Source organism: Geotrypetes seraphini, chromosome 13 (genome assembly GCF_902459505.1).
Source record: "Geotrypetes seraphini chromosome 13, aGeoSer1.1, whole genome shotgun sequence".
NCBI classification, from domain to species: domain Eukaryota; kingdom Metazoa; phylum Chordata; class Amphibia; order Gymnophiona; family Dermophiidae; genus Geotrypetes; species Geotrypetes seraphini.
This window is the reverse complement of record NC_047096.1, coordinates 58,145,786-58,289,964: the sequence shown is the minus strand read 5'-3', so window position 1 is coordinate 58,289,964 and position 144,179 is coordinate 58,145,786. Positions and strand designations below refer to the sequence as shown.

The 144,179-nt window shown below is 43.3% G+C and overlaps 1 protein-coding gene across 1 annotated transcript; it reads left to right on the top strand.

Moving 5' to 3' along the window:
* The first annotated feature begins 90,714 nt into the window (after positions 1–90,714).
* DHX8 (DEAH-box helicase 8) lies at positions 90,715–142,928 on the top strand. Its single transcript, XM_033918261.1, has 23 exons — positions 90,715–90,935; positions 92,560–92,645; positions 94,935–95,007; positions 96,863–96,948; positions 98,354–98,463; positions 98,619–98,936; positions 100,453–100,597; positions 100,720–100,923; positions 107,589–107,676; positions 111,916–112,013; positions 112,162–112,309; positions 114,536–114,717; positions 117,132–117,326; positions 119,652–119,837; positions 120,648–120,858; positions 125,644–125,825; positions 129,287–129,427; positions 135,645–135,800; positions 138,046–138,183; positions 138,908–139,036; positions 140,642–140,838; positions 140,963–141,142; positions 142,197–142,928. Exons 1-23 carry the CDS (start codon positions 90,833–90,835, stop codon positions 142,414–142,416), a joined length of 3,576 nt encoding a protein of 1,191 aa, XP_033774152.1. The 5' UTR covers positions 90,715–90,832; the 3' UTR covers positions 142,417–142,928.
* The last annotated feature ends 1,251 nt before the right edge of the window (positions 142,929–144,179 follow it).

The following is a 144,179-nucleotide window of genomic DNA, read 5'->3' as shown; positions in this document are numbered from 1 at the left end:
CAGCGCAACATAGCTAGGCATTTAATAGATGGCTGCGTGCTCTAGGCGTTAGAGTTTCCCAAAAGGGCGCCCAGCAAAGGCTAAATACTCTTCCCTGAGCAGAATCCAATGAAGGAAGGTCAAGCCGTTCCATAGAGGCTTGGTGAATCATCAATGACCTCCAGCGTGAAATGGTCGGTGAGTCTGTAGTAATCCAGCACAGCAGAATCGCTTTTTTCCCCAGTAGCACCGCTCGTGAAAGGAAACTGCGAAATCCCTTTGGAGCAGTCCGTGGAACAGAGTCCAATGTAAACAGCATCACAGGGTCCAGTAAAAAGTTGGATTTCCACATTGCTTGAATATGTATGTTGAGTTGATGCCAAAAGTCAATAATCCGAACGCACGACCAAAACTGATGACCCAAAGTAGATGGGGATTGTAGACATTTAAGACACTGATCAGACGAACACATCTTTGCCCGAAATTGATGGGAAGTAGACCTATACAGCCTATGTAAAAACTTGTAATTAAGTTCATACAAAAGAACACTTTTAGTCACCCGGGCTGAACGTAAAGTCCCCCTACGAATCATGGAAGCAGTCACTGTGCATGGAAAATCCTGAGTCCAGCAAAGCGCTATAGTTTCATATGATGGTTCCCCCAATTGTTCCTGTAAGTGGCGATGATGAAATCTCAGAGGAATCTGCACCTGCGCCGATAAGCTCAATGCTTCCGAGAGGGTCTCCATGCTGTTGTCTGTAAGGGATGCTCTCGGTAAGGAGGCCACGTAGGAAGAGAGTTGAAGGTAAGAAAGCCAATCAGTTTGCCTCCAGCCATTATCCCTTTGTAGCTCCGCAAACGTTTTTAAAGATCCCGTGGAATGGACCAGTTGGAAAATGTATTGATTAGAACGTGCACTCCACACCCCGGTGGGCTCCGGGGTCAGTCCCACTGCAAATGCCCCATTACCCCTCAAAGGCAAGTAAGGAGTCACTTGATACGGAATCCGAAGTTGCTGACACAACAGTTTCCAGAGACGTCGCAATGGCAGCAAAAATAGATCTCGGGCTGACGAAGTTTTCCGGGGCAGATGTGAGGCATGAAGCAAATAACTAAAATGATAAGGTTCACAAAGTAACAGTTCATGTTGCGTAGCCGAAAAATGTTCAGTACCCCTAAACCAGTCATTCAAGTGTCTCATCTGACACGCCCAAGACAACAAGCGAAGTCTGCGGAGTCCAAAGCCTCCCCGATCTCGAGGGCGTGCCAAATGAGACAATGATAAGCGAGCCCTTTTTCCGTTCCACAAGAAGGTTTGCAAACGCTTTCCAATCAACTTATCGTGGCGGGCAGAAAGTAAGATTGGTATCATTTGAAATACATACAGCCACTGAGGCACAAGCATCATATTATACAGTGCTATTCTTCCCAGTAAAGACAGTGGATAGACCCTCCAATTCTCCAGTGTTTGAGTCGTTTTGAGGATCAGAGGTTCTATGTTAAGGGTATACAATTGAGACGGGTCAGCTGAAATTACAATGCCCAAATAGGTAATATGATCCTTCGCCCACACTAGCGGAAATGTACCTTTCCATTGTGTCTGCACCTCCGGGGTCAGGGGCAACACCAGAGATTTTGATTTATTCAACCGCATACCTGAATACATGCTAAATTCATCTAACAGTTCTAATGCTCTGGGAAGAGAAGTCATAGGTGTTCCTAAGGTTAATAAGAGATCATCAGCGTAGGCCAGTACTCGTAATTGAGAATCCCCCTCCCGCATGCCCTGTAAGATATCATCACGTAATATAGTCCGCAAAAAGGGGTCTAAATACAGTAAGAAAAGCAATGGAGAAAGTGGACTACCCTGGCGCGTTCCCCGTGCTATCTGGAATACAGGAGAACGAGTACCATTAACCAAGATACAAGCAGTGGGATCCTTATAGAGCAAGTGTAACATATCAAGAAACCACCCTGAAAAACCCATATAGGTCAGCGTATTAATGTTCAAACAATTTTTATTGAAGGAATGGACGTGTACAACAGGTAACTACAGAGCAAGATATACCATACACAAATAAGAGTTTGCAATACGCAGGGCCATAACTCTGAAGGCTCCACTTCTTCAAGCTCTACATACAACATCATTCCTTCAAAGTTTATATCATATTATCAAATAACCGATGACAAACCCACAAACAAATAAACCATAATAACAGGAGAAAATAATCAGGTACAGGACATCAACTCCAACAGTCCCACCCAAACCACCCCCACCCCAAAACCCCCTGGTCTGAAACAGACGCAAAGACTCTCTGCCAAAACAGAAGTAAATGCCCCCATGGAAAGAAGAAAGAAAAGAGATAAGAAAAGAAAAGAGAAGAAAGAGAAAAGAAAGAACACCTGGTGCCTCCTCAAAGATGAAACAAGCCCGGGCCTCAGAAAGAATTACAAAGAATTCAAAATGTCACTTCGAGCCCTCGGAGATAATGAAAAAAGGTAAGAATCCCAGATCCGAAGGAAGAGACGCTTTCTGTGTAAGCTGAAAGACGCATCCTTCCGCTCCAGCAGCAGCAGAGCATGCAAACGATTCCTCCAAGCCCAAAAAGAGGGCAAAGTATCTCCAATCCAAACAGATAGAATTACCTTCTTCCCCAGTACACCCACCCGTCTCATAAACTGCCGCTGCCCCGAATCAGGTAAACAGAAGGCCTCATATTTATCCAGCAGGAGACCGGCTGCCGAAAAGGGAAGCGTCAATCCCAAAACGCGCTCCACATAAGATAGAACCTGCCTCCAAAAACGCTTGATTTTCACACAAGACCAAAAGGCATGAATAAACGAGTGAGGTTGCTGGAGACATTTGGGGCACAAAGGAGAATCCGTAAAACCTGAATAATACAACTGACTCTTCGTGAAATAGCCTCGATGTAGAACCCTAAACTGACACTCCCGAAGATCAGCATTGACAGACACTCCTGGTATTCTTGTAATCAAGGAAGGAAGATCCAAAGCGTCCTGAGCTATCCCCAGATCTTGACACCAATGAACCTGTAATACGGTACGATCAGTCGTTCCCAACCAACGCCTGAAATCTCTATAAAGGCCAGAAACCGTAAATCCATTTTCCAAATAAGGATCTAAAAGTGTTGTAAATTTGTCCTCAATAGGAAACGCCAGCGCAGCTCGGGGGAGAGAATGAATATAATGATGGAGTTGTCGAAACGCAAAGAAGTCACCCACAGCAAAAACCCCAGACCGGACCAGAGCATCCCAAGACATTAAAGAACCATCAACTTGGAGAACATGGGTAAGTAACGTAAAATCCCGGGACGCCATCTCACGAAAACTAGCATTCTCCATGCCGGGGCTAAATTGCAGATTTCCCTGAATAGGTAAGTATCTAGTAATCGAGGGAGTCCCTTTCCAGGAGTCCAGCACAAAAGACCAGACGATGCGTAGAGAGTGCAACAACAAACTTCCCCGAAGTGACACCGGTAATGTAGAACGAGGGGTCTGTACCAAGGACAAGATGTGCCAAGGGGCAAAAAATTCCTTCTCATAGGATTTCGGAGTAAAATCCTGGCGGTCCGAAAGCCACTCTCCCAGATAACGCATCAAACAAGCAGCATTGTATAACCGAAAATGCGGTAACCCCAAGCCCCCACCCTTCCAGTCACCAAACAGGTAACGCAACGCCACCCGCGGACGCCGTCCCCCACAACAGAATCGAGAAAGCATAGAATGCAATTTAGTAATATCCCGTTTCAAAAGCCATAACGGGAGTAACTGCAAAGTATAAAGCCATTTAGGAAAAAGAACCATATTAAACAAATGAATCCTGCCCGACAGGGACAAAGGATATGGAGCCCACCGAGCAAAACACTCAGCCGAAAAACCTAACAAGGAGTCAATGTTAACACGATATAACCCAGAGGTACACGGCGTCAGTAATATCCCTAAGTAACGAAACGAAGAGGAAGCCCATTGAAGAGGAAAGGACCCAGGCCAAGAGTCCCGTAAAGACGAAGACGTGGCCAACGCTAAAGATTTGTCAAGATTAAGCTTAAACCCTGAATAATCTCCATATTCCTGAAAAGTGGCCATCAGATTGGACAGAGAGACAACGGGATTCGAGATATGAACCAGGAGGTCATCCGCAAAAGCCGAGATTTTAAATTCAGAAGAACCAATGCGAATACCGGAAATAGTTTTATTAATCTGAATATCCTGAATCAAAGGGTCCAACGACAGAGCAAAGAGCAATGGGGAAAGAGGACAGCCCTGACGCGTGCCAAACAAAGGCTGTAGGGGAATGATAAAGTACCCGAACCGCATCCTGAAAAAAACCCGTTATGCCATACCTAGTCAAAACCTCAAATAAAAAGTTCCATGAGACCCGATCGAAGGCCTTCTCAGCATCAAAGCTGACCAAAAGGGAAGATATATTGGTTCTCTCCACAAATTCCAAAGAGGCCAATATGGATCTAATGTTTTTCACACTAGTACGCCCCTGCACAAACCCCACCTGCGGGGAAGCAATCAAATCAGGGAGAACACAAGCCAGCCTATTAGCCAAAACCTTGGCGAACAATTTAGCCTCCACATTCAGCAGCGAAATAGGGCGATAAGAAGAAGAAAGGGTAGCATCCTTCTGGGGCTTCAAGAGCACTACTATTTGAGAAGTGAGAGAATCCGGAAGAGCACCCCGATGAATGGCGGCTGTAAAAGTATCAGCCAAGACTGATGCTATCGAAGGGTGTAGGAGTTTATAAAATTCCATCCTGAAACCATCCGGTCCAGGGGCCTTCAGTAAAGAACCCTTCTGTATGACACCGGACACCTCCTCAGCCGTAATAGGGGTATTAAGGTTAGCCACCGCCTGAGCGGATATACACGGAAGGGTAATACCGTCCAAATACACAGAGCCCTCCATTAAATCAGATGGTTGAGAATAGAGCTTTCTATAATAATCATAAAACACTGCATTAATCTCGGCATCCGTCCTGACCATATCCCCCCTTGCCGAGCGGAGCTGTAAGATATGAGTACGACCCGTAGATCGACGGACCACCCTAGCCAAGAGTGCCCCACGTTGATTCCCATGTCGGAAAAATTGATACTTATAATAAGCAAGCGACTTGACTGTCCTAGCATGCAACAGCTCCTGAAGTTGACACTGGGTGGCTAAAAGCCGAGAACGCAATGAAGAAGTGTGTGACTGACTGTAAAGCCGACGGAGGTCACCGACCCTACGTTCCAATTGCAAAATTTCCCTATCTCGAGCACGACGTTGATGACTAGAATATGCCAAGATCTCACCGCGGAGCACTGCCTTCGCTGCCTCCCAAAAGAGAGTAGAATCATTCCGATGTTCAATATTATGGAGTTGATAGTCAGACCATTTCTGAAGTAAGAACTCCTGAAACTTCGGGTCCTTATACAATCGAAGCGGAAATCGCCAACGGAAGGAGCCCGGGGAAGAGATATCCAAATGTAGGGTTAACAAAAGCATGGTATGATCAGAGACATCAAAGAAGCCAATTGTGGCCGATTCAATTTGAGAAAACAAAGAGCTAGAAGTCAGCCAGTAATCAATCCGTGATAAAGAGGCATGAGCCCTAGATATGTGAGTATAGTCACGCTCACCTGGATGAAGCGTCCTCCAAACGTCAATAACATCTAAAGAAGAACAAAGTAAAGAAATACCCCTAGTAGGCTGCATCCGATCCTGAGGAGCAGGAAGCAACTTATCCAGCAAAGGATCATGAACACAATTGAAATCCTCTCCCACAAGTAATGGAATATCAGAATGTTGGCCAAGAAGACGAATAAGTGAGGAGAAAAATCGAGATTCATAATTGTTAGGAGCATAAACATTACAAAGAATCAGGGGTTGACGATGAAGAAGCACCTTAGCAATGATATACCTACCCTCAGGGTCTGCCCACTGCTGTTGGATGCTGTTGGATCAGAATCAGAACCCCCGCCTTACGATCGATCGCCGGTGCTCCCAAATGCTGACCAACCCACCAAGTTTGAAGTTTAGCATGCTCTGCCGCTGACAGATGTGTCTCTTGCAAGAAGGCTAAATCAGCCTTCTGACGGTTCAAGGCTCGTAAAATTTTTTGTCGTTTAATAGGCGAAGTGACACCATTTATATTCCAGGAAATACATCTAAGAGGCTTCATGAGAAAATGTAGAAGGATAATGAGCCGGTACAAAACCAGAAATAAAACCGAGAGCAAGGTCGTCCCAGCCAGCGACCTGCTCCCAGCTCCTCAATCCAGACCCGAGTTGCCACCGATGGACAAAAGGCCAAATGCCAGGCTCCAGGAGCACGAAAGAAGAAGAAAGAAAGAGGAAAAAAAGAAAGAGAAAAGAAGAAGAGGCAAGAACAAGAGGAAAACCCAGCACACCCTCCCCCCCACCATCCCTCCCCCCCACCATCCCCACCCCGTCCCTCATACGACCCGCTAGTGGTCTAAGGGCCCTGTGCAGCAACTCCCAACCCCCTCCCCCCGCAGACTATATCCGCCAACCTACAAAGCGGGAGAGAGAAGGAGTCACGCACGAATGTGAACAGGGCCCCGAGTCCCCCCAGTCCCAAACCTTCTATCCCCAAACTCCACCCGCCCAAATCACAATCCACATAAAGAATCCCCCGAATAGTTCACACCTGACCATCCCACTGTACACATATAGAACCAACCATGTGCATATAATGGATATAACATCTCAAGTAACAAGCAGAAGCATAGCCCAACCCAAGTAGCGCCACCAGACATCCGGTAATAGAAATGCGTATCTCAAGGTACAAAGAAAGAAAGTCCCTGAGATTCCCCTACAGACACCCACCGAGACACACATACTCATTCAATGGCACTGTATACACCATCAACTCCCAAAAGGTCAACTCCAATATAGACAGTTGTACCATAACCCCAGCCCAACACCAATCGTCCATCCATACCCCCAACACATAGGTCAGCGTATTAAACAAGTATGTCCAGTCGACCTGGTCAAAAGCCTTAGCTGCGTCCAGGCCCACCAGTATCCCAGAAGCACCTGAGTCCCTATTACGTTGTAATGCAGTAAGCAGTCTGTGAACATTAAGCACTGAGTGGCGATTTTGTACAAAGCCCACCTGTTCAGGCACTATTAGTTGCGGTAACAAAGTGGATAGTCGATTGGCCAGGATTCATATTAGGCCTTTTAAAAAAATATTGCCTTAATTTTTTCAATTTTAAGAATTTGACTCTCTCTGTAAAGTTGTGGTCTAAGAAAAGGGTATGGTTTTTCCTTTAAGGAGGTTGTGTTTTTTCCCTTATTGTTAAAATTTTTCTTTCCCTGTATTTCTGTAGCAAGAATTATTCTTGTGACTTGTATATGAAAATCTTACAAATAAAGATTTTTTTTTAAAAGGTAGATAAAGTAAATGCTCAGCTGCCAAGTGACCCAGTTTTTAGAAGGAGACCTACACTGATCCTGGCTTTCTGGCATCCACCACTTGTTGCATTGTGGTAACCACAGAGCTGATGTCAAATTCAGCTACAATTACCATAATGCCCTGGGGTATAAGTGAAAACTCAAGACTAGCCAAAGGGCATCTTCCTCCATGTTAACACAACATACAGCAGTAATGAGGGACCCTGGGAGCTAGGCCACCACCATTGTACCAAGCTAAGTTCTGGAATTACTACACTGGGGGGGGGGGGGGGAGGACAATAGTGGTTGGCTTTTGTGAGGTGTTTGAGTTGGGAGGGGAGGAGGACTGACTTCCTTAGTCTCATCTCTGATTTCCATTCACCACAATAAAAACACAAAGCGCTGGTTAGTCAGAAAGAGAAATGCTGGGTGTGTATATTTTGATATTCCGCTTATTAAAGCCTAAACGGTTTCTAACCAAATTTTACAAAAAATATAAAATTAGGGTAGATTTACAAGGACAATTAGACACTAATTAACAGACATACTGGACATAAAATGGAAAAACGATTAGAGGATACATTATATTAAAATAAAAGAAGGGAAGGGACAAACCAAGAGGGTGGGAAAAGGGTGAAAAGTAGAACGAAAAAGAAGAGAAAAAGAAAAACTAAAGTCCTAAGAATTACGTTTGAGCGTAAATGTCAAGATTGGCATCTTTGAATAGGAAGGTTTTGAGACCTAATTCTCCCCCCCCCCCCCCCCCCCCCCACTATTAAGGTTTAGTAAAAAGGGAGGGAGTTAAACTTTGAGACACAATGTTCATATCTGAGGTTAATGGAGAGAGAGTTCCACTGAAAAGATAGTTTTACAAGGAGCTTTCAAAACAGAACTAGAGAAACAGGTTATTTTGAAGTTGTACTTTACTACGAAACAAGCTCTGTGGTCAACGAGTGTTAATATTTCCTGATGTTTCTAAGCAGACTCAGATAAAGAGGAAGCAGTTTCTATCGCTTAGCCAGGGGTGTCCAACCTGTGGCCCGAGGGCCGCATGTGGCCCAGTGAAGTATTTTGTGTGGCCCCGGTTGAGGGTGATGCGGTGTTTTCCTCTGCTGCCCCCGGGTGTTTACCATCTTGCCGGCTCCCTCCTCTGTCTTGCTGTAGCGTTTGTGCATTTGTGCGGCCCCAGAAACTTTTTTTTCGGCCTATGCGGCCCAGGGAAGCCAAAATGTTGGACACCCCTGATTTAGGGTCTTGTTTCAAAGAGGTTCATATTCGCTTTGTGTGCACACAGCCTTTCATACAATCCTGAAGGAAGGAAAAAAATTGATCACTTGTCTACGGAGATCCTGGAGGAGAAAAGTCATCACAGCCTGAGTCGTGTGTTTGACTTGCATGTAATGTTTTTTTTGTCATGGCCTCGAGCTGGTGCAGCAGTTAACATCTATCTGAAAGCACGGTGCAGTAGCAAAAATCAACCCACAGTGGGGAAAAATTTGAAAGCTCCCTTTGACCCTTGACATTGGCTGGGTACCACTGACACGGAGTGATATGCAATCTGCTTTGCCCTAGTGGAGTCAACAGGTCTGCGTTGAACATAAGTCTCTGATGCTGTGTGCTCTGCCAGAAAGGTAATTGTGTGAGGGCTGGAATTATATGTCTTAAACTGAGCTAAAGGGCATCGGTTGAGGTCATCAGTAATTATGTATCAAATCTAGAAGCAGTGCTTATGTTTTAAGGAGACATCCTTTCTCCCGCATGCACTATTGGACGGCTGGTTTATGAGGGAGACAGGCGGAGATGTTGCAGCAAGGTACAGAGATAATTTATGAGTCTGCAGAAAATGGCTATAATCCCACTGAAGGTCATAATGGGCTTCCATGAAGTGCGGTCATGGTTAGTCATATACACTTGTATTCAAAGGTAGGCAAAATAAGTTTAAGAGCTTTGGGCTGCACAGGAGATCTGCTACTTGCTCTGAGGCGTCTCCTGTAGCTGCAGGAGTCTGGGAAGATGGTAAAAAAATGGCAGGAGAACAAAACAAAAAGAACACCCAATGATAAAAACAAAATGCTGGGGATGTGGATAAAAAACATAAAAATACAAATAAAAATCGGAATATGTAGTACACGTGTTTCGGCCAAACCGCCTTCCTCAGGGGTCCTAAAGGGAATTAGATATAATGAAATGAGAACGAGAAAGATAAACGAAGAGTAAAAATTAATAAGTAAAAAATGGCGTGACGGTGATTGTGGTGCCAACCTTATGCATGCAAATTTGACCACAAGATGAAAAGAATTAGAGAAGTGCCAAGTGTAACCAAAGACATCAACAGACACTGAAGAAACAAACCTGCCTAGTACAACAGCTGCGAGTTCACTGGGCCTGAAGATCCAATGCTTTGTGATTTTTTTTTTTTTTTTTCAGTCACATCTGTTTACCATACAGAGTTCATATGGCTCTTGATAATTAGTTTACCAGTGAAAATGAATATGTATGAGATAGATTGTGAGCCCACCGAGACAGAAAGGGAAAAATGCTTGAGCCTGAATAAATTCATGTAAACCGTTCTGGGCTCCCCTGGGAGAACGAGATAGAAAATTGAATAAATAAATAAAAATAAAATATCCTTCAAATAACAGTCCCTGGCGCTTGTTTCAGGCCAAGATTTAGGCACAGGCTACATAGGCAACTGCTTAGGGACTCGGATTTGAAAAGCATCAAATACTCAGGAAAAAGAAGAGCTGCTTTCACTTTAGGGTCATGGGCACCTGCCGCTTACAGAATGACACAGGGACAAATTTTTCCCTGTCCCCGTGGGAACTCATTCTCCTGTCCCGTGCCCGTGAGTTCTTTTCCTGCAAGCTCCGTCCTCATTTGCATAAGCCTCAAACACTTAAAAATCATAAGTGACTAAATTTGTGTGGACGGGGAAATTGTCCCTATGTCATTCTCTCTGTCACCTTCCTCTGCTCCTCTTCAGGTTCTCCGTACATTATAGGATTTCTGATACCTTCCACCTAACCCACTTCCTCCCTTCTGGAGGATCTGCTGTCTGGTCTTACCTGTAGGCACCAGTCTCTTAAATCCGACCCTGGATTGTGTTATTTATTGATCCAAAAGGAATTATCTGAAGGAAGGACCTCTGATGCCTTGAAAACTCAGGACCTCAATAAACATTAACCCTTAAATAATTACTGCTTTTCATTTCGACATTTCCTCATCACAATCCCTCAGGAACTCTAGAAGCAGCCCATGGGAGCAAGAGTCACACAGTCGCCTCATTTCATCATGTCAATGTGGTCCCCTGACATTATTAAGTGCCACTCGAGGTGACCTCTGACTTTGTTCCAAACATGGGACAGGTTTGTGGGAATAGCTTAAGAGAATTTCATTTCAAAAATTAAATAATCAAGCAGTAAACTTTGTGTTAAGTATATTTAGGGTGGTCCACGATAGTATGCAAAAATAATCAACCTTGTCAAATCTTGTTTCCACAAGGCTTATTGTCCACTTGGTATGTCTTACTCATGTGTCAAATTTCAGCTTGATTAGACAATATTTAGAGGTCACCCCAGGATGCACTGTTTGCTTGTGTGTTGTGTATGTAGGTGATTGAGCATAATTAGTTTGAATGGCGTCATCTAGTTTGCAATCTGCACCCGAAAATTGGCTCCTTGGGAAGTCTGTCTGTCAACTGTTGGACTGGATGTTCTTCAGCTGGTCAGTTTTCATCGCTATGACCAAGGAAATCCTTTGCCAGAAAGCTATAAGTTGGCGCATGAGTCGGCGATGGCAGTATGGGATCGAATCAGGATACTGACACAACGCATAGACACTTGCATTAGGAAATTGCCAGCCATTCCACAACGTGTTATGTGTACAGATGGAACGGAACCTGTGACCTTGAAAGTCTTGTAACACAGAGAACACAGTCATTTTTTGATCTCTCGATTAACAAGAGGATCAACAAAAGTGAAAATATTCCTGAAGAAACATCCCGGAGTGTACTGACGATCCAGTTTTCAAGGACCTTTGGAGTCGGGCATCCAAACTGACTGTTGTTAATGATGCAGCAGAACGAGGGATAAGCCTCATTGAAAACTACAACGATACTTTGACGAAAGATGAGGAACAGAAGTAATTTGTTCTTCGGTTAGTGGCCAGCCACCGAAAGCAGTTTCCTTCTGCATCAAAGGCGGCTCTTATGTCATAGACTGTTGACTATTTGTCGAGTGCACAAGAATTACAATATACTATTAAGCTTAGTAGTAGTTTAAAAAAACAGCGAGGTGGCGAGACCCCTAAACTTTGGGGTCCTTTTACTAAGGTGCACGAACCGATTTAGTGCACAGTAAATGCTAACGCTCCCATTATAGTCTACAGGCACATTAGCGGGCATCTAGCGTGCGCTAAATCAGTTAGCGTGCCTTCGTAAAAGAACCCCTTTGTTTCAAGTAAAATTTGGTGTGGTTTTCATTTTTATATAAAGGAATAAAATTAGCCTTGTGGACAAATGAAATGAGTTAATTAGTTGTTTTTTTATTATCTTAATGTACATGGTTTAAGTACTCCAACTTCATTCTAAGGGCTCCTTTTATCAAGGCGCGCTATGGGAGTTAGTGCATTGGACATTTCATCACGCGCTAACCCCCGCGGCAACCTAAAATCCTAACGCCTCGTCAATGGAGGCGTTAGGTGCTAGCGCGGCAGGCGGTTTAATGCGCGGTACCGTGCCTTTGTAAAAGGTCCCCTAAGAGTTAATTGTTTGTCTGTAGAATTTTATTTTATTTATTTTTTTTAGATTAAGAGCTGAGAACTTTTCTGGCTGGTTAAAGGATGAAAGAACACAGCTTGGGAAAACAAAAAGCGCTTTAGATCTTGAAGACGGGTGATTAGACAAGCTGCCGCTGTTCCTTCATGCTGTCTGTTGTCCTGTGTGAACCTGCCAACGCAGCTCATTACAAAACCAGCTGGGCACTTTCAGCTTTTTGAAATTTCTGGGCTCTCATCCTGGGAGATCCTGAGTGTATCTCAGATTTCCTAGGTACAATATGACGATGCCCAATTAAGTTCTTGTTGTACCACGACCAAAAAGCAACATGCCAATTTAACTGGGCGTGATACGCCTTCCGAGTGACCACAACTAAAACAAGGAACTCTGTTAAACTGGGCGTGGATTGGAAGGCAATCAGAGTCTGTGTGATGGCCTAACATGCAAAAGTCCTTGACCCAAGATCATTACTGGCAATGAATTCGCTGACTGTGCGCTCATTTTGGGCATGCAAGCACATCGAGGGCCTTTCTATAAGGCTCACTGCTTAAAAGGTGCTGCCTATATGGAATCTATCCAGTTTCAAGTTCTATTAAAATTTGATATACTGTACTGCCAAATCAAAATACAAGGCAGTTTACAAAGATAAAATAGGGTAACGTAATAAAAAAAACGAAAGACGGGTAACAATAGACAAAATAAATCACCAACATGAACGAAACGATCGGAAGAGGGCAGAACTACAATATTTTCTGAGAAAAGAAGGTAGAAGGGTAAATCAAAACAGCTGAAAATATAGCAAGATTAAAAAGCATCTAAAAAGAATGAGAGGCCCTTAAAAGGACGCTTCCAGTCCAAAGGCATCTTTGAACGAAAAAGGTTTTCAGGAGTTGAGAGACTTCTCCTCTCTTAGGAAATTGGGTGGGGGCTGTTACAGAAAAGATACTAGATCGCATCATATTAATGTATTTCAGCGAAGGAATTGAGAGCGAGTTTTGGGTAACGGGCCGAAGAGAGCGTTGAGGACAATAAGGGATTAGGAGCCCATTAATGAACTCTGGTTGGCCACTGAATCTAGTTTTGAAGGCGAGTAACTTTATCTTGCATATTATTTGGTGTTCCACTGGTAACCAGCGAGTGTTAATCAGCAGGGGGGTGACGGGTCAAATTGTAATTTATGGGTAATAATTTTTACTGAAGCATTCTGAATTATTTGTAACCTTCTCAGGGCAGGATTAATTCTTCGAGGGCCCCTAGGCACACAAGTATACAGTGACGCGCCAGAGGGAATCACTGGCAGGAGAAAGCTGCCAAGCAGCCTGCTTAGAGTGCTGCAGTGCTGTTTAGAGTCTTGCGATCGGAAGGAAGGAGAGATAGGAGGGGGGAGGGCTGGGTCAGGTTGGGAGGGGGGGCTGGGATGATGACGATGCTGCTGCTGCCGCTGGCGAATCCAGCAAGGGTGAGACCCTAAAGCATGGCACCGGCGGGCCCCCCTGATGGATGGTCTTTGCGGCGTCGGGCTCTCTTTGGCTGCGTGGTCTGGTTCCTGCCGCCGATTCTCTACGGGAAGCGTCTCCTCTTCCGACTAGCAGTGGGGGGGGGGGAGGAGCGGGGCCTATGGTGTCTCTCGCTCACTTAGGCGTCGTGGGTTGGTTCCCACGCGGAGTCTCAACAGAAGAAGTCTCTTCTCCCGGCTCGCAGATTAGGAAGCTTCACCCGGACGCTTCACAAAGGCGCGTGCTAAGGCGCCTTTGCCGTGCGCCTTAGCCGCGCGCCGAACGGTGGTGCGCCGTTGGGTTGGCGATTAAATCAAGTTACCCTGCAGGTTCGGGGGAGGGGCGGCGCGGTGCACGCGTGCCTCTCTCAGGGCTGGATCCCGATGAAGTGGCTGGGCTCAGGCGGCGATTTAATCAAGTTACCCCGCAGGTTCGGGGGAGGGGCGGCACGGTGCACGCGTGCCTCTCTCAGGGCTGGATCCCGATGAAGTGGCTGGGCTCAGGCGGCGATTTAATCAAGTTACCCCGCAGGTTCGGGGGAGGGGCGGCGCGGTGCACGCGTGCCTCTCTCAGGGCTGGATCCCGATAATCAATTCTGGAATATTTCCGTACAAAAATTGATGACAGATCATTCAAACTTTGTACTGTATTCTGAAGGCGACTGGCAGCCAATGTAATTTTTGCAGATGAGGCAAAATATGATCCTATTTAGACAAACTTTAGATATTTCTGGGCCAGAACCCAGGGCTCTGCCTAAATGTTGGCCTAATTACCCCACAGTGAACAAAACTCATTGTCCATGTAGGCTACAGAGGTCCCTAATGCAAAATAATGCCCCATCAGTCCTGGTACGATTGATCCCTCGTGCCCAAGATCAGCCCCATGGCCCATGTTGTGCAAGGTTAGCACCCTGTTTACAATCACGACGCACTGGGCAAAGATGTTCACCAGCAACTTTACCCGCACGAGGAAGAAAACAAAAAGATAACCGGAAGCCAGGGCCTTCATTTTTATAGAACAAATAAAAATGGCCTTACAAAAGAGAGAGCACAACATAGCTCATTTTTACTTCAAAAAGTGCAAGGATGACAGCAAAGGAGGATTTTTGTTAGCTTAGAGAAGTTTATTTAGCTCTATGACTCAGACTGTCATTGGAACTCTATTAATGTGTGCAATTCTGGAGGCCACATTACCGTAAAGACGTGCTTAGAGTTGAGTCGGTTCAGCGGATGGCCACTAGGATGATCTCGGGGCTCAAGGGTCTCTCGTACGAAGAAAGACTAAACAAATTGCAGCTCTACACTCTGGAGGAACGCAGGGAGAGGGGGGACATGATTGAGACATTTAAATACATCACGGGACGTGTCGAGGTGGAAGAGGACATCTTCTTTCTCAAGGGACCCTCGGTCACAAGGGGGCATCCGCTCAAACTCAGAGGAGGGAAATTCGATAGTGACGTAAGGAAGTATTTCTTCACAGAAAGGGTTGTAGATCACTGGAACAAGCTTCCAGAGCAGGTGATCAAGGCCACCAGCGTGCTTGACTTTAAGAATAAATGGGATGCCCTAGTAGGATCCTTACGAGGGTCGAGTTAAGGAACTAGGTCATTAGTACTCAGACTTAATGGGGTGGGTCAGTAGAGTGGGCAGACTTGATGGGCTATAGCCCTTTTCTGCCGTCATGTTTCTATGTTTCTAATGTACACATTGCTGGGTGTACCAGCGTATCCATTTGGTTTTCAGATGGAGGCTTCCCTGTCATTCCAGTCTTTCTTTCATTTTTTTAATGAAGGAATCCTTCTGCCATGTAGTCACGTGTTAAGATTCTTTGCCTAGCTGTGAGCAAGCTTTAGCAGCCATCTGTGTAATCTGCCGAAGGTCAAGAACTGACAATAGATATTACATTCACCATAAGCCACTTCCTCCAAAACAATACATAACTTCACTTGTCAGTTTGTTCTTCCTTTTCTCTATGTCATAAAAACATAGAAAATCCAAAAGAAAAATCGGGAAAAATTGCAAAAAAACTACTTTAGATCCACTAAGCTAAATGCAAAAACAAAAAAATGGATCTCTCAATCAAAAAACATACATACATAATATATAATCATGAAGGAAGGTGCTCAGTAAATGATATAAACCATCCAACAGGTAATGGAAATAAAATAATCTTTTTATTGGACTAATTTTAATATATTTTTTTTCTAACTTTCAGATACCAAAATCCCCTTCCTTAAGTCAGGACAGAATATTGTAACAACAGTATACTGTACTGATCTGAGGAAAGAGGTGTTGGCCTCTGAAAGCAAACTGAAAAATGTATAGTCCAATAAAATGGTATTTTCTTATTTCCATTTTTTGTTTTATTTCTATTTGTTAATTTGTAAAGTGGTGATTGTTATTTCTTAGGGGGCTTTTTTTTCTTCAAATTTACATCTGCTTTCTTTATATTTTGCACAGTATTTGGTGATATGTATCGCAGTTTCTGTAGTGTTGCATTGTAAGCAGAGTCTGGCTTCTTGGCGGTTCACTTTAACTTTTGTCTACATATTTTTATTTTTCATTTGTGATTACTTACACCCTCACCCAGTATAGAATATCTGTGTTTATGAAAACACATGGTTTTCTGTTAGCATTGACTGTGCAGGATCGATTTGTACTAATCTGGCTTGTTTAGTTTTACAATGGATATATTGATGTTCTAGCACTCACTACAGTGTTTAAAATGCCTTCTCCTAGCGCACGTTTGTTGTGTGACTTATGAATTGTGTGTGTGTGTGTGTGTGTGGAGGGGGGGTATTTAAAGAAATGATTGGCCCTGGGTATCAAATATACTAGGTGCACCACTGGGCATGAGCAGTTATTCCAGCCATAGAGCTGGTGTAAAGAACTTATGCCCAAATGCCAGACAAGCCAGAGCATTCTATAAGTGAGTCCCACCCAGCCCCCGCCTAAGTGTTCATCCATCTGCCAAATATGTGTTATGTAAGATATGTGCATCTTTGCAGAATGCCAAAATAACGTGGCAATAATCCAATACTTAAAGCAGTGAGAGAATCAAATGAACCATAAATCAAATGCGCTGCACAATCTTTCTGTAATTTTTTGTCAGATCTTCGAAAAGGTGAGGCTGGTCTTCAGGCTCTATTAAATTGCCCATATTTCCTCATCGATCCTTTGTCATAACATTTTAAATTTGTAAATAAATGGATCATTACTTATCTGAGCATAGGTACTAGACATACGTAGTGCTGGGCATCAAAGCGCAAAAGAGCTTACAATCCAGTCAACACAGACAAACTGGACAAGAAGGACAGATATTGATGCTTAGCAGGTGGGTTGAAGTTTGGAATTGAAAGCAATTTCAAAAAGTGGGCTTGCAACACTTTCAAACATGAATGTCAGATAAGTATTTCGGTAATATAGTCACATATGTTCTTTATTACAATTTAACTGTAAGAAGGGGAGAGTGGTTAAAGCTCCAGCCTCAGTTCCCTGGGCTTATGGGTTCAAACCCTACACTGCTCCTTGTGACCCTGGACAAGTCACTTCATCCCCCCATTGCCCCAGGTACGTTAGATAGATTGTGATCCGCCGGGACAGACAGGGAAAAATACTCAAGTACCTGAATAAATTCATGTCAACCGTCCTGAGCTCCCCTGGGAGAACGGTAGAGAAAATTGAATACGGTAAATAAAATTAGTGAGTAAATCTTCCTCTTTTCTATCTCTCTTTCTCTCATTCCCTCCCTTGCTGCAAACAGGTCTAGCTCCGAACGTCTAAGTTACATCCAGGATGTCTTGGAAAACGTTCAATTATCACTGCAAGATATCGAAGTCTAACCTGCCCTTATGTATTCCCAAAGCCCATCTATAACACGCCTCCACCAAGCCCATCTCAAGCTCTGGCAATTAGGACATCCAAGTGCTGATATAGAACACTTAACCGCACGAGCCTCGAACACTTGCGCAGATGAGGACGGAACTTGGCAGGGGCAGGAATAGAACTCGCTGGGACGGGAAAATGAGTTCCCACAGGGACGGGGAAAAGTTTATCCCTGTGTCATTCTTTATAAATCACCAGCACTGCTGTCAACAAATAGATCTGCAAAAGTCTTCCTCCCACCCCCCCCCCCCCACCCCTTTTGGAGATGTTTCAAGACTGGAATCCGACAGAGGCTTATCCTCCTGGCCTTGATGCAATTTTTCTGGCACGCTGTCCGTAGCAGACTTCCAGGTTTAGAACAAGCCCCTCGTCTGCCAAACCCCAGGCGTATTATTATTATTTTTTATTTTTTTTTTCAGTTTCGCAATTTTCAGATTTTATAATGAGTTATTTTGGTTCCAAGGAAAAGATTGTTGTGTTCATCGATGCAGGGGAGATGTAGCCGCAACAAGGAGAGAGAGGCTGCAATTCATAAGTTTCAAGTCCTCTCTCTGCCACTTGCTCTTTGCATAATCTTGGACAAATCACTCCCCCCCCCTTACTAAGCCGCGATAGAGGTTTTTACCGTGGCTGGGAGCGCTAAATACTCCAGTGCTGCACTGACACTCATAGAATTCCATACACACGCACAAGCTGCACTGCCTCCAATGGTTACCTTGCGTTCTGGAACGTCGCCCGCCTCACTGCCTTGATTTCTTAACGTATGTTTGCTCAAATGTGTCTGGGAGCTAAATATAGTAATAATGGGTGTTATTTCTGCCGTTCTTGTCCTTCCCTGCTGCTGTAAGGTAGTGAATGCCCCAGGGCAGGGGGTAGGCGATTCCAGTCCCTCAAGAGGATATCCAAAATGAATATGCAAAAGATAAATTTGCATACCCAGGAGGCGGTGCATGAAAATCTATCTCCTGCATATTCATCATGGATACCTTGAGAACCTGACCTGCCTGGGCATCTCGAGGACCAGATTTGCCTAGCCCTGCCCTAGACCAGTGGTTCTCAAAACCTGTCCTGGGACCACCAGCCAGTTGGGTTTTCAGGATATTTCTAATGAGAGCGATTTGCATATGATGGAGATCATGGGCATGCGTATTCCTTAAGGATATCTTGAAAACCTGACTGGCTGGTGGTCCCCCAGGACAAGTTTGAGAACCACAACCCCCCAGTAGTGGTGTAAGGAGGGGGGTGGGGCCATGGGTTCCATGTTGGTGGGGGTGCCGACACCCCTCTCCCTTTTCCCCGCTGATGTCACTTCCGGGTGATGTCAGAGGAAGAGCCGATGGGGTCGCGAGGAGCATGTTGGAAGTTGTTACTCATGGTGGCGAACAACTAGAGGCATGGGGGAAGGAGAGGGGGCACGCACGCGGTAGGGGGGGATCGGGGAGGTGGGGGAGGGGCGCCTCTCACCCTCACTACGCTACTGCAGCCCCCCACGCCCCTGCCAAAGATTTTGATAATTAAACTTGACAATCATGATGACCGTACAAACATCCTATAAAAATGCAGGCTAAAATATATGCCGCTGGTTCTTTGAGCTACAAAACCTGTCTGTCAGATGTTACACATTGACATGGCCGAGTTAAATGTCCATCAGCCTTCTTTCTAGTTACTTGATGACTCCTGTGTGGTGGTAGTCAGAGGAAGGCAAAGAACCTGGTAAGCATCTGGAGCCACGTCAGCGCACAGTGAAGAAAAAAAAAGAGAGACGTTTTTTCCTGACCTCTAACGTGGCAGTCAACTTATGTCCTTGTGGGTTGGCACTTTCCCATTGCAGTCTGACTACATCATCCTACCCAAGCAATCTGGATTCCTCCAGGAGCTCAGACAAGACATTTTGTGCATTGAAACTGTGGCTGTTTCTGTTCTGACTATGTGATGCATCTTGGTGGGGGGGGGGGGGGGAGATGGACTTTAAGCGCAGTGGAGAATGAGTATCTGAGCAGGCTTACTCAGCTCCGCAGCCCTCTTGATTAATTAGCTGAACACAGATGTGTGGGAGGCCAGTGATAAATCCTCCTGAGAGCAGGCCGGCTTTCTAAAATCAGCCCTTGCCTTAGTCATTTCTTCGTAACATCCCTTTAGAAAGCGAGAGAAATATCAAGGTCAGCAACTTCTAGTAATTACAGCTGGGGGAATTGCTCTTCCTGTACTCTTTCAAGAGACAGTGCTGACTTCACAGTTTCCTTGCATTAGTTTGGACCATTGCTACCTACTGTGAAATATCCTGTAAGGAGAGGTTCTAATGGTCAGAGTAAGGGGCTGGGAAACAAGAGACACAAGTTCAAGTCTTGCCACCTTCTTTGACCTTGAGCAAGTCCTTTGATCTGCTGTAGAGAATGACATGGGGACAGATTTTGCCCTGTCCCCGCGAGTTTTGTCACTGTCCCTGCCCCATTCCTGTAAGCTCTGCCTTAACCACAAAAGCCTCAAACACTTGTGATTTTAAAGTGTTTGAGTCTTGCGCAGATGAAGATAGAGCTTGCAGGAATGGGGCAGGGACAGGAAAAGAACTCTATGGGATGGGACGGGAAACTGAGTTCCTGTGGGAATGGGGAAAAAATTGTCCCCATGTCATTCTCTAATCTGCTGGTCTCTCAATTTACAACTTAAACCTTTTTTTTTTTTTTTAACATCTTCACTAGTCTTGTGGCTGTGGAAATTATTACAAAACTTAGTAATATGACACATAAGGAGGCCTGAATATTGGCTTAAAAACTGATCTTGTGCTAGGTATAGTGGAAGATGGTGAGGGTTGTAATGGCTTTACTAGCTGAAGTAGTGGGGGCCATCACAGTAACAGTGTATTCTGGCAATCAACTTAAGAACATAAGACCTACCGCTGCTGGGTCGGACCAGTGGTCCATCGTGCCCAGCAGTCCGTTCCCGCGGCGGCCCATTAGGTCAAAGACCAGTGCCCTAACTAAGTCTAACCTTACCTGCTTACGTTCTGGTTCAACAGGAACTTGTCTAACTTTGTCTTGAATCCCTGGAGGGTGTTTTCCCCTATAACAGACTCCAGAAGAGCATTCTAGTTTTCTACCACTTTCTGGGTGAAGAAGAACTTCCTTACGTTTGTACGGAATCTGTCCCCTTTTAACTTTAGAGTGCCCTCTCGTTTCTCTCTACCTTGGAGAGGATGAACAACCTGTCTTTATCTACTAAGTCTATTCCCTTCATTATCTTGAATGTTTCGATCATGTCCCCTCTGTCTCCTCTTTTCAAGGGAGAAGAGGCCCAGTTTTTCCAATCTCTCACTGTATGACAACTCCTCAAGCCCCTTAACCATTTTAGTCGCTCTTCTCTGGACCCTTTCGAGTAGTACCGTGTCCTTCTTCATGTCTCCTAAAAAGAACCTTGCAATGTGAATAATCTTCATCAAACATAAAACCATATTTGCACCCTATCAATGGAAATGTATGTGCTGTTTTAGACCTACCAATGAATTCTGCATAATTGCTTAGCACAAATTCATTATGGTTTTCCCCTAGAGCTGTGTGTTAGTTTGAGGCAGATCACTGACCTTCAGAAGTGGAAATGTTGCATATTGAGATATGCAAGAAGAGGGAGCTTGAGTCACTAGAGGAATTACTGACTCACAATATTAATCCAAACCTGCCCTCTGCATGCACAAAGCACAAACGACTTTGCAGAAGAAAAAAAAAATCAAAGAGGTGATCAGTCACCAAGCTACAGCCCAGTCTGGGGGCTGGGGATTTGGGGGTCAAGTTGATCTTTTGTTACTACATTTAGAACACTGTCCCCCTGAGTCTGATTTTCTCTCTAATCAACATTATAAATCAGAGAGGTCAAGAATATCAATATAATCAGATGAATGAGACAGGAGATGGAAAAATTATTGGGATTAATATTTTATTGCATCTTTCTCCTGCAAGATACTCTCGAGTTGAGTTGAATGCGTCTTGCAGAGAAATGGAATTCACTATTTGGTATAGTCCTTATAATCAATGGGCCAGTCTTTACCATGAAATATGTGCAAATATTTTCACACTTACAAGTTACAAGAGCTCTTGGGAATTTTTGGTGACATACAAAGTTGAGATTGTATAAAAATCCATTGAAACATAGGTGTATGCATTTTAGTTTTGAAAACATCCAATAACCATTTCACACGTACGTAGGGCAAGATTCTCAAAACTTGAATGCGGTCGCTAAACTGTTTTCCGGTGCTTTAGCCTGCACGCATTTTAGCGGCGGATTATCAAAACGGATTATCTCTGTCTTTAGCGAGGTTTCTCGCAGTCTCCGACAATGGCATGAAAATGTGCTCTTTAACATTGAAATGAGCGGTGGATTCTTAAAAATTGCCGAGGCATTTTCGAACAGCGGCGTTGGCTTTTGGTGACAAAAAGCAGCAACTGACCTGGGGGTGTCGCAACAGGGATGGAGATAGATCCTGCAGGGATGGGGACAAATTTGTCCCCGTGTCACACCTGCTAGCATTCTAATCCTGAGTCCAGGAGCCCAGATGCTGTTACAGAATAGATGCTTTTGGTGCCTCAGTGGGTATGGACAAGGGACATCCAATTCTAGCATTTCCCCCTTAGACTGGGAGCCATCCCTCACCTTGAACCATCCCTGAAAAGATGTGAGCTAAGGTCAAATGAAATATTTTTTAAAAAGTGGCTTCTCAGCGTGTCTCAGTGGCGCAGATGATCCGAGCTTCCACACATAACCACCCACGTCTCAGGGTAAGCAAAACAGATGAATTAGTTACCAGAGGCAGAAGGATAGATGATCTCGCCGGATCTGTTCTATTGCCCTCTGTCATTGTTAGGAGCCGCTGATTCTTCCTCCCAAAACAAACACAATGAATTTAGTAAACAATCAGGAATGCAGGAGAGACCTCTTTTATCAGCCTGATACATTTCTCCCTCTGTATTTGCTGTGATAGGGGATTAACAGAACCACAAATAATGCCATTGTACAGGTCCATGGTAAGACCTCATATGGAATATTGTGTTCAGTTTTGGCGGCCACATTATTAAAAAGATGTGCTGAGAATGGAGTCGGTTCAGCGAATGGCCACTAGGATGGTCTCAGGCCTCAAGGATCTCCCATATGAAGAACGTCTAGGTAAGTTGCAGCTATACTCTCTCGAGGACCTACCAATGAATTTTGCATAATTGCTTAGCACATATTCATTATGGTTTTCCCCTAGAGCTATGTGTTAGTTTGAGGCGGATCACTGACCTTCAGAAGTGGAAATGTTGCATATTGAGACATGCAAGAAGAGGGAGCTTGAGTCACTAGAGTGGGTGGAACTGGGCGGACCTGCAGGAGGTTTTCCGATTGGAAAATCTGGCAACCCTAAGTTAGACCCCTCTAGGCGCGATGCTATCAATGGTGCTGAGCGGTTGATTGGCAATCGCGCCGAGCCACTAGGCGCCATTGATAGAATCTGGTCCTTAGTGTCCAAAGCTGAAAACCACAGCTTGGACATTCTTAAAATGCATGCCATCAACTAAAACTACAGTATACCTAAATTCTTCCCGTTCCTGGTTGTAATTGAACAAGTCACAGTTTGAAGGTTAGTACGTTATGAATATCTCTCCAATGACTTCCAGTATTAGCCCACATCGAATTTAAAATACCGTGTTTGGTTTTTAGAATTCTCCAGGGAAGCATTCTCCCTTTCTTATCTGTTTTTATTCTCATTCTAGTCACTCCGAGTCCTACCATAGGGGTAAGCTTGAGCTTCCATCAGCTTCTTTACTGCATTTGTCATCTCTTAAAAATATATTCTTTTTGGCTGTTCCTCCTAATCTATGGAATTCTTTTCCCTGTTGATCTTCAGATGGAGCAAAATTACTTGATGTTTCAGAAACTCTTGAAATCTGGGTTGTTTTGGAAACATCATTTGTAAATTTGGGGGAAGAACTGACCGTAATTTTGAAACTGGTTGGTTAACCACCCTACGTTTTTTTAGGTTGTGATGTTAGGTAAAATGGCCTATTATTGTATTGTAATGAAAATCATAAATAGAAAACCATCAGCCCTGGACCCACTGGCTGATTTCCTTGGTTTTAATGTGGTTTTGGAGGGCATATAGCACTCTGTGTTTGCCTTCACACACCTGTGACCAGGGCAGGATTAATTCGTCGAGGGCACCTAGGCACACAAGTACACTGGGCCCCCCTGCCCCGCCCCACAATGCACCCAGGTGGAAACAGGAAGCTGCGTCAGAGGGAAGCTTTGAGCAAGCAGCACCGCGTGCACAATTACAGTTCCTGGTGCCTCTCTTACCCGCATTGCTTGCTTGTCTTACTTTCCGTCGATGTGGGGGGAGCCGCGTTGCCGATCGATGTTGGAGGGGCCCATCGCCGTTTGGAAAAAACCAATGTTGATGCCCTCCTTCATAGGGCCTCCCTGACCATTTCGGGCCCTAGGCACGTGCCTACTTGGCCTATTGGTTAATCCTGCCCTGCCTGTGACCAAGAACTCACATATGTAGCTTTAAAAATGAAGGCCCATATCTTAAACCTCAAGCACCTCTTCAACAGTAATGCTGCTTCCTCAGAGAATCCAAGAGTTTGAAGCCTTCATCTGAAATCTAATAAACATAACCTGTGCCAAAGATGGTCAGACCAGTGTCAACCCAGCAACCTGTCTTTCAAAGGGGCAACCAGCTTTTTCTCTCTGTGCCATCTGCTCTCCATTTCGCAGTTTAAAAAGAGACCTGACATGCTCTGTAATTAGCTTGTGTAAATGAGGACAGCTGTCACTGAAAAAGTTAGGGTGGGGAGGGAATGCTGAGGGAATTCTATGAGCGCTGGAGCGAATGCCGCCATGGCTGGCAAATAAAAAGCCTAACACGGCTTCATCAAAGAGGGCCTTAATTTTTGAATTGCTTCAGTCGTCACTGTTAATTGAACAGTTGCATTAAACCCAATAAAATATTAATTTTCAGGGTGGCAGCTAACTTGGTAAGCACCGTGTTGGCATCTAACCAAGGTGCCTATTAGTGCCTACCTAAAAAGTACGTGTGGTTAGGGGCAGAGTTTTGGTATGGATCGCCTTAGATGTCGATAGGCGTCTAGGTTAGATGCCGGTAAATTAGGAGAACAGAGGATAATTACACTGAATGAAACAAAAACACCAGGTTATGAGAGACAAAAATAATTTGACATAAACTTTTAGTATACCAGAGATGGGAGAACCAGTTTATGTGCATGAGCAAGTTGGAAGCACACCTTCTTGCATATCATATTGAGGGATACGGTAAATCCGGGTCTCCAAAAATGAGTACCTAAATGGGCCGCCGCGTGTGCGGATCACCGGACTAGATGGACCTCGGTCTGATCCGGTGAGGGCGTTTCTTATGTTCTTATATGAATTCCCAAACTCAAACCAACACCAGCTCCCTCCACATCCCCGTTCCCACCACCCCTTCTAACTCACCCCAGCACAGTATCTGATATTTAGGTTATAACCATGGCTGTACATGCAGTTTACCCCAGCCTTCTTGGAAGTTTAATGCAACTGGATCACTAATATCAGGATTTCCTTCTCCTTGAACTGGCAGAAGTTGGGGATGCTATGGAATGCAGAGATCAGTTTCTAGGTCAGGTGGAAAGGGACTTCTGGCCATTGGTGGATGTCAGAGGGAACAGGGCTGAGGCTCCCCAGCCACACGATTCTCACTGATTTAGAAAAGATGGAGAGGTTGGATATAACAGTGGGAGGGGGAATAATTTCAGAATTAAATAATATATAATTTAACTGAAACGCTTGATAAAAATAAAATAATACATAGTCAATCTGGCTCATTAGGCTCTATCCTCCTCTCTAAAAGAGTCATTGACAGCAGCTGCAAGGGACAGAGATCTCCAGCTATACAGCAGGAGAAAAGCTTGGCCAGCTTCCCTCTTGACATCCGAATGTATTCATCACTAATTAAGAACAGAGCATTCACGTAGCTGCCCCGACGTGGTATTTCAAGGCTGTTCTATGATTTCAGACATAGTGAAAACTATCAGGGACATGTTCATGGGGGAGGGGGCTTACTTTCAGCATGGTACCCATAGCTATTATCCTCCAATACCATTCAGATGTCAAACACTTCGCCTCCCCCCCCAATACACACACACTCAAGCCCTGTAATTTTTGGTTTCTAGAAAACTATTATTGTACAGATGGTACAGTGCTGTGATTACAGCCTTTTATAGTAGCTGAGCTTATTAGAAAGAGGAATTTGGAATTAGCTTAGCTTTGTCTACCAAAACACTCTACGCTAGAGCAGAACTTTTGAATACTGTAATTAAATTTCATTCTGGTAGGCCTGAGCAGACCGTAAGCTACATCTAAAGCAGTGGTCTGAAACTCAAATCCTTTGCAGGGCCACATTTGGGATTTGTAGGTACTTGGAGGGCCTCAGAAAAAAAACCAGTTAATGTCTTATGAAAGAAATGACAATTTCGCGTGAGGTAAAACTCTTTATGGTTTATAAATCCTTCCTTTTGGCTAAGTCTTAATAATAATATTGTCATTTATAGCTAAAGAGACATATGATCAAGAAACTGTTTTTATTTTACTTTTGTGATTATGATAAACATAGCGAGGGCCTCAAAATAGTACCTGGCGGGCCGCATGTGGCCCCCTGGGCCATGAGTTTGAGACCACTAATCCAAACTGAAGTGGCATTTTTAGCCTACTTTTCATTCTCTTTCATATGTCTTACCCCCTTAGGCCTCCCCTATTTCCACCCTCTCTCATCTATGTCACCTTCTTTTATCCCTAAAACAGTTTTTATAGCCGCCTTTTCCTCTTTTCCCACAGTTCGCTAGCATCCACTACCCTATCTTTCTTCCACTGTATCCCCAGGTGGTCAAGAGACTGGAGGACATCAGCATATATACTCTGGAGGAGAAGAGGGTCAGATGTTTACATTTTTGAAAGTTATTAATATAGGACCAAATCTTTTCCTTAGAAAGGAAATTGGTAAAACTAGAGGACATAATTTGAGGTTGAGGGGCGGTAGACTTAGGAGTAATGTTAGAAAACTCTTTATCACGGAGAGGGTGGTGAATACCTGGGATGTCCTCCCGAGGGAGGTGGTGGAGAGGAAAACGGTGATGAAATTCAAAAAAAGTGTGGAATAAACAGAGGATCTCTAACTAGAATATTTTTGTTTGTACAAAAAAGAGGACACGAGGCCCTGAAATGTTCTGCTTCTAGCCCCGCCCCATTCTGCCTCCAGCCCCGCCCCCACACAAACCTTCTTCACCAAGTCAGGGCCACATCTGGAGGGCCTCTGAGCATGTGCGGATGCAATGCGATGACATCACATGCATGTGACATCATCATAATCATGAAATTGTAACCTTATTGATATACCTCTGTTGTGTATGTAAATTTGTAACCCATTCTGGGCTCTTCTGCGAGGACGGGCTAAAAATTTGACTAAATAAATAAACACATCCGCACATACTCGGGGCCTTCCAAAACATGGACAAACTGCCAAGTTTTGGATATCCATTCAGGCACCCAGACAGTCTTCTAATAAGAGGACATGGTCAGGTTTTCCCGTTCATCTTGTAAGCAGCACTCCACTGAAGGTCCTGACATAAAGAAACCAGTCACTGGCTGTGTAGGGATAATAACCGGCTATTATTCCAAGGTCACAAAGATAACTGGTTATGTGCTGGCTTTCAGCTTATATGGTATCATGTCTGGGGGTGTTTATGGAGTGCACACCCATTTCTCCTTTACCTCTGCAGATTGTTCTAAAATACTTGTGAAACTTGAGTCACACTGATTTGCTAATCTCAATTCCTACTTCTACAACCTGATTAAATTGGGAATATAAACATAGCTACCCACTTAGATTGTAAGCCCTTAGGGTTAGGGACTTATTGTACTGAATTCTGATGATGGTGAAAGCCAGGCTGAAAACGATTGAAGAGCCAGTGCAAGAGTCTTCATGCTTCTTTCTGTCGTAATTTGTACCAGCTCCGAGATCATCACATCACGATCAATTTGAAGTCCCTGGACCAAGATGAATAAAACTACAAAGAACTAGAAAGAGAGCTCTCTCATATGCAGGTCCTAACCTTTGGAATGCCATGCTTCACAGCTTCCGAAAACTATTGAAATCAATTCTAGTTGATCAACACTATGAAATTCTATGCGACACTCTCCAAAAGCCGCAAATGGCAATTTCTCCCTCCAACTATTCATACTTTATTTTATTTTGCTGGGTTTGCCTTGTTTTATTTTTTCTATTTCTTTTCTCCTGCCTGATATAGTAATATATTTATCTATCTTTTCCTCTCCAACGTAACCACTCTGCTTCCCTTTCCCTGGTTCTCTACCTCTCTCGCTGGAGCTCCATCTTCCTTCTCAGCATCTTTTTTTTTTTTTTTTTTATAAATCTTTATTCATTTTTAAATCTTATACTAAGTTTGACATCAAATCATAACATTTTAAATTAAATACAACACTTAATATTCTTCAATAATCCATCATAAAACTTATCTCCCCTTATCTTTAGATTCAAACGGTTTTATTGATGCAAACATCATCAAATACAACAAATACAACATCAAGGCACTGATTACAACAATAATGCATCAAATATAATAAAATAATATACATAATAAAATAAACATATTCCACTATCAATAAACCCCCACTTTATCTATATATGACTATGTGTTTTAACCTTTCAATAACCTCTACCACCCCTCTCCACACCCTCCCCACCCAATGGTACTCTCTACCCTACCTTATCAAAATATACCAGTATTATTTTCATTCAATTAAATAAAAGCCCAATTAAGAGACCCAACTTAAAACCACACTACGGCTCTTAGGATGTAAATCTTGCAAATATGAATCCCAGGTTTGTAGAAACAACATCTTTCGCTTTCTATTAAATCCAGCATCTCTAGCTTCCCAAATGGCCAACTGATGTAATTGGTTCCGCCAATGCCAAACCCTCGGAGGGTCAGGGATCATCCAATATTGAAGTATACATTTTCTAGCCAATAGACTCATTTTCCTACACAGCGCCTTATCTTTAATATATAAATGATGTTCATTTTCTCTTAGGCGCTTTAGTTTAGATTGTGAGCCCGTGAAATACAAAGTATTTTGTATTGGAAACCTTTTATTTCATGACCTTTAGGTCTCTGTGACATTTCAACAATTTTCTCCCACTTTGTACTCACTACATTATGACCTGGCATGTTCTTAGCTTTTGTGAGTGTCCTTATGTAACCCATTCTTAGCTTTGGAGAGGACGGGCTCGAAATCGAAATAAATAAATAAATAATACTCATGTCCAAGCAGTATATTACATATAATAAATACAATACAAACATGTAATGCTTCCGAATAATATTTTGGGGTTGCATATGATCAGTGTTCACCCTACAAAAGGCTGTCAACATGTCTAATCCTAAAATAACCAATTCTGAATCAAATCCAGCATACACAATTGTTCTCTATATATATTTTTTTTCTCGAAGGCGTTTTTGATTCTCAAAGGGCTATTTGCAACCACCCGATCGTCACGGGATCATCCCTATTTAATTTTTTTATGAGGTTTGCTTTTAATTTATGTTTTAATATCTCTCAATTAAATATTATCTTGAACTTATCTCATTTTTTTTATCAAGGAAGTGCCTCTACCAACATGTCCATGTTTCAAAACTTTTTCATCAGGGCTGATATGTTGGTAGAGACGCTCCCTTGATAAAAAATGAGATAAGCACAAGATAATATTTAATTGAGAGATATTAAAACATAAATTAAAAGCAAAACTCATAAAAAAATAAAATAGGGATGATCCCGTGACGATCGGGTGGTTGCAAATAGCCCTTTGAGAATCAAAAACGCCTTTGAGAAAAAAATATATAGAGAGAACAATTGTGTATGCTGGATTTGATTCAGGATTGGTTATTAGTGGATTCCAGCATTTTATTAGCCACAAGTATTTAATTAATCCTAAAATAAAGCATACCAGTTCACACTGGAGATGAGGGAGATCAGCTTGTGGGTTTTATCTTTTTTTTTTAGGGGGGGGGCGTAGCCATTCCTGACCCACTTTATGTTAAAACACAATTGCTACAGCCTCCTGAAGCTACCCTTCAGGAGACAAGACACTGGACACGTAATAAAACAGGAAAAAAACGACATGGTATCATGTGTAGATACAGTACAATGAAAAGAGGGCAGAAGGGAAAGAGAATCAATTTCTTTCTCATTTTTATTCTTGGGAGAGCAGGGGTGAAGATGAGGCAGAACCTGTCTTATGACCCTGGAACACACTTTGCAATTAACACAGATTTATTGCAGGGGTTTTGCTGAAGCCTGGCACACAGTGACCTTGAGGTGGTGGGGGAGGGGGACATGATTCTGTGTGCTATTGAACGCCTCCTGATTTTAATCAGTTTTCTAATGGCAACAGTGAGAAGCAAAACCCTTTATCAGGCAGTCCTCGTGCAACAGCCTTCTGAGTTTTATCAAAGGAGGAACAAGTCGCTTATCTAAGTAATCTGATTAGGCCGGAGAGGCCCGAGGCGCAACCTCGCCTGCCTCAAGGTCTCAGATGAGCGCATGGGTGAAGGCGTGGGATTTCTATCTTTTCCAATTCAATGGAGTATTGAAAAGAAATTATACAAAAGGGGTTGAGAATGACAGCAAAACAATTGAAAATGAAACAAGGAACAGGTTGGGATCAAACTCACAACCTCAGGGTGCTAAGCCAACAGTTCTAACCACTAGGCCACACCTCTAATCCATAAAAATGTTGATACACTGAAACATATTGTACTGGTAAAGACATTTATCCTTTTGCTCCCTCCCTTCTCTCCTGGGTCACAGACACACAGTCAACACAGATATGCACAAACACATGTATATACATACAAGCAGATGGCCTACACACAGATTCCTGCCTGATGCCCCACCTGATGCATCCTAGAATGCACCGTATGGGATCTGGTGCCACCTTTTTGGAGGATGGCAGAATGGAGGCAGGGGTGAATGGGCATTACTACTGCCGCCTCTTCAAAATACATGGGGAGGGGGAGAGTCTGGGGGGATGTCACAGGAGTGGTGGGTCCACTAGACTACTAAGGATATTTTTAGGGTGATCGGAGAGTGAGGTACAAGAGATATTGGGGGGGGGGGGGTATCCACTAGACTACTCGGTATACTTTTTGGAGGATCAAGGAGGATTGTGGGGTAAAGGTGAGTCTACTAGATTATCGGAGACGTTTTGGATAGTGTCAGAGGGGAGGACACATCTACAGCAGGTGGGGGACTGGGGCATGGAGAGACCTTTCTCCGGTGACCCTTCATACAGCAATGGGCTTTTCTTTTTAAATGTTTCCTTTCCTATCAGGGAGACATTTTGGCTTTTCAGCAGCAAACAACTGGACAGTGTCACAAGAGTGTGCGCTGTTTTTACAGGTAGTACAAACTGTTTAACTCGGCAGTAATTTGCATGCCATTAGCTTAGTGCATCAGAGAGCAAAACTTTTGCCTTAATTTCACATCAGAAACCTTGCACTCAGTCATTGGTATACTACTATTACTATTTTATACTGAGAAATTTCTGGCCTACCAAGCAGTACCATTCTGGAAAGACATCTTTAACCACTGTGCTAACACACAGACCCCTAGGTGTAAGCTAAAAACACATCTATTTAAGACATGGCTGACCCATGTCCAATGGGTTAACCCTATACCTCCCCTTCCATCACTTTGTAACCTTCCCTCTTTCTAATGTAACTTCCTCTGCCCAGTAGTTTGTACTGGTCTCTTATTGTAAACTGCTCAACCAATATACACAAGGGAGGCAGGATTGTGAATAAACAGAAAGACTACTACTGTATTACTATACATTCAGTCGTGTGTGACCCTTGGATGCTCTGTAGGCCGGTCCTCGCCAGAAGCGTAGTAAGGGGGGACGTCAACAACCCTCCTCCTCTCCACTCCCTCCCCCCACTTCTTCCATAACATAACAATTACATTACATTAGAGATTTCTATTCCGCCATTACCTTGCAGTTCAAGGTGGATTACAAAAGAGTTATAAAAGGTGGGTTACAATATTGGATCATTGGTAAATTCAAGAGAAGTTGCAAAGGCGGGTTACAAAAAGAGATATAAATGGTGGAATACATTGGTGAATTCAAGAGAAATTGAGAAGAACTGGTAGTATCTCTGGGGCGGGGTGAAGGCAGGAGGATGGAAGGTAATTGATATGTTAAGAGTGATTCAGTAATTTCTTGAAGAGTATCGTTTTATTTCTTTTCTAAAGGTCTTTTATTCGGGGGTGGTTATCAGTAGGTTGGAGATTTGGTTATCCAGTTTTGCTGCTTGTGTTGCCAGAACATAGACTGGTACATAGACTAAACCACATGAGGACAATGCCAGGTAGACAATCGTATGCAGGACGTCAGCACGCTGTATTGAAACACTATTTTAAAGCGCTCTAAGGGGGGTGTGGGGGGAGGAACCCCTCACTTTACTTAGAACTGTTGGCGCTCCCATTGTGGGGGGGTGTTGGGGAGAAAACAGCCTTTTTCCCTCTTTTTTAAGGAAAAATTACAGTTTCCTCTGTAAGGGGGGGGGGTCCTCCTCACCTCACCCTCAACGGGAGCGCCAACAGTTCTAAGTAAAGTGTGTGTGTGTGTGTGGGTTATATGTAATTGGATTACAGGGAAAACCCCCCCCAACAACCCAGAAATAATCATAAAATGAAACCACTGATAAAGATATCAGGAGGATGTGCTCAGAATTAAGGAGAGGGGTAATGTGATCAAATTTTGAGCAATGATACAATAGATGGACTGCAGTGTTTTGAACAAGTTGGAGGCTGTAAAGCTGATAACATGGAAGACCGATGAGAAGTGAATTGCAGTAATCTAGTTTGGAAAAGACTAAACAATGTAAGAGGATACAAAAGGAGTCCCTATGAAGCAGTGCATGGATGGGACATATACAGCATAGAGCAATAAATGAGGAGGAAGCAACCTTAGAAATATATTTCTAGAAAATAATAAAAATTCCTCAGGTTAATTTTAAGGAAGGGAGTATCTATGCTCTCATTAACTGAATACTCTTAGTATAGGTTTAGAATGTAGACTACATCAAATATGATTATGAGATGGTATATTTGATTTAATATGTTTTATAATTACTTATATTTTGAATTCTTTAATAATAGCCTTCCCAAGACCTCATACCTAAGTGGTGGGCATTTCTGCATTGAAATTAGAGGAGAGGAGCCCCAGGTACATAACTCAGATTGTGAGTCCACTAGAGACAGATAAAGTACCTACAAATAGTATATGTAAACAGCTTTGATTGTACCCACAGAAAGACAGTATATCCTTGACCCTTGGAGAGCAAAGTATCACTCAGCCCACAATCTCCTGAAGCTCTTCCAGGTCCACCAAACATGTTAGGAGCTCATTTAGCTAGGGACTGTGGGCCTGTGGAACCTGGAAGGCAAAATGAGCCAAATCAACAAATTAAAGAGTGGTAAATCACCTGGACTGTAGTTGAGAAACAGGGAGGATGTTTTATACCTTCCTGTTTTTATTGCATTGAATTTTGGAATCTGCAGTCCCAGTGGAGAAGAACGTTTACTGAATATTTTGAATCCAATAGCAGTACTGGAGAACTCAAAGGATGAGATTTCTTATCGATCTGCGCCGTTGGTCTCATTTGTATTTCTGCAAGATAAGGAGGCATTACTTTGATCATATTAAAGATCTCCTTACATGACCTTCCATGTATTCCGTGTGACACAAGAGAGGAAAAATAGTTTCCTTTAATGCCTTTCTTTGGGAGCAAAATTTCAGTTACACTTTCTTTATAAATGTGTAACAAATAACGTTACCTATCATTTTTTTAACCTTTTCAGTTACATAGTTTTTTACATAGCAGAAAAAAGAATTGAGATCCAGAGTTAGATTGATCGGGCTTCTTTGAATTGTGTGACTATTTGAAAGAGGGGTTTGTGGTAACCTTTTCCCCTTCCTTGCAGACTAATTAAGTCTAAATGTTCGTATAATCTTTTTATTTAAGTTTGATAGCATCCTCTTTTTTTTTCCTGGTGAAATTTCTGTGAGAAGTGGTTTGCTTTGTGTATAATTTCAAATGGTTATAATATATCTGTAAATAAATTTTTTAAAAAAAAAATCTTATTCTTTGTCTCCTCCTCTGCAATTCTATATGCCTGTAGATAGCTTCTTAGTCCTCAGAGGAAAGATGAGAAGTAAAATTTTGATTTCCGCTGCGTCTCACAATAAAAAAGGACAAAGACGATTCCTAGTTGCCCAAATGATCACAGAGACAAGATGAGATGTGCCCGTGTCAGCACTCCTGTCCCAGTCCTTCTCTCCTTCCTCCCACTCCCCCCACCAAATAAATTAAATCATCAGGCATGCAAATAAAGAGAGAAACATCTGGCTAATAATGATTTTGTCCTAATGTGGTCTCTTTCATCATGGAAACTCACCTTGCCAGGCTCTGGAGTGTCCTGTCGACACTCCTGAGTGATGGATGACGGGTTTTATTTGTTGAGTAAGGTGCTGAATGGTTTATAAGCTGTCTTGTTTCATATCACTTTAGCAAGTGAGGGCTCCCCCCTTACTGCAATCTGTCACTATCTTTCCACAGTTCGATCACTGCAGAGATGATGTTTCAAGAAAGCCTGGTTGCTTTTGAATGTAATTTGTTTGGACACCGCTGACCTGTCCTGGTATTTAGGATGGAAGAAATAGGGGTAATTAAATATTTTCTTGTGTAAAGGCTGTTTTACACACAGAAAAGTGCTTTTATAAAATGCACAAATACATATGCACGTGAACATAAAGGTGCATTGGAAAAGTGCTCCAACGTTTATGCAAACTGCATATAGCCAGGGCCACAGTTTGTGCAGAGCAGTGGTGCAGTTGCAATCTAGAAAATATGTGGGTTTACCTATAAATGGGTTTTCAGCTTCGAAAAGAGACAGCCGAGGGGGGGATATGTTTGAGATCTACAAAATCCTGGATGGTGTAGAACGGGCAAAAGTGAATCGATTTTTTACCTTTCAAAAAGTTCAAAAACTAGGGGGACGCTCAATGAAGTTACAAAGAAATCTTTTTAAAATGAATAAGAGGAAATATTTGTTTCGCTCAGCAAATAGTTAAGCTTTGGTACTCGTTGCCAGAGAATGTAGTTATCACAATTAACATATCTGGGCTTACAAAATGTTTCTACAAGTTCCTGGAGGAAAAAGTTCATGATCTGCTGTTGAGATAGACATGGGGGAAGTCACTGCTTGCCTTGTGATTGGTAACATGGAATCATGCTATTCTCTGCGATTTTGGAATCTTGTTACTCTTTGGGTTTCTGCTAGACACTTGTGACCTGGATTGGCCACTGCTGGAAGCAGGATGTTAGGCTAGATTAGGGTTACCTGACGTATGGATTTGCCTGGACGGGTGTCCGAACGTCTTTCTAACCTGTAAGGAGTTTGTCCGGGTTTTAGGCTCGGGGCTGTGTCTAGGAGGGCCTCCAAGCATGCGTGAATGTGACATGATGATGTCATGTGCATACTCAGAGGCCGTCCCAGACACAGCTATGACCTTGAGAGGAGGTTTGTGTAGAGGCAGGACTGGGGTTGGGCTGGGGCAGAACAGGGCATGGCTAGGGTGAAACGGGGTGTTTACTTTGTGAAATCTGGTAACCCTAGGCTAGATGGTGGCTAAAATTAGGCACTGGGATGATCTGTGCTAACGAAAGATTAGGTTCTTACTTTTGCTTATCTTCTTTCTTGTAAATCCACACTTCATTGTGGGATCAATGGTTTATTTCCATCCTCCCGCCAGGATCTGTAGGAACATCAGAGGCTTTTACCCCCTCCCCCTCATACCTCATCACTGAGCATGCTCTTCTGCTCACCAGTCAGTCTTAAAGCAGCCAGGAATATCTGTAGAGGATACCGACAAGAGAGAGCGAGGAACGGGGAAACTCCCAGACAATTAAATCAATTCTGCTCGTATAAACAAATGCAACAACAGCAACAATGAAAAACAAAATAACAGGTGTGTGTGACACCAACGCATCAAACATCCGCACGTGCACAGATGCCATCCAGATGCGGACTTGAGGTCGGGGACTTCCAAAACCTGGACAAACTGCTGGGTTTTGGAAATCCCTCCAGGCACCCGGACTGTCCTCTAAAAAGAGAACAGGTCTGGGTTTTCCCGGACGTCTGGGAACCCAAATCCTCAGGGAATCTCTTCATATGGCCCCACATTTCTCATGAGCTGCCCCTGATTATAGCATGTCTAGTTTCGGTGAGACTGTGAGGAGGCATTTTCTAGAGGCGTGTTTAAGTCACACTGACCTTTTTAATCTATGGGAGTATTGTTTTTACATTTCGGAGTGATGACAAAAAAGGCCAGCAGACTGAAGCACTCTGAACTAGGTAATCAAAGCAGCTGCACAGGACTTCAGTAGAACTTACAAGCATGGGTGTAGCCAGGATCTGAGTCAGGGGGGCTGCAAATGATCTTAGACTGAGAGGACTACACTGGCATTGGACTCAAGCTTGAATACATTACATTACTGTTTTCTATCCCGCCAATACCTTTCAGTTCTAGGTGGTTTACAAAAAGGGGGATAGATTCAAAACGAATGCTAGGAAGTTCTTCTTTACCCAACGTGTGGTGGACACCTGGAATACGCTTCCAGAGAGCGTAATAGGGCAGAATACGGTACTGGGGTTCAAGAAAGGATTGGACAATTTCCTGCTGGAAAAGGGGATAGAGGGGTATAGATAGAGGATTACTGCACAGGTCCTGGACCTGTTGGGCCGCCGCATGAGCGGACTGCTGGGCACAATGGATCTCAGGTCTGACCCAGCGGAAGCATTGCTTATGTTCTTATGTAGAATTGGTCTGGGCATTCCCAGGGAGCTTACAAAGTTGATAGATAGAATAAGCCCTGGGATTTGGGGAAAGATCGATAAGGTTTTGTGAGATCATTTGACAAATTTTTCCAAAAGCATAGTTTTCAGTTCTTACCTGAATGTTGTGTAGCTGGTCGTCTTGGTCAGTAGCGTGGAGATGTGGCGATCTGTTTTCGCTGCTCTGGTGGCTAGTGCTTCATCATATCATTTTTTGCTTTGTATGCCTTTTACTGGGGGTGGGTGAAGAGAGCCTGTGTTCTCCTTGGTCTTGATGTGTTTTTTTTTCTGATTAGGTGGTTGTTTAGGTAACTAGGACCAGCTCCATTTAGGGCTCTGAATTGGATGCAGTAGAATTTGTATTGTATGCGTGCTTGAATTGGGAGCCAGTGTGAGTCTCGGAAAGCAGTGGTAATGTGATCGAATACATGGGTGTAAGCTAAGTAAGCAGACTTTTGTTCACGGTTGAAGGTTGGAGGACATGACAAAATAGGCTATTGAAAAAATGTTTTTATTTTATTTATTAAAAAAAATTTCTATACCGTTTTATTCCAAAACGGTTTACAATAAAGTTACATACATAAAATATTGAAACAGGTCAGAACAGATAAAAACAAAAGCAGAAAGATTCAATCCTTGCAATAGGTCAAATGCTCAAAGAAATGCATCGAGGAATAATTGCGTTTTCAGCAATTTCCTGAATGAATGAATTATCACCACATTTCCAGATTTGGCCAACAAGGCCATTCCACAGTTTTACTCCTGTACATGAAAAGGTCGTAGCATTCGTTTCCACATACTTGGAACCGTGGTCATGGCTTTGTGAATAGAATTGCAGCTGGAAGGAAAGAGCCGGCCAGAACAGCACTGCGTACCAAGGGGGTGGGGGAGGCAGGGGGAACGGTCCACCCTGAGTGCAGCCATCATGAACTTCTTCCGGCAGAGGCAGCATTCACAATTTGCTGCTCTACCAGTGTCAGGCCTTCCATTCGTCCAGGTCCTGCCAGGAGAGAGGGGAGGGGAAGAAAAATTCTGCTCCCAATTGGAGAGATAGAGGGCAAGAGAAAGAACAAAGACCAGGGAAGGGAGAGGAGAGGAAAGAGAGATGCCAGGCCATGGGGAAGGGAGGGAGGGGAAGGAAGGAAAGAAAGGAGATACCAGACCAGGGGGAGGGAGAGATGTCAGGGCACGAGGGGGGGGAGGGAAGGGAAGGAGACAGAGATGCTAGACCATAGGGAGGGAGGGAGGGAAAGGAAGGAGAGGAGATGCCATATCACGGAGGAGGAGGGAGAAATGGAAGGGAAGGAGAGGAGAGAAGGGATGGGGATAGGGAAGGGAGGGTGTGGAGGCACAGGGGAGCAGTGGCGGAAGAGAGAATAGGTCTGATGCTGGTGAAGAGGCATAGGAGAGCAGTGGAGAAGAAAGGCTTGGTCTGGAGGCACACGACTGCGGAGGTGGAGAAGGAAGGTAGAGCTCAGGACCAGGGTAAGTGAAACCTCCAATATTTGAGTCATGTTTAATGTTTTTATAGACTGTGTACTGTACAGGAGATCATAAATACAGTACACACAGATTCTTACTTGAACCAAATTACATGCAAAATTAACTTTAGAACGGTTTAAAAAATGGAACTCGTTCTAAACCTGAACACTGCCAGTATTGGCAACGTTCGCTCTCCACTTTGTAACTGAAGTCCATATTGCCGTGTGGGCTAGAAAATCTAAAATATAGAGACTGAGATAAGCTGACTGACTTTGTAGGTCTGTTAACTTTATACCAAAAGTATTCCCAGTCTAGTTTGGGAACAAGAGCTGTAAATTACTGATCAAAATGTAGACTGGCAACACTTTTGGGTTCCTCTTCTTATGTTTGTTTTCAAAATTGCCTTTTCCTCTGGATCAGGTGCAAAAGAGGAAAGATAAATTTGAAAAAAAAAGCATCCCAAGGCAGGTTTTAATTTCCATTCAGGCTGCTGTTTATGACAGCAGAAGTAACTTTAATAGGTTTAAATACCGTAAATAAATATCTCTGCCAGAAGCATCCATATTCAATTCCTTTTGTATGAATTAAAAAAAAAAAGTGACAATGTCAGCAGTCTTGAACAGATGGCACATTCGGGAGCTGAAAGGCTTCACAATTGCCATATCATATGCCCGCTGCGATTGGGAAATGCTGCCCCCCCCCCCAAACAGTAGCATAATAAGAGTAGGAGGTGCCCCCTGTGCCCGCATTCCTTCGGCACCCCCACTCCTTCCTGTCCCCCATTCAACACTCCTTCCCGCCTCCCTCTCTACCCCAAAGCACCTCGAAATCTTCACCAGCACAAGTGGCTTCGGCGGCATGCATTGGTAAATTTCAGAAGATTTGGAGACCATTAGCAGATTTTTGTAATGATTAATAACATTTTCCCATAATAAGACATTTGTTAAGTGGGGATGGGGGTGGGTATTATTTTATTTATCTCATACTATGTATGAATTAATTAACACATTTTGATGTATTAGGTTAGATTTTCTGAAATAGGGAGGGAGGGATTGGGGGGTTTTCTATTTTATTTACATTTGTCATATTTATTAAATGTATTACATAATATTTAAATCATTATAAAATATGAATATAAGTATGATATATTGTACTTAAAGTGTTCATGAAGAAAATCAAGTGTGTATTTATAAGATTATATGAATTTTTCTGATACACTTGTTGTAATATGCAAAACTGAATAAAGAAATTTTTTTTAAAAAAAAGGATTTCCCTCTGACATCACGTCGTGACCCTCTGACCCGGTAGTGATTCAGAGGGGGAACCAGGCAGAAGTTGCTTGCACTAGCGAACATAATACAGAGGTATGGAGTGGAGGGAGGGATGCTGTGAACGTGTTGGGGCACGGTGGAGGGGAGCCAGCACCCCCTACCGATTCGGCACTCAGGGCGGTCTGCACCCCCCGCACCTTCCTTACTACGCCACTGACCCCAAAGAGAAGTGTGTGTGGTGGAGGGAGTGTCCTTTCTGCACAGTCCCATAAGTGCCACAAAGAACTCTATGTTCTTCACAACAACAGCTATGAGTTGCTCTATCGTTTTGACAATTTTTCCTTGACTTTAAGAACATAAGAATAGCCTTACTGGGTCAGACCAATGGTCCATCAAGCCCAGTAGCCCGTTCTCACGGTGGCCAATCCAGGTCACTAGTTCCTGGCCAAAACCCAAGGTGAAGCAATATTCCATGCTACCGATACAGGGCAAGCAGTGGCTTCCCCCGTGTCTTTCTCAATAACAGACTATGGACTTTTCCTCCAGGAACTCATCACTTTCCGTTATGGCTCCTACTTTTTGGAACTTTCTGCCTTACTATCTCCATTCTGAAAATTCACTTGCTTGACAAACTTGCTGCACTTCTTCGAGGGAGTAAACAGGCAGATAGACAAAGACGATCCGGTCGACATTGTATGGCTAGATTTTCAGAAGGCGTTCAACAAGGTTTCACATGAACGACTACTTTGAAAAATTGTGAGCCATGGAATTGAGGGTGAAATACTCACATGGATTAAAAACTGGCTGGCGGATAGGAAACAGAGAGTGGAGGTAAATGGACAATACTCGGACTGGAAAAGCGTCACCAATGGAGTGCCGCAGGGTTTGGTGCTTGGACCCATGCTCATCAACATATTTATAAACGATCTGGAAATTGGTACGACGAGTGAGGTGATTAAATTTGCAGACGATACTAAGTTATTCAGAGTAGTGAAGACGCAGGAGGATTGCAAAGACATGCAAAGTGACATAAACACACTTGAGAAATGGGCCGCGATATGGCAAATGAGGATAAGTGTAAGGCGATGCATGTCGGTAACAAAACTCTTATACACGAATACAGGATGTCTGGGGCGTTAATTGGAAAAAAACTTGGGAGTGCTGGTCAACAGGTCGATGAAGCCATCCGCGCAATGCGCATCGGGGGCGAATAGAATGATTAAGAAGGGGATCATGAACAGATCGGAGATGGTTATTATGCCGCTGTACCAGGCCATGGTACGCCCTCACCTGGAATACTGCATCCTGCAATAGTCGCCGTACATGAAGAAGGACACGGTACTACTCGAAAGGGCAGCGAAGAGCGATTACAATGGTTAAGGGGCTGGAGGAGTTGCCGTACAGAGAGAGATTAGAGAAACTGGGCCTCTTCTCCCTTGAAAAGAGGAGACTGAGAGGGGACATGATCGAAACATTCAAGATACTGAAGGGAATAGACTTAGTAATAAGGACAGGTTGTCCACCCTCTCCAAGAGGGCACTCTCTAAAGTTAAAAGGGGATAGATTCCGTACAAACGGAGTGGTGGAAAACTGGAACGCTTTTCCGGAGACTGTTATAGGGGAAAACACCTTCCAGGGATTCAAGATAAAGTTAGACGAGTTCCTGCTGAACTGGAACGTACGCAGGTAGGCCTGGTCTCAGTTAGGGCCGCTGCGGGAGTAGACTGCAGGGTACGATGGACCACTGGTCCGACTCAGCAGCAGCAATTCTTATGTTCTTGTGTTTAGAACGGTCACTATACTCCTACAGCATCAGAGAGAGAAGAACCATCGGCTCAGTTGTGATGTGTGTAGACTGTATGTACTTGTATTGCAAGACATTGCTTGTTTATCAAGATCAAATTGAATCAAATGTTTTGCTTGTCTTGCAAACCAAGGTTTTACTGTACTTCCTGTTCCAGTGGGCTCACAATCGATCTAATGTTCCTGGGGCAGTGACTTACCCAGGTTCACAAGAAGCAGTTTAGGGCTATATTCAGAATCCAAGAAAGTTTGAATAGTGAATACAATTTCGTCAGCCATACCTGTGGACAAATTTGTCTAAATGGAGCACAGGTCATTTGGGTCTAGTGTGAACTCACCTTCAGAAAATTGGCCAAAAAAGACTGGTAGCTACTATTGAACAAAGGAATGTTCTTTTTTTTGACCCCTCTAGTAGCTGGAATTGGGCGAACTTTCTGCTTACATCTGGTTACTCATTCTCCCTTTTGATCACCTCACCCTGTTACTGATTTACACCCTGACTGGCATCAAGCAGAGCCCCAGCCAAAATAAAAGCCAGACACACCCTGCACTTCTAATTCCAGGTTTCCGTTTATAGTCCCAAGAGTGAGTCCATCTGGAAAGGGAAGGGAAATTGAATCTGAGGCGAGTGCCGTAATCACAGTAGAGAAATGTAAAAGCTTTGGCTTGCTCTCTGTGCTTGGAAACGAAGGTGTCGCCAGGTGAGCCTAAATTACTGGGTTCATTTTGGTTACTTGGCTGGGAGGTATCGAGTGTATCAGGTGCATTTTTGGCACTGTCAGTCAACAGAAATAGGGTTTTACACAATCACTTGCACTTTCACCCTTATAAGCTGCAATTGGATGCAACACGACAAGATGACAAGGTGTTCCTCAAGTGGTCCCCGAGATCACCGGATGTTACTGTTAGTGTCTTTTTTCTTTGGGGGTACATGAAAGACAGAGTGTACGTACCTCCACTACCGCAACGATGGATGATCTGCAGGAACGCATCACTGAAGCTATAAACGCAATCACGCCGGATATGCTTTGGAGAGTCTAGTCCGAGCTCAATTATCGCATCGATGTTTGCCGAGTACCAGGTGGGGCGCACATCGAGTCTATGAAATCAAGAGATATATGAAACTTGATGAGTTGATGAAACTGTAGCCTCAAAAGTGAAAGAATATTCCAATAAATTTTGGTTTTCTACCCATTTAAAATCAATAACATAGTTAAAACATGCTTTTATAAACTACGCTTAATACGATCTATTGCCAAATTTCTTGAGCCCAAATCGCGCAATATTTTGATTCATTCACTAGTAATAGCTAAAATGGATTATTGTAATTCTTTACTACTTAACATTACTCAAAAAGAAAAGCGACGTCTGCAAATTATCCAAAATACTGCTATTAAACTGATCTATAACGCTAGAAAATATGATCATGTAACACCATTATTTATTGACGCTCACTGGCTCCCTGTTAGCCATCACATATTGTTTAAGGTTATGTTGCTTATATTTAAAACTTTGGCTTACAACGAACCCCAGTTTATATCAAGAATGCTAATTCCCCACAGCCCTGCGCGCACACTCAGATCATCTCTTCAAAATCTATTAGTTGTTCCTTCTCTAAAAATAATAGGTACACGAAGATCAGACATGTTTTCTGTAATCGGTCCCCAATGGTGGAACTCTTTGCCTCAACACATCAAAAACGAAAAAGATATCCCTTCTTTTAAAAAATCCTTGAAAACACACCTTTTTAAAGCTGCTTTTAACATTTAAACCTTTTTCGACTTTTATGATATTTTTTTTTAACTACCCTGTTTCCTTTTGTCTTTCTCGATATAACAGATGTATCTTTTTACCCTCCTCCCCTTCCAACTAATGTTTGTCCTCTCTTAATCTCAATGTTCATGTATTTTGTATTTTTTTATTCTATCCTATTTTATAATTATGTACATCGCTTTGTAAACAGATTCAGCGATTCATCAAATATTTAATAAACCTTGAAACCTCTTGCAATGAAACATTTCATTCCTTATCCTGCTGTAGCCCAGCATCTCCCCTTCTCTACCTCCCTCCCACCCAGGCATTCAGCATGTCCCCCCTCACCTACCAGAGGTGTTCAGCAGCTACCCTTCTCTTTCCTACTCCTCTTGGGGTGGCACCAGAATAGGTCTAAAGAATCCTCATCCTACCTTGCGCTTGGATGCACTGGGCCTGCCAAGTTCTGTGCCTCTGAAATGGGAAGTTCAGCAGGTCCATCATGCAAGACCCAGCAGTCCTTCAGCATCCATGGATCCTCAAGGCATTGTGCCATGTGCAATTCATTTTCTATGGACATGCCTACTGTCATGTCGGTACTGCCCTTCAAATTGTGCCATCCTAGGTAGATGCCTAGCCCTGTGGACAGTTCCCAGCATCCTGCCTTTCAGCCAGGGGGAGTATGTGAGGGAGTGGTTAAAACTGCAGCCTCAACACCTTAAGTTGTGGGTTCAAACCCACGCTGCTCCTTGTGACCCTGAGCAAGTCACTTAATCCCCCCATTGCCCCAGGTACATTGTGAGCCCACCGGGATACACAGTGAAAAATGCTTGAGTACCTGAATAAATTCATGTAAACCGTTCTGAGCTCCCCTGGGAGAACAGGAAAGAAAAGTGAATGAATGAATAAATAAATAAATCTAGCCTTAACTGGAGCAGGGTCCAATTGAAGGGCATACTTAGAAGGAACAAAGAGCAGAAGGAGCTACCCGGGCTCAATAAAATCCTGCCGAATTGAGCATAGCTTGCTTCAGAGTGGAGCAATGGTATCTGGGATCCGGATGGATTTTGGCTCCCCCTTCCCTTTTTGGTCTCGCGAGCTGATTCCGCCTTGGCTTGGCACCCCAGGCAGCCACCCTACTTGCCCCAGGCAGCCACCCTGCTTCAGAGGATGACTGGCCTGTCATCAAGGGTGTCACCCTTGCACTGATAGCGTCATGGCACCTAATTGGTAGCTGAGCTGGAAGCAGATTAACAGATTTAGAAGGTACAAGGATGCCCACTTTCAGTTTCAGTCATTTGTCAGTAGCATTCTCCTTTTGTAATTACAGCATTAATCCTGTAATGACTGGGCAGTGACCAGCTGTTCCTGCCAGAAGAGTCACCACTCCTTTGGTGTGATATTGTTAAAATTAGCTTCTGCGTGTCCTATAAAGCGAGCTATAATTAGTTTAGATATATTTAACTTTATATACATGCACCTATACCGTAAGATACCCAGGACTGTCTTCAAATCTCCTTCCTGAATCTGAGTAACTTGGCAGCGCTGGTCCTCTTCGGGTCTTATGCCCAGCTCCCCTTTCCTGCCAACACTCCCTTTCCTCCCTGGCAAACTTTGGGTGAACCTCCTGCTTTTCTGCAGAAGTCTCCTCCTCTGAGAGGGCATTTCAGTTCCATAGAGTGTATTCCCACTTGCAGCGTGTGTGGGGTTTCTGATGAGACACAGCACAGCGGCGCTCCACCAACTAGCAGGGATGTTCCAAGCACTTGGAGCTTTTTCACAAATGCTCAGCACTTTATCCACTGCAAAACAGCAAAACAATACGACAGTGGCTCTTAAACCTGTCCTGGGGGACCACCGGCCAGTCGGGTTTTCAAGATATCCCTAATGAATATGCATGAGGCAGATTTGCATGCCTGTCCCCATCTATTGTATGCAAATCTGCCTCATGCATATTCATTAGGGATATTTTGAAAACCCAACTGGCTGGGGCTCCCACAGGACAGGTTTAAGAAACACTGCAATACAACAATTCCTAAAACATTTCTTTACAAAATGAATTATTTTAATTAATATTCAATATGAATTGAATATTAATGGTCCGTGTTCGTTTTGGCAACCGCTGGCCTTATGCCTAGAAATTCAGTGCTAGGCCAAAATGGCGTAGTATGAGGAGGGGGGTGGGGACAGACCGCCCTGGCACCGGCACCTCTCTGCCCCCTATGCAATACTTGTGCCTGACCTCCAGGGGGGGTTTCACACAGGGTACGTTTCCTGAATATCATATCTGCACCTAAGAACATAAGAACAGCTATACTGGGTCAGACTAACGGTCCATTTAGCCTAGTTTCCTGTTTCCAACAGTTACTCCAGGCGGAATTTCCACAGAATTGCGCAATCATGCAGAATTTCCCTTTTCCTGTGCAGAATATCGGTTCGTAGACAAAATCGCACGAGACAACGGCGCGCCGACAACTGAGCGCAAGGTTGACGGCGCGCCGAAGAAAAGCACTATTTTAAAGGGTTCCGATGGGGGGTGTTGGTGGGGAACCTCCCTATTTTACTTAACAGACATCGCTCTGGCGTTGTGGGGGGTTTGAGGGGTTGTAACCCCCCTCATTATACTTGAAACTGAACTTTTTGCCTGTTTTTTAGGGCGTAAGCCTTTCAGCGCTTTAGAAATAATAAATCGTAGTAGCAGCAAGTAACTTGCCCAGGGCCACAAGGAGCAGCGCAGGGTTTTGAACCCACAACCTCAGGGTGCTGAGACTGTTGAGCGAACCACTGCGCCACACTCTCCTCTCGGAAAATCTGCAGCGCTACCGAAATGATCATTAGTAATAGTCATTGAAATAATACAGTTAACTCAAGATTGATTTCTTTTAATCAAGAGATTAATCACAATTAAAATGTGTAATTGTCCAACAGCCCTCAGTTTTACATCATAACCCATGAAATCATTTTATAAGAGGTCTATTGTATGTAAAGCTGGGCTTATGCATGAGAAATCCTTTAGAAATTGCTGGCCTAAGCATTGTCCATGGGCACCAGAGCCGTCGTACACTGGTATCTTTCATTTTATTAAGCTACCATTACCCTAGAAGTGGTTATTTCCTAGTCCATGCCAACTTCCTGCAGCTGGGCTGGGCCTCCCCGGGGCTTCCTTAAATGGCGTAACGGCAGCGAGAGCTCATTCATCAACGTGAGGGCAGGCATGGGGGTGCCATTCCTGCCGAGAGAAATGATGAAAGTAAATTGTTCCTATCCATCATTATCCCTGACTCGCTGGGGGTAATGTAGACTCGCTGCCGGTCTCGTTGCTGCCGGGTGATAGCCCTCATTTACCTATTAAGCATTCATAATAAGGCGACAGCTGCAATGAAATTGATCTGCCGATGTTCTTCTGCATTCCTGGCCATCTTCTACTAAAGAAGCTGTCGTAAGCTCACCTAATGGTTCTTTACTCTTCCCTTAAAGAGCCCTGGCAATGGTCACGCGGTACAATTGTTTCACTGACTGCTGTCTTTCTTCTGTCCCAAGAACCTGATTCTATTCTGATTAACATTCAGCCAACATTACATTTTGAAGTGACTTCCGGACATGCCGTCAGCTGATAAACTCTGGGTCGCTCGTTACCCAAAGCTGAGTGCCTGGGTTGATGGCACGTGCTTTTGAATAATTATGGGGACAGATCAGTTTGGAATAGACTTGAATTTATTTAAGGTATTTATATACTGCCTATCAAAGTTATCTAAGCGGTTTACAATCTGGTTCTCAAGCATTTTTCCCTGTTTGTCCTGGTGGGCAATGGAGGACTGAGTGACTTGCCTAGGGTCACAAGGACAGACCTCGTAAGTGCTCAGTTTCAGGCACTGATAAGGAATTCCTTGAAATGTGGTCCTATATGTTCGCCAAGGTCAAGCGCACTACCAAAGCACGCTGTCACTTGAAATCTTTAGGCCCTGCCCATACGGCACCTTCGCACCCAACATCGACTTACGGGACCATCACTTCTGTGCTTTTTGCAGAGCTGAGAAACCTATGTCTTCAATTTTCTCTTCAGTGTGTCAACTATTGCCTTCTTTTAATGTGCACTCTTGAGCTTATTTTTCAATATTTTGGTTTTATCTTGTTCCAGTATTTTACCCAAATTTGATTCCTTCTTGTCAATTTTTCATTTTTATTTAGCCTTCGAGCCACCCCAAGCACTCTTTTCCTTCCAGGAGGGTTGACCATTTTCGGCATCCTAGTTACTTGACCTCCCTGGGCCATTAAGCCCTTTGATTTTAGCGTCAGCCAGTTTCCCCTCCATGTCAAAGAGGTTTAGGATGATTGAACGCGGCTGTTTCATTATGGCCATTTCATTGTGATGAACTGGCCGTGATGAATCCGATTCAGTGTTTGAAGTGGTGGGGAGGGGACGATGCCCTCCACATCCCCCTCGCATCAGCCCCGGAGCAGTAGGCCACAGGGCGAGGCAGGGAAGCGGGCAGTGGTGGCTGGCATGGAGGAGGGTCGAGATTAAAAGTGGGAAGTTACAAAGATACAAGGAATGGGAAGGAGGTGCGCAGTCACCCTTACCACACCACTGCATGCAGACAGAAATGGAGACTCAACTGAAAACATACACACTACAGACAACTAACTTGAAATACAAGTTTCAAGTGTTATACTGCCAAATCAGATTTCAAGGCGGCGCACATCCAAAGGTTAAAAAGTACATTCATAAATACAGAACACTAAGTTTGGGGTTGTCATACAAAGTCTTGACAGGACAAACAAGCAAACTGGAAGAAGAGGAAACTGGTAGAACTACAGAGTTCCCCCACAAATTCATGGTTCACAAATCGTGGACTCGCTCATTCGCGGTCTGCTCCAACTGCCTCTTCCTGTAGTAAAGTTGGGCTCCATGTCAAAGCAGCTCCTGATTGGTGTAGCCCGACTTTACTGCAGGAAGAGGCGGTCGGAGCAGACCGCAAATGATTTTGTTCACCTGCTGGCGCTCCAGCTGCCCTCTCCTGCCTCCCCTGCCTTTTGACGGGCAAAAAACAGTGTTTGCAGTTTTTCAGAATTCGCGGGGGTTCCTGGAACGAAACCCCCGTGAATTTCAGGGGAGTACTGAACATTATTTAAAGTAAAAAGAACACATGGGAAGAACACATGGAAAGGGATTAGGTGTCAGGTAAGTCAATACATTTCAGAAAAGTTGCGTCCTTAACAGGATGGTTATACATTCAATGCGTCCTTAAACAAGTAGGTTTTAATTTGGACTTGACGTAAGTTAAAGATATGCCTTCTCTTAAGTAGTTTGGCGTAGCATTCCAGAGGGCAAGAGCTGTAACCATGAAAATGTTTGAGGACATCATATTGACGTGTCTCAAAGATGGAATAGCAAGCACGCGTTGAGATGTGGCGCGGAGGGATCTATGGGATGAGCAATCTGTCTGGAGAATTGGTAGAATAGATTTTGAATGTTAGTAAAAGGATTTTGTATACTATTCTATGTTGTATAGGAAGCCAGTGGGCCTTAATGAGTAGAGGCGTAACTTGGTCATATTTCTTAGCATTGACTAGAACTTTGATTGCGGTATTTTGCACCTAATATCACTAAATCCCATACGCAAGTGTTATACCAGTGTCGTCATAGAATCTTTCTTCTCCCTTCCCCTTTACTCCGTTGATAACTCTGCCCTCCTCAAACAACTATAATGTAGTATAGTACTCCCCCCAAATTCGCGGGGGTTATGTTCTCGGAGTGACTGCAAAAAGTGAAAAACTGCGAAAAATGGATTTGTTTTTGTCTGCTGCCGTTGGTTGCCGTCGACTGGAAGGCTCCATCACGCATGCACGCTCTACTGCTGCAACTGCCACCGATCTCTCTCTCTCCCTCCCCCCCTCCCCAATCTCCCTCGCAGCAGATGAGCACCAGCACCGGGCGCTGGGAACCGTGTCCTCCGAGTCACCTCTCACATGGATACAAGCTGCGGCTTCTCCTCACGGGTTCTTCACCTGAGCACCAGCCCTTCTCAAATGCAACAGGAAGAAGAAGAAAAAACAATCCGCGAATGACTGAGGCTGCGAACGCTGAACTGAAAATTTGCGGGGGAGTACTGTATATACATTCTGTAATTCCTTATATTGTAAGTCACCTTGAACCTGTTTAGGCAAAGCACGACTGAGAGATTGGAAAGACAGAATCTCTAAACAGTGTATTACTGGTCAAAGAGAGACCCAAAAGCATTTTCTCCTCTGCTCTGCAAAATACGAAAATAGAAATTAGGTATATTTTCCAAAGAGGACACATCCCAATCCTTAAGAAGTGCTACATAATATTTTCCTTCTCTATCTTTGCTGTCTGGATGGTTTGATTTTTTCTAACTGAACTGGCCCTGGTCTCTTTGTCACTTTCCTTGTGTCAAAATTCCCTAAATTCTTTTCCAGGTTGGCTTATCCATTTCTTCTCTCCTGCACTTTTTTATGTTTCTTTTTCACTTTTTTCTTTTGCTTCTCTATCCATCCATATATCATTTTACCATTCATTCTCCCTTTCTCTCACCCTCTCCTTTTCAAGTCCCATCTCCAGTACCTATTGGCTTTTCTTTTCTCCTCATCTATTCCAGCATCCAATTGTCCCCTCTGTCTCTTTCCTTCTCTCTTCCTCTATCATTCACCCGCTCACTAGTCTCCCATTTCTATCCTCTGTACTCACCTTCTCACCCCCTACCCAGCTCCATTCCTCTTTCTCCTTCCACAGGTGTAGTAAGGAGGGATGGGGCAGACTGCTCCAGTGCCACCTTGGCAGGGGCACTTGCACCTCTCCTCTTCCCCCCCCTCCCCCCCGGCTCCCTATACCTCTTCAAATTTTTGCCAGTCGTGAGCATCATCCATTCTTCTGATGTCATTTCCTGGTCAGGAATAGGATAACATTTGTTACTTTTACTGAAGTAATAATTTTGCCAAATTTGACTACTTTGACCTAGTTACATCTGAGGGAAGTGTAAATGACAATTCCTCAGTAAACCAAATGAAAATTGCAAATAAGAACATTGGATCATCTCATCTTAAATTGTACTGTTTAGTGAATATAGCCTATGAGAACAATGGAGTTGCCTGTGTTTGAACTGGTTACTGGTCTCCAGCCAAACAAAACACTCATGAATTGGGTCATTTCAAAGTGGTGTAACTGGCTCTCTCCCAGAGGATCCCAGTCAGCAGAAATTCATTGACCTTGTAGCCTATAATATTACTAGGCTGGACTCTGGTTCCTTGAACAAGTTTCTTTAATATCAAACTTAAAACAAAGAAATAAACAAACATACAGTCCAGTTGATCTTAAGGGTTTCTTCTTCCACAGAATCTATACTTAGGATTACCATATGGCTCCAGAAAAAAAGATATCCAGGTCAATAGAAGTAAAACCCAGGTGTCTCAATCTGTCCTCCTTACTTCCCTCCCGTCCTTCGCCGTACATGAAGAAGGACACGGTACTACTCGAAAGGGTCCAGAGAAGAGCGACTAAGATGGTTAAGGGGTTGGAGGAGCTGCTGTACAGTGAAAGATTAGAGAAACTGGGCCTCTTTTCCTTCGAACAGAGGAGATTGAGAGGGGACATGATCAAAACATTCAAGGAAGGGAATAGACTTAGTAGATAAGGCAGGTTGTTCACCCTCTCCAAGGTAGGGAGAACGAGAGGGCACTCTCTAAAGTTGAAAGGAGATAGATTCCGTACAAACGTAAGGAAGTTCTTCTTCACCCACAGAGTGATGGAGAGCTGGAACGCTCTTCCAGAGTCTGTCATAGGGGAAAACACCCTCCATGGTTTCAAGACAAAGTTAGACAAGTTCCTGCTGAAGAACGGGCGCTGGTAGGGCTAGTCTTGGTTAGGGTGCTGGTCTTTGACCAGAGGGCCGCCACGTGAGCGGACTGCTGGGCATGATGGACCACTGGTCTGACCCAGCAGCAGCAATTCTTATGTTCTTATTGCTTTCAATGAAACCATATGGTATTCTACGTATCTCAACCAGCACCTCATAAAGTCACGGCAAGCTGGGAATGTATATCACATACTTTGTAAACTGGTTATACTGTGCTCCAGCTTCTCTCACTAAGCTGTATTTCGGCTAGCAAATTCAAAGGTATCACTAGGTGGAAACAATGCTCTTCCTATGTAGGGGTACCAGATTTTGGGCCGCAAAATCCCAGACACATGACTCTGTTCTGTTCCATCTCTGGTCCCTCCCCATTCTGCCCCAGCCCCGCCCTGTTCTGCCTCCAGCCCTGCCCCCCCCCCCAGCCCCGTCCCCACAAAACCTCCCCTCTTCTTTCCCGATGAGCTCCAGCCACATCTGGAGGACCTGGAGCATACGCAGATGTGTGTGACATCATCCTCACATGCTCAGGGTCTTCCAGATATGGCCAGAGCTCATCAGGGCTTTCCAAAACCCAGCCAAACTACTGGGTTTTGGAAAATCCATCTGGGCCCTGGACAGTCCTTTAAAAAAAGGACGTGTCTGGGTTTTCCTGGACGTCTAGTAACCCTATTCCTATTTCCCTGTGCTAGCTAAGATGGAGTCTGCTAACAAATTACACAAGAAAAAACAAGCAAGAAGAAGGGGGGGTGTCCGCCCATTAGGGATATGGCTATGCACTCTGGGAAGACCACACCAAGAACAGTCGCAACATGTCTGGATAGTTATCTGGGTACCGGGATGGAATGTTGGCTGGGTGAAATATTTGGTGCTGGTTGCACATTGAATATCCGGGCGAAATTCAGCCCCTGGCAATCAACGCCCTAAAAATCAACGACCACAGCCAGCTGAATATCGGGCCCTAAATTTTTAAGTGCATGGGGTTTTTTTTTCTTTAACTTCTGTGTTAAATCTGGATGTAATAAAGCAATGGGATTCCTAACAAATCCCTCCCATTTACAAAAGCGTAGCACGGATTTTAGTGCCAGCCGCAGCGGTAACAGCTCTGACGCTTATAGATTTCCTATGAACATAGGAACTGTTACTGCCACACTACACTTATATGAAAGGGGGGGGGGGAAAGTGAAGCAAAGAAAATTTGTGGAATAAAATAAAGTAAAGTTGACTTCTGCACTGAAAGCAATGGAAGTAAAACCTGGATGTCTCAATCCATCCTCTTTTTCTGCAGCCATATGGTAACCCTACCCATACCCCATCTCCACCGGTCCCAGTCCCACCCCTGCCCTACACCCCCACCTTTTACCCATTTCCTTAGTCCCCTTTCCTATCCTCTGGTCGCTTTTGACCCTCATCTGTCCTCCACTGCATCTCATCACCCTTTCAGTCCCATCTCTATCCCTATCTATCCTTTCTTCTCTTGCCTCCAAGGCCATTCTAATATCCCTGTCCCCATATTCCACCCCCACCCAGCTTCTTATCTTTCTTTACCCTTTCTCCTGTACCCTAACCCAGGACCAATATTTCTCTCTTCTCTCTCCTGCCCCTCCCCATGGTAGCACCACTCTCCCCCTCCCCATTCCCGCATCTGCCCCTCTCTCCTTCACCCAACTTCATCCTAACACCAGAGCCTGCACCAAGTCAAACCCCACCCCCCAGCGGGATCCACAGACCTCTTTCTCCAGCTCCCGACTCCCCCACCTACCTCCTCCCTGGTCTCTGCATTGAATCATCAGGCAGGCTGACAGCGGCAGGAAGGGAAGCCTGTTGCTGCCGGCCTGCTCTGGAAGCCGCCTCTCTGCAAGTCCTGCCTATGTGGGAACAGGAAGTTGAGGCAGCTACTAGGACAGGCTGGCAGCAGCAGGCTTCCCTCATTGCTGGTGCTAGTAGGGTTATGGCTCCAGAAAAAGGACGGATTGAGACATCCGGGTTTTACTTATGGTAACCCTAGGTGCTGGCCTGCCCGAAGATTCAATGCAGCGACTGGGGAAGAGGTAGGTGGTGAAGTCAGGAGAGCAAAACCCAGACAGACCCCCCCCTCCTTTTTAAAACAAAACCATTCAGGCACCTGGACAGTCCTCTATAAAAAGGACATGTCTGGGTTTTCCTGGACATCTGGTAACCCTAGTTTTTCCCATTTCACTCGGGCTTCCTGGATATGCCCATGTCAAATAAAAATCATTATCCTGCAGGAAGTAGTGTCAGTGCTGCGAGTGGAGTGAGCAAGTGCCAGTCAAAATGCTTGTGTTTTTTGAGAGAGAGAGGATGTAAGAGGTTTTCTTTTTTTGTTTCTGAGTGCTGTGTCTCCTGTGCTTTGTGATCTACTGTTATTTGGCAACTGTTATGCAATTTATGGCAGGTTGCCTAAGTTCACAGCAGAACGTTCTTGTTTGCTAAAAACTTTGCTGCATTGGAAGTTGTTACCGCATGAAAAAATCTGCACTTGAATCATGTGACTGCATCAGCCATTTTTTATGTTAAACTGTGCAGCTGCTACAATACTGCCATCTACAGGTAACAGTGAATTATAACAGAGGACCAGGCCACTATCACCCTTTTGTCAAATACAGGCAGTCCCCTGGGTTTATAGTTTATTACTTATAGTCAGTCTTTTACTAGGCAGATTATAACTTTACATACACAATAAAAACAGATTACAAAACATACAAAATTAACAAAAAATCTTCTCTAACAAGAAGTCTCAAGAATCATATTTCATTTTGCAGAACATCCAACTTACATTGGACTCATACATATGAACTGGGGTCCTGCTTCTCCCTTTTGTGTCCCAAAGTGCCCCTCTTTGTCCTTCCCTCCCTCTATTCTGTGTCCAAAGTTCATGCCTCCCTCCCACGGGCGTTTACCTGTTCTGGCCGGCTCCCAACTCCCAGCCGCAATTCTCTTCACAAAGCTGAGAGCAGCGGCTCCTACATGCTGCCCTTGGCTGACACAGAAGTCTTCCTTCTGATGTCAGAGGGAAGGCTTCTGGGTCAGCCGCGGGTCGTGTGTAGGAACCACAGCTGCGGCTAAGTGAAGAGAAGTGCGTCTGGGAGGAGGGAGCCAGCCAGAACAGGTAAACACCTGCGGAAGGGAGGCATGAACTTGGGACATGGAATGGATTGAGGGAGCATAAACTTGGGACATAGGATGGAAGAATGGAGGGAGTGAGAGAAAGAGATGCTGATGTGGGGGAGGGAATAGAAAGGGAGAATTGTTGAGCATGAGTGAGTGAGAAGGAAAGAAAGAGAGATGGTGCACATGGGGAGATGAAGACAGAGGAGAATTATTGGGCATAGAGAAGGAGAGGGAATTATTGAACATGGTGGTGGGAGAGGAGTGAGGTAGAGATGAGGGGGAGTAATGTTGGATGTGGTGGTAGAGAGGGAAAAGTGGGACAGATAGAAAGAGACGCAAGAGGGGCCTCAAGGAAGTGGAAAAGGTGGGAAGAATACTAGGATCAGACTTTGGGAGGGAAAAAGATAGTTTTCCACTACTGTATTCTTAGAGGGAAGGCTTCCGGGTCATCTGTGGGCAGCCTGTAGAGAACACTGCCCATGGCTTTGCAAAGAGAAACAGGGGTCAAGGTATGCTTTGGCCAGTTCTGGAGCCATGTGGTGTGGAAAGTAAGTGTAAACCTCCTTTCTTTTCTTTCTATTTAAACGACAGTACTTTATTTTGAGGACTATTTCTTTAATGTTTAATGTTTTTCTAGACTGTGTACTGTACAGGAGAACATAAATACACACAGATTCTCACATGATCTGAGTTACATCTAAATTCAATTTAAGAATATTTTTAAAAACGGGACTTGTTCTTAACCCGGGGACTGCCTGTAGTGAATTTCCACTTACATAATTACTTTCACAAATGGATACTGACCATGAAACCCACGGAACGTAGGAGCCTTTTTACAAGTGCAATAAACTGACTGTAAAGCCTGTTTTGTAGCTGTTAACATAAGAACATAAGAAATGCCTTCACCGGATCAGACCCTGGGTCCATCTAGTCCGGCGCCCCGCACATGCGGTGGCTAAGCTAGATGTTGCCTGCTAGATGTTGCCTGCTGAAGACCCATATCCCGCAATGTGATTTGCAAGAAGGTGTGCATCCAACTTGCCCTTGAATCCCAGAATGGTGGTTTCCGTCATAACCTCCTCTGGGAGAGCATTCCAAGTGTCCACCACTCACTGTGTGAAAAAGAACTTCCTGATATTTGTCCTGGACCTGTTGCCCCTCAGTTTCAGTCCATTAACATTGTGAAGAACTTTTGTGTGTGATTGTTGATGATCTTATGGAGGCCAAACAGGTGGAAAAGGTGACGGCGAAAGCTAGAAGGATGCTAGGGTGCATAGGGAGAGGTATAGCCAGTAGGAAAAAAGGAGGTATTGATCCCCCCTGTATAAGACCTTGGTGAGACCTCATTTAGAATATTGTGCACAATTCTGGAGGCCGCACCTTCAAAAAGATATAAAAAGGATGGAGTCGGTCCAGAGGAAGGCTACCAAAATGGTGTGTGGTCTTCGTCCAGGGCCGCCATCAGGGCAGTACCACCAGTCCTGCATTCAGGGGCCCGGAGCTGACAGGGGGCCCGGGCTCCCCCAGGGTCCTAGACCACAGTCTAGGGGGAGGGGCGGTCCGCCCCACGTGGACAGGAGAGAGCTGGATGGGGGACCCGCGGAGTTCAATATATCTCGAGCCGCGAGGCTCGTCTTCTGTTCCTGCCTGCCCTGCCGCTCACATATAGTCGATCGCAAGTGTTCTCCGATGTCAGCGCTGACGTCGGAGGGAGGGCTTAAGCAAAGCCTGCCCTCCGACGTCAGCGCTGACGTCGGAGAATACTTCCGGTCGGCTATTTGTGCGCAGTAGGGCAGGCAGGAAATAGAAGACAAACCTCGCGGCTCGAGCTCCATTTTCCTGAGAATAAAATAAGCTGAACACAACACAAATCGGGAATGCGTTAGCACATTTTCCTTAAATGTGAGCAACAGAACCACGTCAAGGTCCATTCCCATGTCTGTCGGCATTCATACACATTCATACCTGGAGGCACCTATTCTCCTTCCTCTGCCTTACTTGGCTAGAAGAAAAAACAGTGGCACTGAAAGTGCCTTCTATACTGACACCACTGTGGGAGAAACAGGTGTCTTCACTCTTTTACACACACTTTCACACTCACATGCACACACTTTCATACTCAGTCATACAAACAGGCATACTCTAGAGGTGTATTGAGGCCAGCAGGGCCGAAATACAGCTCCAGGTTTATAAAATATGATAAAAGCAAAATAAAGGTGATTTTTCAAAGTAACTGCAAAAATACAAAAATAACCACTCCACTAAGTCGAGTACAGTCATATTAGCGTTTTGAGAGCAGGAAAGAAAAAGCCTCAGTACTCGTGAGCCTATTGTATTCGGGCTCTGCTCAGCTGACATCACAGGCATAAAAAACTTTCCTGTCTTAATAACATAGGGGACAACGCTCTGTGTAGTGTTACAAAACTGCAGATACATGTGCAAAAATACAAAAATAACCACTCCACTAAGTCGAGCAGTCACATTAGTATTTTGAGAGCAGGAAAGAAAAAGCCTCAGTACTCGTGAGCCAATTGTATTCGGGCTCTGCTCAGCTGACATCACAGGCATAAAAAACTTTCCTGTCTAGGACAACGCTTTGTATAGCGTTACAAAAACTGCAGATACATGTGCAAAAATACAAAAATAACCACTCCACTAAGTCGAGCAGTCACATTAGCGTTTTGAGAGCAGGAAAGAAAAAGCCTCAGTACTCGTGAGCCAATTTTATTCAGGCTCGGCTCAGCTGACATCACAGGCATAAAAAACTTTCCTGTCTTAATAACACAGGGGACAACGCTCTGTATAGTGTTACAAAAACTGCAGATATATGTGCAAAAATACAAAAATAACCACTCCTCTAAGTCGAGCAGTCACATTAGCGTTTTGAGAGCAGGAAAGAAAAAGCCTCAGTACTCGTGAGCCAATTGTATTCGGGCTCTGCTCAGCTGACATCACAGGCATAAAAACTTTCCTGTCTTAAGAACACAGGGGACAACGCTCTGTGTAGTGTTACATAAACTGCAAATACATTTGCAAAAATACAAAAATAACCACTCCTCTAAGTCGAGCAGTCACATTAGCGTTTTGAGAGCAGGAAAGAAAAAGCCTCAGTACTCGTGAACCAATTGTATTCGGGCTCTGCTCAGCTGACATCACAGGCATAAAAACTTTCCTGTCTTAAGAACACAGGGGACAACACTCTGTGTAGTGTTACAAAAACTGCAAATACATTTGCAAAAATACAAAAATAACCACTCCTCTAAGTCGAGCAGTCACATTAGTGTTTTGAGAGCAGGAAAGAAAAAGCCTCAGTACTCGTGAGCCAATTGTATTTGGGCTCTGCTCAGCTGACATCACAGGCATAAAAAACTTTCCTGTCTTAATAACACAGGGGACAACGCTCTGTGTAGTGTTACAAAAACTGCAGATACATTTGCAAAAATACAAAAATAACCACTCCACTAAGTCGAGCAGTCACATTAGCGTTTTGAGAGCAGGAAAGAAAAAGCCTCAGTACTCGTGAGCCTATTGTATTCGGGCTCTGCTCAGCTGACATCACAGGCATAAAATCTTTCCTCTCTTAATAACGCACAGGACAACGCTCTGTATAGTGTTACAAAAACTGCAGATACATGTGCAAAAATACAAAAATAACCACTCCGCTAAGTCGAACAGTCATATTAGCGTTTTGAGAGCAGGAAAGAAAAAGCCTCAGTACTCGTGAGCCAATTGTATTCGGGCTCTGCTCAGCTGACATCACAGGCATAAAAAACTTTCCTGTCTGGGACAACGCTTTGTATAGCGTTACAAAAACTGCAGATACATGGGCAAAAATACAAAAATAACCACTCCACTAAGTCGAACAGTCATATTAGCGTTTTGAGAGCAGGAAAGAAAAAGCCTCAGTACTCGTGAGCCAATTGTATTCGGGCTCTGCTCAGCTGACATCACAGGCATAAAAACTTTCCTGTCTTAATAACGCACAGGACAACGCTCTGTATAGTGTTACAAAAAACGCAGATACATATGCAAAAATACAAAAATAACCACTCCACTAAGTCGAGCAGTCACATTAGCGTTTTGAGAGCAGGAAAGAAAAAGCCTCAGTACTCGTGAGCCAATTGTATTCGGGCTCTGCTCAGCTGACATCACAGGCATAAAAACTTTCCTGTCTGGGACAACGCTCTGTATAGCGTTACAAAAACTGCAGATACATATGCAAAAATACAAAAATAACCACTCCACTAAGTCGAGCAGTCATATTAGCGTTTTGAGAGCAGGAAAGAAAAAGCCTCAGTACTCGTGAGCCAATTGTATTCGGGCTCTGCTCAGCTGACATCACAGGCATAAAAAACTTTCCTGTCTTAATAACACAGGGGACAACGCTCTGTGTAGTGTTACAAAAACTGCAGATACAATTGCAAAAATACAAAAATAACCACTCCACTAAGTCGAGCAGTCACATTAGCGTTTTGAGAGCAGGAAAGAAAAAGCCTTAGTACTCGTGAGCCAATTGTATTCGGGCTCTGCTCAGCTGACATCACAGGCATAAAAAACTTTCCTGTCTTAATAACACAGGGGACAACGCTCTGTGTAGTGTTACAAAACTGCAGATACATGTGCAAAAAACAGCAGATACATGTGCAAAAATACAAAAATAACCACTCCACTAAGTCGAGCAGTCATATTAGCGTTTTGAGAGCAGGAAAGAAAAAGCCTCAGTACTCGTGAGCCAATTGTATTCGGGCTCTACTCAGCTGACATCACAGGCATAAAAAACTTTCCTGTCTTAATAACACAGGGGACAACGCTCTGTGTAGTGTTACAAAAACTGCAGATACATTTGCAAAAATACAAAAATAACCACTCCACTAAGTCGAGCAGTCACATTAGCGTTTTGAGAGCAGGAAAGAAAAAGCCTCAGTACTCGTGAGCCTATTGTATTCGGGCTCTGCTCAGCTGACATCACAGGCATAAAAACTTTCCTCTCTTAATAACGCACAGGACAACGCTCTGTATAGTGTTACAAAAACTGCAGATACATGTGCAAAAATACAAAAATAACCACTCCACTAAGTCGAGCAGTCACATTAGCGTTTTGAGAGCAGGAAAGAAAAAGCCTCAGTACTCGTGAGCCAATTGTATTCAGGCTCTGCTCAGCTGACATCACAGGCATAAAAAACTTTCCTGTCTTAATAACACAGGGGACAACGCTCTGTATAGTGTTACAAAAACTGCAGATATATGTGCAAAAATACAAAAATAACCACTCCTCTAAGTCGAGCAGTCACATTAGCGTTTTGAGAGCAGGAAAGAAAAAGCCTCAGTACTCGTGAGCCAATTGTATTCGGGCTCAGCTCAGCTGACATCACAGGCATAAAAAACTTTCCTGTCTGGGACAACAACGCTCTGTATAGCGTTACAAAAACTGCAGATACATATGCAAAAATACAAAAATAACCACTCCACTAAGTCGAGCAGTCACATTAGCGTTTTGAGAGTAGGAAAGAAAAAGCCTCAGTACCCGTAAGCCAATTGTATTCGGGCTCTGCTCAGCTGACATCACAGGCATAAAAACTTTCCTGTCTTAATAACGCACAGGACAACGCTCTGTATAGTGTTACAAAAAACGCAGATACATATGCAAAAACACAAAAATAACCACTCCACTAAGTCGAGCAGTCACATTAGCGTTTTGAGAGCAGGAAAGAAAAAGCCTCAGTACTCGTGAGCCAATTGTATTCGGGCTCTGCTCAGCTGACATCACAGGCATAAAAACTTTCCTGTCTGGGACAACGCTCTGTATAGCGTTACAAAAACTGCAGATACATATGCAAAAATACAAAAATAACCACTCCACTAAGTCGAGCACAGTCATATTAGCGTTTTGAGAGCAGGAAAGAAAAAGCCTCAGTACTCGTGAGCCAATTGTATTCGGGCTCTGCTCAGCTGACATCACAGGCATAAAAAACTTTCCTGTCTTAATAACACAGGGGACAACGCTCTGTGTAGTGTTACAAAACTGCAGATACAATTGCAAAAATACAAAAATAACCACTCCACTAAGTCGAGCAGTCACATTAGCGTTTTGAGAGCAGGAAAGAAAAAGCCTCAGTACTCGTGAGCCAATTTTATTCAGGCTCTGCTCAGCTGACATCACAGGCATAAAAAACTTTCCTGTCTTAATAACACAGGGGACAACGCTCTGTGTAGTGTTACAAAACTGCAGATACATGTGCAAAAAACAGCAGATACATGTGCAAAAATACAAAAATAACCACTCCACTAAGTCGAGCAGTCACATTAGCGTTTTGAGAGCAGGAAAGAAAAAGCCTCAGTACTCATGAGCCAATTGTATTCGGGCTCTGCTCAGCTGACATCACAGGCATAAAAAACTTTCCTGTCTTAATAACACAGGGGACAACGCTCTGTGTAGTGTTACAAAACTGCAGATACATGTGCAAAAATACAAAAATAACCACTCCACTAAGTCGAGCAGTCACATTAGTATTTTGAGAGCAGGAAAGAAAAAGCCTCAGTACTCGTGAGCCAATTGTATTCGGGCTCTGCTCAGCTGACATCACAGGCATAAAAAACTTTCCTGTCTGGGACAACGCTTTGTATAGCGTTACAAAAACTGCAGATACATGTGCAAAAATACAAAAATAACCACTCCACTAAGTCGAGCAGTCACATTAGCGTTTTGAGAGCAGGAAAGAAAAAGCCTCAGTACTCGTGAGCCAATTTTATTCAGGCTCTGCTCAGCTGACATCACAGGCATAAAAAACTTTCCTGTCTTAATAACACAGGGGACAACGCTCTGTATAGTGTTACAAAAACTGCAGATATATGTGCAAAAATACAAAAATAACCACTCCTCTAAGTCGAGCAGTCACATTAGCGTTTTGAGAGCAGGAAAGAAAAAGCCTCAGTACTCGTGAGCCAATTGTATTCGGGCTCTGCTCAGCTGACATCACAGGCATAAAAACTTTCCTGTCTTAAGAACACAGGGGACAACGCTCTGTGTAGTGTTACATAAACTGCAAATACATTTGCAAAAATACAAAAATAACCACTCCTCTAAGTCGAGCAGTCACATTAGCGTTTTGAGAGCAGGAAAGAAAAAGCCTCAGTACTCGTGAGCCAATTGTATTCGGGCTCTGCTCAGCTGACATCACAGGCATAAAAACTTTCCTGTCTTAAGAACACAGGGGACAACGCTCTGTGTAGTGTTACAAAAACTGCAAATACATTTGCAAAAATACAAAAATAACCACTCCTCTAAGTCGAGCAGTCACATTAGTGTTTTGAGAGCAGGAAAGAAAAAGCCTCAGTACTCGTGAGCCAATTGTATTCGGGCTCTGCTCAGCTGACATCACAGGCATAAAAAACTTTCCTGTCTTAATAACACAGGGGACAACGCTCTGTGTAGTGTTACAAAAACTGCAGATACATTTGCAAAAATACAAAAATAACCACTCCACTAAGTCGAGCAGTCACATTAGCGTTTTGAGAGCAGGAAAGAAAAAGCCTCAGTACTCGTGAGCCTATTGTATTCGGGCTCTGCTCAGCTGACATCACAGGCATAAAAACTTTCCTCTCTTAATAACGCACATGACAACGCTCTGTGTAGTGTTACAAAACTGCAGATACATGTGCAAAAAACAGCAGATACATGTGCAAAAATACAAAAATAACCACTCCACTAAGTCGAGCAGTCATATTAGCGTTTTGAGAGCAGGAAAGAAAAAGCCTCAGTACTCGTGAGCCAATTGTATTCGGGCTCTGCTCAGCTGACATCACAGGCATAAAAAACTTTCCTGTCTTAATAACACAGGGGACAACGCTCTGTGTAGTGTTACAAAAACTGCAGATACATTTGCAAAACTACAAAAATAACCACTCCACTAAGTCGAGCAGTCACATTAGCGTTTTGAGAGCAGGAAAGAAAAAGCCTCAGTACTCGTGAGCCTATTGTATTCGGGCTCTGCTCAGCTGACATCACAGGCATAAAAACTTTCCTCTCTTAATAACGAACAGGACAACGCTCTGTATAGTGTTACAAAAACTGCAGATACATGTGCAAAAATACAAAAATAACCACTCCACTAAGTCGAGCAGTCACATTAGCGTTTTGAGAGCAGGAAAGAAAAAGCCTCAGTACTCGTGAGCCAATTGTATTCAGGCTCTGCTCAGCTGACATCACAGGCATAAAAAACTTTCCTGTCTTAATAACACAGGGGACAACGCTCTGTATAGTGTTACAAAAACTGCAGATATATGTGCAAAAATACAAAAATAACCACTCCTCTAAGTCGAGCAGTCACATTAGCGTTTTGAGAGCAGGAAAGAAAAAGCCTCAGTACTCGTGAGCCAATTGTATTCGGGCTCTGCTCAGCTGACATCACAGGCATAAAAAACTTTCCTGTCTGGGACAACACTCTGTATAGCGTTACAAAAACTGCAGATACATGTGCAAAAATACAAAAATAACCACTCCACTAAGTCGAGCAGTCACATTAGCGTTTTGAGAGCAGGAAAGAAAAAGCCTCAGTACTCGTGAGCCAATTGTATTCGGGCTCTGCTCAGCTGACATCACAGGCATAAAAACTTTCCTGTCTTAATAACGCACAGGACAACGCTCTGTATAGTGTTACAAAAAACGCAGATACATATGCAAAAACACAAAAATAACCACTCCACTAAGTCGAGCAGTCACATTAGCGTTTTGAGAGCAGGAAAGAAAAAGCCTCAGTACTCGTGAGCCAATTGTATTCGGGCTCTGCTCAGCTGACATCACAGGCATAAAAACTTTCCTGTCTGGGACAACGCTCTGTATAGCGTTACAAAAACTGCAGATACATATGCAAAAATACAAAAATAACCACTCCACTAAGTCGAGCACAGTCATATTAGCGTTTTGAGAGCAGGAAAGAAAAAGCCTCAGTACTCGTGAGCCAATTGTATTCGGGCTCTGCTCAGCTGACATCACAGGCATAAAAAACTTTCCTGTCTTAATAACACAGGGGACAACGCTCTGTGTAGTGTTACAAAACTGCAGATACAATTGCAAAAATACAAAAATAACCACTCCACTAAGTCGAGCAGTCACATTAGCGTTTTGAGAGCAGGAAAGAAAAAGCCTCAGTACTCGTGAGCCAATTGTATTCGGGCTCTGCTCAGCTGACATCACAGGCATAAAAAACTTTCCTGTCTTAATAACACAGGGGACAACGCTCTGTGTAGTGTTACAAAACTGCAGATACATGTGCAAAAAACAGCAGATACATGTGCAAAAATACAAAAATAACCACTCCACTAAGTCGAGCAGTCACATTAGCGTTTTGAGAGCAGGAAAGAAAAAGCCTCAGTACTCATGAGCCAATTGTATTCGGGCTCTGCTCAGCTGACATCACAGGCATAAAAAACTTTCCTGTCTTAATAACACAGGGGACAACGCTCTATGTAGTGTTACAAAAACTGCAGATACATGTGCAAAAATACAAAAATAACCACTCCACTAATTCGAGCAGTCACATTAGCGTTTTGAGAGCAGGAAAGAAAAAGCCTCAGTACTCGTGAGCCAATTGTATTCGGGCTCTGCTCAGCTGACATCACAGGCATAAAAAACTTTCCTGTCTTAATAACACAGGGGACAACGCTCTGTGTAGTGTTACAAAACTGCAGATACATGTGCAAAAAACAGCAGATACATGTGCAAAAATACAAAAATAACCACTCCACTAAGTCGAGCAGTCACATTAGCGTTTTGAGAGCAGGAAAGAAAAAGCCTCAGTACTCATGAGCCAATTGTATTCGGGCTCTGCTCAGCTGACATCACAGGCATAAAAAACTTTCCTGTCTTAATAACACAGGGGACAACGCTCTATGTAGTGTTACAAAAACTGCAGATACATGTGCAAAAATACAAAAATAACCACTCCACTAATTCGAGCAGTCACATTAGCGTTTTGAGAGCAGGAAAGAAAAAGCCTCAGTACTCGTGAGCCAATTGTATTCGGGCTCTGCTCAGCTGACATCACAGGCATAAAAAACTTTCCTGTCTTAAGAACACAGGAGACAACGCTCTGTGTAGTGTTACAAAAACTGCAGATACATGTGGCCTACGATCATTTCGTGCCGAAAATCCACTTCTGTAGGGCCAGATGCTGACGCAAGGTAATGCACAATGAACATAGATGCTAAAGCTCAAGCTGTATTTTCCCTGCTCACGAGATCATGAAGCAAAGGGCCAGAAATTGCCTGATGATGTCACAAGAAGAAAAACCACAACCTGAACTTTGCCATCCATCTTTTATATGCAACCACTGGAAGGGTAAAAACAAAACAAAAAATTTGCACCCTTGGCTCCTTTGGAAAGAAAATGGATGCTTAAGATCAAGCTGTATTTTCCCTGCTCATGAGATCATGAAGCAATGGGCCAGAAATTGCCTGATGATGTCACAAGAAGGAAAACCACAACCTGAACTTTGCCATCCATCTTTTATATGCAACCACTGGAAGGGTAAAAACAAAACAAAAAATTTGCACCCTTGGCTCCTTTGGAAAGAAAATGGATGCTTAAGATCAAGCTGTATTTTCCCTGCTCACGAGATCATGAAGCAAAGGGCCAGAAATTGCCTGATGATGTCACAAGAAGAAAACCACAATCTGAACTTTGCCATTCATCTTCTATAAGCAACCACTGGAAGGGAAAAAATATTTGCACCCTTGGCTCCTTTGGAAAGATCATGGATGCTAAAACTCAAATTGTATTTCCCCTGCTCATGAGATCATGAAGCAAAGGGCCAGAAATTGCCTGATGATGTTATAAGCAGGGAAGACACAACCTGAACTTTTCCATTCATCTTCAATAAGCAGCCACTGGACAGGCAAAAAAAATATATATTTGCACCCTTGGCTCCTTTGGAAGGAACATGGATGCTAAAGCTCAAATTGTATTTCCCCTGCTCACGAGATCATGAAGCAATGGGCCAGAAATTCCCTGATGATATCACAAGAAGGAAAACCACAACCTGAACTTTGCCATTCATCTTCAATAAGCAGCCACTGGAAGGGAAAAAATATTTGCACCCTTGGCTCCTTTGGAAAGATCATGGATGCTAAATCTCAAATTGTATTTCCCCTGCTTACGAGATCATGAAGTAATTGGACAGAAATTGCTTGATGATGTCACAAGAACGAAAACCATAATCTGTACTTTGCCATCCATCTTTTATAAGCAACCACTGGAAGGGTAAAAATTAAAATATTTGCATCTTTGGCTCCTTTGGAAAGAACACGGATGCTAAAGCTCAAGCTGTATTTTCCCTGCTCACGAGATCATGAAGCAAAGGGCCAGAAATTGCCTGATGATGTCACAAGCAGGGAAGACACAACCTGAACTTTGCCATCCATCTTCTATATGCTACCACTGGAAGGGTAAAAACAAAACAAAATATTTGCACACTTGGCTCCTTTGGAAAGAACACGGATGCTAAAGCTCAAGCTGTATTTTCCCTGCTCACGAGATCATGAAGCAAAGGGCCAGAAATTGCCTGATGATGTCACAAGCAGGGAAGACACAACCTGAATTTCCCCATCCATCTTCTATAAGCAACCACTGGAAGGGCAAAAATAAAGCAAAATATTTGCACCCTTGGCTCCTTTGGAAAGAACATGGATGCTAAAGCTCAAGCTGTATTCTCCCTGCTCACGAGATCATGAAGCAAAGGGCCAGGAATTGCCTGATGATGTCACAAGCAGGGAAAATACAACCTGAACTTTGCCATTCATTTTCAATAAGGAACAACTGGAAGGATAAAAATAAGAATTTCTGCTCAATTAGGTCAGCACAGTGAGGATTGATTCCAATGGTCAGGCTGCACTTTTCTTGCTCAGGAGATCATGAGGCAATGGGCCAGAAATTGCCTGATGATGTCACAAGCAAGAAAAGTATAACCTGAACATTTTCATCCATCTTCAATATGCAACCACTGAGAGGGGTAAAGATAAAAATATTTTCTCCCTTAGCTCATGCATTGTGATCATGGATGACGAAGCTAAGGCTGAAATATCTTGGTTAGGAGAGCATTAGACAGTGGGCCAGAAATTGCCTGATGATGTCACAAGCAGGGAAAATACAACCTGAACTTTGCCATTCATTTTCTATAAGCAACCACTGGAAGGACAAAAATAAGAATTTCTGCTCAATTAGTTCAGCACAGTGAGCATTGATTCCAATGGTCAGGCTGCACATTTCTTGCTCAGGAGATCATGAGGCAATGGGCCAGAAATTGCCTGATGATGTCACAAGCAAGAAAAGTATAACCTGAACATTTTCATCCATCTTCAATATGCAACCACTGAGAGGGGTAAAGATAAAAATATTTTCTCCCTTAGCTCATGCATTGTGATCATGGATGACGAAGCTAAGGCTGAAATATCCTGGTTAGGAGAGCATTAGACAGTGGGCCAGAAATTGCCTGATGATGTCACATGAAGGAAAACCTGAACTTTGCCATCCATCTTCTATAAGCAACCACTGGAAGGGCAAAAATAAAAAATATTTGCATCTTTGGCTCCTTTGGAAAGAACACGGATGCTAAAGCTCAAGCTGTATTTTCCCTGCTCACGAGATCATGAAGCAAAGGGCCAGAAACTGCCTGATGATGTCACAAGAAGGAAAACCACAACCTGAACTTTGCCATCCATCTTCTATAAGCAACCACTGGAAGGGCAAAAATAAAAAAATATTTGCATCTTTGGCTCCTTTGGAAAGAACATGGATGCTTAAGCTCAAGCTGTATTTTCTCTGCTCACGAGATCATGAAGCAAAGGGCCAGTAATTGCCTGATGATGTCACAAGCAGGGAAGATACAACCTGAATTTAGCTATTCATTTTCAATAAGAAGCCAATGGAAGGGCAAAAATAAAAAAGGTTTGCAGAAGCAGGAAAGACACAACCTGATCTTCACCCTCCATTTTCAATAAGCAATCACTGGAAGGGCAAAAATTAGAATTTCTGCTCAATTAGGTCAGCACAGTGAGAACAGATTCCAATGGTCAGGCTACACATTTATTGGTCAGGAGATCATGAGGCAATGGGCCAGAAATTGCCTGATGATGTCACAAGCAAGAAAAGTATAACCTGAACATTTTCATCCATCTTCAATATGGAACCACTGAGAGGGGTAGAGATAAAAATACTTTCTCCCATAGCTCATACATTGCGATCATGGATGACGAAGCTAAAGCTGAAATTTCCTGGTTAGGAGAGCATCAGACAATGGGCCAGAAATTGCCTGATGATGTCACAAGCAGGGAAGATACAACCTGAACTTTGCCATTCATTTTCAAGAAGCAGCCACTGAAAGGGTAAAAATAAAAAAATATTTTCACCCTTAGCTCCTTTGGAAAGAACATGGATGCTTAAGCTCAAGCTGTATTTTCTCTGCTCACGAGATCATGAAGCAAAGGGGCAGAAATTGCCTGATGATGTCACAAGCAGGGAAGATACAACCTGAACTTTGCCATTCATTTTCAAGAAGCAGCCACTGAAAGGGTAAAAATAAAAAATATTTTCACCCTTAGCTCCTTTGGAAAGAACATGGATGCTTAAGCTCAGGCTGTATTTTCTCTGCTCACGAGATCATGAAGCAAAGGGCCAGTAATTGCCTGATGATGTCACAAGCAGGGAAGATACAACCTGAACTTTGCCATTCATTTTCTATAAGCAACCACTGGAAGGGCAAAAATAAGAATTTCTGCTCAATTAGGTCAGCACAGTGAGGATTGATTCCAATGGTCAGGCTGCACTTTTCTTGCTCAGGAGATCATGAGGCAATGGGCCAGAAATTGCCTGATGATGTCACAAGCAAGAAAAGTATAACCTGAACATTTTCATCCATCTTCAATATGCAACCACTGAGAGGGTTAAAGATAAAAATATTTTCTCCCTTAGCTCATGCATTGTGATCATGGATGACGAAGCTAAGGCTGAAATATCCTGGTTAGGAGAGCATTAGACAGTGGGCCAGAAATTGCCTGATGATGTCACAAGAAGGAAAACCACAACCTGAACTTTGCCATCCATCTTCTATATGCTACCACTGGAAGGGTAAAAACAAAACAAAATATTTGCACACTTGGCTCCTTTGGAAAGAACACGGATGCTAAAGCTCAAGCTGTATTTTCCCTGCTCACGAGATCATGAAGCAAAGGGCCAGAAATTGCCTGATGATGTCACAAGCAGGGAAGACACAACCTGAATTTCCCCATCCATCTTCTATAAGCAACCACTGGAAGGGCAAAAATAAAACAAAATATTTGCAACCTTGGCTCCTTTGGAAAGAACATGGATGCTAAAGCTCAAGCTATATTCTCCCTGCTCACGAGATCATGAAGCAAAGGGCCAGGAATTGCCTGATGATGTCACAAGCAGGGAAAATACAACCTGAACTTTGCCATTCATTTTCAATAAGGAACCACTGGAAGGATAAAAATAAGAATTTCTGCTCAATTAGGTCAGCACAGTGAGGATTGATTCCAATGGTCAGGCTGCACATTTCTTGCTCAGGAGATCATGAGGCAATGGGCCAGAAATTGCCTGATGATGTCACAAGCAAGAAAAGTATAACCTGAACATTTTCATCCATCTTTAATATGCAACCACTGAGAGGGTTAAAGATAAAAATATTTTCTCCCTTAGCTCATGCATTGTGATCATGGATGACGAAGCTAAGGCTGAAATATCCTGGTTAGGAGAGCATTAGACAGTGGGCCAGAAATTGCCTGATGATGTCACAAGCAGGGAAAATACAACCTGAACTTTGCCATTCATTTTCTATAAGCAACCACTGGAAGGACAAAAATAAGAATTTCTGCTCAATTAGTTCAGCACAGTGAGCATTGATTCCAATGGTCAGGCTGCACTTTTCTTGCTCAGGAGATCATGAGGCAATGGGCCAGAAATTGCCTGATGATGTCACAAGCAAGAAAAGTATAACCTGAACATTTTCATCCATCTTCAATATGCAACCACTGAGAGGGTTAAAGATAAAAATATTTTCTCCCTTAGCTCATGCATTGTGATCATGGATGACGAAGCTAAGGCTGAAATATCCTGGTTAGGAGAGCATTAGACAGTGGGCCAGAAATTGCCTGATGATGTCACAAGAAGGAAAACCACAACCTGAACTTTGCCATCCATCTTCTATATGCTACCACTGGAAGGGTAAAAACAAAACAAAATATTTGCACACTTGGCTCCTTTGGAAAGAACACGGATGCTAAAGCTCAAGCTGTATTTTCCCTGCTCACGAGATCATGAAGCAAAGGGCCAGAAATTGCCTGATGATGTCACAAGCAGGGAAGACACAACCTGAATTTCCCCATCCATCTTCTATAAGCAACCACTGGAAGGGCAAAAATAAAACAAAATATTTGCAACCTTGGCTCCTTTGGAAAGAACATGGATGCTAAAGCTCAAGCTATATTCTCCCTGCTCACGAGATCATGAAGCAAAGGGCCAGGAATTGCCTGATGATGTCACAAGCAGGGAAAATACAACCTGAACTTTGCCATTCATTTTCAATAAGGAACCACTGGAAGGATAAAAATAAGAATTTCTGCTCAATTAGGTCAGCACAGTGAGGATTGATTCCAATGGTCAGGCTGCACATTTCTTGCTCAGGAGATCATGAGGCAATGGGCCAGAAATTGCCTGATGATGTCACAAGCAAGAAAAGTATAACCTGAACATTTTCATCCATCTTCAATATGCAACCACTGAGAGGGTTAAAGATAAAAATATTTTCTCCCTTAGCTCATGCATTGTGATCATGGATGACGAAGCTAAGGCTGAAATATCCTGGTTAGGAGAGCATTAGACAGTGGGCCAGAAATTGCCTGATGATGTCACAAGAAGGAAAACCACAACCTCAGCTTTCTCATCCTTTTTCAATATGCAAAAAATAAAAATATTTGTTCCTGTAATTTCTGCATCATGAACATGGATGCTGAAGGTCAAGCTGATTTCACATGAAACAAGCTGCCCTAAAACTGTCATTTGGCTGTGAAGTTTTAGCTGTAGAATTAATAGATGCAGAGTCCTCCCATATAACGGTGTAGGGGACCATTTCAGCACAGCAAAACCTCTAATTTAGTTATAGACCTATCCATGAAATGGTATTTATGTAAACTATACACTTTTCCCTCTATAGAGAGAGACACCAATACCTAGCAGATATGCAACTGTACTTATATATATATAGAAAGCATTTGTGTTTGATCTAAGGTTAATAATGTCAATGGTTTTTCAATACTTAATTGGATCTTCTTAGCAGCTATCGGTGCAACAGATAAACTTGAAACCTGCTACAGTTACTGCAATTATTAACACAAAAAATTAAGCCAAAGTGATTAACAACAATAAAAACAAAGGTGACATTTCAGAAATCAATAAGCACAAACAAGGAAAAGCCATAAAAAACAAAACAAACAACACAGGCACAGATTGACTAGAGGAGAAGGGACAATTTACAATATATTATGGGGGACATGGGGAGAAAAACAACAAAAGGTGAGGGGAAAAATAAATATTATCCAAAGTAAATCAAAAGCCAATTTAAAATAATAAATCTTTAGTTGTGACTTAAAATTTTTGAATGATTTTTCAGCCTTAAATATAATGGAAGAGAATTCCACAAATTATGGGCCATTACCGAAAAGCTAGAGTCCCTACTAACATCCAAAAACATCTGCCTGAAAGAGGGGACGGTCAATACATTTTGTTGAGAAGAGTGAAGATTCCTTTGAGGTGAGTAAGGAATCAATTAACGCCAGAAAAGAAGGAAGAATCTGAAAAGAGAGGACATTGTACTTAAAAGGAATTCTATAAGCAACTGGAAGTATATGTTCAGACTTAAGTGAAGGAGTAATATGATGATATTTGGATCGACAAGAAAGCTGAAAACGACGAAGTTGATATTGAGGAAGACCAATTAATCAGTATCCTGGTGCATTAATCTTTATCAATATAGTGGTAAATTCCTCATTCTAAATAAAGTACCAAGACTTACTGTAGTGTAATAGTTATCCTGCTAATCACCGAATCTACTGATTTGACTTTAAATGTATGAATTCCCTGGTGAGTTCTCTACAGAAACAGTAATAAGCCAAATAGATCAGGAGAGAATATTGAAGTGTGGAAAAGAAAAGGTTAACAAAATTGGGCTGTAATTAAAGTACAGACAAACTCTGCTAATAATCATCCTGACGAATGAAACTGCCTAGATTTAAATAATTAAATCTGGTACTTTACCTGGATCTTGTTCTTCCACCAGCACGGCAGTGTATTAGTTAATCCTCTTTAGTATAATGGTAAGTATCACACTTTAAATGAAGTACCCAGTGTTTCCATAGTTTGCTTATTTATTTCTCACCTGCCCTTATCCAGGGCGAGTTACATATTAACATTTGCCATACAAGTCAATACATAATAAATACACTTGAACAAATTACATACTTACATATAAAATCAAATTGCAAATGACATACATGTCACATCAACGAGGAATATCATATAAGGCAGAAACAGGCGAAACCCTAACATACATCAAAATATAAAATTCCATAAGGCGTAGAAGAAGCCTCAATGACAGACATCATTATCCCAGATAAAACAGACCAGACCATTGAACACCTCCGTGACCAGCACTCAACAGTCATCACTCCTTCTCCGTCAGCCTAACTCAGACCTTATATTTCATCTTACAGAACAGGTGTCTTTTCAGCTTTTTCCTAAAGTTCTGTAAATTTTGCTGTTGACGAATGTATCCTGGAAGGTTGTTCCAGTCAAAGACACTGTTTCTGGAAGAGGAAAGCCTTAAGTCCCACATAGATGGAACAGACAGATCACAATGCTCAATTGAGTGAAGCATCGAGCCAGCTCATGCGGCAATATGCTTTGGACCAGGTATTTAGGGGCCAACTTCTGTAAGCACATGAAAACATTTACCAAAAGCTTGTAACGTATCTTGTCCCTTACTTTCAACCAATACAATCTTATAAAATATTCTGTTACATGCTCACGTCTGTCCAATTTAAATAGAGAGCGTACCACTGAATTCTGGGCCACCTGAAACGCACCCAAAAAAGATTCTGGTATTCCCAAGAACACCAGACAAAACCATCAACTGCAACACCATCCTAAACAATGAGACCTCCAAATAAAGTCTAAGACCATTGACTAACCGAAGATGAAAATACACTTTCCAAACTACTGCAAGCACCTGCCCTCTCTTAGTGAGTCCCGAGTCCAAAAGCACTCCGAGATACTTCACAGTTATCACATTCTACAATGAATCGAATGATATAAATTGAAATCAAGCACTTACCTGGCCTCCTGATGCAAAAGATGACCTGGAAACCTTCTGCTCTTCCACCAGTATTCGGATGCTATGGTTTATTCTTCTTAGCAGAGTGGTAAATATTCCACTCCAGAATGAGTGCCAAATTCCACAGTGTAGTGGTTAGCACTCTGGACAATGAATCTGATGATATAAGCTCACATCATTTAACACTTACCTGGTTGTTCTGCTGGAATAATCATTAGTATAGTACTCTATAATAAATCCCTAATGCTAGGATTCAACCCAGAATCAATTCACGGCCAGTGAAATCTGGTTTGAAAGGAAATCTAAATTTGTTACGATGAAGTACACCTCAAAGAGCCATTAGCTGAAAATTGAAGACTAGAGGGTAGAATGTAACGTTAGAGATTGTAAAGTCAATAAGCCTTTTTGTTATTAAAGTAAATAAAAATATGACTATGCAACGGATAACACATCTAACTACTAGGGATCGGAAGATTCTAGGTTCAACTCCTGCCCGACTGATGCTTTCTTTTACTTTAATATACTCTAAGATCCTTGAAATAGAAGATAGTAAAGTAAAAGATTTTAATACATTTATATACTATCACTCTATAACTTGCAGCGCTTACAAAAACTACATACATACAGCAGCGTAACTAGGGAGGATGGCTCCCGGGGCAGTGCAAGAAGCTACTTATGCGCCTGCCCCCACGTACGTGAGCAGCATCTTCCACCTGCTGCTGGAGCCGGCCTCAGCTCCCTTCTGATCTCACCTCCTAGTTCCGTGCCCAGGAAATGATGTCAGAAAGGGGCCGAGGCTGGCGCGAGCAGCAACTGGAAGATGCTACTTGAACACCTGTCCCCACGGTGGGACAGGATCCCAGCTAGGCCTACTTGCCCCTGTGAATCCCTGTCCCAGAGTTGAATGAAAGGCAGTGTAACACAGCTCTCAGTGCCTCTCAGAAAAATTGCACACTGAGACATCTCCGTTGTAACACAAAACACTTTAATGAAAAATCCAAAATCTCCAATAGGATGGTCAGTATGGCACAAGCAAATAAGGATTCTTGAATCATCCACTTATTCCTTATTGAAAAAAAATAATAAAGTTTCAACAGTTCCACACACTTAAGCTTTAAGTGCAATGTTCATCTTTAGCTACAGGAAAGTCTCTTGAGTTTAAACTCAGCACACAGTCTCTTGAATACAACAATAAACTTCCAAGCACAACCAGTGCAATGGATTGAGTCCAATGTTAAAAAGAAAAATCAACCTTTTCTTCTGGCCCAACAGTTCATTCCACAGTTCCTAACAATCCAGACAAATACTTGTCTCTTCAAGGCATAAACTCTGGCTCTGGCTGGTGCCCTGCATGGAGTAGATCCAAATTCCCCAAACAGGCTGGGAGGAAATAGTCATCTTGCTGGGTTTCTGTAGCTGGCTCAGCATGGCTTTCAGCTAGTTCCTCTATCTCCCAGTCAGTAGTCTCCGCGGGGGAATTGGCTTGTGCTGGCTCCTGTTCAGCCGGAAGGACTGGCCTTCTTCCCAGTCTACGGTCAGCTGCTTGTTCCACTCTGTTTTCCTCCTCTGTCTGAGGAGGGAAGCTCAGGAAATGGAAATCTCAGCAGTTGACTGTGCATTAGCAGTCATCTTTCGTTGCGTTCTCCACAATGGATCTTCCAGATTGGGAAATCTACTCCACAATATCAACATCTTATTAACAACCGGACCCTTGAGAAAAGCTTTGTTAGCAGAAACACGGCCCGTGTCGGGTCCATTAGTTTCTCATGCGGTTGATGTGGATATACATTTTTTATCATTGGTTGAAGATATTTTGAAGAAATAAAGGAAAGTCAAGAACATTGTGTTTCGTCCACAGTTTCTTTCTTTGCTGGATTGCTCCTTTTTCTGTGGAACACCGGGTCTTGTTTTGCTTTTCAAAACCTCAGCACCCCGCCACGCCTCCTCCTAGCAAGGACAGGCAAGTTCTTGAAGGGCCCTGCACTCTGACTGTCAGCCTGAGCTCTAGACATTCTTAAAGGGGCAGGCTCCTGCCTAAAGCTGTGCACAGGATTTTTATAAACTGCAGGATATTTCACAGACCTGCTGACAGGGTTTCTAATGGGGCTTATAGGATCTTCCTCCATGTTTCTGGCAGGGCTAGCGGGATTCCTGCCACACCACGTTCCTCTTGAAGGATTCGCCTATGTGACCCGCATCATCCACCTGCTGCTGGAGCCGGCCTAAGCTCCCTTCTGATCTCACCTCCTAGTTCCGTGCCCAGGAAATGATGTCAGAAAGTGGCCGAGGCTGGCGCAAGCAGCAAATAGAAGATGCTACTTGAACTCCTATCCCCACGTACCTCTTGAAAGATTCGCCTGCGTAAGCAGCATCATCTACTTGCTGCTGGAGCCGGCCTCAGCTCCCTTCTGATCTCACCTCCTAGTTCCGTGCCCAGGAAATGATGTCAGAAAGGGGCCGAGGCTGGCGCAAGTATCAAGTGGAAAATGCTACTTGAACGCCTAACCCACGTACATCTTGAAAGATTCGCCTGTGTGAGCAAAGCATCCACCTGCTGCTCGCGCCAGCCTCAGCTCCCTTCTGATCTCACCTCCTAGTTCCGTGCCCAGGAAATGATGTCAGAAAGGGGCCGAGGTTGGCGCAAGACGCAAGTAGAAGATGCTAATCACGCCAGCGTCCCCTTGAAGATGGCATTCGGGGCAGTCCACTCCCCCTTACTATGCCACTGCATATATAATTAAAACCATTACAAAGATAATAGGGACTTGCATGGCCAAAGAATTGTCAGTTCATGTTTGGATTTTTTGTGATATTTGAGTTGGTTTTTTTAAGTTATTTCACATATCCATTTGTAGTATTTTTATGTACTTTTTAATGAATGCAAATTGAGTGTTCATGCAATGATTTATAGATTTATGTGTGTGTCATTTATTGAATTCCTAAAAGTGTTAAGTTTCCCAAATAAACTGAATGTACTCCAACAAATGCACATCCCCAGAAGCTGCAAGTAGAAGAAAAAGTGTGAGGGTGAATCAAAAATTAAAGGCAATTGTTAAGTTACGCGATAACCAGAATAGAGCAGGTGAAATGCAACATATGTACTCGTACATTGACTTTTGGAAAGTTCATCCACACATAGTGCAGCGCTCAGCCTTTAATCATATGGCAGCCATGAGATCAGAAACATGGACGCTCCGTTGTAAGATTGTACCAACGAAGAACAATCTGCAGTAGTGTGCTTTCTCTGGGCAGAGGGAGTGAAACCTGTGGAAATTCACCTTCTGATATTGACAGTATGGACATATGAAAGGTTTATGAGGGGGGTAAAAAGGTTCAAAGCGGGAAGAACAGGTGTAACCGAAGAAGGTCGTTCTGCTCACCCATCAACATCGCGCATGCAAGAGCACATTGACAGGGTGGATGCTTTGAATAGAGAAGACTGACGGATAACTTTGTCTCAGTTGACTGCAAATTTGGATATCAATTATGAATCTGTATTTGCCATAATGCATGATGATTTGAGACACAGGAAAGTCTGCCCATGATGGGTTCCCAAACAGCTAACTGATCTGCAAAGCAACAGTGTGTGGAGGTAGTGGCCCAGTTCCTGAGATAGTATGAAGAAGATTTGAGTATTCTGGAGAGAATTGTCACTGGCGATGAGACATGAGTGCATCACTGTGACCGGGAGCGCAAAAGACAAAGCAGCCAAAAAACTTTATCTCTGCAGAAATGAGAAGCTAGTTGAACGATATGACAATTGCATGGGGACTAAATGGGAAAGTGATATGTTTCTATTGCTCACAGTTACTTTGATTAAAACCGTTAAATATATTTGATTTACCCTCGCACTTAATATGATCATAGAAGCAGATGATAGTGTAAGAGGAAGGCCAAAGAAGGTGTTCTAAGACTCAGAGATGAAGGAGAATGTGTAGAGGATGATTTGTGTGATTTAAAGATTCATCCTGATTCGCTAAATTGGTATCTACAGGGTTGCCTGGTGAAGCTGTTTCTATTTGTGGGGAGTTGTTGTGGGGCAGGTGGGCAAGGCTATGCAAATGAACCAGGAGTAGAATGATGTAGAGGAATATCTGGACAACAGTTTAGTAAGAGTACCTTGATGATGCTTCAATTTCTCTTGAGTTTCTATGAGTTGAGGACGGCTTCTGTTGGTCGTGAGTTTTTTGAGGAACTGCGCCAAGAAGCGCATTTGTCTTGTGCCTTAGGTGACATGCCGAGCGGTGGCACACCACTAGGTGAACCTCCTTAAATGGTGGCACGTAGTGGGGGGTAGATTGACTCTCCTATGTCTGTCACAACTGCTCCGTTCCATCAATGTAGATGATTCACACTGGGGCAGCTCCCGAAGGCAGTGGATAAAGGATAGAAGGGCTTCTCCTTCAGCTCTGACGTTATGAGGGAATAAGGGGAAAGCAAAGTTTTCAAAGTCCTACCTTTGGTGGGTGGTCTTTCCACCATTTGCCATTCCATTCACTCTGAAAAGTGCAGTCTGGATGAATAAAAATTAAAGCAACTATAAAACCTATATTGAGGACCAGGGTTCACAAACTAAAATATTGTGAAATAAACAAACATCAAACTTGACCCCTAGGACCCGAGGAAAAAGTGCAAATTACATTAAAATCACAAATTACAGGAGGTTTTCTTGACCGACGATTAACTTGAAGTTGAGTTTTGATTTTTCATGGGTGTAGCCTGTCCCACCCAGGTCTTTTTTCCTCCTTGTAGGTTTTGAAAGTTGGGTCCTAGAGGTCATGTTTGATGTTTGAATAAAAATGAAACCTTTTACTTCTTTGACTTAAATCTTCCAAAGTTTCTTACTTTAACCTTCTCATTCAAAACTGATTGATTGATTTGGTTAGTTTTATCTCCCGTCCTCCCCACGTAAATTCTAGGTTCTACTACCCCTCCTCATTCACATGGCTCTCTTATTTCTTTTTTTACTATCCTTTCACTCTCAGACTTCTTCATCTCAATTTGTCTCTATCTGACCATCATCTAATAACTTCATAACCACAAAGTCTTTCCTAATCACCATCAGCACGTTAGGAATCTTCAGGCAATTGCCTCTTGCACTCTCAGAACACCAAACTCTCCTCTGCTTTAGATCTTCTCACTCTTCCCATTCTCTATCCTATGAGGTGTATGAAACTCCATCCTTTGCTGACATAAGAACCTAAGAATTGCCACTGCTGGGTCAGATTAGTGGTCCATTGTGTCCAGCAGTCTGCTTCCACGGCAACCCCTAGGTCAAAGACCAGTGCCCTAACTGAGACCAGTCCATTACATTACATTACATTACTGATTTCTATTCTGCCTCAACCTTGCAGTTCTGGGTGGATTACAAAAGAGACAACTGGACATTATAGAGAGAATTCTGGTCATTTACAGGAGAAGTTACAAGAATAATAGAGCTGTATATTTCAAGAGCTACAAGTTGCTGTACAAATAGGAAATAGTGTAAATCCAGTATATATAATATTAGGGAAGCAGTTGACATGCTTGAGGCTAAAGAGAAGGGAATAGAGAGCTGCACGGGAACGGGGATGACGGGAATCCCGCGGGACCCGCGGGGATCCCGCGGGTTCCCCCTTTGGGTCACGGGGATCCCGTGGGGCGCCCCCTAGGGTCGCGGGGATCCCGTGGGGACGCCTCCGAGGGTCGCGGGGTTCCTGCGGGGTTGGATCGCAGCGGGGTTGGTCGAGCCGCGAGGGTAGTCTCCTTCTCCTTACCTGCCCTGTCGCAGCACACAGCCGAACGGAAATCTTCCCGATGTCAGCGCTGACGTCGGAGGGAGGGCTTAAGCAAAGCCCTCCCTTCCTCCGACGTCAGCGCTGACATCAGGAAGACTTCCGGTCGGCTGTGTGCTGCAGGGCAGGTAGGAAGAAGGCAATGGCGTACGAAAGAGGGGGGAGGGGGCGGTCCGCCCCGGAGAATGTGTACAGCCGGTCAGGTCCCCCGATCGACCGACAACAGGCCCGGCCGACAAATCTCCCTGCCCTATAGCCGCGAATCTAAATTACCTCTTACAGCAGCTTCACTACTCCAGCTGCTGTAAAAAGGTAATTTAGATTTGCGGCTACAGGACAGGGAGATTTGTCCGACCGGGCCTGTTCTGTTGTCGGTCGGGTGCAAAAGCGCCACAAAGGTGGAGGCAGGGAGGGAGGAAAGGTGGAGTGGAGAAGAAAAGACGCTTAAGGGGGGAGAAGGTCGCTGAAAGTACTGGGGAAGACAAAGGGGTGGAAAAGAACGCTGAAAGGACATGGGGTAAACGGGAGGAAGGGGGGGAAGGACCCTGAAAGCACTGGGGAAGACAAAGGGGTGGAGAATGCCACTGAAAGGACATGGGGAAGACAGAGGGGGGAGAAGGCCGCTGAAAGGACATGGGGAAGGCAGAGAGGGGAGAAGGATGCTGCCTGACAGGACATGGGGAAGATGGTGGGGGAGAAGGACACTGAAAGGAAATGGGGAAGAGGGAATGGGAAGAAGACGCTGGCAGGGAAGAAGACAGAGGTGCCAGACTATGGGGGGAGCGGAGGGAAAAAGATGGGTGCCAGACCAATTTGGGAGGGGGGAGAAAGGGAGAGGCACAGTAACAGAGCAAATGGAAGACACAGAGAGAAGAGAGGCAGTGGATGGAAGGAATTGAATGAGAACATGAAGAAAGCAGAAACCAGGCAATAAAGGTAGGAAAAAAATTATTATTTTTTTTTTTTTTTTGCTTAAGGATAAAGTAGTATATTAGTTGTGTTGATAAAAATTTATAAACATTAGAGGCTCTGGTAGAAACCCGTTTACAAAGTATGTATTCTTCCCAATTAATATTTCCAAATTAATAAAGTCTTTTTGCTTATTTTTAAATGGGTTTCTACCAGAGCCTTTAATTCAGTAGCATAATTAAATGAAATAACTATTTCTGTAGTTTATAGGGACAGGTGGGGACGTAGGGGATTCCTCGCGGGGACGGGCGGGGACGGAGGGGATTCCTCGCGGGGACGGGTGGGGACGGAGGGATTCCTCGCGGGGACGGGTGGGGACGGGTGGGAGTCCTCACGGGGACGGGTGGGGACGGGTGGGACTTTGGCGGGGACGGGTGGGGACGGGTGGGATTTCTGTCCCCGCGCAACTCTCTAGAAGGGAACTGGTGAAGGGGGGAGGAGGGGGGAGTTGCGTTGAGGGGGGTCTGTTTGGGGTTAAGCCATCTGTATACATTTTTTGAATAGGTGGGTTTTGTCCCACCTGCATACGATCCAATTCAGCAGGAACTTGTCTAATTTTGTATTGAATCCCTGGAGGGAGTTTTCCCCTATAACAGCCCCCGGAAGAGCGTTCCAGTTTTCTACCACTTTCTGGGTGTAGAAGAACTTCTTTACGTTTGTCCGGAATCTATCCCCTTTTAACTTTAGAGAGTACCCTCTCGTTCTCCGTACCTTGGAGAGGGTGAATAACCTGTTTTTATCTACTAAGTCTATTCCCTTCAGTATCTTGAATGTTTTGATCATGTTCCCTCTCAGTCCCCTCTTTTCAAGGGAGAAGAGGCCCAGTTTCTCTAATCTCGTGCTTCTCCAGCCCCTTAACCATTTTAGTCGCTCTTCTCTGGACCGTGTCCTTGTTCATGTAAGGTGACCAGTGCTGGATGCAGTATTCCAGGTGAGGGCGTACCATGGCCCGGTACAGTGGCATGATAACCTTCTCCAATCTGTTCATGATCCCCTCCTGAATCTGCTACATATATTCCTGTGCCTACTCCACAAAGTGCCTTTGATTAAAATCCCCTGCTGCCTTCAAACATTCAAAATTCTTGCTGACCTCCTTCCAGTCTGCTATTGTACTTGCCAAACACCAATTGAACAAATTTCTTGCCCCCAACCCTCGCCATTTCTGCCACACTGAAATCCCTCCTCATATGCCTCCACATACAATGCCCCGTTCCTTTACTTTCTGCCTGGACTATGACTGAGTACTTCCATGACAAGGTTAACAAATTAATCTTGAGTTCCCTATTAAGTCACTTCCATCTACACTTCATTTTCATGCCTTTATCCTTTTTCACCTATCATCTACTCCTTGTTACACTGTACTTTATTTGGATTTGTGTTCTGTCTTGGCTTTGATTTTATCCTTCCCATCACATTTATTATGTCTACTCTGGTAGATCCTTCTCTATTGCTATACCACTATAAGTCAGTGTACCGCAGGGCTCTGTCTTGGAATCTCTTCTGTTCTCTTTCTATACAGGTACAAGATCCTTTTATTCAAAATCCTTGGGACTGGACATATTTTAGTTTTTAGAATTTTTTAGATTTTGGAATGGCAATACCACCAAACGTTTTTATTTCAATATAAGGCAAACTTTAAACTCTTCAAACACTTCAGACATAAACTTGTTCCAAACTACCGCTGACTTGTACTAAACCGCGTTAGAGGTTTCTACCGCGGGCCAGCGAGAGAAGTGCTCTGACATTTATAGAATTCCTATGAGCATCAGAGCACTTACCTCACTGGCCCGCATTTACCTCAGTCTCTCTCTCTCTGATCATATCCTCTTTATCTGATAAACCAAGTTGAGCCCGATATTCATAAAACACTTAGAGGAGCATAATCGAAAAAAAAAAAAAATGTCTAAGCCCTTTTTGGCCTAAGGCGAATGGCCTACCTGTACATTCAGGCATTTAATCGCCCAGCCCACTACATCTATTTTTAAGCTCTATTCCCGAATAAAAAATCATCAAAGTCCCAAATGCCCAAAACAAAACCTTTTAAGTGTGGAAGAGACCAGTCCTTTGCCTAAAACCACAATTCTCTAACCGGTGTCTGTTATAAATGCCGGTTAGAGAACCGTGGAACTGTCCCCCCCTGCAACGATCGTGGCAGGAGGGATGCCCAGTCCCTCCTGCCCACCGCGACCTCCCCACAACTATTGTGGCAGGAGGGTTGCCCAGTCCCTCCTGCCCACGTCCGCTGCGACTGCAACACAACAATCAAAGCAGGAGGGATGCCCAGTCCTAGTTGAGATCATAGAGATCCTTGAAAAAAATTTCATTAATTTCTGAGATGGTCGTGGGGAGCTCTGGACCTCTTGACGTGGAATGACCATATGTGACCTGCTGAGAGAAAAGGTGGGATATGTTGCTTATTTAGAGGCCATATGAACTGCATAAATCTTCAAAGTTAGCCTCAGGTATGGACAAATTATGTCTTTTAACACATTTAGCAATAAAAAAAGGTAATTAAGTACCTTTTAGGCACTTGTGGGGTTTTTAGGCTGTAGAACATGCAAAACAACACAGTTGTGGAAAAAATTGTATAGTCCCTTTCTACTGACCCTACAGTAGACAAAACGTTGTGGCCCCAATTTACCCTTCCAAACTTTTAAAGCCATTATCTCTGATATTGTAACCCCACTTCTGGTCACTTTTACTAGTTTGCTAAAAGCATGTAAATTGTGAATAGGACTTCTAAAATATGGGCCTAGGAGTGGTTTAAACTTGACTGTGTATGAAATGTTAAGTGCTATTAAACCTTACCTTTAAACTGCACTTTGGTTTGTGTTCATCTGTAGCTCCTTACGTCCCAGTCAGGGTTCCCTGGCGTGCCACGCCTTTTGTCTGCCATGTTTTGGGGTGCAACCACCAGTGTTGGTGCTGCTTTATCCCTCTCCTGGTGTTTCTCCAAGACTGGCATCTCTTTGTATCTCTCGTAGTGACTTGGAGACTTCATGTCAGTGTTGAGGCCTTTTGACCCTCTTTTGCTGCTGTGAGGTCGTCATGGAATACTATTGCCTCTGTGGCAGATGCCTGCTAACAAGTTAAGAAAATTCAGTAGAAATGGATGGAAAGTCCTACAGTTATGGTGAACAATTGCTTCCCTCATTGATTTTAATGGACCCTGAATGAAATGAAGGAAGCAAAGTTTTCCAAATCTAAAATCGAATCACAAGGCTGATTGACACAAACAGAAACTAAACCATACATTTTTCCTGTGCACATCGCAATCAATTATACTCCTCCTACTACTTATCACTTCTAGTGCTATCAGGCATACGCAGTGCTCCGAGGGTCCAGATAGCTTTTCAAAGCCCAGCATTTTGTCTAGGTTTTGAAAAACTTCTATCAAATCACTATCAGGCATGCACAGATACCCTCCTGCCCAACAAGAGAAGGCAGTTGGGTGGGGGAGTGGAGCTAGAGCAGGTCTAGGGTGGGATTGGGGGCGGGACTGGGGCATGACTAGGTGGGGATGGGTGGAACTTGGTGGGCCTGGGGGGCAGGTCTAGGAGTTCCAGATTTTCCAAACAGAAAATCTGGTAACTTTTCCCATGTGTGACTCATAGAAGTGGATCACTTAGCTCGTGCGTCAATGAAGAACACAGCTGTAAGAATTAATGTGAATTGCATGACTCACTGATGATTGACACTTCAAACGCATCTTGTAGCCCTGTGTTCCTCTTGGGGCTAAAGCTGTCTGAAGGGTCACCAGTTCCATCAGTTGCCTTGGTAATTTCCTATTAACATGTGACTGGGGACAGGTCACAGAGTTCCCTGTAGGGTGGGCCTCCCACTGTCTAGGAGGAAGAGGACCACACCTCAGACACTTCATCCCCTCAAGAGCAGACCCAAGTGGGGGCACCCTCGTCCTGGGACTCATAAATGCACAGAGGAATAACATGCCTCCCTGGGCAATTCCACACAGAGAGCGTGGCAGTGTCAGGCTCTGGTGTGTGGCTGTCTACAGCAGGTGCAAGGCTGCCCTTGCCTGTGGCCCTCCCGCCAGTTCTATTCCCCTGTCGTCTCGAGGGCCGATCCAGGGAGGTATCAGGGGCTCTCTGTGGGTTGAGGCTGGGAATGAGTTCCCATGCCTATCCATCCTCCCCATCATTAACACCTCTCTAACCATTGGGACTGTTCCCCTCAGCTGGAAGTCAGCTATTATCAAGCCCACTCTCAAAAAACCCACCCTTGATCCTATCGAACCCGGCAACTATCGCCCAGTCTCCAACCTCCCATTTGTCTCCAAACTCCTTCAACGAATTGTGCTCCACCGACTACACCCTTTCATTGAAGAACAAGCTGCTCTATCCCCTGCCCAGTCCGGCTTCCGAAAAGGCCACAGCACAGAGTCAGTACTCCTTGATATCATTGATGACAGCTGGGCAATACTCGACAAAGGCAGTGATGCCCTACTAGTCCTACTTGACCTCAGCGCTGCCTTTGACACAGTCAACCACCACCTCCTCACATCCAGACTCTATGACCTCGGAATCAAGGACACAGCCCTCCAATGGATCACCTCCTTTCTCCATCAAAAGACCCAAACTGTCCTACTAGGGACACACAAATCTCACCCCAAGCCTATCAAATATGGTGTTCCTCAAGGCGCCCTTCTATCCCCCCTCCTATTCAACCTCTACATCAGGCCTGTCATTGATATAGCACAGAAATATAGCATTAAAATCCACTCTTATGCAGATGACATTCAGCTGCTCCTCCCACTAGGCGAGAACCGGTCGTCCCAAATTGCTAACCTACAACAATGCCTATCTGACATGAAAGCTTGGATGTCAAACAACAAACTTCAACTTAACGCCTCTAAAACTGAACTCTTATGGATCAGGAAAAAAGCACCAAATACACACGTCCTACACTAGCATGGCTACACTCTACTAACGGCAACAGATCAGGTGCGCAGCCTAGGAGTAACCTTAGACGGACACCTATCCCTATCTGCCCACATATCCCAAGTAATCTCCACCTCCTTCTACTATCTCCGCCAACTGAAAAGGATCAAACCCTACATCTCCACACCTGACCTCGCCCAACTCCTCTACGCATATGTCCTCTCCAGAATGGATTACTGTAACTCCCTATTTAATGGACTAACCAAAAATAATCTCAAACGCCTCCAATGGGTCCAAAATACAGCTATCTGCCTCCTACACAACCTCAACTACCATGATCCTGTCTCCCCAGCACTCCGCGCTCCCAATTAGCCAGCGCTGTGCTTTCAAGGCCCTAGCAATAGCCCACAAGAAAATTTATACCACCACCCCCTCCTACATAAAATCCAAGCTTCCCATCTACACCCCCACTCGCACCCTCTGCTCAAAATCGGAAATACGCCTACGCATTCCCCCTGGAAGGTCCCTCCTCTCAGAAACTGCCCGCAAACGATCCTACAGCCAACTTCATTCCACATCTCTGGAACCAACTCCCCCCTCAACTCAGACAACAGAACTCATTATTGACATTCCGTAAAATGGTAAAGACCCTACTCTTCAACTAAAGGTCACCCTCAGTCCACAACCCCCTTAAACCCCACCTCTCTCTTCCCTCCCCTGTCTAACTTCTCCCTAAATTTCAGTCTAGTCCTCTCTTAGTCTGTACTCGGATAAATTGTATCTAAGCTCAAATAACTTGTACTAAACTAAACTACTCATACTAAACTAAACGACTTATACTAAACTAAACTACTTATACTTAATCTCTACTCTTAATTTGCTGTATACTCCCTGTATTTAACTACTGCACAGTCCTGTATGTCCAAACATTTAACCTATTGTACATCTTATTTGTCTAATTACTCTCCATTGTGTATGTTTATCTGTAGACCGTTCTGAGCTACTGGGAGGACGGGATAAAAATCTAAATAAATAAATAAATATCTCTTGCCTGACGAGACTCATTCCTCTCCAGCCTCTTCCGCCCTCGTTCCTCTCCAGCTACAACCTCAGATCAGATGTAGTGACCTGCTGAATTTAAGCGTATTACTAAGCAGATGAAATAAAAACTAACCAGGATTCCCTCAGTAACGGCGAGTGAAGAGGGAAGAGCCCAGCACTGAATTCCTGCCCATGCAGCGGATGCAGGAAATGTGGTATACAGGTGCTATTCGGGGCCCAAGTCCTTCTGATTGAACTCCAGGAGTTTTTTTTTAACCTATAGGGTAGGTATATACATTGCTGCAAAATGTTTGTCATTGGCGCAGGCTGTCCCACTCACTGAGGTCTTTTTCTCCTCTTATTAGAAAAACAATATAAGATATAAGAACATAGAGTCAACCATCCCCTCATATGTTTTAATATACCCAACTTTAGAGCTCAAACAAAACCAGGATCTTTGGTTTCTGCCACTCGATTTTGGGAGAAAGCAAAGCCAAAAACATAACTGCCCCACCCAGCCTCCACCTGACCAAAAAGAGACCTCCCAGATCCATCGACTGGTGGCAGCCCCCTCCTGGACCCAGACCCAGGCCCACCCCTCTTTCAACTGCCCCCCTACTGAACCCATCCACCCCCCCCCCACCCCCAGGAGCATCAAAATGGCCTCTGGGACTTCCAATAGAAGTCTCTCAAGACTGACAATGCAGATCCCAGCAGAAATTTTGAGACTGGAACCAGCATGGGCAAGAGCAATCCCAAAGGACTACCCAAAATGCCTTACAAACATACCATTCAGTAAATTACAAAATAAAAAGGTTATATTTCAATACCTTAACAAAAGCTTTAGTATAAAGAAGCAATTTTTTTAATATTTAGGAGAGGAAAATAAATGGACACATAAGTGACCAAGATAAGAAAGGAGGGAACCCTCAGGAAGATATTGAGGTTTCCTTTTAATTAGAGAAGTACTGCTCTATGAAGAGATACCCCCACACTCTTTTAGATACAAAACCATGTTAATGTTTTTAGCGCCGGTCACCGCAGTAATAGCTCCCATGCTCATAGAAGAGCGTCTGAGCTGTTACTGCCGCCGCGGCCAGTGCTAAAAACCTAGCGCAGCTTTGTAAAGAGGGGGACAGTTAAGTATATCTGTATTTAGTCTATGTTGGGTTTTGGAGCCATTTTCCTACTATATATTGATCCATAATCCCCACATTCTTGTTCAGTCTTTGCACCAGTTCTCAACATTGAATGTACACGCATACTTCCACTTTGAAACTTGCCTCTTTCAGTGGTTTAGCATTTTGCAAAGATTTTAAAATTCTATCTGTACATATCTCTGAGAATGGCTCCTCTCAATATGACTAAAATTATGCACGTTGTGGGGGAAAAAAATCATAATTTTAGCTAGTTCAAGTTCAATTAATTTAATATACTGCAAATATAAAACCAAAGGTGGTTTACAAAAAAATTTAAAATAAACAATATAAAAATAGCTACATTAGTAGGGAAAATTTTCAGATAACCAATCATTAACCCAGCACAAGTTCAGATATATAATGGGGAAAAAACTTTCATACCCAAGCACGTGGTTTTAAAAACTGCCTCCTCTATATTCTTAGGATTGTTCCACTTTGTAAGAACTGGAAAACTCTTACCTTCATCAGCTGCCTCTGCCACAGCCATTTCTTGTCACAAAAGTTTCAGCGCCTACTGGCAGCAATACACCAGAACTGATACTGCAGACCGTAAATTGGATCCCCACTGGCTCCAGGATGGTCCAGGATGGTCCTTCTCTCTTTGGGGGATCAGAGAAGTATGAAAAAAAACTGGATCAAACTATTTTAATAAATGAAGCCAGCTGGTGCCACAGTGCCACTGTCCCCCAGTTTGTCCAACTCAGAAATAAGTAACTGACACTGTGTGTGATTTCTGGTCTCCAAGCAACAACCTCTGTCATAAAGGACAGGATTGATGAGGGACACCAACAACCCCACTGTGACATCGTCACATAGAAACCTTTAAAAAATACATATGCGCATCGTTGGGTTTTTTTTTGATGCATGGTAAGAGCAAAACAAAGGGCTGAATTAACATAAATTAAAAACTTCTGATCAAGTGGAAATTTTTATACTGTGGTTAATCTCTGTTTTGCACATCTTTCACATCCATCCATAATTCAATTACCGTTATAAAAAAATATAGGGCTTGTTGTCAAAAAAGAAGACCATCCAAAAAGGGGCATAAAGGAGCAGAGAGGTGTTTTTCTCACAAAACACTTCCAATTTTCTATTTTTAAACCCATTTTCTGGACAGATTCTCGGCTATTCATCTGCAGTGCGTCTAAATCTCAAGGCGTGTTAGAGGCGTGATTTGGGTGGGACTAGGACGGGCTTATGATTTGGACATTTTTCTGCAATAATGGGACATTTTAGAATATGTCCAGAGCACAGTTTGGACATTTGGGGCTAGATCTGTTTTAACAACAGATAAGTACCAAAAAGGTGCCCAAACTGACCAGTTAACCACTGGAGGGATGTAAGCATGAGTCCCCCCACCACACACTTTCCCAGTGGTCACTGACCCCCCCCCCTAAAAAATGTGAATGAAATGTGCATACTTGCCTGTGTGACAGATTCTGATTCTATAGTCAGTCAGCAGGTTTCTGGAGTAGCCTGGTGGATAGAGCAGTGAACTTTAGCCTAAGGCAGTGTCTCGCTAACTTTGGGAAGCCACAGAACACTAAACTGATGGCCGTGGCTCGAGGGCATTCAGAAGTGTGTGGCCGTCGATGCGATGACATCACGTGCATGTGTGATGTCATTATGTCAATGTCTGCGCTTGCGCAAAGGCCCTCCAGATAGGGCCCTGAGTCGCCAGTGGGGGTGTTACACAAGGTGCAGAGAGGAGGAGAGGCACTAACTGCCTATGAGAGGCACATCCGGCGCTGGCAGCTCTCCTTTTTTTTTCTTGATTTTTCCTCCTCTACAGGCGGGTGCGTCTTATGGTTCAGTGCGTCTTATGGTCTGAAAAATACAGTAGACGTTTTGCAGTTTTGAAAATAGTCTTGTTTGGTACTGGCTTTTAGTGCGTGACATCCATGAGGGACCGCTGAAAAGGTCTTAGCCCAACCAACAAAGTTGGAACAGTATCCATTGAGGACTATATACTTAGTGGCCTGTTGCTCTTCCTAGTGACCTCTTTGGGGAGAAAAGGAGGAAAACAATAGAAATCCTTAGCAGTGAAATGTGTCAAACTGGACTGACTTCTGGTCTTTTTGATAGCCATCTATTGTGCTATTGTTTCTGTATATTACTCTGATAACTTTCAACACTAAGGACACAGTTTCAGATGATGAAACTACAGACAGATGTTAAAGTAAATTCTATCTGGATTGTAATAAAAAAGGCATAATTTTACAATCCAAATACCTAGAGAAAAAAAAACTATGGATAAATGGACGAGGCTTCTGACAATATGGGGCTCATAATTGAAACTTAAATACATCTAAAAATTTGCCATAGTCGGCACTTGGTCGTCCTAAAAGACAGGTCATCCAAGTGCTGATAATCAGAATGGCGCCCAGAGCTGAAAAGGGCATTTATGGAGGAGTGGTTAGCGCGGGATGTGGCTCCATCTTGACTTAATCATCCTGCAGGGATAATTGAATGTTTGATGAGACTGCCTAGACGAAACTTATACGTTGTGAGTTAGACAATGTAAAGACAGGTAGGTGTAGTTGTTAGAACTTACAGCCTCAGCAGCCTGATGTTGTGGGTTCAAACCCTGCGCTGCTCCTTGTGACCATGGGCAAGTCACTCAATCCCCCACTGCCCCAGGTACATTAGATAAACTGTGAGCTCACCAGGACAGACAGGGATAAATGCTTGAAAGACCTGTATGTAAACCACTTTGAGTGTGGTTGTAAAACTACAAAAAGGCAGTATACAAGTCCCAAACTCTTTCCCAAGTCGGCACTTGGTCGCCATAAAAGACAGGACATCCAAGTGCCTTGAAATGGCTTTTTGGACGTATCCAGGGACATTTTAGGCCTCTGAATCTCGCTGTGTGCCCAGAGCAGAAAGGGGCATTTTTTGAGGAGTGGTTAGGGCGGGATGTGGCCCGACCTAGACTTAGTCGTCCTGCAGGAATAATCGAATGTTTGATGAGACTTGCTAGACGAAACATACGTTGTGAGTTAGACAATGTAAAGACATGTATAAGGGCCAGGAAAATAGTATTTTTAGATAACTGCCCCCCTCTTTTACGAATGCATAGCGTGGGTTTTAGTGCTGGCAGCAGTGGCAACTGCTCCGAAGCTCATAGGCATTTTATGAGCATCGGAGTAGTTACCGCCGCTGCCGGCGCTAAAACCTGTGCTATGCGTTCATAAAAGAGTGAGTGGGTGGGTGTTGGACATGTTAAAATTAAAATCCCATTTTTTTAATTCTCATTTTATGTCAGTCTTGAAGAGATTGTGGAGGTTTTGGAATTCCCTTGTACTTAGGCCAGAAATGAAAGGGGGTGGGGGTTAGAAAGACAAAACAGAACAAGCAAGGAAGCCAAGAAACCAACAATGTTTTCTTCAGATACGTATTTTCTTTTTTTTTTTTTCCTCTGCCATTCATTATTACATTACATTAGTATTTATGGATTGCTAATATGCCACAGGAGTTCATATGATCCACAATTTAGAAGAGCCTGGCCAAATCCAGGGATTACATTATTTCATTAGGATTCATGATGCAGATAACTTGGTTTGTGTAGGCGTATAATTATGGCATATGTCTTAGAGAGATTATATAAACCCGCACCAATATTGGTGGGTACCTTAAAAGCAGCCATTGATCGTGTGTCAATCATGCACTAGCACTGGTTTCAGAATTGTGCCGATGTGAAATTTAGGTGCTGGAAATGTAGGCCAGGATTTTCCGGGCCTACATTTCCGGCACCTATCTTCACAAGAATCACGCCTAATTCTACATCCGGTGTTGGCCATGCACACTTTGGTGTTTGGCGGCCTAAAGTGTCTAATGTAGGCGCAATTCTGGTATTGATTTTCTAGGTATCGGTATACATCTCAAATCGTGGTTAAAAAACACAATTTGGATGGCATTTTTACCAATGTATGGGTGCCTATCGACGCCTAGAAAATTGGCGCTGGTTCACGAATCCAGGCCCTAGTGCATAAATGCAAAATTAGGAATGACTGGCTAGTATTATGGACTGAAACAAAATAATTTTTCTGCTTTGAGGGGGGAGATGCAGGGAAGACAATTAAAACTGTGAAGAAGGGAAGGGGATGGGGATGAAATTTTGTCCCTATTCTCTCAACCAAGGCTTGTTTAGCGCTTCTCAGGCTACTGTTGTAGTCACAAAGCCCCATGCAGAGGCTCTTAAGTGGATTTCAACGCAGTTCTCAGGATACCGAATGAATATTTATTTTATTTATATACCGCATAAAACTATGCGGTTAACATGTTGGTTAATATACTGATCACCCTTTAGTCGCATAGATGTGGACAAACATCTTATCAATTAAACATTCAGCAATAAAACTATAAAAAGTTAAAAGCCAAATAGTCATTAGCATTGTTTTCTTAGAGAAATAGCAACATTTTCCTAGGAAAGCATTAACAAAGAGCTGCACTTCCTGCATTGCGGCACGGACGCAGCGGTCGTCGTGACGTCAAAACCTTGCGACGCCGACCAAACCGCCCCAGCCTCTTTTGCGTCAAAAGGCGGCGCCGCCACACGCAGGCGCAGTGTCGGCAACTGTTTGGTTGGCGGCGCGTCGGCGAGTGACGTCAGCTACAACATCCGGCTTGCCAGAGCGCGAGGGGAGGCTTTCCTCTTCCGCCTTCGGGCTGCCCGGCCTGGGTCCCTCGCCATGGCGGAACCGGACGAACTGAGCACCCTCGAGTACCTGTCGCTGGTGTCGAAGGTGTGCACTGAGCTGGACAACCACCTGGGAATCAACGACAAGGACCTGGGTAAGTCCCCCCGGGGGTCCTGCTCTATGACGTCTTATGTAGTTATTGGGCCATCAGTATGGAAATGGGGGGCACTCAGGGTTTGCTCTTTTTTTAATAGATGCTGATCCCTGCTGGTCTCAAAGTCCCTCCTTGAGGGCCGAATCCAGTCGGGTTTTCAGCATTTCCCCAATGAATATGCATTGAAAGCAGTGCATGCACATAGATCTCATGCAGATTCATTGGGGAAATCCTGAAAACCCGATTGGATTCGGCCCTCAAGGAGGGACTTTGACAGTGCCTGGAAGCATAGGAGCCAACTTATCAAAATGATCGAGGGGGCTAAATCCATGAGAAATTACTGTTCCTGGGCCACACTCAAGGAGTTTGCTCAATATTGGGGGGTGCTCAAGCAGCACAGAGCTTGCTCTTATGCATGGAAACCTCCAATGACCTGTTTCTGGCCAGATCCAAAGGCTTCGCTATCCTATCCTTATTCTTTTCAATCTATCCGCTATTTTTCACACCATAGACCACCACCTTCTCCTTGATACAATGTCCTTTCTGGGATTTCAGGGCACTGTTCGATTCTCCTCCACTGCTGTCTCACCTCTTCTTTTCTTCATCTCTACTCATTCCCTTGCTGCTCTGATCTCCCATGGTTTTCAATATTATCTCTATGCTGAACACTCCCAAATCTTCTTCTCTCTACCAGAAATCTTTACAGGAATCTAGGCTTGATTCTCAGCCTGCCTGTTGGACATTGCTGCCTGGATGGCCCACTGCCACTTAAAACAGAACATGGCCAAGATTGAGCTACTTATCTTTCCATCTAAACCTGTCTCTCATTCCCTCCCTCCTCTTATCTCAGTGGATAACATTCTCCCTGTCTCATTAGCTCTCAACCTTTGGGTCACCTTTGACTCCTTTCTTTTTCTCTGCACAAATTTCAACACACCACCAGACCCTGTCATTTCTTTCTTTGTGATATTGCCAAAATCTGAACCTTCCTCTCTTAGCACACTACTAAAACCCTTATCTACACCTCTTGTCTAGACTAATGCAACCCTCTTCTCACAGGTCTTCCACAAAACCACCTCTCTCCTCTTTATTCCGTTCAAAATTCAACTGCTCAACTTATTTTCTGACAGAGTTGCTATGCTCACATCACCCCTCTCCTCATGTCACTTCATTGACTCCCTATCCTTTTTCCCATACAGTTCAAACTCCTGTTATTGACTTACAAGTGCATTCACTCTGCAGCTCCTCAGTAACTCTCCCCTGTACTCTTCTGTAGGAACTCAGTTCATTGGGCAAGTCGCTTCTCTGTCTCTAACTTCCCTGTGATATGATAAATTATCAGATCCCTAACCTATCATATCACAGGGCAGTCCAACAAACCGAATATTCAGTGGGAGATAGCCAGCAAAGTGGTACTTAGCTGTTTGGGAGCCATTCCTGTCTGGTTAAGTATAGCTAAATATCAGGGGAGTTTAAATATGGTTTTTAAAGTAAATAAGTGACAAAAAATTTCAAACATATGAAATGCTGAAATAGTAATACTATAGTAGATTGATGATACTAGTTTCATTTCTTGACTTAAAATACAACTTTGTTACAGTAATAATCTGGATTTTTTTTGTAGCTGAGTTTGTGATAGATATCGCAGAGAAAGCTTCTACTTTTGACAACTTTAAAAATGCTTTAGAGAAGAATGGTGCTGAGTTCACAGTAAGCTGTTTTTTTTCTATATACTTTTAATTCTGCATAAATGTCTTGCATTCAATTTAATCAATAATACCGCACTATTGAAAAAGTATATAACTTTGTAAGCATTCATTCATTAAAAGCCTTCAACAGACTCGATCCTCCTTAGAAACAAGTCACTTGAAGCTAACTTTGATCCTCAGATGCACCACTCCACGTTCAAACCATTTTATCACGTTAAGCTTGATGTGCAAAATCTTCCCTGGATCAGTTCATTTTCAATAATTTAGTAAATGTTTTATTTTTAAATACTATATTAGCTTAATAAATAGTGGTCAAGATCGATGGCGTTTCACTACTAGGGACCCAAGCCTTGAAAAAGTGCTTGTCGCAAAACATATTGGCAAAAGCAGTCCCTAACAGTGACCACAAAACTAAAGCTAAGTATTTATAATTAAGAAAAACCATTTATTAAGTTAATATAGTATTTAAAAATAAAACATTTACTAAATTATTAAAAATGAACTGATCTAGGGAAGATTTTGCACATCAAGCTTAACGTGATGAAATGGTTTGAATGTGGAGTGGTGCATCTGAGGATCAAAGTTAGCATTCAGGTGGCTTGTTTCTAAGGAGGATCGAGTCTGTTGGAGGCTTTTAATGCATTCAATTTATACATAGGATATGGTATACAGTTTACATATAATATATGATAAATTCTTTCTGGAGTTGGACCGGTAATATCTGTTAAATAAAAAATAACAATGAAATTTACATAATGCTAATTTAGATCAAATAAAGAAATTATAAATTTGGGTCTTTAAATCCACCTTTTTTTGTAAATATTTTTATTGAAAATGGTCGATGACACTTACAGCATAGTACAAAACCTGTGGATTGTGTCCCTTTGATCGCGAGACCTGGTGTAGAGAGCCTCATTTACATTATTCCGCTCCACCTCCCCTCATTCTGGGATTTCCTGTAATTCCTAAGTTTTACTCTCTACTTGCAAGATGGTAGGAGCCTGTCTGTTCTGTTCGGGTTTGTTTTTCCTTTAATTTCAGGCTTTCATCTGGTCGTGAAGCTTTTCAGTGCTGTAGAGCAGTGTTTCTCAACACGCAGTACGCGGGCCGCTTGGTGGAGATCACTCCCTGCCCACCTGCCCCCAGCTGAAGCTGCTGCTGGGGAGCCCACCCTACCTACTTGCCCACTGCACCCCCCCTACCCCTGAAACCGACCCTGTTACTTCGTTGGAGCCGCAATCCATGCAGGGATACAGGCAGCGATTCACATGCTGCATAGCTGACCCGGAACCTTCTCTCTGACATCAGAATTGACATCAGAGGGAAGGCTTGTGGGCCAGCCACATTCAGCATGTGAATGGCTGCACAGAGTTGCTCCTGAGAGAGGATGGAGCGAGTCCGGCTCCAACAAAGTAACAGGGTCAGCTTTGGGGCTAGGAGGTGGTGCAGCGGGCAGGGAGGGATCCCTGGCAGCGTCTTCAGCATGGGGCGGGCAGGCAGGGATCCCCTACAATGCCTGCAGCTTCTGTGGATGGGTCGGCTTTGGGGGAGGGAGGGGGTGGGCAGGGCAGAGTAAGCAGGGATCCCCAGTGTGCAACTTAATTTTAATTTTGGGACAAAGCTGGAAGGCTGAATCAGTCCCATTAAATTATGTTTGTCTACGTGTTCCACAATTTTATTTTTTATAATTGTTTCCACCATTTTGCCTGGCACTGAAGTCAGGCTTACTGGTCTATAATTTCCCAGGTCTCCCCTGTATTTTGCACATATAAACCGTGGCTAGTAGTCATTGCGGCTAATATAAGGGTACAGTTTGCACACATTACCTGGTTACAAAAATGCAATGGACTATGAAGTGTAAATTTTATTACAACACAGCAGTACAGCACACCTTAACAGCCACAATTGAGCATTCAGCACACAATAAGGTGCATGTACACCTGAGGGGCGACTTATTTAGAGGCAAACTTACTTGAAAGCAGAAAATCCATGGTTTATATGCTTGAAAATACAGTAATCCAAATTCAGGAAAATAGCAAAATCCAAAACTTACTATAAGCAGCAGTGGGAAGCTTGTAAAAACCAGTGGAATGTGCAAGCCCTCAGGAGATAAGTATTATTGGTATATTGCACTTTTTTAAACCCCTCTTTTTTTTTTCCCTGATTGCCTTTTTAACATGGACCAGGGCATTTGTTTTCCTTGGGTCAGTGCTTACCTGGTTTGCTTTGCAACTGGCTTGTTCTTTGTCAAATCGACTGAACCAGTATATGTACCTATGTTCTCTTTCAGGACTCCCTGATCAGTAACTTATTGCGTCTCATACAAACTATGCGACCTCCGGCAAAGCCGTGCACAAGCAAAGGTGCGTGTGGGATAGTTAGATTTTATTCCATATGACTTGGAAATTGTATTAACAAAAGAAATCAGAATTTTCAGTTTGTTGGGTAGGGTGCTTTGCCCCGTTGTGATTTTTAATTCCATTTAAATTGTCTTTCACCTTTCATCATGTTTTGCTTATGGGGCAGTGCAAAATGAGCCATGGATGGTTATATCTGCTTTATAACCCCAGGACTGACTTGAATTTTGCATTCTTTGTAGGTTCAATTCTCTGCAGGACCAATGCAATTACTAGACAGCTTCATCTGTCCTGGTAATATGTACCCACTGGTCCATTCTGTTCTTCTCTTTGAAGGTTTTGTTCATGGTGGTTAGTCTGTGACTGACTTGTTTTTCCTGCACTGGACACAAGTATTCAGGGTGCCCACAAAACACTCCTTGATTTTAAATGGTTACAAAACCAAAATTTATTGGAATATTCTTTCACCTTTGAGGCTACAGTTTCATCAACTCATAAAGTTTCATATGGTATCTGTTGATTGCATACACTCGATGGGCGCCCCACCTGTTACTCGGCAAACATTGATGCCATAATCGAGCTTAGACCAGACTCTCTGAAGCATATCCAGCATGATCGCGTTTATAGCTTCAGTGATGCATAGTTGCAGGTAGTGGAGGTATGTACACTCTGTCTTTCATGTACCCCCAAAGAAAAAAGACACAGTAATGTCCGGTAATCTTGGGGTCCACTTGAGGAACACCTGATCATTTTGTCGTGTTGCATCCAATTCAGCTTATAAGGGTGAAAATGCAAGCGATTGTGTAAGATCTTGCTAACTGTGCTTTTTGGGCCTTGTATTTGCTATCATCTTATTTATAAACATATTCCAATAAGTTTTTTGATTTTGTAACCATTTAAAATCAAGGAGTGTTTTTGTGAGCACCATTGTATATCATCTCCTTTGAATGTCTTCCCTCGTACGTGCTTACCTTGTCTTTAAAAAAGCTTACTGAGGGTGTGTTCAGGTGTCCCATGATGTTCCAAATGTGTGCGTGCTACCCACTTGCTAAAAAAATATTTTATTATTTTTTGACCATAGAGTGGGCTGTTTCTGCGCTAATCAGTTGGCATATCTACATTACCGTATACCAACTGATTAGTGAGTGAGCCCTTACCACCTTACAAAATAGGTGCACGCTCACTAAGAACATAAGACTAGCCATACTGGGTCAGACCAGTGGTCTTATAATTTTTATTAATGGCCATTCACTAATGGCCTTTAATTAGGAAAATGGAAAATTGCTATTTTTTTCTGGCTGCGTTAAAATTGACCTTAACATGTGGAAAAGACCTGCATACGGGCATGCTAAGGCCACTTTTTGCTATAGCTTTATAAAAGGACCTCCTTTGTGATTTGGAGTATTTTTTTAATTGTGTTTTTGGTTTGTTTGTTTTTTAATGTCGTACTATAGTATTTTTGTTAGATTCATCCCTGTTCCAAATCCAGGAACACCTCCAGCATTCTGAATTTTGCTCTCATTAAGATCCTAAGAGCTGACTTACAGGAAGGGTTAGTAATTTATATTTGTAAGCTCAGAGATTGCTTTTATGACTTATTGCTATAATATTGGTAAATGTATACTGCCCTGTATAGATATACATAAGAAAGAGTCTTCTTCAATGTAGAACTTAGTCTAATGATGACGTACAGAACAAAACAAATGTAGATAACAGAAACATTTAATCTATTACTTCAAAGTTGAAATGTAATTCTTGTGTTAGTTTGGATGTAATCCGCCTTGAACTGCAAGGTAATGGCGGAATAGAAATCACTAATGTAATGTAAATGTTTAGCTCATTGTTTTTATCTCTTAACTAGAAGCAATTGTGAAACCCAAGACAGAGAAAGAGAAGCTTAAAGATCTGTTTCCAGCCCTATGCAGACCAGATGATCCTATGGTTCGGGTAAGCGGATTTATGCAACTAAGAGTGTTATCTGGAGCTTGTTTTCTGCTAATTGTATTTAGAACATGACAGCAGAAAAGGGCCACGGCCCATCTAGTCTGCCCATACTAATGGCCCACCCCCTAACTACCTCCATGAAGAGATCCCACATGCCAATCCCATCTTACCCCCCCTTTACAAAACTGTAGCGCGCTTTTTAGTGCTAACTGCGACGATAACAGCTCTGATGCTGATGGGAATTCTATGAGCGTTGGAGCTGTTACCACTGTGGTTGACGCTAAAAACCGCACAATAGTAAGATAACATAGCTAAAATCCTAATGGTAGATAAGTAAATCAGCATAGTTAAATTATTTTGCATGTTCTTGTTTCTTTTTTGTTAAACCTTTAAAATTTCTAGAAGGTAGTATTTCTTTATGGAGGCTTGGCAGATTTGTTTAGGCTTTCTGCTGAGTTGGATCTGGGATGTGGGATCATAAGCCTTCATTTGCTATAACCTGGCTATTTTCAGCCTGTTTTATGTCCTCTCCCAACTTACCTTTAGTCTAGCCACTGAAATTACATTTCTCAGCCCTGGATGCATACACCAGGGCTCCGTCCAGATCCCTATATCCAGCCATTATATGTTGCTATTGGGTAATAACCAAGTTACCCCCCCCCACCACCTCCCCTTCAAAGAGTTGACTAGTTCTTGCCTGGGGAGCTGAAGGCCCGAACTGGACCTCTCCTTTTTCATTCTGATAATTGTTGAATTCCTGCAGCAAGACTGGCAATAGAAAGCTCCTCCTACTCCATTGTTGGTTATCTTAAGTCAATTTGGGCTACCACTGTACCGACCCTCAGAGTCTCAAACATGCTTCATGCCAGTGTATGTAAAAATTGAATTGGGCATATTATTACAGAAGAGAGTGTTTAGCTTTTGAGAAGTGACAGATTTAGAAAAGCAGCTGAGGTTGGCATTTCATTTAGACAGTAGGGGCCAGATTCGGTAAACTGCGCCAGAAGTTACGTGGCAGTAGCATGCAATTGGCTTTAATCAGCTTGGCAATTGACTGTGTTGTTAGAACTGATTAAAACCTCGTTAAAATAAAGGTATGCACCAGGAGGCACTAATGGCGCCTTACATCTAAGTGGGCGTGGTTAGGGGGTGGAGCAGGGTTTAGGCACATTAAGGCGCGATTCACTAAAGAACGTGGATGTCTGCAATGTAGGCAAGTAAAACTCTGGCCTACGTTTCAGATGCCTAAGTTTTCTGATAGGTGCCATTAGCTACGATTCTTTAAATGGCACTTAAGTGTGATTGCCAATTTAAGTGCTGAGGTATAGAATCTGGCCCTTTTTTGCATTAGCTGCTTTGGAGAGCCAGGTGCTTTTCAACTTGATGAAACACTGCTTAATTCTCACAGAACATGTTGGATGCGGATGATGTTAAAGTAGCTGCAGATGCTTTAAAGGAACTTGAAGCTCTGATGCCAAGTGCAGCTGGTGAAGAGAAAGTCAAAGGTTCCAAACACAGGTAACCAGATTTTGTACTCCTCTCTTCAGGATGACTTCCCACAGTATCTTTCTGCAAGCAGAAATGAAAGAGATGTATTGGAACAAAATGAAAATGTATAAAAGCTTCCTCTGTTTGACCATAGTACAGTTCAATTTTCTGATGTCCAATGCCAGGGATAAGAAAAAGAAGAGGAGTCGAAGTCGTAGCAGGGACAGAGACAGAAAGCGTCGTCACCGGTCTCGCTCCCGGTCTCGCTCAAGATCACGAGACAGGAAGAAGGTCAAGTCCCGTCATCGTTCCCGGAGCAGGAGCACCAGCCCTAGCAAGGACCGTCGGGACAAAGACAAGCACGCAGACAAAATGAATGACCGATGGAGGGACAAACATGTGGATCGACCTCCACCAGAGGAGCCCTCCATAGGGGACATTTACAATGGCAAAGTGACGAGCATTATGCAGTTCGGATGCTTCGTTCAGCTGGAGGGGCTGAGGTGAGGGAGAGCCTTGTCTTAAATTGATAAATGTAAAATTATTATGGCATAATTGGACTCATTTAAGAATTACCTACAGTCAGTGATGTGCAAGAGCTAATAAGATCACACAAATGTCTTATCCAAAATAAATACTTATAATATGATGACAGATAACAGTCTAGTGAAGCAGGTAGCTACATGTAATACTGTTTTTTTTACCAAACTGGTGTTTAAAGATTCATACTTTCAGCATTTATGCATTCCTTTTTCAGGAAATGTGTGCTTTGTACACAGGTTTGGTAGGCTGACTTGAGGCAATAAGGCTGTTACTCAGTGGGAGACCTGCTGACCAGGTGATCCCTGTATTTTCAGTGGTACATAAAGAGAGACCAGCATAGTACTGTCTGTCAGTGCTGGATCAGATCTCGTTCTTACCTAGGCATTGCCAGGAATAAGCTTACGGTTAGGCTAGTCATCTGAATGCCAATTCTACCCAGTAACTCCCAGCAGGCCACCTTGTATGAATATAAGAACATAAGAATAGTCTTACTGGGTCAGACCAATCCAGGTCTCTAGTACCTGGCCCAAACCCAAGGAGTAGTAATATTCCATGCTGCCAATCCAGGGCAAACAGTGGCTTCCCCCCATGTTTTTCTCAATAACAGACTATGGACTTTTCCTCCAGGAACTTCTCCAAACCTTTCTTAAAACCAGCTACGCTATCCGCTCTTACCGGAACCTCTGGCCAACGCGTTCTAGAGCTTAACTATTCTCTGAGTGAAAAAATATTTCCTCCTATTGGTTTTAAAAGTATTCCCCTGTAACTTCATCGAGTGTCCCCTAGTCTTTGTCATTTTAGATGGAGTGAAAAATCGGTCCACTTGTATCGATCCACTTGTACCCGTTGCTGGTACTCAAATGGCTGCCAGCACCGAATATCCATTAAAAAAAAAGAAGCCTATTACTAGCCATAATTTCATAATGAGGCACCTATGTGACATGTCTAAAGTGCCTCTTTTTTTAAAAATTAATCTTTATTCATTTTTAAAGCTCCCAATAAGTGTAACACATAATACAATCATTTATACTTAAATAACACTTAATATATCATCAAATTCTAAACTACATCAAATAATCCCTCTCCCTTGTATCCAATAGTTATTCATAAGCAAAAGAAATAATAAAATATTCCCATCCCCCCACCCCACCCTGGACTTATATGAACCAAAGGGGAAAAAAAATGTTTATTCTATACAATATTTTCAATATTTTGTTAATGGCTCCCAAATAATGTGAAATTTTTAAAATTTCCCTGTTGTATAGTTATTAACCTTTCCATTTTGAATATGTGGCATAAAGAGTTCCACCAAAAGCTGTAGTTCAGCCTCTTCCAATTTTTCCAGTTATTCCTGATCTTCAAAATGAACATGTAGTACTTGAATGAAAAAAAAGGGCCAAAGTGGACAGGGAGAGTAAAGGAGAAAGGGAAGCTGCTTTTTCTGTTTAACTTGGTGTCCTTTCCCTATCATTCCAGGAAACGCTGGGAGGGTCTGGTCCATATCTCTGAGCTTAGGAGAGAAGGCCGTGTTGCTAACGTTGCTGATGTTGTGAGCAAAGGGCAAAGAGTGAAAGTGAAAGTTCTCTCCTTCACTGGCTCAAAAACCAGTCTGAGTATGAAGGTATGGTTGTGATAGAAAGTAAAGGGGAGGGAGGGGGAATGAAAGGTAAAAAGATGAGATACTGTTCCACTGACAGAAAAAGGTGATTTGCTTTGATCCTTTCTCTGGTGTATCTTTGGCAGGATGTGGACCAGGATACTGGAGAAGACATGAATCCAAATAGACGCAGGAACCTCATAGGCGAAGCAAATGAAGAGTCCTCCATGAGGAACCCCGACAGGCCTAGCCACATCTCCCTGATGAATGCACCAGAGGTGGAAGATGACAGCCTTGAGCGGAAGCGCCTCACCAAGATCTCGGATCCTGAGAAGTGGGAGATCAAGCAGGTACTTATTTGTCAGTTTCAAAATTAGCGGTGATCAGCCATCCTAAGTCAGCTCTAGAATGGCACCAATTTTCCCCAATTGATTTTACTATATGCAAGTAATCAATGGAAAACAAAGTGATCACTACTGCTTATCCTCTGCAACTATAATATTACCAGTAATGCGTTCTTTTCATTATATTTTGTACACCATGCTATTGGCAAATCGAAGTGCGGTTAAAACTTTTCATACCAACTTAGTCACAAAAAGTAGGGAAGCTGTCCAATAAGATTTATGCAAAAATTACAGATCAAAACGAACTAATATGAAAAAAGAAAAGAGATCTCTCTCTATATATATATATTCACATGTTTTCAATATCATAACTATAATAAGATTCACATACACTCAGAATTGTGTAATTCGGCCAAGAGCCAAAGCTCCTATAGCCAAACCTACCACCCAGTCACTGCAGAAAAAATATGGTAAGTTACATTTAACTTTTGGGATGTCAGCGGGTCCTGACGTGGGCCATGTTTCGGAGATCTTTTTCAAGGAACCCAAAAGTAAGAGTGGGTAATTTATTTGTACACCATTCAAATGATATAGAGGTGTGCTGTGAAAAATATATAACAAAACCAGTGTCAAAAAAACTCTCATTGAAAAAAGATAAATAAAACATTCACTGCAAAGAAAAAGTTCAAAGTAGATTAAGGCAACAAAAAATGGGTACCTATCCTATAAGACCTTCATACGATGAAAACTTCATTCCTGCACTGCTTTTTCCTTATTGTAATGGCCAAAAAAGCCGACATGAATTTAAAAAGAAGTGCTCATTGTGTGCCCGTCGAGCAGTGGAGGAGGCCAGCGTGTGCATGAAGTGTTCCAGCCGCTGTGAGGGGGAATCCTCATCGGCTTTGAGTGCCGGCGAGCAGGGTTCCCCTACACGTGTGCACCACTTGTCAACAGAAGGCAATGGGGAAGCCTAGGCTTCTCCTATCACCCACACAGGGATTTCCCCAGCCGGTGACAGTCAGGGAAATAAGGTTTCCCTTACCGCCGATGGTGCTGGGGATTCGCTTACCACTACAGCAACTGCTGCCTGCAGTTCTGCTTTAGCGGCTGGATCCGTTCAGACCTCTTTGCCGCTGTAGGCCTCGGGGGAGATTTTTTTTGGTGGGCTTTTTGTCGATTTTGTCGGAAAGCTCCACCATTTTGCCTGTGTACTCACAGGTGACCCTCCCGTTTTAAACCGAGTCGAGCTCCGCTGGGAGATGACCCGGTATATAAATCGAAGGCTAGATCAGATTAAATTAGGAACAGGTCCTAGGTGTTTCTCCTGCAGTGAATTCTTCTTTGCCACAGGGAGGTTTTGCCCCTGATTTTGTTTTAGCCATATACAAGGCTTACAAGCGGCTGGGGGTCCTGCTTCATCCCTGGGGGTCTCTGGTTCTTTAGGGTTTTTTTACCTGCTCCCGTCCAGTCCTGTCCCCCCCACATCTTCGTCCAAGCGTCTACGGGTTTCTTGGGGCGAGGATTTTTTCTTTACTGACAGTGTTTTTCGCCTGATGAGGACTTGGACCTTTTGGTTGATCCACAAGATCCTCTTGGGAACAGATGATGTGGATGGTTGCTTTTCTGATACGCTGGTTGGCAAGGATGCTTCAGTCATGTGTATTTTTCACTGGGAAGAGCTGCAGGAGCCTATTCTCCAGATGTGTTCAGTTTTGTATTTGAGAATGAAGCTAGGGACTCCCATTGAGTTGTGGACCCTCTGCTTCGGGGGATCCTATAGGCCTCCCGTTCTTTTCCTATGCATCAGGATATTCGGGAAGTGGTGCATGCACAGTGGAAGACTCTAGACATGTCTTTTCACTTGGCATGATCCATAGCCAGGCTTTATCCCATTCCTGATGGGGCTAGGGATACCTTTAAGTCTCCTGTGGTTGATGCTGTGGTCTCAGCTATCATACATAGGCATAAGGTGCCAGTTGAAGGTGATTTGGCCTTGAGAGACCCCCCAGGACCATAAGATGGAGTATCTCCTTAAGAAGAGTTTTGAAGTGGCTGCCTTGGCTGTCCAGGCAGTGATTTGTGGCAGTCTGGTGGCCTGGGCTTGTCTGGTGGTCTGAGCGGGTCCTTGACCAGGATTCTGATGACTGGTCCTTGGTGGAACAGAGGATGACTAAGATTGAGCTTGGTGCTTCTTATCTCTTTGATGCCATGTATGATCTATTGCGGGCATCTGCCAAGTCCATGGCTCTCAGAGTGGCCACTCACCATACCATGTGGCTTTGATATCGGTTGACGGATGCGGTCTCTAAGTCTTGGTAAATTTCCTTTTCGTGGTTTCTTCCTTTTTGGGGAGGAGTTGGATAAGCCTCTTCAGGCCTTGAGTGACTCTAAGGTGCCTTGGCTTCCGGAGGACCGACATTGCCAGGAATCTTGGGGTGGTACCACTGTTGGGCATTTGCGTGATTTTTGTTGGTATCGCCCTGGCTGGGGCTTGGTTTCTTTCAGCGCATGCGGTCCTTTTGGGGAGTCCACCAAGGGAGACGTGACTCCACAGGGGGCTCCTCCGTCTGTCTGGCTGACCAGCCCAATGACTTGTTGCAAGTCCTTCCCCCGGTTCCAGTGGGAGCCCGGTTGCGAGAGTTTTACCAGGGGTGGGCCGAGATCACAACGGATCAGTGGGTCCTAGAGGTGACACTGGACCGCTATGCTCTCAAGTTTTACCTTTACTGGCCCTTACTTGATCGTTTCCTCTCTTTTCCTGTCAGGCAACTTGGAAGAAGTTGGCATTTCATCAGACGCTGCAAAGGTTGCTGGGCCTGAAAGCGGTGGACCCAGTGACCCCTCAGGAGTTTCACACCGGCAGGTGCTCCATTTACTTTATGGTTCCCAAAATAAGAGGGGTCTTTTCAGCCCATTTTGGATCTGAAGGTGTCAACAGGATTCTTCGGGTTCCATCATTTTGCATGAAGACCCTGAAATCCATGATGCTCGCTATTTAGCCTGGGGAATTTCTGACTTCTCTCGACCTGACAGAGGCCTACCTGCATGTTCTGATTCGGGGTCTCCCATCAGCAATTCCTCTGCTTTGTGATTTTGGGAAAGCACTGTCAGTTTTGTGCGCTTCCTTTTGGTCTGGCCACAGCTCCGCGGATTTTCTCCAAGATTATGGTAGTGGTTGCAGTGGCCTTGCACAAGGAGGGCATTCTGGTTCATCCCTATCTGGACAACTGGTTGATTCGAGCGAAGTCGTTTCAGAAGAGCTCCTGGGTCTCGACTCAAGTTGTGGACTGAGTGGTCAACCTGTTCAAAAGCCGGTTGACTCCATCTCAGCGCTTGGAGTATCTTGGAGTTCTCTGCAACACCAGCTTGGGGAGAGTATTTCTTCCTGAGGTTCCTTCCCGAGGCCCGGGTTTTGAAATTGCAGTTGCAGATTTGCTTCCTGATGGATCGTCGTTGCCCTTGGACGCAAGATTTTCTGCAGATCTTGGGGTCAATGGCAGCCTCCCTGGAAGTGGTCAGGTGGGCTCGGGCTCACATATATCTTCAGTATGTGCTTCTTCAGCAGTGGTCTCTGCAAATTCACGATCTGGACTTTCTAGTCCCTCTTCGGGGTTTAGTTCATCGCAGCCTGTGCTGGTGGCTATAGTCTTCTAATCTGGTTCAGGGAGAGTCTAGATCAGCCCCAGTGGATAGTGCTTCTCATGGATGCCATTCTCCTTGGTAGGGGAGCTCAATGTCTAAGTTGCTCGGCTCAGAGTGGAAGCTTCATGGTCCATCAATATTCTGGAGACCAGAGCCATTCAGTTCATGTTGGTAGCTTTCCAGTCATTGCTGGAGGGCAAGTCAGCAGTGGCCTACGTCAGGTTATCAGGGGGGAATCGAAAATCATCTGGTAATGCAGGAAGCAACTCTTCTCATGGAATGGGCAGAGACCCACCTTCTGGACATCTCGGCTTCTCACATAGCAGATATGGACAATGCCCAGGTGAACTTTCTCAGTCATCATGTGCTGAATCTCAGAGAGTGGTGTCTCGGGCTGGAAGCCTTCAAGTTGATTGTTCAGTCATTGGGCTGGCCGGTCATGGACCTCATGGCCATGAGTGTCAACACTAAATCACCAAGGTTCTTCAGTTGGCGCAGGGATTATTAGGCCGAGGGCTGGATGCTCTGGTGCAGGCATGGCTGATGGATGGCCAGCTGTATGTTTTTCCTCCGTGGCCACTGGTGGGCAGAGTTCTTTGTATTGCCCGGCAAGCAGGCCATGTGAAACTGGTGGCTCCAGACTGGCCCGGTCACCCGTAGTACGCAGATCTGGATCGTCTTCTCATGGCAGATCCTCTTCCTCGTCCCCTCTTGCCCGACTTTCTGATTCGGGGTCCCATTCCCATGTTCTATTCAGGTCCCTTTTGTCTTACAGCTTGGCTCTTGAAAGGGAATGCCCGAGTAAGAAAGGGTGTTCAGATAAGGTTATCTCCATCTTCTTGGGTTCTCAGAGATTTTCCACCTCTTGGATTTATGTGCGCCTTTGGTGTCTTTTTGAGGAATGGTGTTCTGCTCATGGCGTGGTTTCTGATTCTTTATTAAATGTTTGGATTAATAGGAAAGATTATATTGTATAATATATGTGAATGCATATGATATGGGAGGGGGTTATAATTTCATTAAATTAAATTGATTGTAATAGAATATCAAGTGATGTTTTTAAATTCAAATGTTATTTCTTGATACATTTGTTGTAAGATGAAAAAATGAATAAAGATTTAAAAAAAGAAGAAACTTGTTCCAAATCATCTCAAAACTCATTCCACTCGGGGTCAGGTAGCTTTTTGAGCTAAGTCTTCTCTTGTGCATCCGGTGGATATCTCTAAAGCTGTGGTTTGATCTTCTCTTCATTCCTTTGTTCGCCACTACAGTGTGGACATCCAGGTGCATTGAGATGCGGTGATTGGTGAGCGTGTTCTTGTTGCGGCCCTTCGGGGGTCCCACTCATGATGGGTACTGCTTTGGTATGTCCCATTTGTTCTGTGCCGGTCTGGAGGGACAATAAAGAAGGAGAAATTAGGTTCTTATCTGCTAATTTTCTTTGTTTTAGTCTCTCCAAACTGGCACAGACCCCACCTTACCGTTTTTATTCGGTGTTTTTTCGCAAAGAGTACGTTTTTTTCTGCGGTATGTTTTTGTTTTGGTTCTCCTTTTTTCTTTTTTTTTTTTTGTGGGGGGGAGTATAGTAAGAGCAGCGGCATTTAGTTTGTCTGGTTTAGCTGGTGAACTGTGGGGACACTTTAAAGGTTCTTTTTCTAATAAGTATCCAACAGTGTTTACCTCTCCCACCTGGACAACTACTTTGTCTTCTCCATATGAAAGTGGAGTTGGTGTGTTTATAGTTCACAGCTCTTTAGTTCTTAGTTAGTTCTTGCTTGGCTATTTGTCAGACTGATTGTAGATGGGACTGTACAACCCACTTGTACTACTGCCAAAAGTCAGTGTCTGTCTCCACCTACTGGTAGAAGAGTGTAAACCCATCCATTCTGTGCCGATCTGTAGGGACTAACAGAAAGAAAATTAGCAGATAAGAACCTAATTTCTCATTTAAACATATTCTGGGAAAAAAGTGAAGGAGGTATTGGAGGTGAGGGCATTTTGAATAGAGAGTTCAGTGTGGCAAAGTGATGGGGAGGGTTGGAGTCAACAGAATTAGTCAAATGGTGTAGTAATCCTGTTTGGAAGGAAGTCAGCAGGAATTTGAAATATAAGAAATCGGCGTGAGTATAGGATTTGAGCCAAAGACATTCATCAAAAAACAGGAAGTTGTAACATAAGTAGGGAGCTGGCTGAGGGGAGGTCACAAGCAGGCCTGTGGGGATCAGCTGAATAAAGTATGCGAGTGGCAGAGTGGAAACTGTGATTTTTTTTTTTTAATCGTAAATGCCCCTGGAATTTTTTTTTTTTTTTTTTAAATATCACGGTAACTTGACCCTGTGTCATTCTCTAGTTCAGTGATTCCCAACCCTGTCCTGGAGGAACACCAGGCCAATCGGGTTTTCAGGCTAGCCCTAATGAATATGCATGAGAGAGATTTGTATATGATGGAAGTGATAGGCATGCAAATTTGCTTCATGCATATTCATTAGGGCTAGCCTGAAAACCCAATTGGCCTGGTGTTCCTCCAGGACAGGGTTGGGAACCACTGCTCTAGTTAACAGTTCCAAGTGAGGAGATTGTGAAGCAAGTGAAATGGAGGAAGTGGACTTTTGGGTAGTAGGGCCAGAGGGGTGAAAACAATTATCGATGGGGGTATGAGAACAGCAGACCCATCTGTCTTTTCAGAGAAGATTTAAGATGCTCTTATTTGCTCAAGCCGATGGTTAACCAGTTATTCTCATCATGCTATAGTTTTTTTTTGTTTTTTTTTTTGGGGGGGTTGTTTGTTTTATTATAAACTGCTTTGAATAACTGTGGTCATTAAAGGAGTATAAAGATTTTATAAATAAAAAAAAAAAAAATTTACACATGAAATAATGGGCAAAATGTACTTCAGAATATATCCAACCAAGAGACCAAGTGGCAACTTATTCTCCAAGTCACTGTGTAATATAATAAAATTTGTTTTTGCTAATGTCAGTTCCTTTACTATAGGATTAAACATAGTCCTTTTTTCATTGCATATACAGATGATTGCAGCCAATGTTCTCTCCAAAGAGGAGTTCCCTGACTTTGATGAAGAGACCGGGATCCTTCCAAAAGTGGATGATGAGGAAGGTAGCTATGGGGATAGATTGGAAAGCCAGCGTTGTTGGCAATCACGTTAGCATGTCATAATAATTTCTTTTACTATAAGTCATTCTAAATACAGCAACTGCATTTGCATATGCTGAGCAAAGTAATTTTAACATTCGTTACCTCTGCAGAGAAATGTGGTTTTCAAAAAAGGATTTTGGGGGGGAGGGGGGTTGCAAATTTTAATGATGATAGTGTAGGATTCAAAAATAAATTTCTACCTTCTTTTTTTTATAATTTATTGATTTTCCATACTTCAAAAGTGTAATACATAAATATATAACACATAAAACAACAATTTAAACACATCCACTTACAATTTTATATATAACCACTCATTTTCTCCCCCCCCCCACTCAATGATTATACAATAAAGCATAGCGACATTTATTTGCCCAGTAACCTTACCCTCTTCATATTAATAGTATCTTCCCATCCTTCCTCCCACCCCAAGTGCAAATACTCTACCCTCTAAATAGCTTACTACACATAGGGAGATGTAGCACTGATTTTCTAATTTGAGTTCTCTAAGGGATTTTCCTTAGCATTCTCATCAGACCAGTCCAGGCACTGTGCAGTCTTGGGTCTTTAGTATTTCTCTGTCTTCACTAGATGTTGATAAACAAACCGTACAGCTTCTTTCTTTCTTTTACTTTTATTTTAACATTAATAAAGAATTTACAAGTATCCTTGCCTATGATCCAGTGAGTCTTCCCCGTATACCAGTTCTGAACCATCAACTCTCGGTCGACTGTCAGCTTTCCCCCCGAAAACATGCTTGTAATCCAAAACGCTCATATATCAAAGTGAGTTTCCCCATAAGAAATAATGAAAACTCAGAAGATTCGTTCCACAACCCAAAAACTTTAATACAAAATACTATACGTACTTGTATTGCAAGACCTCGCTCATTTAGAACAATCACTACACTTGTGCAGCGTCGGAAAGAGAAGAACCATCGGCCCAGTTGTGATGATGTGATGCGTGTATACTGTATGTACTCGTATTGCAAGACTTTGCTCGTTTAGAACAGCCACTACACTCTTGCACCATCAGAGAGAGAAGAACCATCGACTCAGTTGTGACGCGTGTATACTGTATGTACTTGTATTGCAAGACCTTGCTTGTTTATCAAGCTAAAATTGAATAAAATGTTTTGCTTGTCTTGCAAAACACTTGCATACCAAGTTACTTGCAATCCAAGGTTTCTACTGTATAAGTGATAGGAAGAAGTGTCAAAATAGCATTGTGAGACTCAAGAGGGAACGAGACAAATATGCAGAAACTGATAAGGATAAGGCTGAACTGGTCAACAATTATTTCTGTTCTTTCAGCCATACTAAACTCCACCAATCATAACCCACACCACAACCACATATCAAATAAGTCCTAGCCAAAGTTAGAACTGCAATAAAAAAAAAGGAGGAGGGGATCATTCCAAAGGGAGTCATTCAGTCCAAGAAAACCCCCATCTCAGCTCCCTATCCAGTATATCTCCCCACTCGTTGCCATCTGAACTCAGCGAGCCGCTGTTGTACAGTGGAGGCACCACCCGATGGTCCAGACTCCTTGGAACATTCAATGCCCTCTTTCTGCAGAAGGGTCTTGGCCTCACGGAAAGAAGATACTCTTTTATGCACTCCATTGACAGTAACAACTAGGCCAAACGGAAAGGTCCACCGGTATCGAATATTAGCCTTGGATAAAGCTCTGGTCACTGCACTGAATGACCGACACTTCAGTAGCGTGCTAGCCGCCAGGTTCTGGAATAATTCCAAGCGACAGCCCTTCTAAGTGTCTGTGCCTATTTCATGAACATGGCGCACAATCTGCTCATTCAGTAAAAAGTATTGAAGGCAAACAATGATGTCCCGGGGTCTGTCCGCCACACAGGGCCCTAAAGATCTATGGGCCCTCTCGATCCCCAAATCAAGGGACTCATCCTTCAGCAACCAGCACCCCAGACCCGTAATCACCTCTCACATATCACCATACTCGCTAGTTTCTGGAACTCCATGGATGCGGAAATTATTCCTCTGGTTTTGGTTTTCAAGATCTTCCATTTTATTAACTAGGTCCACTAGCTGCGCCCCCGCACGGGACACCTACAACCATATCCTTGCAAGTGTTTACTAGGGCTTCCACAGTATCAATCCGGGCGCTCATGTCAGTAAGATCTTGCTTTAGCTCTCGGATCGCATCTTTCACCTGTGAGGCCACCACCAAGATTTCAGTCTTAATTTCTGCGATCCATAGTGAGCAAATCCGACTGTCCGCCCGCCACCTCCTCTGCTACTTGCGTTCCACTCTCCATCGGATCCAGCACTGGGGGAGAAGCCGCTCCAACCTGTGTGCCACCATCACGTGGCGGGCGGGAGAACAAGTGAGCCCCTGTTTGTTGCCTGGTCTTATCAGAATTGGTGGTTTTTTTCCAGGAAGCCATGATCCTGAAGCAGTCTCCCCCTAAAATACTCCTCCAAGAGGGGCCCGGCTAGGCTAAAATGCACAATATTACAAGAATTCAAGCGGCTAAAGACAGAGCCTTGGGATTAGGCAGCCATCTTCCTTGGTGACGTTACTTCCTCCCCCTGTTCTGTGTTCAGGGATGAAAGACTGGGGGTAGGACCGCAGAAAATGAATGCAAATGAGAATGGATTTGTGATAGACCGGGATAGATTCTCAGAAGACTGTTGGTGACGAGCTAGCTAAATTAAAAATAGACAAAGTGATGGGATCTGATGTGATATATCCGAGGGTATTCAAGGAACTCAGAGAGGTTCTGGCAGCTCCATTGTCTCATTGATGCTTCTTTAGAGTCTGGAGTGGTCCCAGAGAGCTGCAGAAAGGTGGATGTGGTTCCTCTGCACAAGAGCGGAATAAGGAGCAGGTTGGGAATTGCAGGCCTGTTACTCTGACCTCAGTGGTGAGTAAACTAATGGGAACATTTCTTAAGTGGAGTATAGTGAGATTTCTAGAATCAAATGGACTGCAGGACCTGAGCCATTCTGGCTCTTCCCACTGCATGTTACTGCTTCTTGGTCTGGAATTGATGTTTTTTTTCCCCTTCCTTCTGTTTCCTTCCACTTTGTGAGTCTGGCATTCCTGCCAGCTTGCCTGCCTGATTAGCTCCCATCACCCGATGGTCTTACAAACGATCTTTTTCCCATCAGTGAGTCATCCAGGCTCTCTCTGGCCAACCCCAGGGGTCTTTCCTCTAAGTGTCCCTCCCATGTGGCAACAGGACGTTGCTGCAGAGGAAAGGCCCCTGGGATTGGCCAGAGAGAGCCTGGCTGAATCGCTGCCAGGAAGATTGTTTGTATGACTGTCAGGTTTTCCAAACGGAAAAGCCCTAACCATTTTAGTCTTTACTCATATGAGAAGAGTTCCATCCCCTTTATCATCTTGGTCACTCTTTGAACCTTTTCTAGTGCCGCCATATTGTTTTTGAGATAAGGAGACCAGAACTGAACACAACACTCAAGGTGAGGTCGTGCCATGGAGCAATACAGAGTAATTATAACATACTTGGGCCCTCTTTTATCAAACTGCGATAGCAGTTTTTAGCGCAGGGAGCCACGCTGAATGGCCCGCGCTGCTCCTGATGCTCCCTGCGCTAAAAACTGCTATTGCAGTTTTGATAAAAGGGGGTATTAGTTTTGTTTACCATCCCTTTTCTAATAATTCCTAGCATCTTGTTTGCTTTCTTGGCTGCTGCTGTACATTGGGTGGAAGGTTTCAGCATTTTGTCCACGATGATATCAAGGTGGACCCTATAATCCAGTAACTATGATTTGGATTATTCTTCCCTTCTTCCCAATGTGCATCACTTTGCATTTGTCCACATTAAATTTCATCTGCCATTTGGACACCCAGTCTACCAGCTTCCTAAGGTCTTCCTGCAGTTTTTCAATAGGCTGAATCAAATCGAATTGAAATTTTTTTTCCTGAATCGGGCAACACTATTGTGCACTGCTCTGGGGACAGACCTAGCAGGCATAGGCTGAATACCACAGTATATGATTTGGATTATTCTTCTCAATCACTTTGCGTTTGTCCACATTAAATTTTCTGCCATTTGGACGCCCGATGTTCCATTTTCCTAAGGTCCTCCTGCAATTTTTCACAGTTCGCATGCAGAAAACGTTGCCTTCTGTCCCTCTCCCCTCTTTATGAAAGATTACTGAGGCCTGTGTTCAGCTTGTGTTTTTCATACTTTTGCAGATGAGGACCTTGAGATTGAACTGGTGGAGGAGGAGCCACCATTCTTGAGAGGACACACGAAGCAGAGCATGGATATGAGTCCCATTAAAATAGTGAAGGTAAGGGCTTTGAATATGAAGAGGTAACTGCACTTTCTATGAGCTTCCTAAGGGGTCCTCGTTTCAATCTCCAGCACTTATTGTAGAGTTCTCAGTTATATAAAAGAAAGTAAGAAATGGTTTATAACCCGAGTTTTTCATTTTTCAGAACCCTGATGGCTCCTTATCCCAGGCAGCCATGATGCAAAGTGCGTTGGCTAAAGAAAGGCGGGAAGTTAAGCAGGCCCAGAGGGAGGCAGAAATGGATTCTATCCCCATGGGATTAAACAAGCACTGGGTTGACCCTCTACCTGATGGTGAGTTAACACTGTCCATGACAAATAGTGCTTAAATTCAGTTTATGTAAAAATTTATTTCTAGTGACTTATTTATTGTTCATACAGTAGAAATGTTTGTTTCAAAGAGAACTTTCTAGCCAAGCAAGTTACCATTGTCTTCCGTTTATTAACAATTTGAAAAGTGTACATTATACTGTGGCAAAATTAAAGTCTCTCCTATTATTCCTTTTGTAAACTCATGGAGATCTGTGAGGAAACTGGCCTGAAGATAAGCAGTAAATGTCTCAAGGTAGCAGGAACTGTGGAACCCCCTTTGAGAGAGTGTATGTTGGAGGGGAGGCAACTGAGCTTTCTGATCCCCTTTCTCTCCATGCACTTAAATCTTCAACAACCCTTCTTCTTACCCTGCTCTCAATTCCTCCCACTCCTTTCTATGCCTTCCCTCCAGTCCCTCTACCTACAGAACTCCCACAGTAGTGCAGACACAAGTGATTGCTCATAGGGAGATGCTAGGAGAGGTTAGTGTGGTTTGAGGAAAAGGGAGCCCCTCTAGGAGGGGGGATTAATTAATCCATGGCCCCTTTTAAGATACAGCCCAGGAAATTTGGATTACACCTTTTGGCCTAAAGCTTCCAACCAGGTGTTTATCATGAGTTCCGTTATCCAGTTTACATAGTAGTGAAGGGTTCTCAGTGCTTTGCTTCTCATTGTTATGTAAGCCATGGTAAGTAATATTGGTTCATAGACAACGGCGCGAAAGACAAAAGCGCGCGCCGACAATTGAGCACAGCACGCGCCGCCGCGCCACTCTAAATTACAGTTTTTAGGGGCTCCGACGGGGGGTTTTGTTGGGGAACTCCCCCAGTTTACTTAATAGACATCGCGCCGGCGTTATGGGAGGTTTGGGGGGTTGTAACCCTCCACATTTTACTTTAAACTGAACTTTTTCCCCCACACCCCCCACAACGCCCCCACAACGCAGCGCGATGTCTATTAAGTAAAGTGGGGGAGTTCCCCCCAACGCCCCCCCGTCGGAGCGCTAAAAACAGTCATTTAGAGCGGCATGGCGGTGCACACTGCGCTCAGTTGTCTGGGCGTGCCTTTGTCCCGGCTCGCTTTTGACCTGACACCGTAATATTAATGTGTATTATGGTAATATAACACATGGCTGCGTTGCACTTTAATAACAGTTCCTCTAAGGTAGGAAGAGCAAAGGGATTTGCCCACCATCACATGAAAGAGAAGGGCGTCATCCCCAGGGTGTACTGTACTATACACGCAAACCTGGACTGTGCTCTACTGTAATCATTATGATTGTGCTAGTGAACTTGTTTGTTTACGCCTAAGAGAAAAAAGTTCAGAATGTTTCTATTCTTTATCGTCCCGCCAGACCGGCACAGAAACTGATGGGCTATAGCTTACCTCGACCAGCAGGTGGAGACTGAGACACAAACTTTTCGCTGTAGTATAAGTGGGCTATGCAGTTCCAAGTACAATCAGTCTGTTCTCAGTCTCCAGCAGGTGGAGGGGGTAAGCTCGTGCAGTCTTTCCCTTGTTTAGTGTTGGATTTTGTTTAAATTGGCCTTCATGTCCCTGCTTTCGGGGTCCATCTGATCTCAGGGGTGCCATACTTGACTATTATATTTATCAAGAAAATACAAAATGACCACAGTCTTTGAGTAGCAAGTAAATGATTTTGCTCAGGGCACAGTAAGAATGCACCATAACTAGGACTTTTGATTTTCAGCTATTTTTATTTCAGCACTGCGGAGTCCAAGAGAGTGCAGACAGTGCCAATTTATTGCAGCTGCCAACAACTATAGGAACACATTTAGTGTTCATGGTTGTTGCTTGAAATAGCAGCAGTTGAAAGAAGGGGGGTGCCAAAAGAAAACCCATGAAATCTAGAAACCTTAATCAAAAGGCTCTCCTTTTTCCTCAGGTCATCCTCCCAATGTGCACTCTCCTCCATCCCCAGCTCCCCCTGCTCTAACATGCTGTCAGCTCATTTGCCCTTACCCACCACGTGTTGTCTCCTTACTCTGTGTTCTCCCCACCAAGTTCTTTCCTGTTTTATGCTTCTCCAGTATCCCCTATCACCTCCCGATGCTGTAGATTGAACTCACTAACTCCGCTTTGTGCTCAAATTCTGCATTGCGCAGTTGTGCTGAATTTCCTCCAAAGCATTGCTCGAATGATCCCAACACGTGTCTCGCCTTATATTTTTTCTTCATTATTTTGCAGCTGAGGGGAGACAGATAGCAGCCAACATGAGAGGCATTGGCATGATGCCCAATGACATCCCAGAATGGAAGAAGCATGCATTTGGTGGCAACAAAGCCTCTTATGGCAAAAAGACACAAATGTCAATCCTTGAGCAGCGGGAGAGTCTCCCTATCTACAGACTCAAGGAGCAGCTTATCCAGGTGAGAGCAGATAGAAGGAATTGCTGTAAAGCTGGATGTACCCTGAATTTTTAGTACAAGTATATGCAGTAAGCTCTACCAGGCAGGGACTGTCTCTTGCGTGTTTAATGTACAGTACTGCCTGCATCTGGTAACACTATAGAAATTATATATGTATTGGCGAGAGAGAGAGAGAAGCCTGAGGTGTGTCGGTAACTCCAAGTATGATGCCTTGGGAGGAAGAGTTCACAAGCGTGAATGTTGCACCTGTTTTATAAAGCCAACATATGTCCTGTGTGCCTTTATAAAATTACTCCTGAGAAAGTGAGGCATGTGTAGCTATGTGCATGTACAGTAAAACCTTGGATTACAAGTAACTTGGTTTGCAAGTGTTTTGCAAGACAAGCTAAACATTTGATTCAATTTTAACTTGATATACAAGCAATGTCTTGCAATACAAGTACATACAGTATACACACATCACAGCTGAGCCGATGGTTCTTCTCTCTCTGATGCTGCAGGAGTGTAGCGACTGTTCTAAATGAGTGAGGTCTCGCAATACAAGTACATATAGTATTTTGTATTAAAGTTTTGGGGTTGTGGAACAAATCGTCTTGAGTTTCCTTTATTTCCTATGGGGAAATTCACTTTGATATACGAGTGCTTTGGATTACAAGCATGCTTTTGGAACAAATTATGCTCACAAACCAAGGTTTTACTGTATTTGTCGATAAGAATAGGCAGATGTAGGTGGTGGAGTGGAGATGTAGTCTATTTATCAATCCAATGATAAAAACATGGACTTGACAGGACCATGTTTGGGTGAGAGTGCCTGTGTCAAAGGTCATATAGTTCAATTGCTTTTGTGATTACCATCAATTCATAGACTTTAATGGAACAAGGATGTGTGTGTGAATAAATAGCAAAAGAATACCATCCTGGGCTTCAAAATCTGAACCTTCAGATGTTTTTATTTGTTTATTGTAATGGGATCCGATCTGGAGGTCAGATTTTAAAGCACAGGTTGGTGGTGGTTTGGAGTTGGCAATTAGATGTTCCTTTTTAGATTTCATTCAGATTTTTTATAATCAGATTCCTGTAGCTGAAACACAGCCCATATCAAGTCAGATAAGATCCTGATAAGAATATGTAAAGTCTGCCATTGCCCTTTTATCATGCTGTGGATGGGCAGACTGAATGGGCCATTTGGCCTTTATCTGCCTTCAATGTTTCTGTCTCCACTGTTGGTTATCTTTCCTTTGCAATTTGTGGAGTGTTGTTCTTCTGTTTTGATTGTTCGAATAAAAATCAGCTGAGTTAGAGCAAAACATTTTTTATCATTGGATAGATGGATACATAATAAGAATAACAGTTTCTATACCGCAGGACCGTGAAGTTCTATGCGGTTTACAATGATTAAAAGATGCTACAAATTGAGTAGAATTTTTTTTTTTTTTTTTAATTCTTTATTCATTTTCACTTCAATCAACAAGTATACAATATGATATCTTATAATATACAAAATCACTTGTACATTCTTAACCATAAATCTTAAATACTTTAAATTACCCCCCCCCCATCCCATCCTCCTAGCCCTAAATTGAGTAGAATTAACAAAGTTAAGAGCTAGTGATTAACAGCTCTAGAGATCAGTTATTGTGGAATAAGATTGTGCAGGTTAGTTGCCTAAATACTTCAGGAACAGATATGTTTTTAGGTGTTTCCTAAATTCCCCATAAGTAGTAGGCGTAAGCAATTGTTCCAGATCTTTACCCCATAATGTCACTTGATGGTGTTTTTTAAATTTACATCCTTTAACCGGTGGAGAAACAAAATTCAAGTGTGAGCTTCTCTTATGTCTGTTGGTTGAGAAAGAGAAAAGGTCAGTTATATATTTAGGGGCTAAACCGAATAGTACCTTAAAGCAAAAATATCCCACCTTAAACTTCACATGTGCCTCCAGCGGCAGCCAATGCAGAATTTGGTAGGAAGGTGTTACCACATGATTGAACTTCTTCAACCCCAGAATTAGCTTGACCGCCGCATTTTGCACCAGTTGTAATCGCCACATATTCTTCTGGGAAATTGCCAAATAGGTGATATTATGGATGTGTGACTTTTATGTGTTTTATAATTTTGTGTGAAAGAGTCCTGTAAATCAACGTGTCTTTTGTATTCATCATTTACTGTCCTCACTGCATTTCCATATGGATTAGCTCGTGAGAAATCCTATTCTTCTCCCTTGTTTCACTTCTATAAATTACCACCACAGTGATCTCATAAACCCTTTTTTTTCCTTTGCAAAATATGTTCAAGAACACTGAGGAACCAAAGAGATGCCCAAGTCCCTGTGTTTCAATGATGAGACACTCAGACCAGCTTTTTGTGTCTATGGTGGGGTATTTAATTTTGCCCATCCTAATCTCTTCTTTCAGGCCGTCCATGACAACCAAATCTTAATTGTCATTGGAGAGACAGGTTCTGGGAAAACCACCCAAATCACACAGTACCTAGCGGAGGCTGGCTACACAGCCAGAGGCAAGATTGGCTGTACCCAGCCCAGGAGAGTGGCTGCCATGTCGGTTGCCAAGCGTGTGTCAGAAGAGTACGGCTGCTGTTTGGGACAGGAGGTAAGTCCTGTAGCCAGGGAGAAAAGGAGAGGATTGCATTTAAGCTTGCTTTTAAAATTCAATATAAACTGCTTAGGATACCCCTTGGGGATATAGAAGTGGTATAGAAATAATAAATAAATAAACCTAGACCAGAAAGAATAGTACCTTACGGGTACATCTTTCTGTAATCCACTTTGAGCTGTTAACTGTTCTGCTAATTTCAGGAGTGGTTCTTCTATGCCCTAGAAGCAAGCAATTTAGATCCATTCTGACGGATCTTCAAAGTGAGTTAACTGGCCAGGAACGGCTATCTTGTTGGTTTCAGCAGCACGTAACTGGTTAGTGGCACTGAAAATGACCAGATAACATGGTAAACATAGCAGAAGCCAGCTATATGGTGTCCAGTTAGCGCCCAGTATTCAGAGTTAACTGGTTATGTTTAGCAAATAAATAGGACTGTATAAATAGCTCTTTTTTTTTTTTTAAGTTTAAATCTTTCGCACAGCAGAAGCTGTATTACATATGTACCATGTGATCAGCAATAAACCATTGAAAGTCATAAATCTTAAAACTTGAACCTTACAAAAATGGCATCCCAAAACTTTAAAACCAAGTGTAAGACATAACAGCTTTTACAAACTTAAAGGAGGCGGCCTGGTTTCTTATAGCTCCTACTTCGAGCAAACTCGCCTATTATCCTACCCCCTCCAGGTTAAACCCTCCCCTCTATCCCCCCACTAAACACTTTAGCGTTAAGTAATTCATTTGGAACAGAACCAGTACAGTTACTTATGCCCCACAATGGTCAACTTGCTCAACATTTAACAATTTCAACCCTCTTCCCAGCCTCCCTTTACTATCCCACCCCTGCTTCCCTTCAAGTGTTATGCAGTCCTATCTTTATGCACTAGCCCATGGCTGGTTAAGTCTGACTATTGAATTAACTGGGCATGCAGTACCCCAAAAAAACCCCAACCACCCATAAATTCAGTACTGAAGCCTGCACAAGTCCCGGCATTGAATTTCTAGTTTTAGCGCCGATGATGGACATAGAAACATGATGGCAGATAAAGGCCAAATAGTCCTTCCAGTCTGCCCATCTGCAGTAACCATTATCTCTTCCTCTCTCTAAGAAATCCCATGTGCCTATCCCATGCTTTCTTGAATTCAGAAACAGTCTGTCTCACCCATCTCTATGGGGAGACAGTTCCACGCATTAACCACCCTTTCTGTAAAAAAGTATTTTCTTAGGTTATTCCTGAGCCAATTACCTCTCAACTTCAATCTATGCCCTCTCATTCAAATGAAAGAGACTCACCTCATGTGCATTTATGCCTCATAGGTATTTAAACATCTCTTTCATATCTCCCCTCTCCCACATTTCCTCCAGAGTACACATATTGAAATCTTTAAGTCTATCCCCATATGCCTTATGACAAAAACCACTGACCATCCTTTGGACCGACTCCATCCTGTTTATATCTTATTGAAGGTGGGGTCTCCAGAATTCTACACAATATTCTAAATGAGGTCTCACCAGAGTCTTATACAGGGACATCAGTACCTCCTTTTTCCTACTGGCAATACCTCTCCTTATGCACCCTAGCATCCTTCTAGCTTTTGCTGTCGGTCATAGGTTGTTAAGCGAAATTGTTCGTTAGGTGAGGAGTGTCTGAAAATCGCTCCTACTCCCCCAGCCTTAAGTCCCAGACTCTTCCACAGCTTGCCTTAAAGCGGTGAAGTGGGGCAGGAGCAATCTTCCCACGTTCAAGTTTCAAGTTTATTCGAAATTTGATGAATCGCTTATACATAAAATACTAAGCGAATTACAATAAAATCCAAAGTTATACATACGTTAAAATACAAAAGAATGATAATAACAAATCAAAAAAGGGGTTAGACCTACAGACCAACAGACTTGACTGGATGGAAAGGGATGAGGGGATAAGGTTACAATATTCCTACCCTGTGAAAGCCTGATTAAAAATGGCTGCCGCAAACTCCCGCGGCTGTCTTGCAAGACCACGGGAACTCATGAGACTGCCATGGGAACTCACGACAGCCATTTTTAATTGTGGTTTTCATGGGCAGGAGAGTAGGAAGATCGCTCCTGCCCTTCTTGACACTGGTTGGAGAGCTGGTCATTAAGCAGGTAGACCCTTAAGTGAGGAGTAGCTGTATAAAGTCAGCCATCGATGGAGGCAGAATTGGAACGCAGATCAGTTGCTTTTCCACCTTCATTTCCCAGTTTATACTTTGAATTGCTGACCTAACTGTTGCTAGTTTTGTCATCTTCAGAAGTGAAAAGTCTGAACTTCACCCCTTTGGTGTTTCTGTGATCAGGTTGGCTATACAATTCGATTTGAAGACTGCACAAGCCCAGAGACTGTCATAAAGTACATGACAGATGGTATGCTGCTGAGAGAGTGCTTGATTGATCCTGATTTGAGCCAGTATGCTATTATTATGTTGGATGAAGCACACGAGAGAACGATCCACACTGATGTCCTTTTTGGACTCTTGAAGAAGGTAGGTCACAGGGTTTCTATATATTAATCAGTGACAGTCTATTTTATGAGGTACTAACTCAGTAAAATTCTAGGCCCTGTAGCCTAGAGCTATTTATTTAAAATTTTTTATACTGCATAAAAACTATGCGGTATTAAAAATACTAAAACATGTTTCGACAGAGCAAACACAATAAAAGCTTTAACTAACATATCATTATTAAAACATTCTTTCAAATTAATCCAACAAGATGGAAAGACAAAATCCCATAAAAACATTTACAGGACGGTAAGGCTTCAGCAGCAAATAACATTAGCACATAAAGGCATTGACAAATAATTGTCTCCCATCACAAAATCGCAGAATACCAGGCAGTGCATTCCAAGGCTTGGCATCTTACCCTCCAAACTCAACTTCATACCATTTTCAGATCTCAAACATTTTCTGGGTTGATAATTTCAAAAAATTCCTTTAGTGCCCTTGGGGAAACGTGATATAAGATTTGCTGTATGATTGAGAGAATCTTAAACTCTGCTGCACAGGTAACCAGTGCAGTTGTTTCGACACTGGGGTTACATGAGTCATTCTTGAAACCCCAGTAATCAATCTTGCTGCAGAGTAAACTAACATCTGCAGTGCCCTCATCTTCACTTTAGTAACTCCCAAATAAAGAGAATTGCAATAATCCATTCAACTTAGATAATGTTCTCTGTAGGGCACTTGATGTGTCTCGGAGAAACCCAGCAAATCTATTGCTACCAAACTAAAGAAGATTGGAAAAAGCATTCCATCTCCACAACTAAACTATAACCACCTTTTCTACTGTCTCAGACTGTGCAGAAACGCCAGGATATGAAGCTGATTGTGACTTCGGCAACGCTGGATGCTGTGAAGTTTTCCCAATACTTTTATGAAGCTCCCATCTTCACCATTCCTGGCCGGACCTACCCTGTAGAAATTCTGTACACCAAAGAGCCTGAGACCGATTATCTGGATGCCAGTCTGATTACTGTCATGCAGATTCACTTAACAGAGCCACCAGGTAAGGGAAGAAGGGAGTCAGATAGCTGGTTTTGCTGTACGACTCGTCTCTGATCATCCCCTATGCCCCAGCCCAGGGGTATTACAGTCATTCAGCAATTATCATTTTATTTATTTAAAGTTCTCCCAAGGGAGCTCAGAATGGTTTACATGAATTTATTCAGGTACTCAAGCATTTTTTCCTGTCTGTCCCGGTGGGCTCACAATTTATCTAATGTACCTGGGGCAATGGGGGGATTAAGTGACTTGCCCAGGGTCACAAGGAGCAGCAGGGGTTTGAACCCCCAACCCCAGGGTGCTGAGGCTGTAGCTTTAACCACTGCGCCACACACCCTCATCTTGACATCCCCCAGTATCTTGTACACAACCAGACTCCACATGTTCCTGCACTTTTTAAGTTTCAAGTTTATTAAAGGCTTGATATATCACCCATTGCAGGGACATCTAAGCAGTTTGCAAATTTAATAAAACTTAGGAAAAATATGGGACAGAAGCGAGGGAAAGGGAAGAGAATCTGAAATACAATAATTGATAGGAAACGGGGACTAAAGCCAAAGGATAAAAGGCAGAGGTTATGCTGTACTGTCCCATCTCTTTGAGATGCTCTCCCAGTATTTCTTAGACTTATAATAATAAAGCAGCCTTAAAAATTCATCTGTTTACTGCTGCTTTAGCAGCCAGGTTAATAGTGGACTGAAGCTCTAGAGTTGTCTTTCCTAGGTTGTACTCCTGTATAAATATAACTGCTATAAACATCGTGGAAGATATTCAAACCGATTTAAAAGACCAGAAATAGCCCCGACAAGCAATTTAAATGGCCAGCTTGTCAGGGGCTAATTGGGCATATTTAATTGGGCACTTAACAGACAGTTCCACAGTTCTGCTGAAAATGCCCTCCGGACCAGCACTGATGGACGAGTCTTTTCAGGAGAGCTCCCAAGTCGTGGCTCAGCTTGTGGCGTTTCCGCAGTCGCTGGGCATCTGCCTCCGTCCAAGCGTCCGCGGGTTTCGTGGATGCATCTGCTAAGTCTATGGCCCTTGGAGTGGCCACTCATTGTACTCTGTGGCTTCATGGTTGGTCGGCGGATGCGGGCTCTAAGTTGAAGCTCAGTAAATTTCCTTTGGGGGGAAGAGTTGTAAATGCTTATTCAGGCCTTGAGTGATTCAGCTTCCAGAGGACCAACCTTGCTCAGTATCTCGGGGTGGCGTCAGCTGTGGGCGCCTGTGTGAGTTTCATCGGTATCGCCCTGGCCAGGGTTTGGCCTCTCTCCCTTCCAGAGGATGCTTCTTTCAGCAAATGCATTCCTTTTGGGGAGCTTGCTGGGTGGGGGTGTGTGATCGTGATGCTTCCTATGGCTCTGCCTCCGCCCGTCCAGCCCAATGACTGGGTTCGGATCCTTCCCCCAGTTCCAGTAGGAGCCCGTTTAAAGCTTATCCATCTGTGCCATTCTGGAGGGACTAAAAAAAGAAAATGAGTAGGTAAGAACCTAATTTCTCCTTTGTGGGCACTCTGACCCAAATTCTCTAAAGTGTGCTGTAAGTTAGGTGGCGGTAGACGCCCTAACTTAATTGTTTTAATTGGTGATAAATGGCGCGGTAATTGACTGCGTCGTTAAAACCAATTAAAATCTAATTTTTAAAAAGTAGGCGCTTACAAACGACAGCATCCAACTCCCATCCATAGAGGCGCATACCTACGTCTAAAGTAGGTGTAGTTTATGCGGGAAGTAGACGACGGTAGGCACCTCAATGGATGAGATTCTTGTTGAAAGGCGCTGGAATTAGGCATGTAAAACCCTGGCCTACATTTCCAGCACCTGCTTTTGACGTGGCTGAGATCTGTTTCAATTGGAAACCTGGCTTCCTGTTTCTGCCCGCATCCAAGGTCTTCTTACTGGTCTTTCAACTGCTCCATTGTGTCCTTATTCCATATGGTCTATCCTGTCCACTCTACTTCCATGGCATTGTGCTGCATCTCCATCTAGCCTTCCTCTTCAAATCTCTCACCAAACAGTGTTCAATTTTATTGGCCCCAAACTTTGGAATTCCCTACATCTAGCACTCTGATCAGAATCCTGTTTCCAACAGTGGCCCATCCGGGTCACAAGTCTGTGGCAGAAACTAGAAGATTTCAGCGTAATGTCTACAATGGCACCCAGATCTTTTTCTTGAGTGCTGACTCCTAAGATGGACTCTAGCGTCAGGTAACTATGATTCAAATTAAGTTTAATCCGGCATTTAGAAGTCCAGCCTTCTAATATCCCAAGTATTCCTGCAATTTTTCAGTCTGCATGTATTTTAACATCTTTGAATAGTTTTGTGTCATCTGCAGATCTAATCATCTGACTTGATTTCCAGATCCTTTATAAATATGTTAAATAGCACCAGTCCCAATACAGATCCCTGTGGCTCTCCATTATTTACCATTTTTCATTGAGAAAAATGGCCATTTAACCCTAACCTCTGTTGTCTATCCAATAACCAATCCCGAATCCACAACAGAACATTGCCTTCAAAAACTTTGCAAAATGTAGTATAACTCAGTGATGAAATTCAGTGGGTAACGAATACCCTAGTCTGGCAGAGGTGCTTCTTAATTGCACACTTACTCATACAGTAAAAGTAAGAGTAGCAGCTTTGGTTCGAACAGGGGTTGAGAATTAGGGAAGCCAGGGTTCAAATCCCATTGATGCTTTTTGTAACCATCGTCATTCAGTGGAGGTGTGCAGATTCATTAGAGAGAGAGAGAGAGATTCTGCAAACCTGACCCAGTTGCAGCCCTTGAGGATTGGGAGTGAATATCACCGAACTCCGAGAGCTCTACTAACATCATTAATGTGATTTAATGCATCTTAAATAATGCAGACTCAATTATTGTCAATGGGGCCTGTTTTCTAACTGCATTTAAATTAACATGTGTTAATAAGTAGTATATATTAACTGATGGAGCCCCCTTAGGTTGCAAGCTCTCTGGGGTAAGAAAGTACCTTTTGCACCTGAATTATAACATCCCTTGAGCTTGGATTTTGAAAGATCAGCAATGAAGTCGAAAATGTCAGGCTTGAAGACTGAACTCCAGGCTGTCGGTGTCCAAAGTTTGTACTGTTACCCCTGAACTGTGAAAAATGTCATCTGGATTGATGACTTTCTATCCCACAGACAACATGCTTTTGTAAACTTTCCAGTTTCAACAATACTGGAAAACACATTCAGAGATGTGCATCTCTGTCTCATGGATACTTATACGTCTTTAGAAAGTATGCTGAGCGTTTCTCACTGGAAAGAAATGCATTCATTTATCTCACTTTTTTTGTGGTCCAGTAATGCTCATTTTGTCGTTACCCATTCTTTTTGTTTGGTTTTTTTTTTTTTTTGTTGGGTTTTTTTTCCCAATTCTTTATCATTTTCAAAACTTACAATAAGTGTAACAATAAATACATTTTTTATTTCAATACCACACTTAATATTCTATTAATATCTATTTCAGAATTAATCCCCCCTCCCTCCTAAACAATCACAATGTCCAACATATAAAATTTCTATATTAACCCTCAATTCAATATATCTAAATTTATTATCAAGTTTCAAGTTTATTAGGATTTTATATATCGCCTATCAAACCTCCCCCCTCCCGGATGTGCATGTTTATAGGGGAAAACAATGATTAGACTTTACAATATTTTGCTAATGGCTCCCAAATCTGAAATGTCTTAAAATTCCCTTTCTGAATGACTAATGTTCTTTCCATTTTATACATATGACACAATGAATTCCACCAAAAACTATAGTTAAGCCTCTTCCAATTGCTCGTAATTTGTTGTATGGCGACTCCTGTCATCATATATAATAAAACGCTAAGCGCGCATGCGCACTCGCCCCGCGTGTTCCCTGATCTGTCGCGGTGGCACGAGTGCGCATGCGCGCCAGACAAGCTTCCCTGCTCTCCACCTCACAATACGGCGCTACGGGTTGAAGTGTCTTTAGACGCGGCAAGGCAGTGCGGAGCGGCGACTGCCAGCCGTTAGCACCCCCTGCCCTCTTCGTCGCGGCTCAGGAGAGACGTGGCAGTGCAAGGCGTAGACGTCACCGCCGCGCAATGCAGTAGGGACTCTAGAGGAAGTGGCTAGAAGTGCAGACACCAGCTCCCTGCACCAGAGTGAACTCATGCTGCCACCCAGAACTCCCCCACCTCTGCTGACCCTTGCCCCTGCCTGTCCCACAGGGCACCCTGGCAATCCTGGCCCACAATAGTCGGCCCAGACCCAAGGCAGAGGAGACACTGGAACACCAACAATGCAACAGGTACTCTAATGATGCTGGATGGGGTGGAAATAGGAAAGGGAAAATGGGAATATTGGTAGGTAAAAAGAAGGCAGAAGGGCTACTGCTGGACAGGGGGGAGAGACAGAAAGAAAGGGGGGCTGGGAGAAAGAAAAAAAGACACACATACAGAAAGAGAAAGAAATGCCTAAGTCTACACATCTATTCTAGCACCCGTTAATGTAACGGGCTAAAAAACTAGTTATTAATAAAAGTCTGGTGTTCTTAGATGATATTTGATTTTTAGCTCTCATTGACATGCCAAATAACACAGTATCATAAGTCAATGCCACTGGATTTTCCAATAAACAATTTATTTGGTCCCATATTGAATTCCAAAAAGCCAAAATAAATGGACAGTAGAACAATAAATGATCTAAAGTCCCTGCTTCGAGATGACAATGCCAACATTTAATTTAACTTTTTGGTTTTTGATGGTAATCTCATGTTTTTACTTATCCTCCAGGCGATATACTGGTTTTTCTGACCGGTCAAGAGGAGATTGACACTGCCTGTGAGATTCTGTATGAGCGAATGAAATCCCTCGGCCCAGATGTACCTGAGTTAATCATCCTTCCAGTGTATTCAGCTTTACCCAGTGAGATGCAGACAAGAATTTTTGATCCGGCTCCTCCCGGCAGTAGAAAGGTAAGCACAGCCTAAGCCAGGGGTGGGCAACTCCGGTCCTTGAGGGCCGGAATCCAGTCGGGTTTTCAGGATTTCCCCAATAAATATGTATTGAAAGCAGCGAATGCAAATAGATCTCATGCATATTCATTGGGGAAAACCCGACTGGATTCCGGCCCTCGGACTGGAGTTACCTACCCCTAGCCTAAGCCAAACATTTTTTTCCTTGTCAATTGCACTTTAGAATTTATATTAAAAGTTTGTGGGTGTTATTTTTAGACTCCTCATCCCTGTCTTTTTGGGGTCATGTTGCCTCATTGGTAAAGACAATGTTTTTTAAAATCCATCTACTGAAATTATGAGGTTTGCTTTCTTCAGCTAATTTTTGTCAAGTTATACAATTTTTTGTACTACTACAATGCTCTTTTATGTGGACTTTCAAAAAAAGTCATTAAGGGCTTTTCTGGTGGCTCAGAACGTGGCAGCAAGGGTGATAAGAGGTATCTCTCGTGGTGAACATGTGTCTCCGTTGTTAACCGATTTGCACTGGCTTCTGGTGGAGAATTCAGTTTAAGATAGTGGTGTTAATTTGATGCAGTGCCTTATACACTTTGTCGAACGTGGTGGCCTCTTTAATTGTCACAAAGATATGCCTCAAAAACCACATCCAACCCGAGTCAGAAATTTTTTGTAGAACATATGGGTGAGTGAAATGATTAAACAAATATTTTCAGCTAATTTTCTCAATATTTCACTTATAAACGCAAAGATCTTGCTGATTAAACCTATTCCATCATCTAGTTGAAATTCTATTTTTGAACCCTATTCCCTTCACAATACCACATAAAACTTTCCCTTGAGCACTATACTTATACTGAGAAGTGAACATATCGTAATGTACTGGGAAATCAGATCATAGGACATCCTGTGTTTGTTTCCATAATCATTTATGCTCACTCCTCCTTCCAGTCTCTAAATATTTTTATAAAGTGATTATGCCTAAACAAGTGGTCTCAAACTCGCGGCCCGGGGGCCACATGCGGCCTGCCAGGTACTATTTTGAGGCCCTCAGTATGTTTATCATAATCACAAAAGTAAAATAAAACAGTTTCTTGATCATATGTCTCTTTAGCTATAAATGACAATATTATTATTAAGACTTAGCCAAAAGGAAAGATTTATAAACTATAAAGAGTTTTACCTCTTGCAAAATTGTCATTTCTTTAATAAGACATTAACTATTTTTTTCTGCGGCCCTCCAAGTACCGACAAATCCAAAATGTGGCCCTGCAAAGCGTTTGAGTTTGAGACCACTGGCCTAAACACTAATCCCTTTCTCAACACATTGTATTGCAAGCAACACTTTGCCAATATCATGGTAATTAAACAGCTCTACATACGCTACAGACTTGTCGCATAGATCAACGCTGACTGTGGCAGGTTCCACTGAAGCTAAATGTTGCCTTTCTTTGCAGCTCCACCCCTGACCTCACCCCATAATAATAGCATCTCAAGTACCCCTAGGGGTATGCGTACCGCGTGTTGAGAAGCACTGCGATAAAGGAACAGTCAGCAGATTTTTATGTTTGGAGGGTGTGAAATCTCGTGAAATTAATGGAAGAATGCTGCAACATTGGCTCCCAGTTGCTCACCACATATATAAATTAAGTCTGTTAACTCTCAAATCTCTTCTTTACAAAACTCCCGCCTTTATTCATAAATTATTGATTCCCTACACCTCAACAAGAGTATTGAGGTCACACGACCAACATCTATTAACAGTTCCCTCACTCAAAAATCATTAATACACGGCGGCAATTCATCTTTTCTGTCACGGCCCCCCATACATGGAATTCCCTCCCTATTTATTTAAGGGAAGAACGTAATCTAGCCAGATTTAAAAGCAAGTTAAAAAGCTTTCTGTTTAAAGACACATTTGATAGCTAGAAAGCCTGACTAGGAGCCTCAATTGAATCCTATCTCATAACTTTTTTGAAGCCATTGCTTTCTCACTTCCTATTGTTTTTTTCTAATACATGTCTTACTTACTATCAACAACTTGTATTCTCTTCCCATCCTCTCCTTTTGTTTCAATATGTTTTTGTTAGGTTAGTTCTAAGTGTGTGTTCTGTTTCCCCCTAAAATTGTGTAATTTTATTGATTTGAACATCGCTTAGAATTTTGAATAAGCGATTAATCAAATTTATAATAAACTTGAAAACTAAACTTGAAGAATGTACGAGTGGGTAGATGCATTTAAAAATGGCAAACATCAATCCCTGATGAGGAACGCTTCGGTCATCCCATCACAGCCATCACATGCTGACACCATTCATGAAAACAGGTGCATTTCTTTAGAAGTTCTGGCCAGGGAATTGGATATCAGTATCTGATTCGCACATGCCGTTGTCACGGATGTTCTCAAGTATCGCAAGTTGTGTGCATGGTGGGTGCCTAGGATGCTGACTGACGAGTACAAGATGATTTGCATGCAGACTTCCACAGCCTTTTTTTGTGCGGTATAACAATGAAGGAGAAGGCTTTCTGGCACAATGGCGTCACACATCTCCAGTCAAGAAGTTGTTCAAGTCTCAATCCTCCGCTGGAAAGGAACTGTTCACTTTCTTCAATGGACCAATTTTGGAGCACTACCAGGAAAAGGGTGAAACAGTGAATAGTGCTTGATACAGTGCAATGTTGGAGGAGGAGCTGAAGCCAAAAATACGGAGCCTTTGTAGAGGACTTTGTCTAAAGATGTTCTCTATCATGATAATGCATACCTTCAAACAGTTATTGCAACTCCTGACACCATTCAGAGGTTGAGATTTCAGATCTTATAGCATCATCCATACAACCCTGATCTTGCTTCCTCTGATTATCATATGTTTGGACCCTTGAAGGACACTTCGAGAGGATGAAGATTTGGAAGCGATGATGAGGTCAAAGAAGTGGTGATTCCTGACTGAAGGCACAACCAAAAACGTTTTTTCCAATGGAATAAAGGTGCGAGAAGAGTGTTGAAAAGAAGGGTGCTAATGGAGTAAAATGTCACATTGTATCTCTAATTGAATTATATATCTCAAAATATTCCATTTGCTGTTATTTTCTGAAATGCCCTCGTAGTTTGTGATGTGATGATATTATTAGTGTTATATCGGTTGCTTGTTTATTCATTAATGAATGGTTTTTGTTTTGATATGTGGTTATTGTTTTATCAAATTTTCTTTTCTTTTGTAGGTTTTGAAGGTTATTTTTAGTAAGTCTTAATATGTGATGTAACATTATTAGTGTTTTAATGTTTGTGTATTCATTTACAGTGGTTTTTGTAACCCTCGTAGATTTTTGGCTGTGTGGGATATAAATGTTATGCATTCAACAGATTAGACCTAGTAATAAAGTGTAGACAAACGCACAGTTGACTACAGGAATTGTAGGGTGTTCACATTTCAAACAGAGAACCTGTTTTCTATCTTCCTCTGCAGGTTGTCATCGCTACGAACATTGCGGAGACATCACTGACTATAGATGGAATTTATTATGTGGTGGATCCAGGGTTTGTGAAACAAAAAGTGTACAACTCCAAAACTGGCATCGACCAGCTGGTAGTCACACCCATTTCCCAGGTACTATGCTGGGTATTGATTAATTTTCAATTCATATTTTAAAAATCTAATATTTTCCTCTTTGAGAGTATCTTTGATCATTTTGTCCTTCTACTAATTAGTCACAAAGAGGCCCTTTTACTAAGCCTTGTATGGGGCTTTCCTGTGTTCTGTCAGTCATAAAATGGTCAATTTTCTATTTTTTGCATTAATGGCCATTAGGAGGGTTTGCTAACTTTTATAACAGGATTGCTTTGCGAGTGCTTACTGTCGCCCATTTTGTAGGCAGTAATGGCTCGCGCTGTAATTCTGCGCTAACCAGTTAGTGCATGTTGGCGTGGATGTGCTGTGTAGTGCAGGAACACCTACTCTTCACACCACTGACTCCCCTCCAAAAAAAAAGAAATATTTTTTAGCTCATTTCAGCACAGCAGGGTAAGGAGGAAGCTTGCCACCTAATCTCTCCTTACCCCATAGGCAGGAGCAGAGACTTTGGCCCAAATTCCTGTCCACCTGACACCGGACCAGCAGTCTTTTTGCCCTTTAAAGGGCAGAAGTCCAGATAGGCCCTGGCGAAAGGCCCCACCAAAGGGCCTTTAGTGTGGTCTGATAAGGACAGAAAGACAGCAGAATGACAGGACAGAAGGCCTAAAGATGAAAGAACTGTTTAAATCGAAAAGATGAAACAAAATCACATTGATCTCAAGCAGCCCTTACAACAAATTTACAACCTAAAGAATTGACCCTCGCGGAAACTACAGGACAAGGCAGGTTATAGAAGACCTTAATTATATTAACTTTCTTAAAACATGGTCACACCTATGTTTAAATCTAACTAACATCTGCGGATGGGCAGAGTAGATGGGCCATTTGGCCTTTATCTGCCATCATGCTTCTATGTTTCTATCTAGGTATGCTTATACTACATTGCCTTACCTAAATTTAGAAACCAGAAACCCCTTGGCCCTCGTTAGATACCTTATGTTTGGGCGAAAATATACTGTATAAATTAACATCAGCCAAACACTCTCTCTTGCTTCCTCATAACTTAAAGACAGCATACGATTCCTTATGGATGAGTTGTGTACCCCACTCGCGAGTTGGAGTGTAGAAGGCACCACATGGCACAGGCCTATGGGGAAAATTGGATCCCCAAAAGTTGAATTTAAAGCTTCCTGACCACAGAGCCCAGGTCCCTCATCTCTAAAATCCCTTTCCCTGTGTTTTTTTTTTCTTTCAGGGAGGTCTCCACGGGCTGTTTTTGAGGCGAGTTTTCTAGTGGCGGCCATCTTGGATTTTAGATTATCTATTTTTCTGTAACCTCCATCTGCCTCAGAACCCCTTGATTTTGGTTAAAATTGACGAATGGACTCCTGAGGCCTTTTTACCCCTATATCATGCCAGGTTTGCACTGAATGGCCAGCCGGGGAGCGTCCATTCCCTGCGTTCAACGGAGCATGCAGGGGAGGAACAGAAGCCTCAGACTCAGCCTTCTCTGAGTCCTCCAGGGCTGGGGATCCACAGGAGCATTCCCAGGGGAAGAGACCTTTTCCAGGACCCTCCAAAAATGTATTGGCTAAGCACAGTCACATAGGTGGCGTGGAAACCAGGAGGACCAGTGAGAGTCCCTGCTTGGATCTTCGAGACCCTCAGTACAAGGCTTCATCCTGGATTTTATGATCCTTATATGACATACCTATTTGAACTGCTGAGGGTCCTTGGCATCTCTTAGCAGTGGCGGTGGCACAAAGACTATCACATCAGCATGCGCTCCAACCAGACGATGATGCAGACCTGGACCACGAAGTTCAGTCTGACTGGGAGAATGGAAAGTTTCATAGTCCAATTCTGTGTCACTTTTATCCCAGGATAAAGTTTTTCTGGCAGAGTCTGCTTCTTTGCAGGAAGATAGCATTCAAGAGTTGGTAGCATTTTCTGTGGCTCTGTTTTTTTCCTTCACATCCGGACATTACTAAGCTGGTCAATGACCACTTGGAGTTACCAGAGGGGTAAAAACTATGACCAAGCTGTATCCAATGATGCTAGATTTCCAGCAGCTGGTTCAGTTGAAAGTGGATTCATTAGTGGTGCAGGTCACTAAACGTACCTCCTTGCCTAGTGAAAGAGGAGTGATGTTAAAGGATGCTCAGGACCATAAGTGGACTTGCTCCTTAAGAGACAATTTGAGCTTTAGCCTAGAGATTAAGGTGGCAACCGCCTCTTCCTTTGTAGCATGTGCTTGTCACACCCGCCTGTCTCAGTCCTCAGACCCAAATTCTCCTCTCTGGGGTGAATTATATTACAGATGCTCTGTATGATCTTATCAGAGTTATGAGCAAGGTCTCGGCCTAGGCTATCTCTGCCTGGCAGATGTTCTGGATCAAACAGTGAGCAGGAGATTCTACCTCTAAAGCTACACTGAGCAGGTTTCCCTTCCAGGGGAAGATGCTATTTGGCAAGGGGCTAGATGACCTGATGGCCAGTGTGACGGATCATCGCCCCAGGTCCTTACTGGACAGCTGACCCTGGATGGCCTAGAGTTCAGGTCAGGGCAATTTTCGAGGCTCCTGAAGACTTTGTACATATTCAGGAGGTCAAAGAGCACAAAGACCCTTTCAGAGATTGTGTCAGAGATTCAGCAAAGGCAATAGACAGCAAGCTTCAGGCTATCGCCCCCTCCCCAGCCACTAAGAAAGCACAGAGGCCAAGCTCCCCCATATAGGGGGCAGGCTGTCAGCCTTTTGTTAGGTCTGGTCTCAGACCACAGGGTTCTAGACGTAATCCAGGAGGGGTACAAAAATCAAGGTCTGTGTCCCCCTGCCAGACTGCTTTCTAATGTCTCCAGCCAGCTGGCTGGAGAGAGCCCTCAAAATTCAGGCTATGGTAAAAAGGCTACTGGCTCTTTGGGCCATAGAGCCGGTCCCAGACACAGATACTACATATACTTCATCATGCCAAAGAAAAGTTTGGATGACTGCAGACTGATTCTAGACTTAATGTCAGTCAATGCAGCTCTAAAGATACTGCATTTCAGCATGGAGACTGTTCTGTCAGTCATAGTGGCGGTGGCACTGGGGGAATTTCTTGCCTCCCTCAGTCTGACAGAGGCCTATCTTCACGTTCCCATTTTCCCGGCCCAGAGGAGGTACTTGCGAGTTCAGGTATTAGAGCAATATTTTTAGTCCTCTGCACTCCCCTTTGTCCTGGCCATGGCACTTTATCTTTACCATGGTGATAGCGGTAGCAGAACACCTCCGCAAAGCTGGAATTCAGGTGCACCCATATTAGGACAAATGGTTCATCAGAGTTTCATCCACAGTGGAATGTGAGCTAGCAGTTTCGAGAATGGTGTAACTTCTCCAGGACTTGTGTTGAACAGTCACCTTCAAGAAGAGTCAGCTGGAACCGACTCAGCGCCTGGGTTACTTGGGAGTCTTGTCCGACATGGTCTTGGGCTAACTGTTTCTTCCAAAGCCATGCAGACTGAAGCTTCAGAAGCAGTTTTCAGAGCTGCTTCAGTGACTGGCTCCCAGGACATGGCATTATGTGCATGTCCTAGGGTGGTGGTAGGATAGAGATGGTTCCTTGGGCCAGAGTGCACATGAGACCTCACTAAGGCTCTTTTCTTTCTTGCTGGTCCCCTCAGTTGGATTTGCTATAACAGCTACTCCCCTGGCTACCTGCAGCGAAGAGCAGCCTACGATGGTGGCCATGGTCAGCTACCCTTTCCAGGGGTATCCCTCTTTGCATCTCTAAAAGGAAGATACTAACTACCTTTGCCAGCCTTTGTGGTTGGGGTGGTCACGGCAACAGACACTCAGTCCAAGGGCATTGGTCTCCGGCTCAACAGAAATGGTCCATGAACCGCCTAGAACTCAGAGCCAATTGTCTAGCACTTCAGGTGCTTGGGAAGTCTCTGGAAAGCAAGGCAGTCAGTCTTTTGGACAATGTATCAGCAGTAGCATATGTCAACAGGTAAGGAGGCACCAGAAGCACCCCATTGTGCTTAGAAGCTCAACTCCTTCTAGTGGGCAAAAGCTTACTTGCAGGCTCTCTTGGCTGCGTATGTAGCAGGAATGGAAAATGTGCAGGCTGACTTTCTCAGTCGGCAGACTCTTGACCCAGGGGAATGATCACTATCTCCACAGGCTTTTGACACCATAGTTCATAGTTCGGTGGTGGGGGCCTCCACAGATGGATCTTATAGCTTCGTCGGTGAACACCAAGACACTACGTTTTTACTGCCAAAGATTCAAGCTCGGAAGAGAGGGGTTGGGCAAGTTAGTCCAACCATGGCTGGAAAATGAGCTCTTCTATGTGTTTCCCTCATGGCCCATACTCGGTCGAGTCATTTGCAGGCTAACAATCCATCCCGGCTTGGTAGTCCTAGGGGCACCTGATTGACCTTGCAGACCAAGGTGTGCAAAATTAGTGCATCTCCAGAGGGATGAAAGCATTAAACTTGAGGTCCAAGCGGATCTTCTCACTCAGGAACAGGTTCCTATCGAGAATCCAGAACACTTTGGGCTTACAGCATGTCTGTTGATCGAGTGGCTGTGACAAGCAAGAGTTATTCGGACGTGGTTACCACCACGTTGCTCAGAGCTAGGAAGCTGTCCATGCTATGTCTATGCTAAGGCCTGGAAGTCCTTTCAACACTGGCATGCAGTAAAGGATGTAGAGCCCTAGCAAGCTCTAATTTTGGTAGTCCTGGATACGTTGCAGGAGGGATTTCAGAATGGACTGTCAGTAGGTTCTCTGAAAGTGGAGGTAACAGGCCTTTGCTGTTTCCAAGCTCAGAGGGAAGAGGCTTCTTGGCTTCTCGCCCTGTTGTTGCCTGGTTCATTAAAGGAGCTCTGCGGTTACACCTCACATCCTGTTGCAAGGACTCGGTACTGTTCCATATGTGCCCTTACAGGAGGCTCTCCTTTTGGATATTACAGTCAAAACAGTGTTCCTGATGGCGATTATGTCAGTGAGATGGGTTTCCGAGTTAAAAGTTCTTTCCTGTAGGGAGCCATTCATTAGGATGACAGAAGCTGGCCTTTCCCTACATGCGGTTCCATCTTTCTTACTGAAGTAGTCTCAGCCTTCCACATCGTTCTGGAAGTCTTTTTGCCCATTTTTCATCCTAAAGGGTCTTAACACCCCCCCAAAAAAAAAAAAAAAAATGCTGCATTTGCTGGATGTTTTAAGCAAGTGCTTCTTTGGTACCTCAAAGTTACCGATGAGTTTCACCTATTGGATCACCTTTTTGTTCTGACCAGTCATGCCAAGGAAGGGAGGCCGGCATTTAAACCCTTGATTTCCAGATGGATTAAAATGACCATTTCCTCTGCATATGTGGGCTGTGGTAAACAGCTACCAATCACGTTAAAAGCACACTCCACTAGAGAGGTTGCTGCCTCTTGGGCGGAAACTAGGGCTGTCTCGCCTGAGTAGATTTGTAGAGCAACTACATGGTCTACCCTTCATACCAAGTTCTATAGGGTGGATGTAGCAGCTAGGAAAGAAGGGCGCTTTTGAGTCCTCTGTTTTGAAGGCAGGCTCAGTGGGCCCGCCCAAATTCTGGGGACTGCTTTGATACGTCCCTAGGACCACTAGACACATTGCACTAGAAAGAAAGATTAGGTTCTTACTCGGTAATCTTTCTTGTAGATGTGTCTAGTGTTGACTTCTGCCTTAGGATTTGAAGAATTCTGTATCTCTCGGAGTTGCTGAGAGGATAAAAAAAAAAGAAAGATGATGTATTGGTACATCTGCATGATCATATAGGCTAGTATAAAATCTCTTCTTGGTAGCAGATCATGTGAGTAGCTACGAGCTCTATACATAATTAGAGCTTCTCTGCCTTGGCCTTTACCCTTGACAGGGAGGATTGGCGAGAATACAACTTAGTAAAAGAGCCCCAAAATTAACAGGCTGTCTCCCTTTAGCCATTCTGCGCTATGATTTCCATCTCAAACCTACTGAAGTTTCTGGTCTTAAAATCATTTTTTTAGAATGTATTCACTGCAACATGGCTATAGAGTAAGAAGCTATGGATGTGGTTTTCCTATAAACTGATACTACTCAGACAGCTGTATTCTCAAAATTGAAATTTTGATTTTGAACCTGGATGGTTGCACTGTAGTTCTAACTTTACAAAGTTAGCAAGCCCTCCTAATACTAGTTCTGAACTGCCCCTACTGTGTCTTATTTATATATACAGTAATCTGTAATTTTTTGCTTACTGTAGGCCCAGGCAAAACAGCGTGCAGGCAGAGCTGGGAGGACAGGGCCCGGAAAGTGTTATCGGCTATACACTGAGCGAGCGTACCGAGATGAAATGTTAACCACAAATGTGCCTGAAATCCAGAGGACCAACTTGGCTAGTACTGTGCTGTCACTGAAGGTGGGCCATCAGTTTTATTACAGATGTTACAGTCTGGGCTCGGTTAAAAGACCATTGTACAAATCATCATTAAAATACATTGGCCTAGTGACTTAGTTGTAGCTGTGCTATGCACTCCTATATAAGAGATCTGGTTTGATTCCCAGCTCAGATCTTCTACCCGGGTTGGTTGGGGATGCTGTATTAACAGCCACTGTGTGTGAGAATTTCAGATCTCACACAACAGTTACTACAGGCAGTCTCCGAGTTACAGACACCCGACTTGAGTACAACTCCTACTTAAGAACGCAGTCGTGGCTTCATTTGATTTTACTGAGCAGTATTTCCTGTGGCATAGACTCCTACACTTCTGCAGCAGATTCAGGAATGATGCAGGGCCACATTAAGAACAGTGTGTGGTTTTGCGTGATTTACCTTAGAGGGAACACTGGGGGACAGTTGGCCCATTTGTTAGCTGGGAGCAGAGGTAAGCAGTAAGGATCTTAAAATCTACAAGTTTTGAGTTGCTTAGAAATCCAGCTTAAGAACAGCTTTAAAAACATAACTCATTCTTAAGCCGGGGACTGCCTGTATTAGTATTCAGATTTGGGGTGCACAGAAAAGACACTGTGACAGAATTTGTCTCCGTCCCCACGGTTAACCGCGGGGGAAACCATCTCCCTTTGTCATTCTTTAAGGAGAGAGGGAAGAATCAGAGTATGAATGATCCCAGCCACTGACCCTCAAGCCTTGCGTTGAAGAATGCTGGTGTAGAAGGACTGAGGTGGAGATAGACACTAAAGATGACATGGGGTGGTTTCCCGTGGGGATGGTGACAAATTCTGTTGCCGTGTCATTCTCTAGATTGCACATTAACTGAGTCCATAGTCAAGAATTGTTGCAACAGCAGGGTTAAATTTAAGGGGATATATTCAAATTGAAAGAGCCCCCCCCCCCCCCACCTTTGGATGGCTGTAAATGAAGGTTTATGGCATTAGATTGGCTCCCAGCCCAATTCCCGTTGAGGAAACTGCTGGACCAAAGCAGAACAAAAAAGCCTTTATGAAACCGATTCCACACACTGGAATTTTTGTTTTACTTAAAGGTTAAATATTTTGTTTAAGCCGTTGGGCAAACTGTTGTCAGACTGCTGACATGCTAGGCTTACAGCGTGGATGTTTCAGATTTATTGCCAACCTGTATCCAAAGCCCATACTTCCATTATGAGAGAGAATAGTTTATTATTGCTCACTAAGGGAGTAGTTTTTAAGAAGTCCTCCCCACCCCACAAAAGGTCCTTCATGTAATTAAATGGCCTTATATATGTGTAAAAAGTATAGGTAGAGTCATGCTTTTCAAGCGGCTAAATTTTTGCTTGAAGAGTATGTGTGTAGCTTTGAAATGAAGTCTGCATTCAGACTTTACTCAATTGGCCTGTTCCCCTGGTTAAATGTATTGCAATTCCACAGTGTGTGGACTTCAGTCCCTTAGAGCAGTACTTGTTAGACCTCTCCTGGAGGCATGCCTAGCTAGTTAGGTTTTCAGGATCAGAGAATGACACAGTGACAGACTTTGTCCACCTCCCCGCAGTTAACCAAGGAGAAAGGTAAGAGTCCGAGTATTAATGGGTGCACAACCACTGACCCTCAAACCTTGCGTTGAAGAATGCTGGTGTAGAAGGACTGAGGTGGAGATAGACACTAAAGAATGACATAAGACCATAAGCGTTGCTATACTGGGACATACTGAAGGTCCATTAAGCCCAGTATCCTGTTTCCAACAGGTCCTAAGTACCTGGCAGAAGCCCGAAGTAGCAACATTCCAGAGCTGAGATTGTGATGACATAATGCCTTGTTCCACCAATGCCTAAGAGCCAACCCCATCAGTGATGTCACAATGGGTTCATTATCCTATACTTGGCTCATATAAGAATCAGGGTATGAATGGGCCCAGCCATTGATTCAAGCCTTGCACTGAAGGACTAAAGTTGAGATAGACACTAAAGAATGGCACGAGGTGGTTTCCCGCGGTATCGGGATTACCACACTAAATATGCATAAGCTAGATTTCCATACAGGGGAAAGAAACAATACATGCAGATTTCTCTCATCCATATTCAGTGTGGTAATCCTTAAAAGCTGACTGGCTAAGTGAGCTTCCAGGAGAGTTTGGGTTAGACTGTGTGAAAATTGTCCATTTTCTGTCACTAGAACACTTATACATATCCACATGTTTGGAATCAGTTTGATTTTATTTCTTCTTGCAGGCGATGGGAATTAATGATTTGCTGTCCTTTGATTTCATGGATGCCCCCCCAATGGAAACCCTGATCACAGCCATGGAGCAGCTGTACACATTGGGGGCTCTGGATGATGAGGGGCTTCTCACACGGCTGGGACGCAGGGTAGGTGTCTCTTGGTGCTAAAGAATGTTTAGATGTAGGGAGGGAAGTACGTGGCAAGGATTGCTGTAAACAGTCAATGCAGAAATTAGACTCCGGGGATTGATATTTCAATTCCTGTTTTCATATTGCTTAAAAACGTCCACTTAAATGTTTTTTGTTTTTTTTTTAATATCTTTATTCCTTTTTACATTATACAAACAAGTGTTCAATTGAAGACTTTGCTAGCAATGTCCACAAAAACTTCTTTAAATTTCTCATCCTCAATCCACACTTTCACATCTCGCTACTATCTAGAATCCTATTCCAGACAAGATGGTCATTTCGGCCAAGCAGTATTACAGAATTTATTGTCTTAATGGCCAACTCTCTCTCCATCCCATTGCCGTAAGCTAGGCAGTCCCACGTGTCAGAATATGCTGCCTACTTGTCCTAGGATAGAGCACAGTTACTTACCGTAACAGGTGTTATCCTGAGACAGCAGGCAGATATTATCACATCTCTCCTACCTCCCCTGGTTGGCTTCTTACCTGGCTTACAGAACTGAGGTGCCGCGAGCCCTCATTTGGCTGGAAGGTGGTATGGGCAGACTGAAGGCTTTTAAGCTCTTAAAATGCCAGTGTCTGTACCAGACTCCGTGGAATATCTGCCTGCTGTCTCCGGATAACACCTGTTAACAGTTAGTAACTGTGCTATTTGGTTACACTAACTTGTTTTCTTTTTGTAGATGGCAGAGTTCCCCCTAGAACCCATGCTCTGTAAGATGCTGATTATGTCTGTCCATCTGGGATGCAGCGAGGAAATGCTGACCATTGTCTCCATGCTTTCTGTACAAAATGTATTTTATAGGCCAAAGGTGAGTGCTCATTGCTTAGGACTTACCCTTCCTGCTGTGTGAACCAATCTTCCAATACAAGAGCTGCCTCTAGGCAAAATCCCTTTTTCTTAGACCATCCCAGACACCTGCTTTTAGAGATTTCACCTTGCGGAAGAACTTGCTGCCTTCTAGCACTGGAAGCCCATTTCTTATCCAGACTCTTCTCACCTAATGTTCCAATTTCCCCTGTTGGCTTCCAGTTTTGGTTTTTTTTTTTGGGGGGGGTGGGCTTCTACTGGTAATAAATCCACATTTGAACTGCTTATTAGAAATGGATTCATTAACTCAGTCTTCATGCTCCCCCTTAGAGCTCAGAAGACGTGGTGGTCAGGTTGAGGAAGCATGCATGGCAGCTGTTACTAGTGCCAGAGTGCAGAAATAGCACAGCTTAAATATATGATAGTGGAAAAAAGTATTTATGGTTGAAAATATCTTCCTCCTCCATTTTTGTTTGTATTTTTGAACCTTTCGGGGTATCTTGACATCTGTGTAAACCATTGTGTTCAAAATGCTTAAGCCCTGATTAGTCTGATTGCCGCTGCAACTGGGAATGTTTTTCTGTTTTATTGTGCCCTGTAGCTCCCTAAGAGAGGATTTCAGCCCCCCAAACCCACACACACACACATAGCAGTGGTCTATGGCACCTGTGGCAGGTGCTGGCATCATAAAACTGGAGGCTGTACAAATGAGAGCTAATTTAACAGGGAGAAGCAAAAAGGTGGGGTTGTATTCTAGTATTTGGAAGTAGAAACTCACTTTGCCTGATATCTTTCTAAAGGTTTGTTAACCATTTTCACTGAATGACAATCTGCCAAAAAGTTGTTAATAGCAAATTTTAGGAATTTGGCTCACACCTTTCCAGTAGTGGTTCAAGGCGAGGTACATTAGGTTTTTCAGTGTCCCCTGACGAATTATAAGCTAAGTTTTCATCTGAGGCAATACGGTTAAGGGGCCCTTTTCCCTAACAGCAATAAAAAAAAATTGGACTCATTTCCACACACTAAGGCCATTTTTATTGCTAGGGTAAAATGGCCGATTTTCAGAATGTTTCAGTAATGGGCACACACTATTATGGCTAATAAAATTATTATTAGCGTGTGAGCCCCTAACGCCACCTATTTTGTAGGCACTAGGAACTTGCATGCTAAACCTGTGCTAATCAGATAGCTGCTCTAACTACTTAGCACAGAACACAGCCACTCTCCCTGTTCCAAAAAATAAAAAATATTGTTTGAGTGGACAGCAGCAGCAGCTTTGTAAAAGGACCCCAAAAGACTTGCCCAAAGTCAAGATTTGAACCCTGACTTTAACAGGTTTACGGCCTGCTATTCTAACTGTTGCATTATTCTTACTTGAGTAGAGGAATGGTTAGAAAAGCGGGCCAAGAACCAGGGTGTGAGCGAGGGAACAGGAGGGGGCAACCAGTACGTGTAACTGTGAGATCTAGATATATTAAGGACTAAATGTTTGTTTTTCGTGCAAAATAACTTCTTTTCATCACTCTGAGAATTTTAAAACTTGTCAAAAATAAATATATGAGAAGTATAGTAGCGGTACTGAATTATTTTATTGTTATGATGGCAGGATAAACAAGCACTCGCTGATCAGAAAAAGGCCAAGTTCCATCAGACAGAGGGAGACCATCTCACATTACTCGCTGTATATAACTCATGGAAAAACAACAAGTTTTCCAACCCCTGGTGCTATGAGAACTTCATCCAGGCACGCTCACTGCGCAGGGCTCAGGACATCCGGAAACAAATGCTGGGCATCATGGACAGGTGAGTAAAAGCAGACAGCAAGGGCAACGATTATTGAAAGAGCACAGTACAGTCTCTTCTCTCACTCCCCACAAGTGACTCAAGTTTTGATTCTTTTCCTTTGTTCTCCCGCCCTCTGTTGTAGACATAAGCTGGATGTGGTGTCCTGTGGTAAGGCAACAGTTCGAGTGCAGAAGGCCATCTGCAGTGGCTTCTTCCGGAATGCAGCAAAGAAAGACCCACAGGAAGGATACCGTACTCTTATTGACCAGCAGGTGGTGTACATTCACCCCTCCAGCGCCCTCTTCAACCGGCAGCCAGAATGGTATGCAAATAGGCAACAAACCAGTCTTTTTGACTTCATTTAAGTAGTATATGGTATGGTTTTGATCCCAAAGATCACTGCAGTGAGAGGGTTAAAAAGGGCAGGGAATATAGCTCCACTCTCATATAATCTACTCTGTTGGGGGAATCTAGAATAAACGCAAATTTAGCGTCTTTATCCGTAGATCTATAGTTCTAATTCAGGAAAAAGGCCTCAGAGTTGTGGAGCTCTATGCTAAGTCTTGTCAGTGTAGTTAGAATCCATACGTTTACTCCATAATTCAATCATTGGCCAAAAAACCCGATTCTCTATATTTGTTGTTATTTTTTATTTTTATAACTTTCAATCAATAAAACTATTCATATTCATTTAAGACCTTGTTAAAAAAAATACATAACAAGAAAATAAAAAAAACCCAACAACAACAAATATAGAGAATCAGGGGTTTTGGCCAATGACTGAATTATGGAGTAAAGGTATGGATTCTAACTACGCTGATAAGACTTAGCGTAGAGCTCCAAAACTCTGAGGTCTTTTTCCTGAATTAGAACTATAGATCTACGGATAAACAGATAAAGACGCTAAATTTGCGTTTATTCTAGATTCCCCCAACAGAGTAGATTACATGAGATTGGAGTTATACCTAACTGAGTGGTACAAATAAACAATATAGCTTGAGATATTGTGAGGGAATATAGCAACTCATTGTGATCTCAAAGATGCAAGTTCTGATTTGAGTGGGAGAAAACGTCAAAGCCATTTAAAAAAGTTGAAAAAGTTTGATGACAGCTGGTCTAACATTCTTGGTTCTAACCAGGGACATAGGAATTGGGTGGTAGTGGGAATCAAGACAACTGTCCTGCCATAAAGGCTTTTTGTAAGAACAAAAAGTAGAGCTGGCCAAGTTGATAAGGATGTCACTGGAGCTACTATACTCATTGGCTATCTTTTTGTATTTTTGTTTTTTTCTGCAGAACATTTTCCTTTTTTCTTCCCTTCCGTGAAGGATTTTGTATCCTTATAATTAGAATTAATTTTTCTTTCTTTCCCTAAGGGTTGTGTATCACGAGCTGGTGCTGACCACCAAGGAATACATGAGAGAGGTGACTACGATCGACCCTCGCTGGCTGGTGGAATTTGCCCCTGCCTTCTTTAAAGTCTCTGACCCCACCAAACTCAGCAAGCAGAAGAAGCAGCAACGGCTGGAGCCTTTGTACAACCGTTATGAAGAGCCCAATGCCTGGAGAATCTCTCGTGCCTTCAGGCGGCGGTAAGCGCTGAGAGGAGAATAGAGACTCCTTGGCTTGTGACTGAGAACAGCAAGCAAACATTTTATAAGGGTTTATTTTCCCTTAAGGGTGCAATCCTACTGAAATTCAACTGGACAGTTTTTCCTCTTACCTATTTATCTTTTGAAGATTCCTGTGGTATATTCTCTTGTGGTTGATGGTTTCACTAGCAGGAAGAGCCAGGGAAGCCTTTCTGTGACAAGCGACAAGGCCTTGGATTTTATTTTTGTAAAACTTATCAATTTTACTATTTGGAAAAGTTAACGGAGCCCTAACTGCTATAGGAATTTATGGTGCTCAGTTCCAGTTTCCCAGAACCTGCAGCTAAATTGGGTTTTCTCTCCAGACATTTTTATGTCAGAACAGAAAGAATCTGTTACACTAAAATAAAAACCCAAAACAGAACAAAGGCAGGCAAGCAAGCATGTAAATATTACAAATGCTGTAAAACAGCTTGACATACAGGCCTGTAAATAAATGTTTCTATTTAAAAGCTGGTATATCATCCTGGTATTTAGTTATAGGTAAGTTGCTTATTTTATGCTTTCTTTTTTATATAAATATGCCTTCTCAGGTTTGATTTATTTAAACATTTCTATTCTGCCATTCCAGGTATAAAACATACACAGAAAAAAAACCCCAAACATACTCAAGAGGTGGAGAGAGGTTGCAATTTAGCAAGAGTCCAGTAATTGAACATATTTATCTTGAGCTGCCATTGAAGCACAGACAAGGGGTGACACTTGTGACAAGGGGTGGGAGTGGACACGTAAAAGATATTTCTAAGCACTCTTCCCATCTTCTACAATTCTTAAAATCTTATCCCCTCCTTGACTCTCTATCCCTAAGTCTTCTAAATTGTATCTTATAAAACTGTTAAATAGTGGCATCTTGGGAATGGGTCCAGAGGACTGGAGAAGGGCAGGTGTGGGAAGGAAGAGATTGGAAACTTTTAAAACAGAGAACAGTAAGATTTCTGGAATCCAAAGCAACAATGTTTCATAGAAACCAAAGAAAAATGAAGGCAGGCAGAGATGATCTGGCCTATCCAGTCTGCCCATTCATGCCATCTACTCTCTTTCACGCCCTTTGACATACTATGTACGTGTTCCAAGCTTTCTGCATGGGAAACATAAGGAGGGGGCCTAATGAGTCTGCTGGGACAGATAGGAAAAAGACTTAAGCGTACATGATTACTATTCAATGTATTGTAAACCACTTTGGGTGAATCTCTTCATGAAAAGGCGGTTAATAAATCCGAATAAATAATGGAGCTTGAAGAATGGTCCAGAATTTGGCAGCTTAGATTTAATGCTAAAAAATGCAGTGTCATGCATTTGGGCAGCCAAACCCAAACTTCCCCTTCGCACAGCCCAGCATGTCTTCCTTCCCACTGGAAAGTATGCCAGATTCAGCGGTGTTGTCCTTGGCTCTCCTTCCTGCTTTCCATCTGCCGTGGTCCACCTGGGTGGAAACAGGAAGCTGTGCATCATTGGAGACAGTCTGCGGCAGGTGAAAAGCAGGAGGGGGAGCTATGTACAACACTGCTTAATTACCAAGGCCGGCAGATTTTTCAGCTTGGTGGCAACATCAGACCGGCACTGGAGGGAAAGACATGCTGGGCTGTGAGGAGAGAGATGAAGGGAGAAAGGTTGGACTTGGGGTGATGTGAAGGAAGAGGGAAATAAATACTTGAAGGAAGAACTGTTGGGAAGAGAAAGGGAGAAATAGTGGACCTGGGTGGAGGA

Bases quoted from the DNA above. Each gene is read 5' to 3' on its own strand.
- DHX8 (XM_033918261.1), top strand. From the start codon at position 90,833: ATGGCGGAACCGGACGAACTGAGCACCCTCGAGTACCTGTCGCTGGTG. The intron at 90,936-92,559 runs GTAAGTCCCCCC...TTTTTTTTGTAG, and splicing joins AATCAACGACAAGGACCTGG to CTGAGTTTGTGATAGATATC. The intron at 112,014-112,161 runs GTAAGGGCTTTG...TTCATTTTTCAG, and splicing joins GTCCCATTAAAATAGTGAAG to AACCCTGATGGCTCCTTATC.